At 41.0% G+C, this 144,179-nt stretch overlaps 2 protein-coding genes across 2 annotated transcripts in view; both read right to left on the minus strand.

Moving 5' to 3' along the window:
• Positions 1-14,225, minus strand: part of LOC128850241 (small glutamine-rich tetratricopeptide repeat-containing protein beta-like) — an 18,031-nt gene extending 3,806 nt beyond the window's left edge. The window contains 6 exon segments of the mRNA XM_054053235.1: positions 1-99; positions 6,792-6,896; positions 8,747-8,846; positions 12,411-12,480; positions 13,256-13,348; positions 14,214-14,225. The exon segment at positions 1-99 is cut by the window's left edge and continues 40 nt beyond it. Coding sequence (XP_053909210.1) covers positions 1-99; positions 6,792-6,896; positions 8,747-8,846; positions 12,411-12,480; positions 13,256-13,348; positions 14,214-14,225 — 479 coding nt within the window.
• Positions 14,226-35,098: 20,873 nt separating this feature from the next.
• Positions 35,099-109,666, minus strand: LOC128850242 (A disintegrin and metalloproteinase with thrombospondin motifs 6-like). The gene is given in 14 exon segments (XM_054053236.1): positions 35,099-35,208; positions 43,891-44,047; positions 45,276-45,521; positions 51,529-51,583; positions 53,707-53,836; positions 64,632-64,770; positions 66,178-66,342; positions 70,951-71,030; positions 72,260-72,383; positions 73,952-74,085; positions 75,571-75,673; positions 81,269-81,332; positions 84,863-85,008; positions 109,316-109,666. Coding segments are annotated over 14 exon segments (2,004 nt in total).
• Between the last annotated feature and the right edge of the window lie 34,513 nt (positions 109,667-144,179).

Raw genomic sequence — 144,179 nt, forward strand, 5'->3', positions numbered from 1 at the left:
AAATTTGACTTATAAGAGTAAATTTCTGGATCAAGATCCAGTGCTTTTTGGTAACTTGTAACCGCTTCTTCATATTTATTCACTGAAGTCAGAGCCAACCTAATGTGAAATAAAGAAATCCCAGGTAGAACATAAATGATCATCAAAAGATAATGATACATTTTCTGTTCTAAATAGAATAGTATCTCACAACTAATTTTTAGCTTGAGCACTAAGTTAAAGCAAGTTTTACTATCGTGCTGCTATTGCTTAGTGTAAGCCCCTATTTTTGCAGATCAGATGAACCCTCGAGAACTGATCTTGCACTGTCTGTTCCATATATATGCAAGTTTTGTTAAAAACTTGGGCATCTTCAAGTGATTTAGTCTGTATTTGAGAACACAAGCTGGATCCAGCATCCATGACTTTTCGCATAAGCTCAGGAATTCCTCTAAATGTTTCCTTCAATCCTTTTGATCCAAGAGATCATTCACAAGGGTACATGGGTAAGTAGGGTGAAGATACTGCAGCTTCAAGAAACCAAATACTGGAACCATAAGTTTCACCGTAACAGATTTTTGTCTTAGGATCAGTGCAAGATTCTCCTCTTGGATCTTCTACTTCAATAGCTTAACAGTTTATACAAGAGAGTAACATCTGTAAGACTCCATAAGAAACCCTTGTATCAGGGAAGCCTGCTTAATGTTTTGAAACAGATTATTCTCCAGCAGCTCAGGAGAGCACAGGAAAGATTATCTGCTACTTTTGAAACAGTACTTTTTTTCAAATTTTCTTAGCTACTGCATTTAAAACATCATCTTTCTTTGAGCTGTTCCAGAAGTCCATCTGGTTGCGGTTTCAATTCCATCTTCTACTGCATCTTCAATTTATGCTGACCACAAAACTAAACTGATCTTTTCCTCATTTTGTGAAATATTTGTATAGCCCACATTCAGCTATTCAGTACTCCAGTCTCCCTTTAGTATTTGCTGAGCTACACAGATTGGGTTGATAAGCTTGTGTTAATGCCCACTAACAGACAGTCTTATCTCAGGGAACAGAGCTCAGTGTGATAGATACATCAGTCATAGCCATTACTTTCAGTGATGATGAAATCAATAACAGTATGAAACTCCAGCAAATTCTAAAAATGCAGAGAGAAAATCAGGAGGGCTAAAGCCCAACTAGAACTCAAACTAGCAAATTCTGTGAAAGATAATAAAATCTTTCTACAAATACATCAACAGTAAAAGGAGGACCAGGGAGAATATCCTGTCTTTATTGGACACAAAGGGAACAACTGTGACAAGGGATGAGGACAAGGCTGAGGTGCTTAATGCCTTCTTTGCCTCAGTCTTTAATAGTAAGGAAAGTTGTTCCGTGTATAAATCCTCATGAGCTAGAGGAGCAGAAGAAAGCTCCCATGTTCCAAGAGGACGTGGTTAGAGACTTGCTTGGCCAATTAGACATTCACAAGTCTATGGGGCTGGAAGGGATTCACCCGAGGGTGCTGAGGGAGCTGGCAGACATGCTTGCCAAACCCCTTTCTATCATCCTCCAGCAGTCCTGGCTGACTGGGGAAGTTCCACTGGACTGGAGGCTGGCTGATGTTATACCCATCTTCAAGAAGGGTCGGAGGGAGGACCCAGGAAACTACAGGCCTGTCAATCTGACCTCAGTGCTGGGGAAAGTCATGGAACAGGTGATCTTGAGTGCTGTCATGAAGCACATGCAAGAGAACTGGGTGATCAGGCCCAGTCAACACGGGTTCACGAAAGGCAGGTCTTGCCAAACTAACCTGATTGCCTTCTATGACAAGGTGACCTGGATGAAGGAAAGGCTGTGGGTGTAGTCTTCTTGGACTTCAGTAAAGCCTTTGACACAGTTTGTCATAGCATTCTGCTTAGGAAACTGGCTGCCACAGGCCTGGACAGGCGCAATCTTTCCTGGATGGAAAACTGGTTGGATGGCCGGGCCCAAAGAGTGGTGGCGAATGGAGTTAACTCCAGCTGGAGGCCGATCACAAGTAGTGTCCCCTAGGGCTCAGTGCTGGGTCCAGTCCTGTTCAATATCTTTATCAATGACCTGGATGAAGGCATTGAATGTACCCTTAGCAATTTTGCAGACAACACTAAGCTGGGTGGAAGTGTTGATCTGCTTGAGGGTAGGGAGGCTCTCCAAAGGGATCTGAACAGGATGGACCGCTGGGCTGAGACCAATGGCATGAGGTTTAACAAGGTCAAATGCCGGGTCCTGTACTTGGGGCACAACAACCCTATGCAGTGCTACAGACTGGGGGAAGAGTGGCTGGAAAGCTGCCTGGAGGAGAAGGACCTGGGGGTGTTGGTTGACAGCCGACTGAACATGAGCCAGCAGTGTGCCCAGGTGGCCAAGAAGACTAATGGCATCTTGGCTTGTATCAGAAATGGCGTGGCCAGCAGGTCCAGGGAGGTTATTCTCCCTCTGTACTTAGCAGTGGTGAGACCACACCTGGAATACTGCGTTCAGTTCTGGGCCCCTCACCACAAGAAGGAAGTTGAGGCTCAGGAGCATGTCCAGAGAAGAGCAATGAAGCTGGTTAAGGGGCTGGAGAACAAGTCTTACTAGGAGTGGCTGAGGGAATGGGGTTGTTTAGCCTGGAGAAGAGGAGGCTGAGGGGAGACGTTATTGCTCTCTACAACTACCTGAAAGGAGGTTGTAGAGAGGAGGGAGCTGGCCTCTTCTCCCAAGGGACAGGTGAAAGGACAAGGGGGAATAGCCTCAAGCTCTGCCAGGGGAGGTTCAGACTGGATATCAGGAAAAAATTTTTCACAGAAAGAGTCATCGGGCACTGGCACAGGCTGCCCAGGGTGGTGGTTGAGTCACCATCCCTGGAGGTATTTAAAAGACAGGTAGACAAGGTGCTCAGGGACATGGTTTAGTGGTAGATATGAATGGTTGGACTCGATGATCCAAGAGGTCTTTTCCAACGTAGTGATTCAATGACTCTATGATTCTATGATCATCCCCCTTCTTGTAGTGAAGCTGCAGATTACCCCGACCTAGCTGTGACCTTGCACTTGGCCTTGTTGAACCTCATGAGGTTCACACAGACCCACTTCTCCAGCTTGTCCAGGTCCCTCTGGATGACATTCCATCCTTCCGGTGTGTCATCTGCAAACTTTCTGAGGATGCACTCCATCTCGCTGTCTATATCATTGATGAAGGTATTAAAGAGTACTGATCCTAGTAGGGACACCCGAGGGACCCCACTTGTCACGGATCTCCATCTGGACATTGAGCCATTGACCACTACTCTCTGAATACGACCATCCAACCAGTTTCTTATCCAACAAACTGACCACCCATCAAATCAATATCTCTCCAATTTAGAGTGAAGGATGTTGTGGGGGACCATGTCAAAGGCTTTACAGAAGTCTGGATAGCTCACATCCATTGGTTTACCTGTGTCCACTGCTGTGGTTACCCCATCATAGAAAGCCACTAAGTTGGTCTTACAAGACTTGCCCCTGGTGAAGCCATACTGGCTGCCATTAATCATCTCCTTGTCCTCCATGTGCTTTAGCATAGCTTCCAAGAGGATCTGTTCCATGATCTACCCAGGCACAGAGGTGAGGCTGACAGGTCGGTAGTACCCAGGGTCATCTTTTCTACCCTTTTTAAAAATGGGCACAATGTTGCCCTTCTTCCAGTCACCAGGGACTTCTCCTGACTGCCATGACTTTTCAAATGTCATGGACAGTGACTTGGCAACCACATCGCCCAATTCCCTCAGGACTCTGGGATGCATCTCATCAGGTCCCATAGACTTATACATGTTCAGGTTCCTCAGGTGGTCAATAACCTGATCCTCCTCTACAGTGGGAGGGGGTTTTCACCCCTGGCCCCCATCTTGTTCTCCATTGACCCGGGAGGGATGAGAAGAGTGGTTGTTGGTGAAGACTTAGGCAAAAAAGTTGTTGAGTACCTTAGCCTTCTTCTCCTCGTCTGTTGATATGAGGTCACCATTTTCATTCATCAGTGCAGGTATGCTGTCGTTAACCTCCCTTTTCTGACTGACGTATCTGTAGAAACCCTTCTTGTTGGTCTTTACTTCCCTTGCCAATTTCAGCTCCAGCTGCACCTTGGCCTTCCTGACCTGCCCTACATAACTGGGCAGCGTCCCTAGACTCTTCCCAGGTTTCCTGTCCCCCCTTGCACTGCCTGAGGAGTTCCCTCAGCCACGCTGGTCTCTTCCCTTCCCAATCTCTTATGTGGGGACTGAGCACTCTTGTGCTTTATGGAAAACATCCTTAAATATTTGCCATCTCTGTTCTGCTCCCTCGTCCCCAAGGATCGTATCCTGGGGGTCCTACTTAGTAACTCCTTGAAATGCTGGAAGTCTGCTTTCCTGAAATTTAGGGTCCTGACTATATACCTCACCTGTCCCATATCCCTCTGGACCTTGAATTCCACCAGTGTGTGATCACTGCAGCCCAGGCTGCCTCAGATCTTGATGTCACTGATGAGCTCATTGGTGAACATCAGGTCCAGAATTGCATCCTTTTGGATAAGGGTGTCTGTTACCTGGGTTAAGAAGTTATCTTCAATGCACTCTAGGAGTCTTCTGGATTGCCTGCAGCTTGCCATGCTACTTTTCCAGCAGATGTCAGGGTGGTTTAAGCCCCCCAATAGGATGAGAGCTTGCGAGTGTGAAGTCTTCTGTAGCTGGAGGAAGAAGGCTTCATCTGTAGGCTCTCCTTGATCAGGTGACGCCAGGGAAGGTTCAGAGTGGACATCAGGAAAAAAATTCTCACAGAAAGGGTCATCGGGCACTGGAATAGGCTGCCCAGGGAGGTGGTTGAATCACCATCCCTGGAGGTATTTAAAAGATGGGTGGATGAGATGCTCAGGGACATGGTTTAGTGGCAGATTGGAATGGTTGGACTCGATGATCTAAGAGGTCTTTTCCAACCTAGTGATTCTATGATTCTATGATTCCTGGAGGAAACCACGCAATATTGTTTTCTCCCTTAATACAGTTACTCCCATAAACAACATTCTCCCTATTGGGCCATTAATTTGCCAAAATAGTTTCTGATCAGACGAGAAAAGCAATCAGGTATTTCTGTGGTGCTATCGTGGGGTTTCTTTACAGAGAAAGTATGTAAAAACTTGCTTCTTGGAACACAGTACAAGTCAGAACAGTGGACAACAGTTTCTTTGCTCACAATTCCAGGACCACCTCCTACTCAGACAAGTGCTCTCTCAGGGTCATACTGGAAGCATCTCTTTAACTGTCTACATGGCTCCCATTTCTGCATATTTCTGTGGCACTTGTGCTTCTTTCTGTGACATATACAGAGTTTCTGTCAAATCCTCTGAAAAACTGATATACCTGCATAATACAGTCAGAAAACATAGCTTTCTCAGAAGGATTTTGTGTTGAGAAGGTGTTTTCTGCACTTGTTTTTTTTTAGTTATTATATCCATGTGCTGAGTTAAGCAACAGCCTGTAGCTCAAAATATATCCTCTGTCAAAATAACCAGACAATAAAAAGAGAGACTTGATTGTTTGAGAATGATCACATTTACACTGTGTATTGAAAGGCACACTGGTCTTACACCCAAAACTCTAAAATAACCTCCAATTTTCAATTAAATTAGCCTGCAGCTTCCCTCTATCTCACTAAAATTGGGGGGGAAGGGGATTTTGAGTTGTGCTGTATGAAGAAATGATCTAAAGAGAGTTAAATAGGGCAAAATCAATTCAACAGTCCCTAAAATTTCAAAGTGAATTAAGCATCTGAAAAGCCAGTCAGGCTACATTTGTACTAGTAAAATAAACTCTATTAGTGAATGTTTTCAAGTGATAGAATTCCATCATCTTTGATCTTAAATAAGCATCCCATGGCATGGTTTTGTCCCAGGCCAACAAGCATTATCCCCATACAGTTCTGGGGTGTGGTTCAGAATTTAACACAGACCAACTCAGTTTAGCTATAGGCAGTTTGGATGTAGTCATTCCATACTGCAAACCAGATTTCAATAACATGGGCATAGGCCATTTTGTGCCAGCTGACCCCAAAGAACAATCCCAGGTATTTTTTAATTTACTAGTAAAGATATAACCTCAAAACTTAAGCAGCATTCATCCAACATCCACAATACGTTTGATTACTGAAAATGCAAAGCTACACATCTTGGAAGAATGACCCTTCACTCAAGTAGATATCCCATTCAGGAGAACATTCCTGACATTATTTTTTTCAGATAGCACTTAATCAGATCCACTGCCTACAGGGGCAATGCTGTTAATCACTCAGACATGAATGAGAAAAACTACTAAGGGGACATAGCTTAGTCTTGCTAAAATATCTGCTTACTGAGAGTTATTGAACAGAAAAATTAAGCCTCTATTCCTGATAGTGTGAAGCCTCAATACTTTTAGGATCCTGTTCTCTAACATCATTATTAACAGATTCACTGTTCCAACTGCAGAATGTTGATTTCTCATAACTAGGTAGGAGACAGAAAAAAACAGTGTGACTTCCTAAACTAAATTTGCAAAGGTAAAGCTTTTTCCTTGCAGATAAACTGAAAGAAAAAAATCAACAACAACAACAAACTCATGAAATCTGATATGAAAATGCTGAGATCAACCACCTATATAAAACTTAAAGCTGGCAGCCTGATAGGGTCATCTTCAGAAAACTGATACACTTTCAGAAGAATATCAGCTAAATAAAACAACATGGTTCCACTTATTTCAGAAAATCTATAGTGATTTACACTTGGCTCTTCAGCTTTTACTCAGATTTGTGTTAGCTTACCCCATTCTCCCATATGCTTTGCTGTACTTTGGATCTATTGCTATAGCTCTCTCACAATCCTTTATTGCTTCACTGTAGTTGTTGAGCTTACTTTGAGCAGCAGCCCTAAGAGGAAGAGGGGAAGGAAGGGACAGAGTTTTGTAAAAAAACTCCACCAATAACAGACACACACCTCCCCAAAATCCCAAACCCAGCTTAGATATTCACATGTACATGACTAACTTTAGACTTGTTTAATCTTACTGACGCTTCATTCACTATTTAGGCAATGCCTCATCTTTCCTCAATTAAGCAGGACAAGCAAATGTTCTGAATTAAGTATGTGCTTAAGTTCACTGCTAGACTAGGGCTTTGAGAACACACACCTCTGAAGACATAAAAAATAAATAATTCTAAGGAACTGGTTTAGATCCAGCATATGACTATGCATAAAATACATCACAAAACCTACTACAAGAAGTGAAACTCTCAAGCAGCAGTTTGAACAGAAGTATTTTATACAATTATACTTTTCCAGTAAGAAGTACAATTTTACTGCCACTCAAAGGAAAGCTGTGCTTTTTCCCTGCTCAGTTTTTTAGCAGGCAACAAATGCTTGCAGGTAAAGCGGGATAACATTTCTCAATAATCTCTGAATTACTAAATTAAAACTGCATCTCTATACCAGAGAAATACTAAATGTCGTGGACATAAGACTAAAGAATTGCCCAAATTAAAAAGGACATTGGAACAGATCTTGGGAGGCTTTTGAATCAGGACTTATATTACCATTTGAGACCTAAAATCACATATGTGGTCAGTTTTCTCAAGGAAAACAGATGATCTACTCTTTGAACTACCGTCTTAAAGATGTAAAATATTAGTAAACTGTGCATTTCCTTTCTCTTTATGCTTGCCAAAAAAACATTGAGTCATTTACTTTACTTATCACAAACTAAACTCTGAAGTAATGGAAGCACAGCTCCAAAAATGGAGTACAGTGCCACAAGGCCAGATTGATTGCAATTAAGTTAGTAAGTTCTTCTGGTAACAGAGGCACTGAAAAGTGTAGAGCAGAGGGGCTCTAGAGGCAGACCAGTCCCAGTAGGACTCATAGACTATACTGTCTTGTTCTTATGTTGGTCTTCAGGGCAGTATACTGAAAGAGCATAATGCTGCTACTGGGATAACATGTCCTTCCAGACTTCCTCTAGTCCCATGTCAGTACTATGGTGAAGAATTGATTATACAATGAAACTACAAGAGTCTTGTTATTTTTCAAAAGGTCATGTATAAAAATGCTCAGCATTTATACAATGCTTGAAATCTCCAAAAGAATATACCCACACTGATGATATTTTTTCCAGGCAAAGTCAATACTAGGGGAGATAGAATCATAGAATAGTTAGGATTGGAAGGGACCTTAAAGATCATCTAGTTCCAACCCCCCTGCCATGGGCAGGGACATCCCACTAGATCAGGCTGCCCAAGGCCCATCCAACCTGGCCTTGAACACCTCCAGAGATGGGGCATCCCCAACTTCCCTTGGCAACCTGTTCCAGTGTCTCACCACTCTCATGGTGAAGAAATTCTTCCTAATGTCTAATCTAAATCTGCCCCTCTCCAGTTTATACATATATAAAAGAGATGGCAGCTGAGTCACTAGAACACCAGAAAAAAAGGCTCTTACTACTCTCAAAAGACTGGAAACCACAGCCTAAGTTATAATTTAATACAGACATCCTAACTCAGAAAAACCTGATCTCAAGTAATGTTAAAGACCATATTACACCTTCAACTGACACAGATATGTTGAATTAGCTAACTTTTCCTTTAAATATGTTACAAATTTAACATGATAAATTTCTGAATTGTGGGTTTTCTAACCTCATGTTGTTTTGATCTGCTTCACAATTTATCTTTAAAATAATGTACATGAAGTTTGCGAATGAAAACATATATTATTTTGGTTTTACCTGTTGCAGTAATAGACTGCATTGTTTGGATCCAGTTCTATAGCCCTAGTATAACAATCCACTGCAGCATCATAGTTTTCATCTTTTATATGATTATTACCTGAAATAAATTATAAAAAGCTCTTAACTACTTAACAGATACAGTGCTCTGAAAGAAAAAGAGCAGCCACATTATAGCAATTGTATAAGGCAGTTATGACTGTATTTTTTTGAGATACATTCTTTTATATGGAATTGGCATGGAATAATGCAAATATCTACTAAGTCTGTAAAGTTTATTATGTACATCGAAGTCCATCACATAAACCTTCCCCTTCTCATCTTGCTGTTTCACACTTCCCAGATAGTTTCTGCTGTTAAGCAAAGATCACTTTGATGAGAAGTGCAATTGTAATTGCAGTTCCACTCTAATATAGATTCATCAGTCTTAACTATCTTTGCAAGCCTCATAATCCAATAGGCTATATATTAATTCCTTTTTGGTCTCATCTTCTCACATCTCCCAACAATTTGCCTGTAACTACCCATATAACATGAAGAAACAAACACAAGCAAAATAAAGCACATAAAGTCTTGCTTCCTTGATGTTGTCACATAATAAATTAATTAAGATAATGAAAAGTATATATAGCACAGGCAATAAAATGATTCAGAGGTAAAATTTCTAACCTTCAAAGATCAGAACTTCTGCTTTAAAATGAAGTTTCATATTTCATATTTCTTTTAAGCCTAGTACAGTAAAAAACTAGAAAAATATAACTTTTCTATTGAAAGAAAATTCTGGAGTAAAGTCTTTCAAAACAAAAGATACTTTACACATTCTTTCCTCCCCAACACAGGGCAGTCCTGGTAGTTTCTTTCTTTCCTTATGAGATATTAGTAAAGAAAAAATCCTAGTTCATAGTGCCCAAGCTTAAGGTTGTCCCTGGTCCCACCACAGAATCACAGAATCATTTAGGTTGGAAAAGACCTCTATGGATCCTTTGCCTGTTAGATGCTAAAGAAGCCTTGGTTCCCCAGCAATGTCAAGAAATTGTCAGGAAAATTATAGACTCACTGACTTCCTTGTATTTTGGCAAAATATTTTAATCCTCTCCTAAAATAAGCAAGAGGAGGGATAGGTCAACAGGTTAGTATAGATGTATAAAATTGCATAAGCGAAGGTTGGAAAATTTCAGTCAGTGCAACATTTTATCTCTGCTAGAAAGCAAGAGGCTGTGGAATAAGCAGTTGTAGGTACCAGTACTAAATGAAAACAATACTTGCACTTATTTGTGAACATGGAGAGCTTAATAAACAAAATGAGATTTAAGTAACTAGGTATCATCAATGTAGTACAAAATGACCTCTTCACAATAGTGATATACTAGACTGTAATTACAGTCAGCAATCCCTGCTAGTGAGAAGGCAAAATGAAACTGTAATTGTATGTATACCTTCAAAATACACAGAATGTAACCATATCTGCCTCATTTTTACAGGCCCACTATCTACACGCTTTACCTTTGACCCAAGGTAAAGGTCTGCCCACTAAATCCTATTGTCAGTTAAAAGACTTGCAAGTTAGCTGCATTCAACATGACTGCAGCAGTTAACATTTCTCTAAAATAAAACTGCTACCAATGACTATCAAAGTTAGAACTTCTGATACCGCTCTGAATCAAAGATGATATGGGGCTAAGTTGGAGCTAGTATTTTTGCTACTAGCTACTAGGGTACCATTCTTGCTCACTCTCTACAGTTTAAATTGGCTAAAGGAAAACAGAAAAATAGCTAGACCTACTGTTTCTGCTGAGATTAAGCAATTTGGAATAACAGAAAAAGCAACTGTAATATTTTAACACCAGACAAAAATTCTTAAGACAAAAAAAAAAAAAAAGAAACAAATGGTATGTGTGTCCTTTATAACAAAAATACTACCTGTTGTTATAATTTATACTGCAGTAATACCCAGCTCTTTTTAGGATTCAGCCACAGTTACACCATATAAACCTGAACGCTATCTGTGCTCTATATAGCTTACATAAAGCCAAAGTGTCAAGTGATAGGCAAGCACATTGAAGTATTTACTAGTCTGGGGGGTATATTGCTTCCTGGTTTCATAAGAAAAGAAAACACAACTATTGGATTTTGTTTTGCCATTCATTAACGAATTTCCACAGGTACAAGGGCTGGTTTGAGAGCAGAGGAGGAGAAAGCTGGTAGCCAAAACAGTGAGGGAAATTATTGCATAGGTAAGGACATATGGATAGAAACAAGGAAATGATAGCTATAGAACTACAGCATTATAGAAGATATGACTCAAATGGATTTCACCAAGTTATTTAATTTATCTCCCTAACCCTGGACAGAAAAGTACTCGTAACTGAGAAACATGATACTGGTGATAGATATACATGTATGAAACCAAGAAGGATTAATATGACAGAACAGTAATATAAAACAGGACAAGAAGGTTTTATTTTATTATGAAAATTAACCAAAAACATTTCAAGCAGTTCCAAACTGCATACTAGTGCCCCTGATAGCTGACACCTGAAATGGCCTTTTGTCAATGTTTAGATCACTTCAATCTTCTTAGTAGAGACTTGGAAATACTTTAGTAGCACTACACAAAGACTAACAAATAGTACACATTAATTTCATTCTCTCAGCCCATTTCACAAATCCCTGATGGCTGACAGATATAGTTGAAATCAAGGAAACATGGTGGGATGACTCACACAACTGGAGTGCTGCAATGGATAGCTGTAAACTCTTCAGGCGTGATAGGCAAGGAAGGTGAGGCGGTGGGGTAGCCCTGTATGTTAGGGAGTGTTTTGGACTGTCTAGAGCTTAGTGAAGGTGACGATAGGGCTGAATGTTTATGGGTAAGAATCAGAAGGAAGGCAAACAAGACATATCATGGTGGGAGTCTGTTACAGACCACCCAACCAGGATGAAGATGCAGATGAATTAGTCTATAAGCAACTGGGAGAAGCCTCACGATTGCTAGCCCTTGTTCTTGTGGGGGAATTCAACCTGACAGATGTCTGCTGAAGGGAAACAGTCTAGGAGGTTCTTGGAGTGTGTGGTAGACAACTTCCTGACACAGCTGGTGAGTGAATCGACTAGGGAAGGCACCCCACTGGACTTGCTGTTTGTGAACAGAGAAGACCTTGTGGGAGATGTGATGTTTGCAGACTGCCTTGGGCACAGTGATCATGAAATGACAGTTTTCAATTCTTGGAGAAGTGAGGAGAGGGGTCAGCAGAACTGCCACCTTGGACTTGTGGAGGGTGGACTTTGGCCTGTTTGGGAGCCTGATTGACAGAGTCCCTTGGGAGGCAGTCCTGAAGGGCAAGGGAGTACAGCAAGGCTGGACATTATTCAAGGAGGAGATCTTAAAGGTGCAAGAGCAGGCTGTCCCCATGTGCCAGAAAACAAGCTGGCAGGGAAGAAGACTGGCCTGGCTGAATAGAGAGTTCTGGATGGAAGTCAGGAAAAAAAAGAGAGCTTATGACCTTTGGAAGAAGGGGCAGGCAACTCAGGAGGACTACAAAGATGTTGTGAGGTCATGTAGAGATAAAATTAGAAGGGTCAAAGCCCAACTAGAACTTAATCTGGCTACTGCAGGAAAAAAAAAAAAAAGCATAATATGTTTATTTCTATGTTTATTACAAACCTTCATCCTTCAGTTGGTCAGCCTTTTCAACATCCTCTGGTAAAGAATCTGAGAGAGGCAGCATATCATTCTGTATGCAAACAAGCCAAGATTATTTTCATTAAAACATAAGCCCTGATTATACAAAAATACTATGCAGCATTGTATCAACAAGGAACTAGATTTTATGTAGTGCACAGGAAGTACGAAAGAACTAAAACATCATTAAAACTTCCTTAGAACTGAAAGATAGCTTACCTTCTACTACTAAAGAAATTTTATGGCTCACCACACATTTTAAGGAAGTCAAGGGGAAGAGAGTTAACATGTCTCTACGGTCTTGATTTTTTTATTTCTGACTCTATTTACCATCCTGGTGGTTCCTGTGCTTCCTGTACTGGGGACTCCCAGATAGATCATATTATTAGCACACATTTTTAAAGTTCCCATTTTAAGTTTAACCTTCATGGAGATGTTTTTAAAACTGAATGACTAAATTATTTCCAGAAAAGAGTGAGAAGTATCACAAAATTGCAGATGACCTCAAGCACTTTGCAGACATGTATCTCCAGGAATTGCAAAATGCTTAAATGAAAGACAAAATTCTTCAAATGAGAATGAGACATCCACAGTCTAGTAATTTTCTATATGGAATTGTCCTTGTCTAGCTGAAATTAATTTCTCCCACTGCCCCAAAAGTTTCTCATTCTGATAGCTTTTATGGAAATGTCACTTTTTTCATGTTTCATGTTTTCCTTAAGTTTCCTCATCATTTTGACCTATACAGCACTTTAAGGTTCTATATACAATATGAAATTTTAGCACATATTGGCAAATTAACCCTAAAATCTAAATTAAATTCTTACCTTGTGAAAAAAAATTTTGAACATTTCTATCAAATGCTGTGAAGGTGCAAGATGAGTATCTTCCGGGTTAATCTTAAAAACAGTCTCCAGTCACTGAATTACAACTTACAAGAAAAAAAAAAATACACCAGTTCCATAGAAGTGTAATTTCATTAATTTATTTGTAAAGCTGTGATTCACTTCCTTATTCAGTTAGTACAAGCAGCTCTTTGGAACACATCATAAAATAAAGAGATGCAGAAGGATGGCTCATGATTTAATAGCAGTGAACAATGCAGGGTTTGCTGTCTGTAGCTAGGCCTGACCTTGAGATAAGATAAAAGGGAGTAGAATACAGGAATGTGGAATCCAGCGTGGGAAAGTCCCGAAGAGTTGTGATGAGAACCTTGTATCTGCCCCTTTCGCGTGCTCAAGAGGGTCCGGCCAGTTGCGTGACAGCATAAGGCGCGTGAACAGCGGGACATAACCAATTAGGATTTGTTTGTTAGCGCGTGCACTATTGGAATAAGTATATAAGAAGTGTAAGGTGTATGAATAAAGGAGAACGATCATACTCATATTGAGACTCCATCGTTACTCCAGGTCCGCCTCCCACTCCGACATCTGGTAGCAGAGGATGGTTACAGGACACATTTGACTTCTCCAAGACTGCGGTAAGCAGCTAGAGGAGGGGAGTGGGAAACCGCGGCTAAGGGAAGCGCTGCCTGTGCATAGTCAAGGTAGACAGCTGGTGTGAGGTCGCTCCTCACCCCTTAGGGATAATTATGGAAACAGAAGCTGCAGCAACGCTACTTGTGGGAATCCCCTCTAAGAGAGGGCATGAACTGCCCGCAAAACTGCTGGAAACAGAAGCTGCAGCAATGCTACTTGTGGGAATCCTCTCTAAGAGAGGGCATGAACTGCCCGCAAAACTGCTGATAAAACTTCTACATTTAGGTAGAAAATGGGGACACTTTACTGATCCGCACATGATGTTTTTTGTTACGGAGTGGCGAGATTATGGAGAAACGTTGTAGCAAAAGACTATATCAGGAACAGACAAAGAGGAAAAGGAAATTAAAACCGTTCGCGGGGATTGGAATTTGGATTCGGACACTTCAAAAGAGATGAAAGCGGAGAGGGAGGTGGCTTGTGCAGCAGCCCAAATGCTGGGACCTCTACCTAATGTCGAAAAAACCCCAGCCGGGGCAGGTTCGATTTCCCGTTTATTCGGATTGCCTGCGGTGAAAGGCATGAAAGGAACTATTTGCAAGAATGTTGGCGAGTTAGTGCGAAAAGCTGAAACAGGGGAGAAGGAGGGGGAGCGCTGGTTCGGGAAGGAGGAAGTTGATGCGTTGGGAGACATGGAACCGACTGAGAAAAAGCAGGAAGTACCCAAGGGTGGCTTTAGTTGCTGCCCACGTTCCTGTGCTCCTCCTTCGGTACAGCCTTCTGCCCCCCAATCGAGGAATTAACTCCTCCGGTGCTGCCTTCCCCTCCGCCTCTGTATCCTTCATTGTCGCCGAGCAAGCCTTACCACCCTACTTATCCACTACTCGACTGGCTTTATTACGGGGAGTGCGATGGAAGGGAATTATCAAAGATGCCATAGTGCAAGGCCAGTGGATGTCACCTAACAATAGTGAGGGGCTAATGCCCTTAGCCTTTCCTGTCGTCCAAGAAAATGGACAGGGGAAGTGGGAACCTCACGATTGGAAGATTTTACAACAGGCACATGCCACCGTGACCACATATGGGCCGAAATCCGAAGCTGCGCAACAGATAGTGACCTGGATTTTCTCAGCAGATTTGATGTGTCCGTATGATTGTCAAAATTTAATGAGACTACTTTTGACCCCGACTCAACTTTTGCTATGGCAATCCTCATGGCAGCAGCGTGCAGTTACAGCAGCAGCACGTCGCCAGGATCCACAGGATCCCCTTAGGGGGGTAACACCAGATATGCTCACTGGTCAAGGTCAATATGCTGATACCAGAGTGCAAACCACCTTTCCTGAGGATATGCTGCGCTTATCCGCCCAATTAGCTTTAGAAGCCTTTTTGAGCCTACCAGGACCTAGTGCCCCATCGTCTGGTAACCTGGTGCAGGGTGCAACAGAGAAATATACCCACTTTGTTGATCGACTTTGGGATAACGTCATGAACCACCCTGATCTCTCTCCTGAAAGTAAAGAGCAAATGTTTCGAGTATTGGCCTTCGATAATGCCAACAAGGCTACCAAACAGATTCTAGCCGGGCTCCCAAAGGGAGCCGGAGTGGAGGAGATGATTTTAAGAGTAGAAAGAGCTGACTCTTATAAACGAAGTAGCTCTGTTGCTGCCGCAGTGCAGGGAGCTGTACGTGAACTTGTGCAATCACTTGCTACCGCAGCCCAGAAAGGAAGGGGCTGTGTGCTAAAGGGAGGAAAGTCATCAACCAACCAACCCTTCCACGGGAAGTGTTATTGATGTGGGAATGAAGGGCATTATTAATTATAATACCTGGATTGATCGATGCAGATTATACAGGGACGATACAAGTCATGATGTATATACTTTGTCCACCTATCTTTATACCGGCAGGTAGTGAAATAGCACAGATTGTGGCCATTGAAAGTATCTTACCTTCACAGTCCCGAGTGGAATTCTATAGGGGCGACCGAGGTTTTGGATCTACAGGCCCTGCTGTTTGCTTTACCACTAAGCTACATCAATGGCCTGTATTAACAAGTGGACTACTCCGTGACAATGAGAATCGACAGATTAGAGCCATGTTAGACACTGGTGCAGATATCACGATAATGAGCTGTGAAACATGGCCTCGACATTGGCCAGTGGAACAACCTTTATCAGCTATAGCCAGAGTAGGAGGACACTCTCTCCCACAGATCAGTTGGGAACTGATTCAACTAGAGTTCCCTGAAGGACAAAAGGCTGTATTAAAAGTATATGACAACCAAGGACTGTTACCTGTTAAACAATTGATACAAACCTTATCTTATAATATATGTGCATATTGTAAGTGTTGTATGTGTTCAGTACCATGTATAGTTTAAATATTCATACCATCGTGCTATTCTTATTGACTGGTCGTAAACAATATTGTATAGGTATATTAAGCCAGCTCTCAAATAGTGGTTCTGTGTGTGTGTATGCGTGTGTGTGTTTAAAGCACTTTAAACGTTTGTAAGATTTGCAAATTGGGTTTTGGTTATAGGAGCTTGAGCCTCTGTTTGTTTTGATTAATCTTAAAAATGCAACTCTGAGACCTTTCAATCTCAAACGTCCACTAAGCCGGCAAACAGGTAGATTTACCTGGGACCTTTGAAGTGAAAGGCTGCAGAGGACACAATTTCAAACTGAAAAAAAAAAAAAAAACAAACCAACAAAAAACAAAAAAACAAACAAACCAAACAAACAAACCCAAAAAGAATGTAGACAATAGAAAAAGAAAATGGAAACAAACAAACAAACAAAAAAAAACCAACCCAGCCCTGTGGCTGTGTGTGAGGTTTTTTTCCCCCCCCCATTCCTCCCCGCCCTTACTGCTGGCTGATATGTGAAGGTTTTTTTGTTTTGTTTCAGCTTGGCAGTCCTTATCTCTCTCTAGGGGAGTAACAATTTATGAAGAACACTCTGCATTCCAGTGTCCGTTATAAGGACCGTTTGATGAACTGGCACTGCAGACATTGAGGGATATGCTGAGAGATAAAGGACTTGTTGTTGCACCTGAAAAAGTACAAAGGTCAGCTCTTTGGAAGTATTTGGGCTGGTGCATTTCTGATGCCCAAATCCCACCACAGAAAATCGAACTGACGGTCAGTTTATGAACTGTTAAAGATGTTCAAACATTGTTAGGGAATATTCAATGGGTCCACCGTTGTGTGGACATTTCCAACTCTGATATTGCTCCCTTGACTCTGTTGTTACACAATGCCGACACAGCCTCCAAAATTGAGCTTACCGCAGATCAAAGGACTCTTTTACAAAAAATCAGTTGTCGCTTACAAAATATCTTGGTCATCTTGGAAGATACTAAATTTACCGATATCGCTTTTGGTTTGTAACAATAGCGAATCCCCATATGCATTCATCTGTCAATGGCAAAACAAAAGAGGGGAATCTGGGAAGGATGGAGACCTGAATGACCCTGCCATGCCAGTACCAAGAGAACCGATAAAGCTGAATCATTCTGGGTATTGGAATGGGTGTTTCTGGGTGTGCAGCCAAAAACGAGCATTCAAACCAGACCCAAAGCTGTGGCAGAGTTAGTACGAAAAGGCAGATCTCGAATTATTGAGGTCAGTGGTCAAGAACCTGCAGACATTAGCATTCCAGTTAATGCTGTAGACCTAGAGTGGTGGTTACGAAATGTAATACCACTTCAGGAAGCCCTATTAGGATTTGAAGGACAAATACATTCGCAGCAGCCGCAAGGGAAAAAGTGGCAGATATTGTCACGAAATCAGTGGCTGGAAAGAACGAAAGTCAGTAGGCAACCACTGGTGGATGGCCTTACTGTATATACTGATGCCGGAAAATGACTGCATCGTGCTGTTTGTGTATGGCACGAACGTGCTGAATGGCACAAGCATATTTTGGAGGGACAGCCCCAAGATTCTTTACAGACCTTAAAGTTAACTGCTGTTGGTTGGGCCCTGTTGAATTGGCTAACCACCCCTCTTAATGTTGTAACAGACTCACTATATGTAGCAGGAGTTGTCCCAAGATTAGAAGATGCTCTTCTGAGACAGACAACTAACCCAAGATTAGGAGCATTGTTTGTGCAATTACGCTCCACGCTTCAATAACGCACAGAGCCTTGTTGTGTTATTCATGTGCGAAGTCATCAACTTGACGTGGGACTAGGAAGGGGTAATCAGATAGCAGATAGCTTCATTACTCCAGCTCGGCATATGCCCTCTATGGATAAATTTTGTGTAGCAAGACAAAGTCACGACCAATTCCACCAGAATGCCAAAGGATTAAAACGACAGTATGGCTTAACAGAGAATGAAGCCCGTAGTATTGTACAAGCCTGTCCAAGATGTGGAAATCACAGTCCAGGAATAGGGATCGGAGTTAACCCTAAAGGACTAAAGTCCTTAGAGCTTTGGCAAACGGATGTCACTCACATTGGGGAATTTGGAAGACTAAAATATGTTCACGTGACAATCGATACCTTTTCGAAATTTGTATGGGCAACCGCATTGCCTGGTGAGAAAGCACAACCTGTGTGTAAACACCTGTTGTCCTGCTTTGCTGTAATGGGGGTGCCTGAGACCATAGAAACAGATAATGGGCCTGTCTATACTAGTCAAAAGACGAGGGTCTTTTTGTCCAAGTGGGGAGTACAACATATCACAGGAATCCCGCACTCTCCCACTGGGCAGGCTTTGGTGGAGCGAACTCATCAAGTGTTGAAAGATTATTTACAAAGACAAAAAGACACTGAAATGGACATGCAAATGAGATTGAATAAGGTTTTGTTCACATTAAACTATTTGTGTTTAATGAGTGATAGAGAAGAGCCACCAGTGATAATACATCATCAAAGTATAAGGTTGAATGAAAAGACAACTATTCCCAGCTTTCGAGTATTATATAGAGATCCAGTAACAGGAATATGGAAAGGACCTGTTGCTGTAATATTTAACGGTCGAGGATATATGTGTGTTTCCACAGAAGGTGGTCCTAGGTGGATACCAGTAAAAAGCATTCGACCCTATCTACAGACATCATCAGAACGTGATCAACAGCCTACACAAGAAGATCCTGCACAGGAATGAATGAAGAAAGCTGTAATTGTGGGAATTGTGATCCCTGGGTGTTCCATAACTGTGGTGACTGTGATAATAATCAGTGACCCTGTAATATGGACTATTAAGGATCAAAATTGGAAGAAAGTAAAAGAAAACTGTAGGCATTCTTGTAAATGGAAACAGTATCGAAAAATGTATGGGTTACTCTTGCACAAGTCTTGAACATTACTAGTTTTGTGCCAGTTTGGTGACCATTTGTGACTTGTCTTATAGGACTTCCCATAAAAAAAAAAAAAAAAATAAAAAAAAATTTGCTTTTTTTAACTTTAATCAAACAATGCAAGAGTTGAAGTTACAGTTTAACATCACTAGTAACTCACCCTTTCGATGGGAAAACCAGAGTGAAGCATTCGATAAATATGATAATTGGGATAACAAACTTCCAATTGGATCCAAACCACAAGAACTTGAACTTGTGGATTCTCTGAATGCTACGTATTGTTTTTTGGTTTGTTTTTTTTTTTTTTTGTTTTTATAGGTTTAGCATCATGGTCTGAGGTATAGAAGGAAACAAGACTAGCAGACCAAGCAGCACCAACAATAATTAATCCCATGGGGAACATCAGTGATTGGGAGCGGAAATGGTGCAACATTACAATGCGAAATAAAACCCACTCCGCTCCTGGCACTGTATTACCAAGACGATTACCACCAGGATACCTTTTGATCTGTGGTAATCGAGCGCAGGCAGGCATGCCCTCTAACCCAAAGGGTGGACCATGTACCATTGGTCAGCCCAGTTTGGGCGTTCCATATCATCATCCAAATCAAACTCATCCCACAAGGTGGAAAAGAGACCTGAATTATGGAATTTTTGGGAAAGATTTTTGCATTTCTTTTGCTATCAAGAGTCGCAGCCATAAAAGTGCATAAAAACTTAGAAGAATTATTTTGTTGGGTAGTGAAGCAAGCCAACATGACAAGTCGAATTTTGTCTGAACTGGCTGCAGCAATAAATTTTTCTTCTTTTTTTGTTTATTATTGGCGCATGGTCATGGCTGTGGCGATTTTGACCTAGGTCTCTCCTTTTTTTTCTCTTTTCTTTGATTTGGATGGATTATCCAACTGGTTAGGATTGACTGGTTGGCTTAGGAGCGTATTAAAAACGGGATTAATGTTGTTGATAGTTATACTTGTAGAAATAGTTCTTTTTAGTTGTGTAAGGTTATGTCTAAGAAAAATGCTATTGCGAACAACAAATGAACCCTGGCTTGTTCAAAACAAAAAGGGGGAATTGCAGAAGTATGGCTCATGATTTAATAGCAGTGAACAATGCAGGGTTTGCTGTCTGTAGCTAGGCCTGACCTTGAGATAAGATAAAAGGGAGTAGAATACAGGAATGTGGAATCCAGCGCGGGAAAGTCCCGAAGAGTTGTGATGAGAACCTTGTATCTGCCCCTTTCGCATGCTCAAGAGCGTCCGGCCAGTTGCGTGACAGCATAAGGCGCGTGAACAGCGGGACATAACCAATTAGGATTTGTTTGTTAGCGCATGCACTATTGGAATAAGTATATAAGAAGTGTAAGGTGTATGAATAAAGGAGAACGATCATACTCATATTGAGACTCCATCGTTACTCCGGGTCCGCCTCCCACTCCGACATCCTATAGTCCCTCACAAATCCTTATAGGATGCTAATATTGGTCTAGATTTAAGTTTATATTCTTGACTTAGAATTGTAACATTATAGGTAATAAACTAAATGTTTAAATACACTTCTGGGTCCTACTCTGTCTCCCTCGGGGTGTGACACCATCTGACATCTGTAAACCTGGTGCCGTGTAGGCCATCCCGTTGCAAAAAAAAACCCAAGTTGTTACGGTGACACCAGCCAGAGAGCCATGTATTAATAGACTGGGCCCATCTGTTCCTTGCAGTGTCACCACCCATAACTGGAAGGAGGGAGGAAAAAATTACCTGGGCCCCAGATTCCCTCACTAGCTATCCCAAGGCCTTGAAGTCTCTTTTGATCACTCTTGGGCTACATGCTGCAGCTTCGTTACCTCCCACATGGAACAGCAGTAACAGGTAGTAGTCTGAGGGCCATACCAGACCTAGCGATATCCCTTACCTGGGCTCCTGGGAGGCAGCAGACTTCCCTGTTAATGGGGTCTGCTTGACATATTCGACCCTCTGTTCCCCTCAGCAGGGTGATGTGCGAAAGCAGACAAGGGGGACTAGGAGCTTTCGTTAGAGCTTGGCGTTGTTCACCTTGAAGACCTTGCAAGTTGATAATGAAGGAGCCAGCTAGCAGAAGTCTACTGATAAGTGGGCATTGGAATGCAGAAAGCTGGCTGCATTTGGTTCAGGAGTTTGAAAACAGCCAGAGGAGACTGAGTCTGCGCAAAGTTCAAAAAGAAATATATTCATCCTGAGGAAGACTTCCTACTTCATCCCTAAGACCTCGGCCCATGACCTTCAGGAGGCACTACACAGGCGCAAGATTGGAGCTAACTTTCCAGATCTAATTATAATACGAAGCGGGGATAGGATATGAATATGTAGTAGGCACTTATACCTATACATGTCTTTACACTATAAGTAGCTGCTTGTTAAGCTATATGGTGCGCAAGCTAGGAGGAGAACCCCCTTGCACCCCAGCGCTGGAAATAAACATACCTGCTTTATAACTCATTTTGGGTTTATAGAGTTTGATTCCGCAAAACAAGGGAGTGTCCTACAACTATGACTCGCCTTTTCCTCTTCATGGCAGTTGCAGTAATATGGCGGGGGTGTTGTTCTGGTCTTGACCCTTCCTCTGATGTAGAAGAGTCATCACCCACATTTTCCTCTGGTCTGTCTTCCACATCTAGAGCCTCATATCTGTTGTGCAGAGGCACCAGGGGAGGTGTGGGCAAGCGGGGGGGGGGGGGGGGGGGCATTTTCTGCCCCGTTGGTGTACTTGCTTCCTTTCCCTGTAAGTCCCTGCCTATATTCCAGTGAGGGAGGATACCGAATCCCTTTGATCAGGGGCTTTCTCAGGTGGCTGTCTCTGTTCCTGTTTCAGAGAGCTCAGGGTGTGATTCCACCAGTCGTTCTCTTGCTCAGACTCCCTGATGCTCCTTAGCCTCTCTACTTCCTCTTGCAGCTCTGCCACCAGGCTGAGGAGATCATCCACCTGCTTGCACCTCACACAACTGTTGCCCCCGCTGCCCTCTGTTTCCAGTGCAAGCTGGGGGCACTCCTTGCAGCCAGAGACCTGAATGTCTGCGTGTTTCCTGGGAGCTCAGTCCTAGGCTGATGCGTCCCTTCTGGCAGGCACAGAGGATGCAGCCTCCTGCCGGGTGGACACCATGGCTGGGCTCCTTCTTATTGACTGAACTTATGTCCTGAGCATGGAGACTGCACTTTCCCTTGTTTGCGTGCCTGGGTCGCTGCGCTCCCTGGGGACCATTTAAATCTACCACAGCTGCTTCCAGGACACACCCCCACACCCCCCCACACCCCACACTCCCCCACACCCCCCCGTGTTAGCCCCCACATTGCAGCTGCTGGGACTGAGGGTCAGGAGCCACCTGCCTTCAGTCTAGTGCCCAGCTGCAGCACTTACCGTGTCTGCTGCCGTATCTTGCTGATTGAGCGCTGCTACTGGCTTTACCGCATGTGGCAATAAGAACTTAAAATGCACTCTCAATTTCATCTCCTGAAAGTCCAGTTAACTCTAGAGTCTATGTCTTTCTAGAGATATAAACTGAAGATATTCCTACACGTGCAAACCTATTACCTCATTTTACTTGCACACAGTGTTACTCAGTACCAATCTATTTCCAAGGAAAGAGAGATCATGAATCCTACAGAAAAGACTGATCTTCATTAAAAGACATAAATCGTATTGCAAGATGGGTTTTCAAATAGTATGAACGATAGTTTTATTATGTTATAAAAGTTTAAAGAGTGTGTACAGTTATGAAGACTTTAGTGTTTTGTGGAATCAAATCCTATAACCTAAAATGAGTTATAAAGTAGGTATGTTTATTTCCAGCACTGGGGTGCAAGGGGGTTCTCCTCCTAGCTTGCACACCGTATAACTTAACAAGCAGCTACTTATAGTGTAAAGACATGCATAATTATAAGCGCCTACTACATAGTCATAACCTTTCCCACTTCATATTATAATTAGTTCTGGAAAGTTCGCTCCAATCTTGCACCTGCGTAGTGCCTCCTGGTGGTCGTGGGCTGGGGTCTTAGGGATGAAGTAGGAAGTCTTCCTCAGAATGAAAAAAAGCTTTTTTTCCTTGAACTGTGCACAAGCACAGTCTCTTCTGGTTGTTTTCCAGCTTTCTGCATTCCAATGCCCACTTATCAGTAAACTTCTGCTGGCTGACTCCTTCGTTATCAACTTCCAAGGTCTTCAAGGCGAACAACGCCAAGCTCTAACGAACACTCCCAAACCCCCTTGTCTGCTCTCGCTCATCAACTCCCCCCTTTCCTTTTAACATGAGCAAATTCATTTGCCAACTGTGTAATTTATCTCTCAAAGGAGAATTGGATTATATTTTGTTGGAAAATTACCCTTTTAATGCATTCTCATGGGCACTAGACATAGAAGTTAGAATTATTAGTCGTTGTAGCATTCTCCAATTCCAAAAAAATAACATAGCAGAGAAAACATAGCTAACTAAAACTAGCATCAAAAGGACAATAATGGGGTGACACAACTTATTTAGAATGCCAATCGCGGTAGGGGACCATCCAAACAACACGTCGCTCCAATGATGGTTTAAATTTTCTTTTACCCTTTTTAGGACTCCCTTTCTTTCCTCTGTGTCATGGTGGAATGTTATCAGGGTCTTTTCTTGCTTTCCTGGACTTCCTCCAGAATTAGAATCAAGTCCTGATGTTTCATTAACTGTTTCATTAATTATTTTACCAATGTAAGATTAATTCCAATAGATAAATATTGTATAATTTGTGAAATATTGTATAATTGGATTTTATCAGCTGCTGGGATATGACTGGTGCTAAATAAGAGAATTCACACCCAACAATCTTAATAAGATTACAAATACAGAAATTAGAAATTAGAATGACTCTTACTATCCATAATTATCTCGTCTATCACTACAGAGGTGCAAGCAGTTCTCAAGCACACACAACCCTGGCCCATATATACAAGTATAGTTCTCTGATTCTCAAAGTGACAGATGCTTTGCTCAATGTCGAGGCAGATGTCTTGAGCATCAATTGCATTATTTTTGCAAATAAATCTTGTTGTTCTCATGTAGTGCAAGATTCTAAATTTACAGTTTGCCACCTCCCATTCACTATTTGTGCCCATGTTCTATGTTCAGAAGGATAGAACACAGTTTTATCATGGCTTAATCCTAATGCAATGATGGGGTGGATTACATATATTGAAGCATTACATATGGTAAATACAATGTGGCTGTATTAGTGATGGGGTCATAGGTGAAATTTACCAAAGTCTACCAGGATTGAAGCTTCCTCTCTAAGCCAGTGGCACTGTCCCAAACCACTTTCCGGATTTCAGTGGGAAAGTGCCTTCACCACCTTCTCTTATAATTAAGGAGGCCACTGATTGCATCCATAATTGTGCCTGTATACAAACGAGGGCCAAAGAAACGTTATCTTGGATCACAGCGAGTGCATTTCCTATTAATTCATGGTCCTCCACCTTTTCCCACTTTGGTAACATTTCTGATAGTCAATTCCATTTAGGACCTCCAATCCTGTCTCTAACACTCCGGTTAGGCCCCTTTGTGTTCTGCCCCTGAAGGGCACTTGCTTTCACAGCCAGGTTGTCCAGCCCTTGAAGAATGTTTTTAGGAAATGAGAGCATGCTGGTTGAATTTCAGAAATACCAGTTTGCATTAGCAGTTCAACACGTTTAAGAGACCATTCTGGGTTGAACAGCATTTGCTGTTGGCCTGTATTCCTGATTATATACAGACCAATCTCATAAATTCTGAGTTGTAACAGGCTTAGCTATAATATTTATTTTAAATTTGAATGAGAGCCCAATGGTATCATAGGCCCAGAGACAAACCACCTGAACGGTCTGTACTAATGTAAAATTATGCCAACAGTCTAATTCATTGGAAATACAGGTCTTTGTATTCTTATCTGTAGGCGTAGTTGAGATAGTAATTTGGGATGCCTTTTTATGGATAGTCCCATTAACCATTCGGCATCCTACTTTGATTTCTCCTCCTACAGTCCCCTGAAGTTGCTGAATCCCCTGTTTTGTATCCGCATTCCATTCTTGCCTCACATATACTTGATTTTCATGCATAACCACAGTTGATAGATTTAAACCCTTTTGATCAGAATATTTCCCAGGGCTCCAGTACATCCAAGAAAAACTTGAGACCAAGGCCACTCAGTATTCTTTTGGCCAGAGTTGCCTTTCCCTCCCTGGATTATAATTATAATCATGAGAAAAATAATTTTCCTGGTTGGACTTGCGTGACCCTCCATGGAGATTTATGTGCCTTTTTCACTCGGGTGTGATGGATCCATGCACTGTGCTCCTTGATTTTGATTGCTGTGAAGGAGGCAAGGAACATCTGGAATGGTCCTTCTCACTGCGGTTCCAGAGTCCTCTCTGCAAGAGACTTTACATATACATAATCTCCAGGTCATATGTTATGCACAAGTTTGTCCAAACCCCTACTTCATGTCTCAACCTCATGTTTTTCCTTCTTTGGAGCCGTTTGTCCAATGTCACCATGTAGGAGGTCATGATTTCATACGCAAATAGTGACTGATCTGTTGTACTACTTCTGAGATAAAATGTGGTCCCCTATCAGGAGACATAGTTGCTGGAACCCCAAAGTGTGGTATTATCTCCTGTATTAATGCTCTAGTTATCTCCTTGTTCTAGTAGGGAATGCTTCCAGCCAACCAGAAAAGGTACCAGTTAATACCAATAAGTATTGATATCTTCCTTGCCTTGGGAGTTCCGAAAAATCAATCTGCCATTGTTGGCCAGGCCTGTTGCCTCCTCCAATTTCGCTCATTTCTGGTTTGGGGTATTTTTGGGATTAGTCTGGAGGCAGAGATCACACTGCTGAGTCACTTATCTCACAATGGTGTATAAATTTCTAGCTGCAATCCCTTTAATTAGGTGTTTATATAAAGCTTCAGCCTCCTCATGTCTCTTCCTGTGTTCTTCCCTCATCTAAGGCCATGTTAAATAAGGGGGAATGATTAGTTTCCCTTGTGGAGTGAGGACCCACCCCTCTTTACTATATGACCCTCCCAGGTCTATTATAAATTTCGGATTATCTGATCTTCCTTGGTATATACTGGCATACCTTCTACAGAGATTCGCCTGTCAGGAATCAAAGCCCCTTTTGTTTTTACTTCGTCTTTGGCTGCCAATTTTGCCTCTCTGCCTGCCAGATCATTTCCTATCCCCATTTCCGAATTCACTTTCTGGTGCATCTTGATGTGCATGATTGTCACTTTATCAGGTAGTTGGACTGCTTCCAGCAGTCTCAGGATCCCTCTGCATACATGATATTTTTGCTCTGGCATGTCTTTTATTGCTTAAGACATAGCAGTTTCCATCCATGAACTAGCCCTCAGCATCTTCCATGGGACTGTGTTTCAGATCCAATCAGCTCAAGTATGTGGTCTCGATGGTCTCAAAGCAGTCCTGGTGCACTGGTTCTCCTGTATTTCCACTGAGAAAAGAAGCTGGGTTGATGATGTTAGTAATCACAATTCCCATATCATGTTCCAATGTTATAGCTTGGTATTTTAGGAACCTTTGTGGAGAAAGCCAGTGCCTACTTTTTGCTTCCAGACAGTAACAGAGTCATTTTATGGCCCAGGGTAAATCTTTGTGCCTCCTGGATGTTTAGCACGACTGCTGCAACTGCTTGTAAACAGCCAAGCCCTAGGACAATCTCTTGCTTCTCATGAGATAAAAGGAAAAATGGCTTACTCACATCTTGCAGTCCTAAGGCCGGGGCTGACATCAGGGCTTTCTTCAGCTGTTCAAAGGCTTGCACAGCCTCTTTGCTCCATTGGAGGTATTTCTGTTTGGCGGTGGTTAGTGCATACAGGGGTTTAACAAGCAGTCCATAGTTATAGATCCATAGCCAACACCACTCAGTCATCCCCAAGAAAGTTCGTAACTCTTTCACTGTTTACAGTCTTGGAGTTTGGTATATTGACTCCTTTCAGGCCTGTCCCAAAGTTCTTCATCCAGCGCTGATTTCATAGCCCAAATAGATTGCATTATTTGGGCCTTCTTTTAGATATCCGGTATCCCTGGTGCCCCAAAAAGTTTAACAGACTCACCATCCAGGTCATGCAAGTGTTGTCTTTGTGGCAATCAGAGTATCATCTACATACTGCAACAGTCTCCCTTCCTCAGGTGGGGCTTCCCAGGCCTCAAGATCCTTTGCAAGTTGATTACCAAATATCCAGGTGATTTGAGTTCTGCACCTGCTTTCAGGGTTTTTCCATTCAAATACAAATATTTTCTAGCTGGTTTCATGGAGAGGGAGGCAAAAGTAGGCATCCTTCAGGTTTAAAACAATAAGTCAGGTTAGTTCAGGTATTAATACAGTTAACAGGGTATATGGATTTGCCACCACCGGGTAACGGGCTTTTGTTATTTTATTTACAGCCCGTAAGTCCCAGGCACATCGGTGGCCCATACCTCGGGATATACCTGGTTCATGATTTCTTCGCTGATTTTTCCTTCTGTGGGAACACTGACTAAGGATAAACCCATTATTTGTATATACTGCTGGCCATTTACCTCCAGAGTAATCTCTCCCTTTTCAAATTTGATTATTGCACCCAATTGTTCTAATAAATCTCTCCCCAAAAGTGCCTTCGGGGATTTGGGCATATGCGAGAATCTGCAGATGTCCCATTGTATTCCCAGTTTATATCTGAGAAGTTCACAAAAATATGTCTTTTCACTTTGGCCAGTTGCCCCTTTTACCACGATATAGGCATTTCCTAGGGACAGCAGAGCTTAGTTCAAAACCAAATACGTTGCCTCTGTGTCAACTAAAATTCTATTTTCTTCTCCTCTTTCCCTGGCTTCATTATAACTAGTGGATCCACTAGGGTGGATTCTCCAGGTCCCCATCAATCCTCCTTCACATGAGCCACTATTCCTCTTTTAGACTGGCCCAAAACAAAAACCTAGTTGTTGTATTCCTACCCTTGACCCAGGATCCAGCAGTGTGTTGCGGCACATTAAATCCCTCAGTCGATTTAGGAATTCATATGGTGATTTAGAGGGACCTTGTTTACTTATTTAGGAATGCCCCTTTTCATTCCCTTTGAGATTCACTCCTGATATATCTGTAATTTTTCTACATGTTTAGATCTGTCTGGATCCCACATTGGGTCTTGGATGGGAAATACACTTTCCAAATCCCCTTCAGTTTTAAAATAAATTTTGTTTGTCCTTGGTTTTGTTTTTCTGGTTTTTTTTTCTTTTTTTTTTCTTTTTCATCTCATTCTTCCCTGAGAGGTGCCTGTAAAACTGTCAAAGCAGACCTTTCCCTGATGCAGGAAGATACAAGTCTATTTTGGAGGGGTCTCCTCCAAGCCCGTATTTCATTCCTGTGATCGAGGGGGAGGCTTAAGCAAATCAGATAAATCTTGTTTTGGTGTCCGGTGAATTTTATTTATGCTAGTGCACCCTTGCTCAATACTGCACGTCATGCAACACCTCCTCAGTTTACCTTTAAATTCTTTGCTATTTTCCTGCTCAAGGGTGAGTACCATAGGGACCTGCGGCAGCAAAATCCCACAGTCCCTTTGCCACTCCGGATGGTTTTGGAGGGTGAAAAACACTTCATTCCACTTTCCCTCTCTCCTTAAAAACCACATTAGTTGCAAAACGGTACTGCAATCCTCTTCTTACTCATTGAGCCTCTGACTCCCCCCACCAATTCCAGTGCTGTCCTAAGGGGCTTGCCCGAGAAAATTCTTGCTCGATTTTGCCCCCATTATACTACCTTCCGACTCTACCTTTCTCCAGCTTCCATAAATCGTTTAAACACTTACAAATGTCCTGTCTCTAAGTTCTCAGGGACTTCCCACAAGACTAGCAACAATTCCCATCTACAGATTACAGACACTCAGGGCAATAGAGTGATCCCAACCTAGCTGAATAGTACAATAAAACCTTATGGTAGTCCAAACACCAAATCTGATCCATTCCCGCAGCCTGCAGAATTCTGGCCCCCCTATCCACACAAACCTTTTTGCCTTTACACTTTCAAATTATTCTTTCTTTCTCACTCACACAGAACACTTAACTCACATTCTGGGAGGGGAAGGGTTAACTCACACACATAGCACCTAACTCGCATAACTCACATACCAGGAAGGGGGGAAAGGGAGAGGCACTCTCAGCGGCTTCTCCTGTTTTTCTCCTTCAGGCCATTCCCCCTTGTCCTGTCCCCTGTCACTTGGGAGAAGAGGCCATCTCCCTCCTCTCTACAACCTCCTTTCAGGTAGTTGTAGAGAGTAATAAGGTCTCCCCTCAGCCTCCTCTTCTCAAGGCTAAAAAACCCCAGCTCTCCCAGCCGCTCCTCATAAGAATTGTTCTCCAGCCCCCTCACCAGTTTCGTTGCTCTTCTCTGGACACACTCCAGAGCCTCAACATCCTTCTTGTGGTGAGGGGCCCAGAAGAGAACACAGTATTCCAGGTGCGGTCTCACCAGTGCCGAGTACAGGGACAGAATAACCTCCCTGGACCTGCTGTTCATGCCGTTTCTGATACAAGCCAAGATGCCATTGGCCTTCTTGGCCACCTGGGCACACTGCTGGCTCATGTTCAGTTGGCTGTCAACCAACACCTCCAGGTCCTTCTCCTCTAGGCAGCTTTCTAGCCAGACTTCTCCTAGTCTGTAGCACTGCATAGGGTTGTTGTGCCCCAAGTGCAGGACCCATCATTTGGCCTTGTTGAACCTCATGCCATTGGCCTCGGCCCAGCAGTCCAGCCTGTTCAGATCCCTATTCAGATCCCTTTGCAGAGAGGTCATGCTGCAGCCTTGCCGGTAGGGAGAACAGTGGCAGAATGATACCTCAGACTCACCTTGGACCCCAGAGCCCCCCCAAACTCAGTTCCAGAACTTTCCTAGAAGAAACACTGCGCAGGCCCACTAAGACTTATAAATAATACTCTGCAGGAGAGGCCATTTGCAGCGTGCCCACCATCCTGGGAGACAGAAGAAGACCAGAACCCAGGTAGTGTCTTTGCACTTTTCTCTCTCTCTCTTTCTCTCTCTCTCCCTTTCCTCCCTTTTCTCTCTTTCTTTCTTTTCCCTGATCATTGGCTGCATTTAGCAGCCAATGCCAGTCTTATTCCTAAGAATGCCTCTACAGATAAATTCCTTTTGGATCAATCCTTTGGTATCGTTTTGCCCCCATTTAGCCCAGTGGGTACTGAACCCATAAATTTTACCAGGAGACCCAGGGTCTTACCCCAGTGATCCCTCAACTGCCCAGCCTGGACTGTGACATGAATGGATGGGAGGAAAGTCAACAGAGTTTTGGAATGTCAGAGAAAACTCTTAATAGACTATGTAATTTACTAAGACTATTCCATCTTTAACTTCTGATCTGTAGGGCAATAAAACTTTGTGATAGAGCTCAAGAGGAAACATCAGTATCTTTAAAACAGGTTATTGGTTTTTTAATCCTCATTAGCAAACAGAAGAAAGAATAATAACCAAAATTAGTAAATGCCTTATCAAAACATTTAAGATTCTCTGTACTTTCTGTAACATTTTACTCGTAGTAGTAGATTGATTATTTTCATTAAAATAGATTTTAACTGTTATTCTAGAGAAACAAGAAATAGTTCATAGGACTTGATCAGATGTTTCAGCATATTTTTACTGTATCAGGTAAGAAAAGATGCATCTCTCAGTGACCTTGATGAGCAAAAGCAGATGGGGGGTTTGGAATGATCACTTTGGAGCAATGGAACTTGCGCTGCTTGTCAGAAACGGCCTTGAAGGCCTTGGAAGTTGATAACAAAAGAGAGCCAACTAGCAGAAGTTTACTGATAAGTGGGCATTGGAATGCAGAAAGCTGGCTGCATTTGGTTCAGGAGTTTGAAAACAGCCAGAGGAGACTGCACCTGTGCACAGTTCAAGGAGAAAAAAATCATCCTGAGGAAGACTTCTTACTTCATCCCTGAGACCCCGGCCCACGACCACCAGGAGGCACTACGCAGGTGCAAGACTGGAGCGAAGCTTCCAGAACTAATTATAATATGAAGCGGGGAAATATATGAATATGTAGTAGGTGCTTATACCTATGCATGTCTTTACACTGTAAGTAGCTGTCTGTTAAGTCATGCGGTGTGCAAGCTAGGAGGAGAACCCTCTTGCACCCCAGCGCTGGAAATAAATATACCTGCTTTATAACTCATTTTGGGTTATAGGGTTTGATTGCACAAAACAATCTAAGCACTAAGTCTCCTGAAATGACTTTCATTTTTATATTTATAAACATTATCATTTCAGTTAAAATCTTAAAAACTCAATGCAAGAAGGACTTGTTATTGTTATTATTGAGTGGCTGTTAGTGAAATCACTCCAAGAAGTACAGGATATTTTGCTGCCATTAATTTCATTCTTGATCTACATTTATTGCTTTAGCTAAAATATTATCTAATAACGTGCATGAATTTTCCTTTTCCTTTTCCTTTATGTTTTGCTTATATATAAGAAACAAATATTGCTGTTGACAAGGACAGAATTATGGCATACCATATAGATGTTACTTGAAAGAAAACATCTTACATATATTTTGATGCATTGGGTGATGCAAATGTCAAGCATAAAGAATTCTAGCAACTGTAAGTCAGGGAATAGACAACTGTGCCATGGGTATCATTCTTAAAAGCTGCAGTTTTATTTTACTAAATTATCTATGTTAAAACAATGCTCTGCCTGGTATGGAATTTCACTGCATCAAGCATTACAATATTTTTGGTTTTATTACCAGCAGGAGAATGCATGTAGAATAAGTGTTAAGAAGCATGAAAATAAATTAGAATATAATTTACAAAAGTTAATAATAATAATGATAATGTAACAGTGTACCACATTAAAACTGAGTATAAGCTAATAAACAACTAATCACAATAATACAAAGATAATTTCAGTCTGTAGTATTAAATGTATCTACGTGACATTCAATCCATTACAAAGTTCCTAATGAAATGGACTACTTCTGGGTGAATACATCTGGAGGAGTTAATCTGTAGATTTTTTTTTCCTGTTTTGATCTTCTTCAGCTGATAGCATTGCTCAGTGGAAGTACTGGCACCAGATTGATTTCTGCATTTAGTATTCTACTAGTTGATTCTAGGCTGGTCATATTTATAACCTATACAAATAGTCCTATTGCCATTATTTAGGAATATAACACTATTTAGCTTAACTTAGCTTATTTTAGCTTATTTTAGCTTAGCTTAACTTAGCATAGCATAGCAGAGCACAGCATGGAATGGAATGGAATAGAATAGAATAGAATAGAATAGAATAGAATAGAATAGAATAGAATAGAATAGTTCAGTTGAAGGGGCATACAATGACAATCTATTCCAACTGCCTGACCAATTCAGGGCTGACCAAAAGTTAGAGCATGTTAGTAAGGGCATTGTCCAAGTGCCTCTGAAACAGATAGGATTGGGGCCTCAATCACCTCTCTAAGAAGTCTGTACCAGTGTTTAACCACCCTCTTGGTAAATAAATGCTTCCTAAAGTCCAGTCTGAACCTCTCCTGATGCAGCTTTGAACCATTCCCACATGTCCTGTCACTGGAGAAGAGATCAGCACCCCCTCTGCCACTCCCCTTCCCCTCCTCAGGAAGCTGCAGAGAGCAATGAGGTCACCCCTCAGCCTCCTTTTCTCCAAACCAGACAACCCCAAAGTCCTTAGCTGCTCCTCACAGGACATGCCTTCCAGCCCTTGTACCAGCTTTGTTGTCCTACTCTGGACATATTCAAGGGCCTTCACATCCTTCTTAAATTGTGGGGCCCAGAACTGCACACAGTACTCAAGGAGAGGCGCACCAACACTGAATACAGCAGGATCATCGCCTCTCTTAACCAGCTGGTTATGCTGTTTGATGCACCCAGGATGCAGTTTGCCCTCTTGGCTGCCAGAGCACACTGCACAGTCATGTTGAGCTGCTGTCAACCAGCACCCCCAGATCCCTTTCTGCAGGGCTACTCTCCAGAAAGCTTAGATTATATAGATGGCTACAGTTCAGCAGCAGCTATGAACTGTGCCATGGAAACCAATTATTTTTCTTTGAATTAGGTTTTATTTTCACTCTTAGTCTGAAGTGTTGCTTAGTTTATGAATCCACATACATTCTTTGTTTTGTTCCCTTTAATATTACAATTCAGTGTTGATTGAGGGAGTTCCTTAAATTCCAACCTCAGAACTGTTATGTTGCAGAGTAAACATTGGACTGCCTAGTGATCTAGCACCAGTAAGATAGTAAGATTCATCTTTAGAAACACTCCTTACAACTTTAATGTCCTAAGTGAAGTTGAAAAAAAGGTTTCTTTTGAATGCATAGAAAACCCTTTTCTTGTTAGCTGAAAAGGCGCATTAGCTGTTAAATGGAGAAAACCGGACCCTGATAAAAAGAGGCCTCTTGCTTAAAGAATGCCATAGCAACACCATTCTCTTTTATAGATTTTTTTTTTTAACTTAACCAGGATATGTTAGCACCAAGGTGTTTTGTCAGAAGGATGTAGAAAGTCGATTCACTGAACATAGAAGGACTACGTACTGCCCTTAATCCATATGTGCAACTCCTAAAGACTGGAGTTTTTTTTATCTTCTAGTGTCAGTTTTAACAAGAGTTGTTTACATGGTGATGAGAGCAGCAGGAACTTTATGCTTGGTTATAAACCTTGTCCACTCAGGTATGGGCTCCTGAACTGTACATTCACATATCCTTTCTCATAAACAGATGCCCTCCTGCTATGGTATCAAAGAAGAGAACATCTGGAATCCATTTCAACTTTCAGCTTTGCAAAGGATTGTTGCTATTACACAGTAGGCTTATCTTTTGCATTGGAACTCTTTGGTGCTGGAGAATCAAAAGTAACATATAAACCAGATCTAGATGCCCACAAAGTTGTATCTTCTTTGTGACTGGTGTTGTCAACAGAAGTGAGCTGGAGTCAAAGTGGAAATTCTAAGCAATCTGCATGGTCGTAGTGAAGGAGCTGTTAATATGGTCTTCACCACTATTGGAGTCTGCCTCCTCCATGATGCTGAAATATGTGCCCTTTCAGTGGAAATCTCAACTTCGCTTTTACAATGGCAAGATGGCTATAAACCTGCAACACAGATTTCATTTTGTTTCACAAAACACTTGTAGTACATGCACCACTGCACTAACTGTTGCACCTCTTAAAACTAAGTGACTAGTATAGCTTTATATGTTTCTCACAGCAGTGTTCAGGAAATATGGATTACTCTAAAAGGAATTAGGTGGAATGAAGGAAAAATTCATATAGTTTTAATTTCTGCTCTTTAAATAACATTTCCAAGCTAATTTTATAATTTAAATTGTGGTGCTGTGCTATGAGAGAAAATAGTTAAAGCTTTTTAGCTATGACTTAACATTTCTTTGATTCTTCTTTACTTCCATAATAGACCAATTCATAACAGCTGTGTTTTAAACAGCTTTAAATACAAATGGATTCAGTGTCATTGCTAAGTCCATAATAAAAATTATTTTAATGGTGCAAGGAGGTAAATAAGTTATTTGATTTAGTAAAAAACCACAACTGTTCCACAGTAAGCTATTCTATATGTGTGGATCTTTCCAATTTGGCATGCCCTCCTTATACTGTGTCCAGCACTTTGGATGAATTAATCTCACTTCACAGAAGTTAAAATAATATTGAAATCCTGTCAGCTGGGACTGACCAATGGTTATGTTTTCCACAAGGTAATGCATTTGCAAGGACGTCAATCTCATTCCACTGTGTGGCTGTCTTTGATGAACACTTTTCCACAACAATATCAAGGCACATTCTCATGCTTTCTGTGGGTCAGTGTCCTTGGCAGGTCTTGCAGCACATCTGTTTGAAGTATGCTCAACTGCAGAACTTGAACTTCAACACCAGTAGGTAATATGTCACTTTGTTCACATCTTTGCACTCTAATAATTAAGGACATTAAAGAGAAAAAGTCAGAAATAAAAATTGAAGTACAAAGAAAATTTGACATTTAACATGCTGCTTCTCTATCCATCCACCTTGCCCTCTTTGTAACTACTCTTTCTAGTCCAGGCTAGTGCACACAATATATTTTAAAAAGGCATAAAAATGTTTGTGGGGCTTCTCTCCCAGATGTTTAGAAATATGCCCACTTTGTCTTGAAAGAATCGCCATTTATTGGGATAAACGATCACTTTAGACAGATAGGAAATACAAGTAATTTTTCTTGCAATACTTTCATATCTTCTTTCTCAGGAGTTATTTTATTCATCCATGAGAGGTTATCCAAAATCTAACACAATTCACACTATTTGGTACCATGCCTGTGCATTTGTAAGAATCCTTGAAATAGAATATGCATTGCAGCTAACAAGAAAATAACAAGTGTTATAAATAAAGACACCAACAGTGTGTGTTCAGTGACTGGACTGAATGGTGGATTATATTTTAGGTTTGGTTCCATACATCCTCACTGTCTTTTATGGAGGAAGAAAAGAGATTTTAATATCTGTAACAGACATGTAAGAGAGTTTTTTTCATACTTGTGCTTTTCCTATATACTGCGCTTACTGCCTCAGCAACCCTTGTCATACTGGCAGGTAACTTCCAGGAAGGGAAAACAACGCAGAAGAGGGATTACTTCTTTTCCATCCCACACAGGTTGTATCTAAAGTGACTTGTGGATGTACATTACAGGAGCACTACTGGTGTATGCTGTGGTTCTCCTCTGGCTCAGTTTTCTTTCTGTAGAAAGAAGATAGGAATAGGGAATGGAATAGTTTGGTCCATGCCCAGTTCTTATTTTGATTACAGCTGGAGATACAACTGTATCTGAGAGTTCAACGGTATGCTCAGGTTCTACAGTTCAGACATTGCTACTGCAGAATTGCTTTGCACTGGAGTGACTACTGATAGGTGCCTGATAGGGGATTTTTAGTTAAAAGCATTTGCACAGTTTCTTCCAGATTGATATTAAAATAGGACATTGGGAAGGAGTCTTGCTTCACGTATAGGAAGATGGAAGAGATGTATACAGACAAAAAGCAAGTTTGAATTGCAAAAATGAAGTGGTGGGAAGAATGAAATTAGATTCATTTATCAGAAAATATGTTGTCTCAAAATAATGCTGTAAAGTTTTACTGGTTTTAAAGGTGCATTTGATACTGACTTCCTCCTACAATCTTTCTCAAATTACAACAGCTATAAAGAAAATGTGAATAAAAAGGAAAGAAACTAGCAGTACTTTGACTATTATCATATTTTGTGTTGATGTGATATCTAGAAGTGAAGACTGAAGACTAGGATGCTGTTGCTCCAAGGCCTGGCAGAACAACAGTCCTTGACTCTGAGATGTCTGTAAGCCAAATATGAAAGAGACAACAAACAGACACACCAAATGCACAGAAAAAAGTAATAATGAAAAAAACACAATCAGAATGTACAATTCTTCATCTACTCCTATTTGTCTTCCTTCTACATATGACCTCCTAGTACAATATTTTTGCTCCAGAACAGGTGGTTATGAACAGTGCATTCATGCTGCAAGCATACTGTAGTGGCAAGTTAAGTGCAGGTGAGTATTTTTAGTATTTGAACCTAGGAAAGCATTAGTGAAGTTGAAATTCAGGGTCTGTACTGAACGGTATTTCCGATAATGGCAATGTGCATGTTTCTAGCTAGACCGATTTAAACTTTCATTTAATTAACATAGATATTGTGCTTTCATTGTAATATTTTACTCCACCTACCCAATGTTTTATGTACTACTTTTCTACTCTTTTAATTGTCAATTTGTAAATGGAGTTGGATGTCAGCAGAAAAGACATTGGGTGTAGCTGGTTCAAACAGTCATATTTTTCTATCAGCAACCATACATGGTTACTATTTTATTTCAAAAACTCTTCCCAAAAGAGGTCAAATATCTTCCACAAATATTTCAGATTCTTATGTTTGTGGAGACTTTGCGGCCAAATCAGACAATATATCTATTACTATCCCCTGTTAGTCGGATTACTATCCCCTGTTAGTATTTCAAATAGGTAATGATGACTTACAGCGCAGAAAGCTGAAAGCCATCAAAAGAGACTTCAGGGCTTTAGGGAAGATGATTGAGGGCTCTGGAGCGCAAGTGGTGTTTAGCTCCATCCCAATACTAAGGAATATGGAACAGGAGGTCAGGAACGTACAGATGATTAATGCCTGGCTCCGAGCCTGGTGTGAGGAGAGAGGCTTTGGCTTCTTTGATCATGGGGTGACCCACCCACCCCCAGGTTTTCTTACTAGGGATGGGTCATACTTGTCTCCAAGGGGGACTAAAGTTATCTCTAAAAATCTAGTTAGGCTCTTAAATAGAGCTTTAAACTAGATGTGAAGGGGGAAGGGGAGGAGACCAGGCTAGTCGGGAATGAGCCTGAAAGTGGGAAACCGGCGGCTGAGAAATGGTGTGCTGGAGAGGACCACCAGTACACCACAACAGGGCAAGTGAGGGCGAGTACAAGTGGGGACAGTAAGGATGAAACTGGGTCTGTGGAATTAGTTATTCCAAGGACCAGTCAATCGAGAATGAACTCTCTTCCCTTTACGAGGGCTGAAGGTTCATCAGCCCAGCTGAAGTGCATTTACATCAATGCACACAGCATGGGCAATAAGAAGGATGAGCTGGAAGCTGTTGTAGGGCAAGGTGACTATGATGTCATTGCCATCACAGAAACGTGGTGGGATGACTCACATAACTGGACTACAGCTATGTTGGGATATAAACTCTTCAGGCGGGACAGGAAGGGTAGGAAAGGAGGCGGGGTAGCCCTCTATGTCAAAGAGTGCTTTGATACTCTTGAACTGGATTACGGTGAGGACGGGATCGAGTGCTTATGGGTTAAAATCAGAGGAGCCCACAAGAAAGGGGACTTTGTGATAGGAGTCTGTTACAGACCACCCAGCCAAGAAGAAGCTGCTGATGAACTCTTCTATAAACAGCTGGGGACAGTCTCTAAATCTCTGCCTCTTGTCCTTGTGGGAGACTTTAACTTTCTGGATGTCTGCTGGGAGTACAATACAGCAGAAAGGAAACAGTCTAGGAGGTTCCTGGAGTGCATCGAAGACAACTTCCTTGCACAACTGGTTAGCGAACCAACAAGGGAGGGTGCCTTCCTAGACCTGCTGTTTGTGAATAGAGAAGGTCTTGTTGGGGATTTGACGGTTGGAGGACGCCTGGGATTAAGTGATCATGAGATGATAGGGTTTTCAGTTCTAGGTGGGATTAAGAAGGGGGTTAGCAAAACAGTCACATTAAACTTCCAGAGGGCAGACTTTGGCCTGTTCAGAAGGTTGATTAGCAAAGTCCCATGGGAAACAGTCCTTCAGGGCAAGGGAGCCCATGAGGGTTGGGCGCTCTTGAAAAATGAAATCCTAGCAGCTCAAGAGCAGGCCATCCCTGTGTTCCGGAAAAGGAGCCGGCGGGGGGAAAAGCCAGCTTGGTGGAGCAGGGAGATCTCAAGATGCGTCAATAAGAAGAAGAAGCTCTATGTGCTCTGGAGGAAAGGACAGGCATCTTGGATGGACTACAGGGACGAAGTGAGATCGTGCAGGGAAAAAATCAGGAGGGCCAAGGCCCAACTAGAAATCAAACTGGCTAAGTCTGTGAAAGACAACAAAAAGTCTTTCTACAAGTACATTAACAGGAAAAGGAGGACGAGGGAGAATATCCAGTCTCTAGTGGATGCAGAAGGAATAACAGTGACAGAGGATAAGGGCAAGGCTGAGGTACTAAATGCCTTCTTCGCCTCAGTCTTTAATAGCAAAGAAAGTTCTTCCTTCTGTTTACAAATCCAAGAGTTAGAGGGGCAGATTGAGGCTCCCGTGATCCAAGAGGAGGCGGTTAGAGACTTGCTTGCCCAGCTAGACGCCCACAAGTCTATGGGGCCGGATGGGATCCACCCAAGAGTATTGAAGGAGCTGGCGGATGTCCTTCCCAAACCCCTATCCATCATCTTCCAGAGGTCCTGGCTGACTGGGGAAGTTCCACTAGACTGGAGGCTGGCTGATGTTGTGCCCATATACAAGAAGGGTTGCAGAGAGGATCCGGGGAACTACAGGCCTGTCAGTCTCACCTCAGTGCTGGGGAAAGTCATGGAACAGGTAATCTTGAGTGCTATCATGAAGCACATGCAAGAGAACCGGGTGATCAGGCCCAGTCAACATGGGTTTACAAAAGGCAGATCTTGCCAAACTAACCTGATCACCTTCTATGACAAAATCACTCGACTACTGGATGGGGGAAAGGCTGTGGATGTAGTCTTCTTGGACTTCAGTAAAGCCTTTGACACAGTTTCTCACAGCATTCTGCTGCAGAAACTGTCAGCCTCTGGCCTGGACAGGCGCACACTCTCCTGGGTTGAAAACTGGTTGGATGGCCGGGCCCAGAGAGTGGTGGTCAATGGAGTTAACTCCAGCTGGAGTCCAGTCACAAGTGGAGTTCCTCAGGGCTCAGTACTGGGTCCAGCTCTGTTCAATGTCTTTATCAATGACCTGGATGAAGGCATTGAGTGCACCCTTAGCAAGTTTGCAGATGACAGTAAGCTGGGAGGAAGTGTCGATCTGCTGGAGGGTAGGGAGGCTCTGCAAAGGGATCTGAACAGGCTGGACTGCTGGGCCGAGACCAATGGGATGAGGTTTAACAAGGCCAAATGCCGGGTCCTGCACTTGGGGCACAACAACCCTATGCAGCGCTACAGACTGGGGGAAGAATGGCTGGAGAGCTGCACGGAAGAGAAGGACCTGGGGGTGCTGGTTGACAGCCGACTGAACATGAGCCAGCAGTGTGCCCAGGTGGCCAAGAAGGCCAACGGCATCTTGGCTTGGATCAGAAATGGGGTCACCAGCAGGTCCAGGGGGGTTATTCTCCCTCTGTACTCAGCACTGGTGAGACCGCACCTTGAGTCCTGTGTTCAGTTCTGGACCCCTCACCACAAGAAGGATGTTGAGGCTCTGGAGCGTGTCCAGAGAAGAGCAACAAAGCTGGTGAGGGGGCTGGAGAACAAGTCTTATGAGGAGCGGCTGGGAGAGCTGGGGTTGTTTAGCCTGGAGAAGAGGAGGCTGAGGGGAGACCTTATTACTCTCTACAACTACCTGAAAGGAGGTTGTGGAGAGGAGGGAGCTGGCCTCTTCTCCCAAGTGACTGAGGACAGGACAAGAGGGAATGGCCTGAAGCTCCGTCAGGGGAGGTTCAGGTTGGATATCAGAAAAAAATTCTTCACAGTAAGAGTCATTGGGTACTGGAACAGGCTGCCCAGGGAGGGGGTCGAGTCGCCTTCCCTGGAGGTGTTTAAGGAACGAGTGGATGAAGTGCTTAGGGACATGGTTTAGGGAGTGTTAGGAATGGTTGGACTCGATGATCCAATGGGTCCTTTCCAACCTTGTGATTCTGTGATTCTGTGATATTATGTTAATAAATATCACATTACAGTAATAAAACCACTGAATGTCACTGTGCCTTCAGCTAAAGAGACTGCAAAGATATACCACAAAAAAATACAAGGAAAATTGAAATGAATTTGAAAACAAAGAGCTAAAGCAGATATAAAACGTGACAAGACATATTGTAACTTTCATTTACTATTTCTATATCCCCAGAATTTTAACTCTTATATTATGTAAACAATCTTTACTTTCCCCACAAAAGTGCTTTTAAACTTTACTAACATCGTTTTACTGGAGTGTCTCAAGCTTTCTCAAAAATATGTATGTACTTATCTTGGGTTACCAAAACTAAACTGTCTGGAAATTGATAAGTGGTTCCCATAGGCTGCAAGCACCAGAGTTTTGGGAGTGAAGGAAATCGGGAGGTTCGCTCTGGTTTGAAATGGGAAGGAAATCCGTCAGCTAGCCTGACCTTGCTGCAAACCAATGGCCTGTTGTTGAAGTTGCTTTTGCCCCGCAGTGGGGCTCAAAGCACAAGGCAATGCTTTGGTGGCATATGGACAAAATTGCTGCATGCGAGTAGATATGCTGTTACCTACATGCACTGCCAAGGGGCAGAACCCTCCTTCTGAGTGGCCTGACTCCTTCCCTGAAACCAAAATACAGATACACAGTTCACATCCCACTGCACCTGGAGAGACAGATGCATGCATACAGACACAGAATACTCCTTTCACAAATACATCCACAAGGAAATATCAGGACTCAAATATTTCTTGCTTAGAAAGCATTATCTTTCAAAAAATATTTGTGCTCTTCAGGATTAGTTAGTTACTGAAATTTCCATAATCTCTATTATGCTGAAAAAAATATGCCTTCCTGTTTAAAGGGTAACTATGTCAGCTCCTCTTGTGTCTAAGAGGATTTTTTTAAAGCCAACAGTGTAAGCAAAAAATGTGCAATATATGCACATAATTCTGCAAACACTCACAGTTTGTGCTTCTTAAATTCAGCATTAAATAGTAGCTCTGAAATGTTTATAAAGCAGGATATATATTTAAGAAATGCTTGCCAAAATACTGAAAAAAATACCTTGAAGATAATTTTTTGTCTAAGTTGGGATAGGGCACCCTTAGTATTTAATGGATTTCAACTAGGTTCTTCTGAAAGGATGTAGATATTTTAAGTTGTTAAATGAACATTGAGATTACATTTACTTTTGAGCCATTTGAGCCACTTAACTGCTTACAAATAATCAGTGGTTTCCAGTAAATACCTTGAAATATGGGACGAAAGCAAACATGGGGTGCTAAGTGGCAATGTGTTGGGAACTGTATCTACTGTAAGATATTGTGCTATATCTTTTTCCCTCTCAGTTCTTCCTAGGACTTATTAGGTCAAGCAAAGTACTGTGCTACTGAGGCTGTGTGGCTGTCTGTAAGGAGCTGGCTCATGCCTGGCCAACTCAGCATGCAGGCCAAAGAGCTGAAGTCTATCTAGAATACTATGTAAGTGATTTTCAACTTGTGGATCCCAAAAATTTTCCAGTGAAGATGTAGGTCCCTGGAAAACACTACTGCAAACAGGCCTGCTTTTCATAGTTTCCCTGAACAGTTCTACTTTAAAGTCGTCCATGGCCACCTAGTGTCCATAGATCACACACACAAAATTCCTGATTGTATTCATATATTGGAGACCAGTGTATTTTCCTGATAATATCAAAGAATTACTAGCATAATGACTATAAATAAGAAGATGATTTTTTTTAATCTTGAAATTAAGAGGAGACTGAGACTAGTTATGCACTTAGAAGTACTTTATTACTTCCTTACTTTGGAGAAAGACATCTGTGTTTGTAAATAAAGTATCAGCCTTCGAGCTTCAGAGGGCAGAATATTTTCTAGATTAATAACTATAGCATAAAGATTATTTAAGAGCATGAAACATAAAACCAGAAATTAAAATAATCAAGTAAAATTCTATTATGGAGGTGCTTTTCAAATGCCAACATGGAGTGATAATCCTCTATGTAAAATTAAAACTTCCAAGCAGAAAATTACAGTGCTCATAGTGAATGAACAATGTATTTCTGTGAAGATTTTAGTATGCTTCTTTTCATTACAGACATCTCAATCTGACAGACTTTTATGACAACTTTGAATCTATGGCATGAACCTGAATGGATACAGAAGGTATTATATGAACACCAAATCAGAGAAGACTGTAGAATAAATTTGCCTTTTGTTGATTTAAAATCAGAATATTTGTTCCATATAAATTGAATATTAAACTTTGGTGTATCTGAAGAACCTGTGTGAAAGATACTCAATTATATACTGCATAGAGATTAATTACATTAAAAGGAGCAGCTTTAGTGACATTATGAAGTCAAGCACTCAAAATTTAGGGAATACCTGTTTTAAGAGAACTATTATTGTTGTGTGATCTTTCTTTATTTTTGGACATGTGTGTATTGGTAATTTTTGATTCCTCTTCCCCTTTCACACAAAACGTAATGTACTCATTTGGTGAGCAACTATTCTAAATTTTTACAATCAGTAAAAAATTTTTACTGCCCAGCACTCAAATTTACTTTGATGACAGAATTTCCTAATAGGTTGACTTGGACAATTTATGAGTCCAGATCTGGAGCCTTTCATAAACATTAATACTCTTAGCTTGACATTATTATCTAATATATCCTTTAGCAAAAAAATGTTATGATGAAGTTATATAAAAGTAAGTTGAAGTATAAGAACAGTCTTGTAGCACCATGCAGCATTAAATCTCTGGTCCCAGTCTTTCAATGAGATGTGATCAACTATTTTTGCCACTATGTTGTTATGTTAACCACTTATGGACTAGGCAACAGTTCAGTGGATGAGAACTGTATCATGCTCTCCCTGCTATGATGGATATTTCCATTGAACCAATAAAGAAACTGGAAAACTAATAAGACAAAATTATAGCACTTTGTCCATGACTTATGCTTTATATTTTAATTTTTTTAAACGAAGAACTTGTATTTAGGTTTTTATTGACTTCACCTTTGAACTACAATGACTAATTAGAAAATAATTGTAAAAGATTCATTCATAGTCTGAGACATGACATAATGTAGAATTTTACTAATAAATTAATGCAGTGATACTGACCGTGTCACTTTGCTCTTCCCAGAATAAATTATATTAAGATGGGAAATTTACCTTCTGTGGTGGAAATGGGAGTATTGTCACATTTGCTTTCACACTGCTGCATTGATGGAGGTCTAAGTGCCTCTGGACACTCACTGGATGCTTGTCTGGTGTATGAGAGGCACTGTACTATTTGCATCTGTTGCCCAAGACCACACTGTGCAGTACACTAAAAATAAGAGGTTAAAAAAGTAAAACAACTTAATCCAATTTTTAAATGTAAAACAAGATAACAGGAAAGCAAATAAGAACAGTACACACACACAAATTAAAAAAAAAAAAAAGAAAAGCATGTGAAGAGATTTGGTTAATGCATAAAATAACAGCTTAGATTTTTTGAGTTTTTGATAGTATATGTGACAAATTGACTTTTAAAGAAAATAAAACACAGTGCAATGTTAGCTTCCTGAACAGCTTGGATTTGAGGTATGAGAATATAATTTATACTATTTCATATATTGTGTCTGAGTTCAACTGCATGTTTTCAAGAGAGAAATCATTTACTTCAGAACAAAGAAGAAAAACCAAGGAGAACAGCAATTCAAATGAGCTAGAGGACTTTTTTTATGGAAAAAGGAAAGTATCTTTTAAACAAAAATATCTTGTTGTTTCAAAATATTTTTTAATTTCTATAACTGGTTTTAGGACATATCAGTTGAAGATAAATGTGCACCTGGACAACTAGCATAAAAGAAAAGTCAATTAGACTATAATATCACAAATTATTGTCCCGTGGTTAGTTAAACCAAGATGTTTTATTTTCATTAGTGGCAAATTACTCAGCAAACTTAGAAACTGAAATATCAAGTCATTGTTTAATAACAGGTCATTGATCATAACTGAGATGCAAAAACATAATGAAAGAAGAAAATTCAGTATATCCTATTTAGAAACACCGCATAATGGCAGTACAATTCAGCCTGTGCTGTAGCAATTTAGATTCCTGTCTGGTAACTAAGCGTATTTTATGCAAAATTATATAGATCTCAGAAAGTTTTTTGGGTGTCTATAAATCTTAGTAAAATTTTAATTGGCTTTGTATTTCCATCATGTTTTTCAACTATGTTAAATGTGTTTTAAAAATACTAAACCTTGCAACATTGCTGTATCCTCAAATCCCCTTCTAAAAAGATGTAATAAAGACTATTTAATTTTTTTTAAAAATGCATACAGAAATTCATCCAGTAGAAACTAGATTACTGACAGCAAATTCTTTATAGTTCAGCAGACAATTATCATTCAAAATCACATTCCAGACCGAGTCAAACAGGTGAGAAGCTTTTGCTTCAGTCATGAGAACCATTTCTTATCCATTTCCAGCAACATCTTATCCTTAAAGGTACTAATGTGTAGGAGACTAACAGCAATAAATACTGTCTATATGTGAACTATCTTACCTGTCCCCAGTCTCCAGTAACACGGCGAGGAGGAGGACATTGGCTTAAACTACAACAGATGCGGACTGGAGGTTTGCTTTCCCCTGGGCATTGCGAGTCTGGAAAAGTTTTTAAAAGATCACTGCTTTTGCACAGAACAATTTGGTGTTTGAATCCTGGGCCACACTTTGATGTGCATTGAAAAATATTGATATAAATTAATAATGAAAATCTCAGTAAAAACTCAATAAAAGTGTCAGAAATGCACTTATGGAAAACAGGAGAATAAATTTATGTTCTTATAATTAAACTGTAATCATAAATTGAATGATAATTTAAAAATGTTTAGATACATAAACAAACTGGCTAATGATTGCTTTATTAAGTTAAAGTTTGTATAAGTTTTAATTTGATAAAAGTAGATTTTCTTCACTATTTATATTTAAGCTATTGCATTACTATTTACTTTTATATATAAAAGCCTTTAGGTTAGGTTTAAGAAAAGCACTTTGCTACAGAGTAGAAAGGTCTGCCAGTGTTACATTATTATGAAACAAACTTGAGTGTGCATTTCAGAAATTAAAAGTAGAACTCTGTTCTTACTATGACCTTAGTAGAGCCTTTCTCCACCTCACTTACAGACCACTGAGCTACAATGAACACATCTCTCCCCAATAAACATATGGGAAGATAAATGCTTTACTGGACTCCACAGAAATAAGATTATTGGTTCAGATAGAAATACTGTACCTCAAGGCCAAATGCTGGGTCCTGCACTTGGGGCACAACAACCCTATGCAGTGCTACAGACTAGGGGAAGAGTGGCTGGAGAGCAGCACAGAGGAGAAGGACCTGGGGGTGCTGGTTGACAGCCGACTGAACATGAGCCAGCAGTGTGCCCAGGTGGCCAAGAAGGCCAACGGCATCTTGGCTTGGATCAGAAACAGTGTGACCACCAGGCCCAAGGAGGTGATTCTCCCTCTGTACTCGGCACTGGTGAGACCGCACCTTGAGTTCTGGGCCCCTCACCACAAGAAGGATGTTGAGGCTCTGGAGCGTGTCCAGAGAAGAGCAACAAAGCTGGTGAGGGGGCTGGAGAACAAGTCTTATGAGGAGCGGCTGGGAGAGCTGGGGTTGTTTAGCCTGGAGAAGAGGAGGCTGAGGGGTGACCTTATTACTCTCTACAACTACCTGAAAGGAGATTGTGGAGAGGAGGGAGCTGGCCTCTTCTCCCAAGTGACTGAAGACAAGACAAGGGGGAATGGCCTGAAGCTCCGCCAGGGGAGGATCAGGCTGGATATGAGAAAAAAATTCTTCACAGAGAGAGTCATCAGGCACTGGAGTAGGCTGCCCAGGGAGGTGGTCGAGTCACCTTCCCTGGAGGTGTTTAAGGAACGGGTTGATGAAGTGCTTAGGGACATGGTTTAAGGGAGTGTTAGGAATGGTTGGACTCGATGATCCAGTGGGTCCTTTCCAACCTGGTGATTCTATGATTCTATGCCTAATTCTGAAACCTATCTGCCTAACTTAAAGATACTTTAAAGCAGTTCCACAGGACTAAGTAAGGCATCAATATTCCCTATACATAGGTAAAGGTGTATAAATACATATCGTAGTATTATAGTTCATAGTATAGTTAGGGTTCGAAGGGACCTTAAAGATCATCTAGTTCCAACCCTGCTGCTATGGGCAGGGACATCCCACTAAAGCAGGCTGCCCAAGGCCCCATTCAACCTGGCCTTGAACACCTCCAGGGATGGGGCATCCGCAGCCTCCCTGGGCAACCTGTTCCAGTGCCTCACCACTCTCATGGTGAAGAAATTCTTCCTAATGTCCAGTCTAAATCTGCCCCTCTCCAGTTTATACCCATTCCCCCTGGTCCTATTCCCACAAGCCTTTATGAATAGCCCCTCTCCAGCTTTCCTGTAGGCCCCCTTCAGGTACTGGAAGGTCGCTATAAGATCTCCTCTGAGCCTTCTCTTCTCCAGGCTGAACAAGCCCAACTCTCTCAGCCTGTCCTCGTAGGGAAGGTGCTCCAGCGCTCCAATCATCTTTGTAGCCCTCCCCTGGAACCATTCCAACAACTCTATATCCTTCTTATGTTGAGGATTCCAGAACTGGGCACAGTATTCCAGATGAGGTCTCACAAGAGAGGAATAGAGGGGCAGAATCACTTCCCTTGACCTGCTGGCCACGCTTCTTTTGATGCAGTCCAGAATACGATTGGCCTTCTGGGCTGCGAGCACACATTTTCGGCTCATGTTGAGCTTCTCATCAACCAGCACCCCCAAGTCCTTCTCTGCAGGGCTGCTCTCAATCACGTCATCCCCCATGGTGTACTGAAAATGGGGATTGCCCCTACCCAGGTGCAGGACCTTACACTTGGCCTTGTTGAACCTCATGAGGTTCTCACAAGCCCACTTCTCCAGCTTGTCCAGGTCCCTCTGGATGACATCCCGTCCTTCTGGTGTGGCAACTGCACCAATCAGCTTGGTGTTATCTGCAAACTTGCTGAGGATGCACTCAATCTTGCTGTGTATATCATTGAAAAAGATATTGAACCGGTCCCAGTACAGACCCCTGAGGGACATCACTCGTCACAGATCTCCATCTGGACATTGAGTCATTGACCACTACTCTCTGAATACGACCATCCAACCAGTTTCTTATCCACCTTACTGTCCACTCATCAAATCCATATCTCTCCAATTTAGAGAGAAGGATGTTGTGAGGGACTGTGTCAAAGGCTTTACAGAAGTCTAGATACATCACATCTGTTGGTTTACCCGTGTCCACTGCTGTGGACATCATAGAAAGCCACCAAGTTTGTCATACAGGATTTACCGCTGGTGAAGCCATGCTGGCTGCCATTAATCACCTCCTCGCCCTCCATGTGCTTTAGCAGAGCTTCTAGGAGGATCCGTTCCATGATCTTCCCAGGCACAGAGGTGAGACTGACAGGTCAGTAGTTCTCAGGGTCATCTTTTCTACCCTTTTTAAAAATGGGCACAATGTTGCCCTTCTTCCAGTCACCAGGGACTTCTCCTGATTGCCATGACTTTTCAAATATCATGGAGAGTGATTTGGCAACCACGTCAGCCAATTCCCTCAGGGCTCTGGGATGCTTCTCATCAGGTCCCATAGACTTATAAATGTTCAGGTTCCTCAGGTGGTCACAAACCTGATCCTCCTCTACAGTGGGAGGACGTTTACCCCCCTGGTCACCATCTTGCTGTCCCATGACCCAGGAGGGTTGATGAGAGCCATTATCCATGATGACTGAGGCAAAAAAGTTGTTGAGTACCTTAGCAAGATGATCAGAGGCGTGGAGCACCTTACATATGAGGACAGGCTGAGAGAGTTGGGGTTGTTTAGCCTAGAGAAGTCTCCAGGAAGAACTTACAGCAGCCTTTCAGTACCTGAAGGGAGCCTACAGGAAAACTGGGGAGGGGCTCTCTGTTGTCCCTCTTTATTTATTTCTTGTGTGAAATGCTGGCTAACAGCAGGGTAAAAAATATATTGTTCTGCATGTAGGACATGACACATTTTAAGATTCACTGTGAAATTTCTAGGTTTCCTGAGGTCCTGGTCTACACTGAGAAAAGTTGCTGAAGGAAACTGCTTACTTACAAGTTTCACGATATAAAGTTAACAGCTTTTTGCAGAACTGGTTCCAAAAAATATTTTAACTTAACCCCGAATAAAACTAAAGAGAGATTCAAGTACAGTCTGGGAAGTAATATCTGGTTTATGATAATAGATTATTTACAAAACCTGTTACAAATAACAGAAGATTCAGAAGACAAGCAAACCCATCTGTATGATAAATTAAAGAAAGAAAAAAAAATCAGAAGTCCACATCACATTTTAGAAGAATGTACTTTGATATAAAAGCTTACTAAAATGGCATTTCATTCATAATTCTTTACGGAACAAAACCAAACAATTGAGCAATGCAGCAAATTGACATTTAACTTTTATTCAAAGTAAGAAAAACCCCAACATATATAATGGGGAAAAAATAAATTTGTGTGCTGAGTTTGCTCATCAAGGTTTTGTTAGTGTAGGGGGGAGCTACGGGGGTGGCTTCTGTGAGAAGATGCCACAAGCTTCCTCCATCTCTGATAGAGTCAGTGCCATTCAACTCCAAGACAGACTGGCCAGTGGCCAAGGCTGAGCCAATCAATCAGCAACAGTGGTAGCGCCTCTGGGATAACATATTTAACAAGGGGGAAAACAAACTGCACAAGAACAGCAGCAGAGAGGAGTGAGAATATGTGAGAGAAACAACCCTGTGGACAGCAAGGTCAGTGGAGAAGGAGGGGGAGGAGATGCTCCAGGCACCAGAGCAGAGATTCCCCCGCAGCCCATGGTGAAGACCATGGCAAGGCAGGCTGTCCCTCTGCAGCCCATGGAGGTCCATGATGGAGCAGATATCCACCTGCAGCCCATGGTCCCACGCCAGAGCAGGTAGATGCGCCTGAAGGAGGCTGTGACCCTGTGGACAGTCCATGCTGGAAAAGGCTCCTCCTGTAGCTCCATGGAGAGGAGCCCACGCTGGAGCAGGTTTGCTGGCAGGACTTGTGACCATATGGGGGATCCACGCTGGAGTAGCCTGTTCCTGAAGGACTGCAGCCCATGGAAAGGACCCATGCTGGAGCAGTTCATGAAAGACTGCAGCCTGTGGGATGGGCCCATGTTGGAAAAATTCATGGAGGAATGTCTCACGTGCTGTGGTGCTCACAGTGATGCTAGTAGACTTCCTTCTTTATTCTTTGAATTTCAAGAGGCTGTAACAATTCTTGGAGCTAGAAGCATCTGTGCATAGAAGAGATATATGCAACTACAGGCACATTAATCTTCTTCATACTATGCAGTGATTTATAATTTATTTAGAATTTTTGCTGTTTAAAGGCAGACAAATATACGGAAAATGGGATACAATGAATAATGGGCATATGATTTGTAGATCATTCCAGTTTACTCTAATAGTCTCTTTTTCTTAGACAAAGTAAGTGGAACAGTTCTAACTGACCTGGGCTTCAGTAAAGTATTTGAAAGGGGGATTACAACTGAGTAAGTTTAAAGTTTAGGATTAGAGAGATGCAACCTGGAAAGATCTTCTAGGATCAGTCATGAGGCTTATCTGATTAATATTTTTTAATAGTTTACTTAATGATGTTCAGCATTACTTGAATTAGTGGCTAGCAAAGGTAATTAACTGACCTTGATCATAGGATCACAGAATCAGTATGGTTGGAAAAGACCTTTGAAACTATCAAGCCCAGCCATACCTGTCCACTACTAAACCATATCCCTAAGCGCTTCATATCCCTCGCTTCTACCTGTCTTAAATACCTCCAGGGATGGTGACTCCACCACCTCCTTGGGCAGCTTCTGCCAGTGCCCTATAATCCTTTCAGAGAAGAAATTTTTCCTAATGTCTGATCTGAACCTCCCCTGGTGCAACTTGAGGCCATTCCCTCTTGTCCTATCACCTATCACTTGGGAGAAGAGACCAACACCCACCTCTCTGCAACCTCCTTTCAGGTAGTTGGTAGACAGTAATAAGGTCTCCCCTCAGCCTCTTCTCCAGGCTAAACAACCCCAGTTCCCTCAGCCACTCCTCATGAGACTTGTTCTCCAGCCCCTTCCCCAGCTTCACTGCCCTTCTCTGGACACGCTCCAAACTGTCAATGTCTTTCTTATAGTGAGGGGCCCAAAACTGAACACAGGATTTGATGTGCGGCCTCACCAGTGCCGAGTACAGGGGCACAATCACTTCCCTAGTCCTGCTGGCCATGTTGTTTCTGATACAAGCCAGGATGCTGTTGGCCTCTTGGCCACCTGAGTACACTGCTGGCTCATGTGCAGCCGCTGTCAACCAACACCCCCAGGTCCTTCTCTGCCAGGCAGCTTTCTAGCCACTCTTCACCAAACCTGTAGCGCTGCATGGGGTTGTTGTGACCCAAGTGCAGGACTCTGCACATGGCCTTGTTGAACCTCATGCCATTAGCCTCAGCCCATTGATCCAGACAGTCCAGATCCCTCTGTAGAGCCTACCTATCCTCAAGCAGATGAACACTTCCTCCCAGCTTAGTGTCGTCTGCAAACTTACTGAGGGTGCACTCAATCCCCTCATCCAGATAATTGATAAAGATATTGAACAGAATCGGACCCAACACTGAGCCCTGGGGACACCACTTGTGACCAGCCTCCAGCTGGATTTAACTCCAATTACTCTTTGGGCCAGGCCATCCAGACAGTTTTTTACCCAGCAGAGGGTACGTTTGTCCAGGACAATGGCAGCCAGTTTCTCAAGCAGAATCCTGTAAGAAGCAGTGTCAAAGGCTTTACTGAAGTCCAGGTACACCACATCCACAGCCTTAGTCACTAAGCAGATCACCTTGTCATAGGAGATCGTGTTGGCTTGGCAGGACCTGCCTTTCCTAAACCCCTGCTGACTGGGCATTAGATATTAGGAAGAAATATTTTCCTGTGAGGGTAGTAAGGCATTGGCACAGGTCTCCCAGAGAAATCAGTTACCCCATCCCTGGAGGTGTTCAAGGCCAGGTTGGATGAGGCTTTGAGCACCTTGATCCAGTGGGAGATATCCCTGCCCATGGCAATCTTTAAGGACCCTTCCAACTCAAACCATTCTATGATTCTACAGTTCTGTGAACTGCTCTGACATATTCAAGCATATGCATATACTGATTAATACACACTATCCACTTTCTGAATCTTGATGTTTAACCATAACTTGAGTTTAACCATATTCATCAATGGCTCTGCTGTACTGGATGGAGAATGCAGAAGTATCCTACTTTGTGGAAGGGGTTTGGTTGTTTGTTTCTTGTTTTTAAAATAAGGTCATAATGTCAGTGCAAAAAAAAAATTAACTATGTTAGAATAACTATGTTAACACTACTTTTTAAAGTACTAATTTGTTAATAATTAAACCACACAAAGGAAGGGATATGGATACGTTTGGTGAAAAGGAACTGACCAAACATGACCACTTCCCAAGTTCTGCTCTTGGGTACATGGCATGAGAGTTTAGTTAGGACACTTATAGCCACACTAAACAGTGTTATAGAAACAGAAATCAAATGCATATCCTTGCAGAATAAGCATATATTTACACATAGACTGTGGGGACAATAATTTAGATCTGGTTTTGAGACAGCACATCCACCTTCAAACACACTTAAGGTGAGAACAGTATAATGGCTTCACCTCTGTTTACTTTATATTAAAATTAGTATGGTACATGGCACAGGGGGAATAAGTGTAGACGACATTGTTCTGCCATCCTGCAACCTGTCACCATGCCCAGGGAAGCAGTTGATACTCAAAGAAGAAACTGTCTTCATGAAGACCTGTTAGATTTTAATGCATTATATAATAGTATTTTCTCTTTCCTCCTGGTGCCCTTCATGCTACAGTTTTATAGTTTCTAAGAGACATTTTAAAGAGACCATAGTATTCCATTACTGTGCAATATCTACACTTAATGATTTTCATGCCCAATTAGAATTAGCTACAGATTATCCTGAAACTTAAATTAATCAGAGCCTGTGAATCAATAAACTGTTGTATTATTTGTCTCAAAATGTAAGAAGGAACTGTTGTGCATATGTCAAAATTATTTTCTAGTGAAAGATATCACTGCAGATTCTAGTTGTTTTTGTAGTAAGATTAAGCTATGCTATAGGTCCTTATCAAATTTCATTTTTGAACAAATGAGCTTCTGTGTTTAATTATCTTTTCAATATGTGTCATAAAGCTACTTTAAAAACAAAACTAAACAGACTTTACCAAGTATGCATTTAATCCTAAAGGCACACAGCATTACCGTACAACACTGAGCATCCTGGAGAGAAAGGTTGTTTGACAAAACTATTATCAGTAAATGGTTTGGTCTACTAAGCAGATTCTATGTTTGCCGTTTCTTATCTGAACACTTTAACCCAAATTTAAATATACTATACTTAAAAAATTTGGCAAACATTTAGTGTGCAATGTAAATATCTATGGGAAAGTTAGCGTCCCCTCACCTCAAGATTCTTTGGTCATTATTGCCTTAAGAATGGCCCCTCCAGTTCTGTTCTGAGCATTAATTACCACATCTGATGATTCCATCATAAGAAAATACTTTGCTAGTATCTTTTTACTTACAATGTCTGAGTTGCTTAGTGTAGTTTAAACACCCCTGTTCCTCAGTCGAACCAGGCCTCCTCTAGGTCAAATTATGTATTTTCCACAATTGATTCCAGAGGAACAACAAACCATAACCAAAACCCAAACCCAAATATCCTGTCTGATAAAACAAGATCCTAATGCTAAATCAGAATTTTATACCATTTTTGGTCAAATGGATTTATTATGCATTACAAAGACTTTTCTATTTATGCAAAACAGATGTCCATCTTAGTGATTAATAACTTACTGAGGTGGGCAGGGCTCAGTGTTGCAGGCTCTTGGGTTTTCTGGAGGGTTACTGTCAGGTTCACAGTAATTGTTTTGTACAATGGAGTTATCATCCAGCCTTTTACACACTACCTCTTGTTTCTGTACACCTTAGGATGAAACGAAACACTATTAATGATTCTTGCTCTTCTACTTGTTGAATTAAAGTGTATTTCACCTACTGATTATTAATCTTACTATCCCCACTTTAATTGGCCGAATGCTCCAGGTATGTGAATTCCAGTTGACTGAATGGCTCCTGATCACACAAAATCTTTCATTTTCCTTCCATTTTAGGCCACTCCACTGAGAGAGGATTTTAAATTGCTGTTGTTTTCTAAAACAAAGGCAATATATTATAGATTCACTAGCAGATTGTTTTTATCTGTATATTGCACAAAATTAATTTTCTGTCTACTCTCCTCTCTTAGTAAAAGACACTTCAATTTCCAATGAAAATGTCACCAAATAGAATGTGGTCACACATCAATGCAGAATTATTGCTTATGTACTGTGGTTTAAAATAAAACAGCAAGAACGGGATACAGTGTTGCAGTTTTATACATGTTATCATATAAACATTTTCTTCATTAAAAATTAGAAGCATTATTCATTCTGAAAGATACAGTTTGTCTCTGTGAACTCTCATTTTGTCTGGCACTCTCATTCCTCTTTCACTGTTAACCATCAACAGAACTGTTCAGAACTGATTAATATTCCCAAAACATAATGTCATGTCACTGCCAAGGCAACATTATGAAGTAAGACATTAAGCAGATTTTCCAGTTTTTTAGAACACAGGTTCTAAAGAAATTCATTAAAGAACCATTGATAAGACAACAGGGCAGCTCAGAGTATTGTAGTAAACAGTGGTAACACATGGCCACCACCCATGTTTCTAGAACAAGCGATATGATGTTTGCTTAGCATAAAAATATTGTGGATCTGCAATTCATATGCAGTTCTTATTGGACATGATTACTGAAATAATCAGATTATTTGCATAATAAAAGTTGCAAAAAAGCTCTATACCTTCCTTAAAAACAGAAGCAATTATTTAACTTTTTCCAAATTGCGAAATGCATGTAGGTAAATAGGGATTAAAACATTCTGACTTCAAATATCTGCCAACTTTACAGCCCTCTTTTCATTTTAAGACAAGCTTTTTATAGGAGCTAAATATGCAGTAATAAAATTAATTGTAAAAATGTTTTTCAGACACTGAATACCCACTAAAAACATAGGAATTTCTTTCACCAAACATTTGTAGTCCTTTTGCTCATTTTAAACTACCTAAACAACTTACCTTGCGATTGTTTCATTTGTTATTCAGTATGGACAAGAATCAAATCTCCTACTTCAGTTCCTAAAATGAGACTTATATGGAATTTAGGCCTTGAGACGCCTTAAATTTGGCTTGGTTATGGACAGAAGTCTCCCAGTCTAAGCACAGAGGCACATGAAATGTCTCTATGATGTTATGTGCAAAGGACATGGGGAAAATGGTAACCTTTTTGATGAGTCTTGAGGATGGCATGCAGTCCCCTATGAGGCTGCAGATCCAGAAGTAGCAGGTACAATTCCTTCTCAACAATGATGGAATTCCTACTTCCCATAAACATACACTAACTTCTGTGACTTAGTGATTATTTTAGCTAAGGTGGGAAGACTGGTTTCTAATCTACAAATTATTTCTAGCTTTTATTCAGTTACAGTCTGAAGTAAAATGTCTAAACTATCTTGAGAGCAGGGGTGAAAATACATACCTGCCTATGCTAGATTAATTTCTTATTTACTGGTAGTAGATTAAGCCCTTTTCTTGTCTTCCTGCCATTGGCCCCGTGAATCTTGCATCCTTGGTTGCACTGTGTCCCAGAATGCTTATTAAAAAAAAAGTCTTCCATTTCCCTATCCCTCTTAGACTCCTCAACTGTTCTATAGCACACAGTTAAAGTACACTTCTGGAGACATAATCCCAGTTGAAATCTATCAGTCTGATACAGGTAATTGCTATTTAATAATTGCCATGGCATCCTGCAAAATATGAGTATTATCCCTTATGTAAAAATATAAACTTGTTAATTCAAGTACTTTCAGGAAAACCCTAAGCACATAAAAATGTTCTATGTGTGGCCTCAACCCAAATGTGCATGCTCCTGGCAAGTAGAGTAGGAGTAGGATTCATCACTCAACATACTGCTTCTTACAGGCTGCCTATTTAGGAGATGAGAACTTTGTATCCACCCTCAAAATCACCTGCCTCCTCACCTTACCTCAAAATCATTAACTGTCGGAGTGGGAGGCAGACCCAGAGTAACGATGGAGTCTCAATATGAGTATGATCATTCTCATTTATTCATACACCTTACACTTCTTATATACTTATCCTAATAATGCACGTGCTAACAAAACAAATCCTAATTGGTTATGTCCCACTGTTCACGCGCCTTGTGCTGTCACACAACTGGCCGGACGCTCTTGAGCACGCGAAAGGGGCAGATACATAGTTCTCATCACGACTCTTCGGGACTTTCCCGTGCTGGATTCCACATTCTTGTATTCTACTCCCTTTTATCTTATCTCAAGGTCAGGCCTAGCTACAGACAGCAAACCCTGGATTGTTCACTGCTATTAAATCATGCCCTCATTCACCGAGCCATTCTTCCACAATTAACTATGTTGAGACCAAAGATGCCTAATGCTGAAGTCTTTACTGCAGTACCTAAGTCCATAGGCTTTGCTGCTGGGATATCTCCGTTTTGATTACAGCTACACATAACCTTCTGAAAGTAGGTGCTTTAAATCAGATTGAAAATCATTTCACATCTGACATCTCAGGTTATCATAATAATTTTAAAGTAAGCTTTATTTATGAAAAACATATTGATTAATATGAGATGTCTTGCAAGTGAGCCAGGTAAACCAATCAGCTTCTTCCATTTGCTCTTCTTTCTACATCTGGATGCCACAACATTAGACAACACTGGGTATCACTAAACAGCACAGAAGACTGCCAGACTGTTTTCCAAGTGTATCCTACATATACAAATCTACATGAGCAAGCTAATTTTTTGGGGTAATTTTCAATTTATGTGCTTTACATGTTGGAAAAAAACCCACATTTTGCCAGATAGGATAGCTAGGTCCAGTTGGAATTGAGAAACAACTCAAATCATTAGCATGAGGGCCTGAAGCACATGCCTCCCCATAGCTGTTGGGACACACAGATAGCTGTTAACACACAGATATTGTCTTTCAGATATTCATCCATCACATATCAAAGATTTTATTAGAGCTTCACGCAAAGATGCTCAATTCACAGTATTCTCAGCATCTAATATTTCAACTATATGAAATTATATAAAGCTGAAATTCAGTGAGATCTTACACTATAATGGCAATTAAATAAACTTGGAATACAGGAACTTGGAACACACAACAAGAAGCAACACTCTTCTGCTGAGAACATAGCCCCTTTCATAAATCTTGATCCACCTTAAACACAGGTACATTTTTTGTCTCTGAACTTCACACCTTGACTACTATAAGCATTCTCATTTCCATTCTAGATGCATTAATTGCCAAATAATACTATTTTTAAACTCAAAATGATCTTTCTGATTTAAGTAACTTTATTCTGTTAACTAAGTCAACTCTTGCAGCCTCTGTGTTGTTAGCTACACCATTCCTCTGGTCAGTCTCACAGCCCTTCCATTCACACTTGAGCTTATTTCAGTCACAATGTAAACTGTGCCCAATACTCTAGAGGGATTTTAGTAGTGCCTTATCTAGTTAGTATCTTTAATACTTTAAAAGAAATACATCCTAAAATCGGTGTGCCTTTATCATGACTACAACATATCCCAGTCTTCCCCATATCTCCTAGTGCTGCATTGTCAGCAAATTTCATCAGAGCTTTCTACTTTTTATGCTACAATCAGAACAAGAAAAACTGAAGTCTGATGAGTCATGTCAAAGGTCTTTAAGAAGCCCGCTAGACTCACTGACTTTTGTCCCAGTAATTTACATTTTAAGTCTACTTGTTGTCTGCTAATCTTTTCTAATTCTTTATTAAATGTAGGTGATAACAAAAGTCCTATTAAAACCTAGATGAATTAATCTGCTACATTTTCTTGGTCTAGAAAATGAGTTATATATTCAAATATATCTGGCTAGTCAAGCATGATCTATCATGTTACACTTTACCTAATTTGTCATTTATTTCTAGATATTTAGTCATCTTCAAATTTCAAATCAGTACTTCAATGTTATTGTTATTTATATTTTTATACACACACACAGAATGAGAGATGATTTTCTTCAGTTCTTTACTCCTTTATTCAGTAGAGAAAAGTTATAAATTGCAGTATGACAAAGAGCAGAAAATATTTACCAGATTAGGCTCTCCTTTATAATCTCTTCCTTTCGTTCTTGACAAATAAGTGGAAGATCTAAATATTTGAGAAGCTGTGACAAGATGATTCACTTTAAATTCTATAATCTAGACAAACACTGCCAACAGATGAGAATAATTAAAATCAGATCTGACAACCTGAGCCGGAGTATTTCTTTTGCAATTTTTCAAAACAAGAAGTTTCCCACAAATTTCCCTCAAATATAATTGCTTAAAAACCAATAATTTATACACACTTTATAATTAAACATTTTAATGATACTCAAATATATTTCTGAGATAGCATAGATATTAATGTTATGTTTTCACTAAGTTTCCTACTCGTATCAGACACATTTCCCTCCAGGCTTGGGTAAAAATTGGCAACCCCGGTAAATTAATTTCTGAGGAGCTATGCAATAAGAAAGTATTCTGAAATACCATGAACACAAAGTATCCTTGTGCTCAATTTAAAAAAAAAAATTAAACCAGCCATGATATTTATTGAACATTGATCAGGTAGCATATTACACCTAAGACAGCATTCACCACTATTCACTCACACAGTGAAGAATCTTTAATCCATGCCAGGCAGATATGTTAATCCAGTTTTAAAATGTTCTGCAGCATCTTGCCACACAGTATGCAATTTGTGATACAAGAAAAAGGTATGCATTAAAGAAACTGTACATCATTGCTGTCTAATTCCAGTGTTATTTAAAATAACATCTCAGAAACAAAATTCAGATTCTCACTTTAAGTCAAGAAAAAGAAATGTAAAAGTGTGGAAGCACAGATTTTACCCAGACAACAACTACACTTTGGTTAAGCCCTGTGGGCCTTGAAAAAATAGTTTAAAATTATCAAAAGACTAATAGAATGAATTAAATTAATGCTTAGGGCACCTGGTAAATTCCAGAGAATAAATGCTGTCATTTGTTGCCATTTATTGCTAGAATTCTGTTAAGCATGTAAGAAAATAAAAAAGGAGGTATGCACTTACTGGAGTATATTTTTAATGTATACAAAAGTAAAAATAGACATAAGGATTTTTTTTGAACAATACCACCAGCAGTACACTTTCTTATTAAGAATACTTATGGATCTGGGTGAAGATATATAAGGAAAGACAGGCATGAGAGTAAATAAACTGCAATTCCGTGATCTGTAAGCGATATATATCACCCATTTCTGTTTTAGCACTTTCTTCTTCTCTTTCCAGCCTTCATTTTATTGTTTTATTTCCTATTTCTATGCATTCTAGTTTACTCTTTCTTAGATTTTTCTCATTAAATAATTAAACAATCATGTCCTTTAAAAAAATCTTCTGTTGTTGTCATGCATTTTCTCTGAATTCCAGCAAGCTGTTCATCCATCCATCCCTCCCTCCCTTCTAAATTCCCTGTATTCTTTCCTCTCTCACTCTTCTCTGTCTAGATGAACTTGGACTGCACATTCTGGTATTCTCTGGTATTCTCTGGCATTGTTTTCCTGTAGTCTTGTCCAAGTCTGCCACAAGCTATAAAGTTCTATACAAGACAGTAACAAACTTTCCTTCCAAAAAAATCTTGATGCAGAGTAGAACAGTAATCAGTGAACTTTCAGGAAAGGGAAACAACATGGAGAATACATGTAGCTCAGTTTTATATAATGTTCCCAGAGAGGAAAGGCTATCTCAGGTAGTATACATTTGTATTTTAAAGAAAAAATTTTCAATACAGAAAATATTGGTTCTAGCATACAAAAAGAAAAGCTGCAATCCTGAATTTCCAAGCCTAAGAACAGACATGAAGAGACAGATATTAAAAATGAATGAAATTATTTTCTTAACCTACATATGAGTACATGAATCCAGGAAAAGAAGAGAATTGTCTGTTACCAGGTAATCTCTCTTTTTTAGAAAAACTCAAGAAAATACTAAAATAAAACTCAGATTTTGGACATAAGGTTTTTGCTTAATTACTGTAGAGGATACAGTGCTCACTTGCAGAGCAACTATGGAATATTTTGTTCTTTTCTCCTTCAACATGAATGACACTACTAAATACACAATCTTGTGTAAATATACAAGAAGTTGAATGCACCATTAGCAAGTTTGATGATAATACCAAACTGGGAGGTGCTGTTGACTCTCTTGAGGGACAAAAGGCCTTGCAGAGGCATCTGGATAGACTGGAGCACTGGGCAATCATCAGTGGCATGAAATTAAACAAGAACAAATGCTGGATTCTGCACCTGGGATGGAGTATTGCCAGGCACAAGTATAAATGGGGAGAGGAGTGGCTAGGGAGCAGTTCTGCAGAAAGGGATCTGGGGGTGCTGGTCGACAGCAGCTCAACATGGGTGTGCAGTGTGCTCTGGCAGCCAAGAGGGCAAAGCGCATCCTGGGTGCATCAAACAGCATAACCAGCTCGTCAGAAGAGGTGATGATCCCACTGTATTCAGTGTTGGTGCAGCCTCTCCTTGAGTACTGTGTGCAATTCTGGGCCCCACAATTTAAGAAGGATGTGAAGGTCCTTGAATGTGTCCAAAGGAGGACAACAAATCCGGTGCAAGGGCTAGAAGGCATGTCCTGTGAGGAGCAGCTAAGGACTTTGGGGTTGTCTGGTTTGGAGAAAAGGAGGCTGAGGGGCGACCTCATTGCTCTCTGCAGCTTCCTGAGGAGGGGAAGGGGAGAGGGAAGTGCTGAGCTCTTCTCCTTGGTAGCTAGAGAGAGGATGTGTGGGAAAGCTGCACCGGGGGAGGTTCAGACTGGACATTAGGAAGCATTTCTTTACCGAGAGGGTGGTCCAACACTGGTACAGACTTCCTAGAGAGGTGGTCGATGCTCCAAGCTTGTCTGTTTCCGAGGCACTTGGACAATGCCCTTACTAACATGCTCTAACTTTTGGTCAGCCCTGAATTGGTCAGGCAGTTGGAATAGATTGTCATTGTAGGTCCCTTCTAACTGAACTAGTCTATTCTAGCTCTCATTAAAGAAGGACTAATTTCCTTCTGTTTTTTTTTTTTTTTTTAAAGCAATCTAAACATGCAACTGTTTGTTTCACAAACTTTATCTCCTAAACTCCTCTATGAAAAATAATGTCTACTGTGGAATGTGGAAAGAGTCCATTGATTTCAGATGCCCAGCTGAGTTTTCAGAATACTTCGCTTTACACACATCTGATGAACTTAATTGCATGCTTCAGAGCTCAGACATTTCAGAGAGGTATCCAGATTACAATGAGCTGATAATTAGATAATGTCCGCTTTGAGTTACTCAGTATCACATGAGAATCACACAAGGGTGGCAGGAGTGGAATTCAGAGCTCTCACACTGCACTGAGCTGTTGTAAGCAGGAAACCTTCTTCCTACCATTCTATTTACAGCATGCTTCTCCTATTCTACAAAACTGAGACAGGCCCTGAATAGAGTTCCTGTTTTAAAATTTAAAGAGCTTTTACTGTTCAGATGTGACTCATCAGCATCGCAGAGATGAATGTAAGATAGAAGTCCAGTGGAAAAGACAGCACGTTAGCATATAATAAAGATTTTAGGTTGCTCTTAGCTTGCTCCTTGGCTCCTGACTGCTCCAGTTATCCTTCTGCAAGACAAGACTTATAGGCAGCTCTAGGAATTGCTGAATGCAGTGGATTGCTCTCAAAAGACTATTAAGAAGAGAATGCACAAAGTTCGGACACTTCTGCAAAATACAATACTCCAAAATTATTTAAACTTTGCACTGCCAAAATGCTGCTCTAGCCTTTGTGGTCTTCTTCATGACATTCAACACATATCCTCAAATTCATACCACTCTGGTGGGCTGTACACAGTTCTCACTTTTTCCATTTAGACACTTTGAATTAAAAAGTGTACACCAAGTAATAGCTATGTTTTCAGAGTCACAGACTTGGCCAAATACTATGTAATGCAGATACAGTCAGTTTGATTTAGAGATAACTAGATCTAAGTAGAGTGGAGTGGACATGATCTAGTCTGTGACACAGCCTCGGGATCAGAGAATGGTCCCTGCTCAACTGGTCCCTGTTTCACAGAACAGCCACAACCACAGAAAACAATTTAAGATTTCATAGTCATCCTTAATTCTGTCATTTCCTGGTGTCTAAATACTTGCAAATTTGATATTCTTTTAAGATGGCTTTTAAATGTAACATACACCTAGACAAAAAGACATTAGAATACAGTTATGTTCAGAGATGGACAGAAGTTAAATGTGTTGATTAGAATTTAGATTTGCCTGCAGCTTTGATATAAAGCCTATGATTTAATATAAAAATATATCTGGCTCTATATCATCTAGAGCTTTCCTGGATCAAGATGGAATATCATATGATCAAACCTTAAACTGTCCATGCACTATAGGTGAGCTACACCAACTACAATGAGAGGCAGGATAATGTTGATGCCTTTAACCTGTTCACAGTCTGTCTCAAAGTCACCACATAATTTTTTTAACATCATAAATAAAAAATAATTTCCATACTAATATTCCTTACACATGCTTATTGCCCTTTTTTACTTTCAGTGAGATATCCTTTAACTGTTGAGTATTTTGTTATCCTTTGATGCAGAGAAAAAATTCTTTTCTAAAGACAGAGTTCAAGACATTTCATATTTATATTAGCCAGCTTTTCCAGTTATGGTCTCTGTCTCTACAGTCCTTGTCTCCTTTTCTTTTTCCCTGACTCAGTTCCTTTTCAGAACTGTGTTTTCTTTTGGCATATGACAAAAGGTCCTTCATAAACTGAGGGGAATAGCAGGTACTCATATAGAGAAAGAAGATTTTAACATGAATCATAGCTAAATGAAACATTTATTCCCTGAGCACAGAACTCAAAGAAAATAAGCAACCATAGTATATCCTCATATTAAGCTGAAAGGAGAGAAAAGTGCCTGGTTTAGCCACCATAAGCTACTGAAGAAAATCTTTCCTACCACCCCCCAGGGTTTCAAATGAATAATAAACATATGCAGTTATCAGGGATTCACAAAAAAAAAGTGAAAAAAATTAATTATATCAAAATGTTCTTATCTAGACAAGTGATTATTCCTTCAGAACCAATTATTTTTTCTGTTGTATACTTTTGAATCTGTGAAGTGACAATGACCTGTACGACAGAAGATCCATGGCTAAAATCTTGTCTCTACCTAAATCAATGGGAGTTTTCCCATGTCTTCAAAAAGATCATTAACTCATTGCCATCATAAAAATGGGATTTGGAAGTAACTGTAAGATTCTGATATTTGAAACTGTCTTTTGCTATGAGATTTTTTTAAAAACGTTCCTTTTCCTACCAGACTCAACATTGTTAAAATAGTTAAAAAAGCAATCTGTCACTCATTTGATTACAAGAATCCAACAAATGAACAGTAAAATATTGGAGAAAGTTGGCACCTTCCTCTATTTCATTTCAAGACTTTCTCTATTTAGCTGCATAGAATAGAATTTGTGCTGTCATTTGTATATTACATATGACTAAGCAAACTGCTGTTTTTAAACAGCAAACAACTAGTGACAGCCACAGCAGGATCCAGCAGAAAGATGAGTCAAGATGATTCTAAGCATGAATAATTCCAGTAGCCTTAAAAAATGGAAAAAGACAAATATTTGGTCCAAAGGTTCTTTCAAAAACTACGGTGTCTTCTTCTTGCTATGGGCAGTGCATAGTGCAGTAGAAAACTGAAATTCTGAGGCAGATTTAAAGATATCTCCCATATCCTCTGATTGAAGTATGTTGGGGAGATGATGCATTCAGTCTCCAGAGAGAAGAAAGATACTGTTCACACAGCACTTATACTCACCAGTCTATGCAGCAGCAATGGTGTTGACTTTGAAGGAAACCAACTGTCCTGTTCTCCCAGCCATAGGTAAAGATTTGCATTGGTGGCCACTAGAGGGAGAATTAGGAATATAGTAAATTGTGGGCAAAAGGCACCCATGTTGAATCATATGGGACAATCTACAAATCCCCCACCGCTGCCAATAGGCAACAATTCTCAGATACTGCTATGGGCTGGGAAGTATAATTGGGTTCTTATCATCTGCTATAGTGAAGCTGCTAGTATGTATCCTGAACTTTGGTGGCTGGAGGATAGAAGGGCTGACTAGGATCTTGTGAAGCATACCTATAAACACACAAAGATACATCCCTTTATTTACAGTTGCCTTATTTGCCTTCTGGATTTTAATCTCCTTACTTAAAACTTCTGATGTCCTTTATTGAGAAAGCTCCTGTGAAAAGCAAACATCCTAGTTTCAACAGAAACTCAGAAGAAGCATCAGCAGAGACACACCATGCCAAGATACAATGAATTTAACTATAAGATCTAAACACATTAAATGTACTTGAAAAAAACAAAATCTGTTGTGATAAAATAAATGTTCTTCCACTAAATTAAGGTTTGAGGCATGTCTGAAAGAAATGTTTTTGATTAGCTTCCTACATAATTATGTAGTAAATTGTATCTTGTAATTCAGTTTACCCTGAAGCTTGACTGTCTCGTGTCTTACCTCCAGCACAAGTGGCAGAACATTCTGACCAAGGCAGATAATTCCATGAAAAGCCAACTTCATAGTCTCCACTGCCAGTGCGAGAGATGGGAATACTGAATTTGTACCTTATACCCAAATTTTGTTCCTGTAGCAGAATCTGTAGTTGAAAACAACTGGTTATACCATTAAAACAGGTGAGCAGAGAGCAACTATAGCGACATTTAATCTAGGTATGTGTTATGTCCTGTGGAAGGGAAAAAAGTAATAAAGGAAGTCATAGTTGTTCTTTTGGGAATCTGGGCTAACTTTTAAAACATATATAAAAGAAAAGTATTATTGTCTAAGGTGAGCTTTGTCTTCTTTTCCAATGACATAATTTTATAACTTCTGGAAATTCTTTATTCTATACATAATTGTTCTGAAAAGCCATTTTTCATAATATTAATGTCTTAATGGAAGTTAATTTTGTAGCTGAATAACTACACGAGGTCAAAGTTGGGTAAGGACATTACTGTGCAAACATGCAGCAGTCTTTGCTGAAATCTTGTGAGGAGCTACTCACATAGCAGTTATGAACCTAGCTCTGCCTTTGCTTATGCTTCTAGTGACTATAATCATAGTAATAATAGTAACAGCAACAGACTGCTGCTGAGATCATTGTTTTCCCCTAATGCAATAGCCAACAGCATTAGCTTGGTGGAATCACACCTGTGGTTCCTTTAAAGGAATAACAAAACTCTCACTGCAGCTATATCACTGCAAGAGATGCAGATGGAAGTGCAACAATCTATGAGCTTTCATCTACCCTTACTGTTGAGTTGCACTTCTACGTACCACCTGCCTAACACTAGTCTTTCAGTCTCTACCTAACTTTTCTTTCTGTTACTAATAATATATATCAAGTTAAGATGCAGCAATCTGACACATCTTAGAGCTATTTCTCATCTTCTTCTACTGTCTGTGATATTTGGCAGAGGCATATCTGCCTATGTCCATTGGACAAAAGAGCAGGGAAGGTTCAGCAAGAAAGTCAGTGGCAATGACCAAATGAGAAAAAGCACTATTAATCATTGTGCAACTTATTCTATATGGACTCTAGCTTATCCACAGATACAACAAGGATTTGAGTGTTTGAAAATGCCACCTAAAATGTGAATATCCAGGCAACAATCATTCTATACACAAAAATATCTTGTCTGGCTCAAGCAATTCCTGAACTGCAAATCTGGCAGCTGATAGAACGTATTGGGCAAGTATCACCCTATTCTTATACTCTTCTTAAACACATTAGAGAAGCAATAGGCTCACTATTGCCTACCATCAGAGAATGGGTACCAGGACCCTGGTCACATCTTCTGTTACATTAGCATACGTTGCACAATGTCCCAGCTAGTTCCAGCAAGGCAAACTATATACTCTTTGTAAACACAAACTATTTTGATTTCATTTATGGCCTTGTCTTTCCTCAGAATATAAATGTATACTTTACATTTAAGAAATATATTAATTATATATATTAATTATTATATAATTAATTTAAGAAATATATTAATTAAAACTTTACCATGACTACAAGATTTTCTGAAGTAGGGCCTAGTGATTCCAAAGATTCTGGTTCATCTGTTGGTCTCTTGTAATGGAAAGCTGTTCCAGCAGCATCAAACTTTCTTGGCCAGTTAATAGTCCAGGCACCATTAATATAGTAGTCATCCTCTTCAGATTTTAAAGCCTAAAAAAAAATATAACCCACCTAAAACTTGGAAGCAGCATTTATAATGGAGAAGTCATTGCAACTTATACTACTAATTTGTTAGAAGTATGTGAGCTTCAGCATAACATCACTGTTTTTTCAAGCAATATAAAACCTTTTCTTTAGCCCTGGTCAAAATATCCCTCATGGAGTTCTGCAGTATTGCCTCTTAAATAATCTTCAATGTGCAGGTATACTTTTCAAATTTCAACATGCAGATGCTATATGGAACGTACAACAGAATGCCTCATTGCAACTTGCAATATTTCTTTAACTTTAAAACCGATATATGTATGCTGTCCTACTTAAGATATGTAGGTCTCGAATGTACAGTCAATTATCAGTCTAATCTTTAGATTAAGATGTTGGAGCATGAGATAGATAGCTCAGATAATGTGCAGAGGGAAACAAGAGAAGGAACATTGTCTGACATATGGTTCCAATCAGCTCTTGATTTGTTGTCTCTGTCCACTGTTTTTTTATTTTTTCTTACAGCACAAATCCAAGTAATTTTACTACAAATAAAATACTAGGTATTTAATCTAGTAAAAGACTGAAACTTTTTGGGTCAGAATAAAAGACCAAGGCAGCAAAAGGAACCTTGTGGTTGGTGTCTATTACAGGCCACCTGATCAAGGGGAGCCTACTGATAAAGCCTTCTTCCTCCAGCTACAGGAGGCTTCACGCTCACAAGCCCTTATCATACTGGGGGACTTCAACCATCCTGACATGCTGGAAAAGTAGCACGGCAAGCTGTAGGCAATCCAGGAGACTCCTAGAGTGCATTGAAGATAACTTCTTAACCCAGGTAACAGACATCCCTGTCCAAAAGGATGCAATATTAGACCTGATGGTCACCACTGCAAATAAGCTCATCAGTGACATTAAGATCGGAGGCAGCCTGGGCTGCAGTGATCACGCGCTGGTGGAGTTCAAGATCCAGAGGGATATGGGACAGGTGAGGAGTATAGTCAGGACCCTAAATTTCAGGAAAACAGACTTCCAGCTCTTCAAGGAGTGAGTCAGTAGGACCTCCTGGGATGCGATCCTCGTGGACAAGGGAGCAGAACAGAGCTGGAAAATATCTAAGGATGCTTTCCATATAGCACAAGAGTGCTCAGTCCCCACATGTAGGAATTCGGGCAGGGAAGGGAAGAGACCAGCATGGCTGAGTCGAGACCTGCTGGTCAAACTAAAGAGCACGAGGCAACTGCACAGGCATTGCAAACAGGGACAGGGAACCTGGGAAGAGTCTAGGGATGCTGCCTGGTTGTGTAGAGATGAGGTCAGGAAGGCCAAGGCACAGCTGGAGCTGAACTTGGCAAGGGATGCAAAGACTAACAACTTTTTTGCCTAAGTCTTCACTGACAACCACTCTCCTCACCCCTCCTGGGTCAATAGACAACAAGACTGGGACCAGGGAGGTAAAGCCCCTCCCACTGTAGGAGAGAATCAAGTTCATGACCATCTGAGGAACCTAAACGTATTAACTCAACTGTAGGAGCAATGCCAAGTGTATGGAAGATTAATTGGGACTAAGATAAAGCATGAAGCTGGTAGCAAGCATATCAGAATAAACATGATTAAAAGACCAGGTGCTACAAACAAGAATCTTGAGTGCATGAGAAAGCCAGGCTGGTAAAACCCATCTGGGAATGAGAGCTTGGTTGTGAAATAGACAAAACAAAATATCCTATTTGTCTTTTTAGTGTGGAACCAAAGAGCTGTATAAGTCAGCTTGAAAGAGAGCAGCCAGAGCATACTTTCTTAATTTGACTTCTGTATTCTGTGCTGATTAAAAGAATATACTTAGAGAAAACTGAGATCTGCATCTTCTTCATCGCCACACTGAACAGATGACCCTGAGTACTACCAACCAAAGGCTGATAGAGTTGGGGTTGTTCAGCCGGGAGAAGAGAAGGCTCAGAGGAGATCTTATAGTGACCTTCCAGTACCTGAAGGGGGCCTACAAGAAAGCTGGGGATGGACTTTTTACAAAGGCATGGAGGGGCAATGGCTTTAAATTGGAGGGGGGAAGATTTAGACTAGACATAAGGAGGAAATTTTTCACAGTGAAGGTGGCGAGGCACTGGAACAGGTTTTCCAGGGAAGCTGTGGATGCCCCATCCCTGGAAATGTTCAGGGCCAGGTTGGATGGGGCCTTGAGCAGCCTGATCTGGTGGGTGGTGTCCCTGTCCATAGCAGGGGGGTTGGAATTAAATGATCTTTAAGGTCCCTTCCAACTCAAACCATTCTATGCTTCTATGATCTGCAAGATATTTTATTATACCTAATTTACAGCCTTAAACCATAAAAGTACTGTAGACAAACCATAAATTTTTTTAGATAAACAACCAATTAGGCTGGACAAACAGATGTTATTCACAGACCTATATATGATTTTTTTATCAATAATATTAGGTTGAGTTTCTAAACAACAAACTGACTTTGTATCTTAAAGTGAATGTTCTGTTAATTAGACGTTGACTGCTTGACTTGAGGTGAATTTTACTGAGTTATTCAGCATTCATATTTTCTATAAAGAAAATGTTCTTGAAGGTGAAATTATGCTTGGAAACACATGATCAAACAGCTATGTCAATTTTTTTGAGACAAATCACTGACTTCACAATTTACAAACTAACATCACATCATAAGGAATAAGACAACAGGATCAAGTTTTATTCTCAGCTACATCTGTATGGACAGATGGATACCTGAAACGATTAGGGAAAATGTCTGAATGATGCTCAAATTTTCTAAAAGAGATGAGACAGCATTCATATGATCAGGAGACATAGTTTGGAGGCAGTAACATACTGTTGGTGACAACCGTATTCAGCAGGAAGTGGTAACCGTTTCCACCAGCACCATAAGGTCTGTAAAGGAATGTCTTTCCATAGCATAAATCTTATACCATTGACTTTCCTGGATTTACTCTGGAAACACATATGGGCTTTGAGTGAAGAAACTAGCTCTAACACATTCACTTATCTGGAATTCTCAAAGTAATTCAGATTCTTTATTGTTTATATAGATTTTGTAGTACAAGAAGGAGATAGTAAAAAAATGTGAGTATAGGAGAACAGGACAAATTTCAATCAGTACCATACTAAAAGAATGGAACAGTTTTTCCAATATTTATCTATATGAAATAACTATCTTATAGCTGAACATCAGTATTTTTTTTTGTTAGGGGTCTGATTTCCACATAGCAAAACTTCTGTCCATCCTGCTTTCAGAAAATCTAGCTTAATTAAAATAGGGTCACAGGGTCTCCCAAAGCCACCAAGACATTAAAGACTCTTACTTTTTCATTAGTATGTCTAGTATCTACTAAGAACAAATAATGAAGTGAATTATTTACTTATATTATTTGAGACGTATGAAAAGCAAACAAGACATATAAATGAGCACAGGAGAACAAACATTCTCATACATTGTTTACATAATCAATCATTCTGAAATTATATGCTATCAATTGTCTGTATGCTATATATACTTCAACTAATACATACTCAGAAACAAAGTAGTTAATTTTTTACCTGCTTGACTGCCAAAGAAAAATGCATTTGCATTCTGTAAATAGATTAGCTTAATGTCAGTTGTTATGCATAGGTGAAGGCCACAGTTGTGTGGCATTCCAATTATATAATTGCATGACAACGATGAAGCAGTGGCATAATGCTATTAGCATATGAGACAAAAGGAACAAGTTAATGTCCTAATCAAATAATTTATGAGGACTTGAGAATGCAGGAAGCCCACATGTAATTAGCACACAACACCTTGTTGCATAAAGGGAATATAAGAAAAGATGTCACCTCCAATCAAACCATTTAAGGGAAGATAACAGCATTACTAAACATACATTTTTTCAGCAGTTCTGAAAACAGGCAATTTGTACTCATCAGTATTAAAAAAAAACAGAAAGCAAATTTAACACAGTCTTTAAAGAAAGGAATGATAATCTAGGAATTTGAATTTAATTCTGTGATTTACCACAAGCTTCCTGAGTTATCTCAATCTCAAGTTTTTCTGCACCTCATTTTCCATATCTATAAAACAAGGATGGCATTATGTCTCTGCAATATAGTAACACAGAAACACTGTGGACTACATACATTAAGTTGACTTAAGATAAGGAGATGTTATTGTTAACATTTAAGTAACCATGGCTGTCGATGAATAATCATTCCAAGAATTAAATGGTGTTTTAAAACAGCACGAACCCCCAGGATCAGAGACTTACCCAGGTGGAAGACGCTACCTCAGAGTGAGACGGTATATCATTTGAGTGTTCCTCATTCACTTCCGCTAAATCTGACATTGTAACTACAGTGAAGTTGACATGATTTTGCACTAAACGGACAAAGAGAAATCACATGATATATTTCATTAGCTCCACTCAGGATAATACATCATAATCAGCTGCTGCACTTGTCTAACCACAACATAATATTAACAGCTATCATTTCTTCTGCTGCTTCTACCATGTGTATGGTTTGACCAAACCAGAAAATGTACCTTCAAATTGCACAATAAACTCTAACTTAATAAGTCTGCTATTTAAACCATGCTCTTAACAATGTAGTTCTTTGACATTGCCGCTTCTCTTATTTCAGTGTGTACAGAACCTCCTGGAATTTGAATCACTTCCATGTAGCCTATAAGACAAAAATAAATTTTATTTCTTGTTATTTTTCTTAAGCAATAGTAGTCATGAAGCTAACCATTAATAAATTATTTTCTACTGAAAATTAGTAAGAGATATGGAATTCGACTTTACTTCAACGTGTTCTTTCATGTGATACAATAGAAAACTCTTTAAATTTCAGACACAAATTTGAAAGTGATAGCAAGAATTTACCATGTAGTCAGGAATTCCTTTTTTTAAAATGCTAATAAAGTCTTTTCAACAGTGTATCACAAATAATTAATGTATAAAATTAGATAATTCATAGGATAATTCAGGCTGGAAAGGACCTCAGACAGTCATTTAGTCCAACATCCTGCTACAAGCAGGGCCAGTTAAGAGATCAGAACAAGTTATTCAGTGATTTATCCAGCTGGGTCGTGTAAACCTCCAAAGATAGAAACTGTAGTACCTTTCTGGGCAACCTGATCCACTGCTGGACTGTCCTCCCGGGGAAAAAGTTTTCCTTACATTTGGTCAGCACCAGTCATTTTTCAATTTATAGCCATTGTCTCTCCTCCCACTGTGTACCCACCACTGCGAACAGTCTGGCTCTGTCTTCTCCATAACTTCCTCCTCATGGATATTGGAAAGCTGATACCCTGCAAACCTCTTATCCAGGCTAAATAAGCCCAGTTCCCTCAGCCTCTCCTTACAGAGGGGCACAAGCCCCTGATAATCTTAGTGGCCCCTCATTGAACTGAACTCACTCCAGTGAATCAATCATTTGGGGACCCAAAACTAATAACACTAAGATAGCAACACTAATATTGTTGGTTTTGAGCTAAACTTTCAACTAGTTGCCCATACACACTTCTTGAGTTCTTAATAAAATGAACTTAAGAGACATTTCTGGATTCTTTCTAGTCTAAAATTTCATGTATGACTAAATAATAGATTCTACCATATGCATTAAAATTATACACTAAATTACTTTTACCATACAAACATAACCAATGAATTAAAAAACCCCACTCACTAAATTTTAAGTGTATTAAAGACCATGAGAACTAAGTATTCAGTAATGAAACATATTGTTGTATTTGATATAAATCCAAGCAAATACAGAAAAAAAGAAACAATGAGGCAAAAGGAGTCAAAGTGAATGACCAGCAGCAATGCCATGCTGGATATCAATGCAGCACTGTTATTTTGTCATCTAAATGCATTGTGCATCAGAATGGGCATATATGTACATACCTCCCTTGGGCAATGAATCATTGAAGAAACCTTCAGTGGCATCACATGTACTTCCATCTCCTCCACAAACACGGCATCCATCTTCCTTAGCATCAGACCCCAAAATATTATCACAGTCTACATGCTGAGAACAAATAAATCCAAATATTTTAACAGGATGATGGTTTCTTGCACCATTACCTTCATAGTTTTTTTTAAGTGTTTCTCTCAAGTTTGACACATCCAGTTATTCTTTTTATCTGCTCTGGTTTTGATAGCTGTTACTCTAAGTGGGTTTTGACTTATCAGTAGAAGAAATTCAAGTATAACTATCCACATTTTGGTTCATTACCAAATCTTCATTAAGTAATACTTTGTATTTGTACTGTGACTTTCAGGAATGGATTTCACAGCATTTTACAAACAACCAATATAAGTATTACAGTTATCAATAAATGATTAGTGACATTTTTAGTTAATATTACAACAGCTAATTGTGTTCCATCTGTATTGCTTTGTTAAGGAAAATACTTGCTCTGTTGGTGTGTTTATTAATCATTTATGTTGCATAAATAGTATTATTGTTCCCAAAGGTATTTACAGCTTCATAGACCATCTTTCCACATCTTCCAAGCAAAATTTGCAATTATTTTTATAAGATTGAACATAAAATGTAAATTATTTCAATGTATGAATGAGTACAGAATGAAACTTCGTGAAAGGCTGAATTACATGCTGTATTGGATAGGATTAAAAAGCCTTCAGGGAAAAAAGAGAGGTGATTATCTATTTGAGAAATCTATGTATGGTGAACAGTGATTAACTCCCTATAACTTATTGATTCATCCTTATTACAAAGGTAATGAAAATATAGACAGATGAATCCTTTAAAAAAAAAAGAGAAATCATGAACAAGTAAGATGTAAACAGAATAAATTCTGTACCTTGCCAATTTTTTCCACGAGTTATAAAAAATGAGGCAGCTATGTAGCTTGATTTACTCTCTAGCAATATTATCTACCATCTTGTAAACAGGTAACACATAGATCATAAGATAAGTTAAAATACTTTAAATAATTTTACTAAATAGTATTTATTCCAATAATTTACATTTCAATTTTCTGATTCACCAAGAAGACACAATTTTATTACACAGCTCATTCCCAACTTGAGTTTTAGTCTGATTATTAGTTTAAAAAATTTCTCATAAGTACTAAAATTCCAGAATTCCACATTATTTCTTGTTCTTCTTTTTTGTTAGTTTATATGGGAAATGCTTTTGATCTCATCATATTATTCAATAAACACACATCTTCAGCACTCAATTTAGCAAAGCACTTAAGCTTCAGTTACGTTAGTGGCCTCAGTGAAATTTTTAATGTCACCAGCACTGTTCAGATATTTAGACTTAAGTATATAATTAAACACTTTGCTAAACTGAAGCAGCAGTGGGATGAATATAACCAAAAATATGCACAGACCTCCAGTTCTGTGCAAATTCATACGATATAGTTCTATATGAATCTAACAAGAAAATCAGATTTTTAGTTAATGGCAATTACTTGCATCATTATACACTTTTTCATAGAACTACCCAGCAATAGTATCTTGTAAACACTCCCATTGAATATAACAAACAAGTACTATAATTAAATGTAGGAGATAGCAGACAAAACAAAGTAAACCAGAAGTATTATATAAAATATTTGTAACCTTGCATTCTCCATTGATGCAAATATCCAGTGAATCAGAATTGCACTGAGTTCCATCTATTACTGCAGGAGCACATTCAGTGTAAAAATCATAACCTTCAGTCAAGCAGTTTAATGCACATGGTTTAACCTCACCTGGACAATAAAAAGAAAGAAAAAAACCCCACCCCAGAATTCTTGATAAGTTAATTATTAAAAATATATATGCATAACCAGATCTGAAAAGTATAATCTTATCTCATACCCAACGCATATAATGTATACCCTTTATTTACTTCCCTTTACTGATTTCATTATTTCATCATTTGAAAAACATGGATAACAAAACAATGTAATGTTAGAAGTACGTCAGGGTAAATTTCAAAACCAAGATGACATTATTTCAATTAGGAGTTTAGTACTATTACTTGAATTACACTACAGCTCAGACTACGTGATTGCAATGACCCTTTTCAGGATTTTGATCTAAAAACCTAAGAATAAAACCATTCAATTGAATAAATTCAAAATGACAAAGGGGAACATGGATATATTCACTCAGCTTTTAGAACAGGAAAAAAACAAAATAATCAAAGGGCAACCTACAAACTTTGAACATTGACAAAAACATAACTAAGCCTGATTGAACTATCTCAGAAAAAAAAATTACAACCCTCTTCCTTGCCCCAAAATACCCTTTTATTGCACAATGTGATTATTTATAATGTGATTATTGAAGTAGTCTTTAGAGACTCTTATAAATACTTTTTTCTCTTTCTCCTTTTCCTTCTCTTCTGACCTTAAGTAAGGAAAACTTTGAGATTTTTTTTATACTGAATTTGTCATCATAGCAACAAAGGCATTTACAAATTATCTGTGTAATCTCTAATTTTATTGCAAGTGCATGTGGAGAAGGGCTCCATATTTAAGTAGAGTCCCTACAATGATGCTCACTCTCCTTCAAAGTAAAACAAAATTCTACCAGAATAGAGCTGGCTCTTCCGTGATATTTTCAGAAACTGACAGAAGAATAAGCTTAGCAAACTTTGCTTATTGTATCTTAATTGAAACATTCCATTTACAGACATTACTTTTGTCCTGGTTCTGTCTGGGAAAGGGATAATTTCCTGGTTTGAGTGGGAAAGAGTTCTCACAAGAAGCTGGGAAGGGACACAGCTGCAGCTGACCCAGGCTGGCCAAAGGGATATTTGATACCATTAAGACATGCTCAGGATATATGATGGTGATCCCCTCGATGGAGTTCATGGATTCCAGACTGGGAGCACACAGTCATCAGTTCCTGGGCAGTGAGTGATTTTGCATTGTGTATCATCTATTTTGTATATTCTTTTATTGTTATTATTGTTTTATTTTCTCCTCCTTTGCCGTGCTGTTAAACTGTTTTTATCCCAATCAACAAGCTGCACATTTTCTTTTTTGATTCCCCTGCTCATCCTACCAAGCAAAGAGAGAGGTGATTAAGTGGTTCCCGTGGTTCTTTTGTTGCCAGCTCAGGGCTAAAACCAAGCGGCCACATGGTTCTTTGTTGCTGTCTTGGGGCTAAGCCACAACAACTTTATAATATTTATATAATATTGAAGGCTTCACTTAGGATAATGTTTTTGCAAAGCTACATCATACCTCCAGTGTAGGGTTTCCAGTTATAATACTTTCCCCGAAAAGGCATATTGTCAAAGTCTGCACATTGTTTTTCTTGAAAATCACGGGCCCCTGGAGGACATGGCTAAAATAATAAAGACAAAAAAAAAGTTAATTTATTCAGTATGTCAACATAAAAGGAAATATTTATATGCTTATTACAAACATAATCACGCAAGAGCCTAGGAGATGGTTCCCTGCTTGATCTTGTGGCTCTGATTCTGACACTTGCTTTACTGCATTACAGTTGAAGTGTCTATTTTGCAGTCTTAGGCTGGCATGAAGTAACTGAAATAATTTAAACAAAGGTAAGTTATATAGCAGTTTCCATAAAACTGGACAATCAAATTCATGTCAAATTCATATGCTTATCCATCAGCATAAGTCCCACATGCTTAGGTACTAATTTACATGGCTGATATTTTAACTGCATCAAGTTACCCCTAAAAGTTAATTAAATTACACATCACCACCCCCAAACAAAATCCTTTTTCTATATAGTTATAATAGGAAAAAAACAATAAAATATGAAGATTAGTAAAGAAGGATCACGACTTCCATATTTATACTCTTAAAAAATTCTTGCAATCTGGTCTTTGAGATGTACTCTCACTTCCCTTGTTTGTTGGTGATCTTGGAAGTATTTTGAGGCAACAATATCATCTTCATAAATGATCTGGATAATGGGGAACAGCATACCCTTAACAAGTTTGCTGATAACACAAACCTAGGAGGAGTGGCTGATAAACCATAGGGCTGTGCTGCCATCCAAAGGGTCCTCAACATGCTGGAGATATTAGCCTACAGGACTCTCATGCAGTTCAATAAAGAGAAGTGCAAAGTCCTACACCTGGGGAGGAACAACCCCATGCACCAGTACACAGGCTGAGGGCTGACCTGATGGAAAGGAGCTTTGCAGAATAGGACCTGGGGGTCCTGTTGGACATCAAGTTGAACATCAGCCAGCAATGTACTCTTGTGGCAAAGGCAGCTAATGGTATCCTGTGCTGCATTAGGAGGAGCGTCAACAAGTCCAGTGAGATGATCCTTCCTCTCTGCTCAGCACTGGTGAGGTTAAACCTACAGTACTATGTCCAGCTCTGGGCTCCCCAGTACAAGAGAGACATGACCAACAAATGGCCATGAAGGGCCTGGAGCATCTCTCATATGAAGAGAGGCTGAGAGACCTGTGACTGTTCAGCATAGGGAAGAGAATGCTCAGGGGAATCTCATCAGTGTGTACAAATATCTGAAGGGAGGGTGGAAAGAGGCTGGAAACAGGCTCCTTTTGGTGTTGCCCAGTGACTGGACCAAAGGCAATGGGCACAAACAGAAACACAGAAGTTTCCTCCTGAACATCCAGAAATACTTCTGTACTGTGAGGGTGACCAAGCAATTGCACAGGTTGCCTAAGGAGGTGGAGGATTCAGTCTTCTTGCAGATATTCAAAAGACATGATCCTGGGCAACTTGTTCAAGGTTTGAGCAAAGGGGGCTGGGCAAGATGATGTCAAGAGGTCCCTTCCAACCTCAGTCATTCTGTGATTCTGTAAGCAAAACAAAATCTTTCTTTTACCCTATTAAACATTAATTCATTTTTTTGCCACAATTTAAATTGCTACAATCACTGGATTTATCCTCTTTTCTCCTCAAAGACAGCTCTGGAAGTCCCAAAGAAAACCAGCTACACACAAGCATGCGTATCCAGGAATCTCACTGCTGACAAGAATAGCACACAAGGCTGGAAAAACATGGGAGCAGTTAAAGGAACTGTAGGAGCAAAGCCAATCATACAATGTTCCTGCTTTCTTGATACTTTATCTGGTTTTTGGTAGTCCTGCAAATTAAATTCTGGTTTCCTATACTACAAGTCCTGTTAAATTAATTTTGCTAACTACTATAACAATGATATCAAAACTTTTACATAACCCAGTGTCTTTGGCTCTAAAAATGAAAATCCATCAATCCATAGACAGATTTAGTGACCTCTGTAATAAAATAAGTTTCCATTTTAGTGGCTAAGTCCTCTCACTGAATACTGACAAGTGCTAGCCCTTATCTCAGGATCTTGCTCTTCATCCAAATCATTAATTTGAACACTCTGAATCATTAGTTTGAATCCAGTTTCAGGTGGATTCAGTAAAGTTTTCAGGGAGTCCTTTTGAAGACTACAGTTACCAAATGACAGCCTGTAACTTGAAACATTCTGTATAAGCATAAAATGCAACTATATACTTTATTTTTGTTCCATATTTTTTTAATCTTTTTAATATCTCACTAATACCTGAGAGGAAGTAAAACTAAAGACAATGTTGTCAAGAAATGCATTCAAAATCATAGCTATAGAAATGCAAAAAAGGTTACTGCATTTACAAAATGTCTGCTCTTTGGCACTGTCTCTCTGCATACGCGCTCCTCCCAAAATAAAGTGCAATAATTGCTTGGGTAAAACAGTTCACTATTTCATGGAGTTACAGTATGTACATAGATAACTCTTGTCAACCAACAGGCTGCTTGTGTTTCCAAATGCTCTTTTATGAGACTGCAAATCATGAAGTAGGAATCTAACAAACGTATAAAAACTTACAATCAGGTCTGAAGAATGTCTTGAGAAGATGACATTGAAACAATTAAAATTTTGGGTGGAAAAAAAGTACTGACTTTAAGAATAATATCAACATTTTTAAGACTAAAGCAAAAATAAATCAACTAGAGTATTAACAAATCATTGAATCAATGTTAACATGACAACATCCTGTCTCTCAGAAATCTGTTTATCTTGTAGCTTCAAACCTGGCAGACTTCAGTAGCTGAAGTAATTTGGTTTACTATTAACAAAGAGCTATATTACACCTCACAGAAGATGAAAAAACCAGTGAGCAAGGTGACAGCTGAAACTCAAATACTGTTCCAAGAGGTAGCCCCTCACATGAATGCATTTTAGAAAATTTAGGATTCAAATTATTTAAATTATTAAAGTAATGAACAATATCTGTGAATGTATGCATAAAGGAAGGAACCAACAAAAATTACTTGCCTACATCCCGTTAAGAGAAAAGGCTGTAGAACAAGAATCTTTCTAAGGTATGTATACATACATACTTCTATACAAATAAAGCACTTGCAGAAACTTGTAAGCAAAATGTTTCCTATTATATTTTTAAAATCAGGAAGCTTTTAGTTTTAGATGTATATGAAATTAGGCTTCACATCCTATACATATTTTAAATCAGATAATGAGTTACTTTGAATAACTATGTGCCTTGCAACTCTATTAGAATTTTGGTTTGGTTTTTTTTTTTAAATAAAAAATGCCTTGGTTGGAAAAATACATAATTTTTTTTGTAAGGTGTAGTGTGGTTGCTGGAAGAAACTAAGTTTCTGAGGAGTGTGTTCAATCAGTTTGTAGACGACACTAAGCTGGGCAGAAGTATCAATCTGCTTGAGGGTAGGGAGGCTCTACAAAGGGATCTGGACAGGCTGGATCAATGGGCCGAGGCTGACAGGATGAGGTTCAATAAGGCTCAGTGCCAGGTCCTGCACTTGGGCCACAACAACCCCATGCAGTGCTACAGGCTTGGGGAAGAGTGGCTGGAAAGCTACATGGCTGAATATGAGCCAGCAGTGGCCCAGGCATTTGACCTTGCAAGAGTCCTCAAACAGTTAAGGGAAGAGGGCTCCAGTCTGCAAGCATGAATTTTTAAACAAATCTTAGACTGTATGTACAAACTGAAACAGTGTTGTAAAAAGTTCATTATTTGAGAAGGACAAATAGAATATTCTAGGTTACAGTTTGCCTGACATTAGTCCCAAATAAACAGAAATGTTGGTAGAGACGTGACTGATATAGGTTGAAAAGAAATGCAAGTAATAATACAAATCAGTATTTTATATAAGAATAGGTTTCATCAACTAAAACTTTTTAAATTTCCTGGCAAAATTACAAGGATAATGGAATATGCTTAGATTTTTATAAGGCACTTAACTTAGTGGTGCACAACATCCAAAATAAAAAAAAAAATAGAAAAAAACCCTGTACTAGTTCAGTAAAGCACACAATAAATTTATTAAATATTTACTGACGCATTTCAATAAGGAATTGTACCTTAGTGAATTCATAGGTGAATTTCCTATTGACTATAAGAATGAAAAATATGTTCAACGTTACTCAAAATTTTCATTTGTGAATTGGAACTATAAACAAAATTATTGCTTATGAAGTTTTCAAATTACAAAAAGATCATCTGAATGAAAATTAAGATGAAAATAAATTAATTACAGCATATCATCTGGTAATCTGAATTCATTAAAATGAAAATTGCACAAAGCCAACCACAAAGATACACATCTATGGAAAAAATACAATAGTCAAAGTTTCAGAATGGTGCACTGTAATTTGGAAGGCTGTATGACTGAAAAAGTTTTACAGCTCATACTGAACAGTCAGCTCAGCCTCAGTTTCTCTTACAACACTGTACCTGAAGGCCTAATAGACTTCTTGGCTATATTAACAGAACAACTGTGATTAGAAGTAGGAAAGTAATTTTGAATCTGGAAATTTGTAATACTTCCTAACAATGGAGATAACCTCCACAGAAAGAAGTTTGCAGAACTAATTCTTATGAGAATTAATAACAATCATAAAAACAGGGGTTTATCAAGGAATCAGCATATTAACTATTGTATTTTTTTCTGAAATACATCAAAAGATAAACAGATGAAACAACATCATTAGGGACACAGACTCTCCTGCTGTTATGAACTGTCTTGATTTAAGAAGAAAATTAAGAAAAATTTGAAGCTAAAATAATATGGAAGCCTGTTTATGTTTGTACTGCTACTGATTTGGAAACTTAGTAGTAAAATTGTTTATTGGTGTGTACTGTTTTCTGGTAAAATTTTTTACTTAGTTGAATTTGTAATTTTGGTTCATAATTTGATTTTATACCTTTATACACTGTCCCACCCCCTCAGTGGTACTTCATTATTTGATGAGCTCAGCTCTAAAATGAAACTGCATGATAATTATAGTAACACAAGAACCAATGGATACCTAATTGCAAAACAGTAGATTTAAAACACACCAGAAGAAATACATTTTCACAGGATGTATGAAAGGATTGTGTAACACATTAGCACTAGAAGTTATAAAGGTATAAAAAAGGTAAGAGGGTTTAAAAGTGAATTCATGGAGGATACTTCCATTTGTGGCAGTTAAGCAACATGGTACAGATATGATGTGGAGTTCAAGAAATCTTTTAACATCCAGCTTCCTGAAACTCATATAGTATATCCATGGAGAAGTCGTTCCTTGGAAGCCAAAAATGTATACTTTTTCCCTAAGCACCTGTTATTTGCCACTGCTGGAAGACAAGACACTGGGCTAGAATGACCTTTGGTCTGATGTGGAATGCTCCTTATTCACGTGGATGCTCAAGTTGAACTCACTCAAAGCCTTAATGTGAAGGCACCAGCTGGGCATCACATTGCGATAGGGATCCCAACATTTAGCAGAAAATGCAGGGTGCTTGCAATATAGAGGTGCCCAACAAAACTGTTTGCCAAAATAAAATGCCAATTTCAAAGCTTTTCTGAACTAGGAAAAAATGGATACATTGCTGCTGAAATGAAAACCAGACAAGTTGAGATTGTACTTTTACAGTGGAACTAAATTTACTTACATCAGTATTACAGGAGCAATATTGCTTCCTTACTCCAAGACAATATTTGCCTCTGCCTGAAGGCCTGAAGTACATAGAGTTTTAAGGTGAATAAATGTTTTATTTAATAAGAATTGTAGCACTGACCTGAATTGGAGCAGATACAAAACAACACTGGGTACTTGAAAATCTTCACTCATATAGCGTTCATCTAGTTTGCATAGATCCCAAGCAATACAGTTTAATTGTATTTTGAATATACTAAAAAGGCATTGGTTTTAATATATGCTTGCTTTGTAAAACTAGAATGAGAAATGTGTAAACAACCTACATGATACTTTTTTTTTAATCTTCTCATATTACACTTGAAAGTACGACAAAATGAAGAAACACTGTCTGCTGAATACTGGAGCCAGCAGCAAAGACTGCATTTTCTAGTTCAAGAATCTGATTTGAATTAAACAGTACTAAATCTCGGGAAACTCCAGAGTAAGCAGGTTTCTATTAGTGCGATTAGGACATTGTTCTTAAATTCTCAAATTGTTCAAGAACCTTAACTATCTTCCACAGAGGTAAAATATTGAACTAACAATGACTTAAATGGAAGATTAATTAGGCATTAGATCTTTAGCTCATATCTTAAGAGAGAAATGGAAAAAAAAACACCTTAGTGTTTGTTTTATAATAAAAAATAAAAGAATTTACAATTAACTAAAAAGAAAACCAATACTATTTTTCGCATTACAGATATTTAACCAGGCAACACTATCCGAGAAACTCAAGTTAATTAATGAACTAAAGGGAACTTTTTCATAATACAGAGACACACACAAGAAATTTTTAAAAAATATTGCATTTGTTTACTGCACTGGTAAACATTTAAAATTAAATCATCTTTCAGCATATATTTCACCAACTGGTGAAATATATTTCAACATGGTGACAACAATAGCTAAAAAATCTTAGGAAATTACTCATGATCCAAACAAACATTTCACTAGCATTTTTACATGCTGCTGTGAAAAAAAAATATTTAATTTATTAAACTCTCGGTAACGTAGTCTGAATTGCTATCAATTATTATGGATAATTTTTGCTTTTGAATTCATTCAGTAAGTAGTTATATTTGCTAGATTTTATTGATAGTTATTGCTAATGATAGGAGGTGAATAGACCCCCCCTTAAACAGTAGTAGTGTGACATAATGCTGTCTGTCTTGCAGAGCACAGTGGAAAGCTGAAGTACAGCCTAGACTGCAAAACATGAGTACAAGCAACAAAAAAATGAAGTGTGTAGAGAGGAGAAGACAAGAAAGGAGGGACAAAAGTCACAGAATGGATTTTCATGGAATAAGCATAAAAGCTTTGTGCTTTCAAGAAAAAGTGGTATTAAAAATGGTAATGGAAATAGAGATTATGGGACATGACAAGAACAAAGTATGGAGTAATAAAACCATCCTTCTGCTAAGACCTATAGCTGTGATGAGGTAATTGGAACAGGGCAAGCAGCAACAGAAAAAGGGCAGTGATTCATTCAGCAAAGAACAATAATGGAAATAAGTAAGTGTTCCTCATCTGAGAAGTGCTAGTGACAGAGAGAGGAGCACTTACCTGACAGATCTTCTCTGGAACAGTGCTCAGGACACTGGAAAGTAGACAGATCAAAGTACCAGCGCAGATAGACACAACAGACCAAGCTGTAGTGGAGAAGTTTGCCCTTCTTGAGGGAGTGTAGATGGACCAATAGGAAGTAGTGGCAGGGAGAGAAGTTGCTGAATTGATTCAAGAGTCAGTGGGAAGTCACAACTAAGTGTTGGACGTGATAGCATATAAATATATTGTATGCAACATAATATTAATTATGGTTTATATGAAAGCAGTTGTGTAGCACAGCAAGTTTGTAGATGACACTAAGCTGGGAGGAAGTGTCCATCTGCTGGAGGGTAGGGGGGCTCTGCAAAGGGATCTGAACAGGCTGGACTGCTGGGCCGAGACCAATGGCATGAGGTTTAACAAGGCCAAATGCCGGGTCCTGCACTTGGGGCACAACAACCCTATGCAGCACTACAGACTGGGGGAAGAATGGCTGGAGAGCTGCACGGAAGAGAAGGACCTGGGGGTGCTGGTTGACAGCCAACTGAACATGAGCCAGCAGTGTGCCCAGGTGGCCAAGAAGGCCAATGGCATCTTGGCTTGTATCAGAAATGGGGTCACCAGCAGGTCCAGGGAGGTTATTCTCCCTCTGTACTCGTTCAGGTTATTCTGTCCCTGTACTTGGCACTGGTGAGACTGCACCTCGAATACTGTGTTCAGTTCTGGACCCCTCACCACAAGAAGTATGTTGAGGCTCTGGAGCGTGTCCAGAGAAGAGCAACAAAGCTGGTGAGGGGGCTGGAGAACAAGTCTTACAAGGAGCGGCTGAGAGAGCTGGGGTTGTTTAGCCTGGAGAAGAGGAGGCTGAGGGGAGACCTTATTACTTTCTACAACTACCTGAAAGGAGGTTGTGGAGAGGTGGGAGCTGGCCTCTTCTCCCAAGTGACAGGGGACAGGACAAGAGGGAATGGCCTGAAGCTCCGTCAGGGGAGGTTCAGGTTGGATATCAGAAAAAAATTCTTCACAGTAAGAGTCATTGGGTACTGGAACAGCTGCCCAGGGAGGGGGTCGAGTCGCCTTCCCTGGAGGTGTTTAAGGAACGGGTGGATGAAGTGCTGAGGGACATGGTTTAGGGAGTGTTAGGAATGGTTGGACTCGATGATCCAATGGGTCCTTTCCAACCTTGTGATTCTGTGATTCTGTGACAGGGTCTGACAGGCAGTGGAAAAACCCAAAGTAGAGAAAGATTGTTTAAGGGGGATGTGCTGGAACTTGTCGGCCACAGGCCCTGGGAAGGAGTGAGATAAGAACTTTGACGCGTAGGCAGCCTCTAGTTTCTCACTAGTTTCTTTGTAGAATCCTTATAAGCAAGGCCACAGTACCCTTGAGCATAGCCGTTATAGAACAACAGGATATAGATAAAGAAGTACAAGAAATCACAAAAATGTATCTTAAGGAGGAGTTGGCCTTTAACGATGTAGCCAATAATGAGCTTGCTTTTTGCAATATGTATGAGCCTTAATTATCTGTAACTAGTAGTATAAATATATGTTAGCTGCGCAATAAAGATGACATTTGCTTGCATCAAGCTGCGTCCCGTCTCTTAACCGCGGCACAGTTGTATGCAAAATCTTAGAAATACTGTGTTGCTTTTCAATAAGTAACTGGAAATAGTTACTTTATATCCTAGGTAAGCATCAGATAATGTCTTAAGAAAGAAATCTATCTAAGGCATAATTTAATTGTATTTTGCATGAACATTAAGTTGCAGAAAGAAAACAGTTCTGTTTACTACTAAATATAAATTCAGCTATCTATACAGTACTTACATAATAGATACATTAAAAAACGTTAAAAGTATCTCTAGTGATCTGCTACTGTTAAATTGTTGCTGTTTCTGCTATATTGAATACAAATGTTGGCAAACTAGTAAAACATTTTTGGAGATAATATGTGAAATCACAGTTCTGAATAATTTCCAAGTATGTCTTTTTGTTGGCTCTGGCTTACTTTAGCTACTTACGCTGGACTGTCACAATGTCTTATAGATGAGGAGACTCTTCCTCCGCAGATCCTGCTGCACTCTCCCCATATCGACCATGGACCCCAGCCCCCATCTATGCTCTGGGGCCAAGTGCCAAAAGGTATGCACTCTCCCTGATAACACCACTGAAAGATTTCACAGAAAACCCCAATAAAATTAGCTTCCAGGCTTGACAGAGTTATCAGGACAGAAAAATATTAAGGTTAGGCAATGACAGTTATAGGCATTACCATTCTCTCTATAGATAACAAGACTAATATTTTACTTTTTCTAGCCATGTTTAGACATTGGTGAGGGTGTGTGTGATTTGTTAACTGTCTTCACTAAGTCCTGAATTAAAGGTCCCTAACTCACACTGGAAATTAAAGCAATCTTAAAATATTTTCTTTTTTTCTTCATACATCCTCCTTAATGTTTTACATTAAAGGAACTGCAAGTAGCTTACAGTCTTTTAAACACTAAGATGCATTTCTAAGATTAGTTTAGTAAAACACCCTCTACTTAGGATTCACATAGGGGCTTCATTGTGCAAAATTAAAAATTCTCCCCGACAGTATTTTTAAGAAAGTATTATCTTACATTTTAAAAAAGAAAATATGGACTAGGTTACAATGGCATAAGAATTTGTTGCAGCACTTTATTTATACTAACTCTACAGACATAATAAAAGTAGTGCTAAGGCATTAGTCATAGTACAGAAAATCACTATAAAATTGTGACTGGCCATTTGTTCAGGGAGAGAATGAACATGTGTACTTTATTCATGCAATCCAGCACATTTCTGTTGATAAACCTCATCTTTTATGAGTTAGAAAAAACAAAAAACTAGCATTCGTGTGTATACAGAAAATATATAAAGTAGATGATTTTAAATCTCAAGGTCAAAATGCATTGCCTTTTCTACCAGATCTGGTTGGGAAAGTCTTCCTCATAGCAGCCAGTATGGTGTTGCGTTTTAGGTTTGTGACCAGCGCAGATAACATACCTCAACTGACCAAAGGGATATCCCATTCCCTATAACATCATGCTCAGCAATAAAACTGGGGTATTTCCAAAGCAGCCATTGCTCAGAGACTGGCTGGGCATCAGTCTTTTGGTGGGAGACAGTGAGTGGTGACTGATTACCTTTGCATCGCATTTTTTTTTTTACATTTTCTTTCTTTTCCTTTCACTTACTAAACTGTCTCCATCTCAATCCATGCGTTTTTCTCTCAAATGACTCGATGGGGGTGTAGCTGCCAGCCAGGGTCAACCCACCACACCCTTCTTCAGAAAAAAAACAAGGACACAAGATTTCATCGAGTTATACTTTGGAAAGGAAGGTTTATCCTGGGTTAGGAATATCGCTAGGAAACTCCCCATTCTGGTATGGCCCTCAGACTACTACCCGTTATTGCTCTTCCACATGGGAGGTGACAAAGCTGCAGTACGTAGTCCAAGGGTGATCGAAAGAGACTTCAGGGCCTTGGGACAACTAGTGAGGGAATCTGGGGCCCAGGTGATTTTTTCCTCCCTCCTTACAGTTATGGGCGGTGACTCTGGAAGGAACAGACAGGCCCAGTCTATTAATATATGACTCCGTGGCTGGTGTCACCGTAACAGCTTCAGGTTTTTTGACAATAGGATGGCCTACACGGCATCAGGTTTACAGGTGTCAGATGGGAGCCACCTTTCTCAAAGGGGGAGGAGGGTCTTTGCTCAGGAGCTTGCAGGGCTCATTGACAGGGCTTTCAAATAGATGTGAAGGGAGAGGGGGATAATATCAGGCATGCCTGTGACAAGCTGCAGGAGGACACACAATGCTTGGAGGGATGGGGTGCTGGTATGAGCCCTCCACCTGCTGCCCCCAGGCATGCTGGGGATGCTGCAGCACAGCTGAAGTCCTGTGGAGATGAGCGGAGGCTCCTGAGTTAGTAGGTGCCAGCAAGGAAATTAGGGGGTCTTCTAATAAGAAGCCCAGCTGAATTGCCTCTACACAAACACACGAAACTTGGGCAACAAATAGGAGGAGTTGGAAGCTGCCGTGCTACTAGAAAGCAATGATCTGGTTGCCATCACTGACACTTGTTGGGACAAATCCCATGACTGGAGCGTGGCTATCAATGGCAACAGGCTGTTCAGAGGGACAGGCTGGGAAGGAGGGGTGGAGTCATTGCCGTCTATATCAGGAAATGGAGAGAGTGTGAAGAGCTGTCTTTGAAGAGTAGCCACGAACAGGTTGAAAGCTTATGGGTGAGAGTGAAAGACCTAGGAAACAAAAGGAACCTTGTGATTGGTGTCTACTACAGGCCACCTGATCAAGGGGAGCCTACTGATGAAGCCTTCTTCCTCCAGCTACAGGAGGCTTCACGCTCACAAGCTCTCATCCTACTGGGGGACTTCAACCACGCTGACATCTGCTGGAAAAGTGACACGACAAGCTGTAGGCAATCCAGGAGACTCCTGGAGTTCATTGAAGATAATTTCTTAATCCAGCTAAAAGACACCTCTGTCCAAAAGAATGCAATACTGGACCTGATGTTCACCAATGAGCTCATTGGGAACATCAAGATCTGAGGCAGCGTGGGCTGTAGTGATCACGCGCTGGTGAAGTTCAAGGTCCTGAGGGATATGGGGCAGGTAAGAAGTGTAGTCAGGATCCTAAATTTCAGGAAATCAGACTTCCAGCTCTTCAAGGACCGCTGGGCTGAGACCAATGGCATGAGGTTTAACAAGGCCAAATGATGGGTCCTGCACTTGGGGCACAACAACCCTATGCAGTGCTACAGACTAGGAGAAGTCTGGCTGGAAAGCTGCCTAGAGGAGAAGGACCTGGAGGTGTTGGTTGACAGCCAACTGAACATGAGCCAGCAGTGTGCCCAGGTGGCCAAGAAGGCCAATGGCATCTTGGCTTGTATCAGAAATGGCATGAACAGCAGGTCCAGGGAGGTTATTCTGTCCCTGTACTCGGCACTGGTGAGACCGCACCTGGAATACTGTGTTCTCTTCTGGGCCCCTCACCACAAGAAGGATGTTGAGGCTCTGGAGTGTGTCCAGAGAAGAGCAATGAAACTGGTGAGGGGGCTGGAGAACAATTCTTATGAGGAGCGGCTGGGAGAGCTGGGGTTTTTTAGCCTTGAGAAGAGGAGGCTGAGGGGAGACCTTATTACTCTCTACAACTACCTGAAAGGAGGTTGTAGAGAGGAGGGAGATGGCCTCTTCTCCCAAGTGACAGGGGACAGGACAAGGGGGAATGGCCTTAAGCTCTGCCAGGGGAGGTTCAGGCTGGACATCAGAAAAAATTTTTCACGGAAAGGGTCATTGGGCACTGGAATAGGCTGCTGAGGGAGATGGTTGAGTCACCTTCCCTGGAAGTGTTTAAGGGACGGGTGGACAAGGTGCTGAGGGGCATGGTTTAGGGAGTGTTAGGAATGGTTGGACTCGATGACCCAGTGGGTCCCTTCCAACCTAGTGATTCTATGATTCTAAGGAGTTATTCAGTAGGACCCCCTGGAACATGGTCCTCAGGGACTAGGGAGTGGAAAAGAGCTGGCAAATATTTAAGGATGCTTTCCATAAAACACAAGAGCGCTCAGTCCCCATATGTAGGAAATCGGGCAGCGAAGGGAAGAGACCAGTGTGGCTGAGTCGAGACCTGCTGGTTAAACTGAAGAGCAAGAGGGAACTGCACAGGCAGTGCAAGCTCAGACGGGGAACCTGAGAAAAATCTAGGGATGCTGCCTGGTTGTGTAGAGATGGGGTCAGGAAGGCCATGGCGCTGCTGGAGCTGAACTTGGCAAGGAATGCAAAGACTAACAAGAAGGGCTTCTACAGATAGGTCAGCCAGAAAAGGAAGGTTAAAGAAAGCGTATCCCCACTGATGAACAAAAATGGTGACCTCATATCAACAGATGAGGAGAAGGCAGAGGTACTCAACAACATTTTGCCTAAGTCTTCACTGACAACCATTCTCCTCACCCCTCCTGGGTCATAGGACCACAAGATGGTGACCAGGGGGATAAAGTCCCTCCCATTGTAGAGGAGAATCAGGTTCATGAACATCTGAGGAACCTGAACATTTATAAGTCTATGGGACCTGATGAGATGCATCCCAGAGCCCTGAGGGAATTAGCTGATGTGGTTGCCAAATCACTCTCCATGATATTTGAAAAGTCATGGCAGTCAGGAGAAGTCCCTGGTGACTGGAAGAAGGGTAACAGTGTGCCCATTTTTAAAAAGGGTAGAAAAGATGACCCTGGGAACTACTGACCTGTCAGCCTCACCTCTGTGCCTGGGAAGATCATGGAACGGATCCTCCTAGAAGACATGCTAAAGCACATGGAGGACAGGGAGGTGATTAATGGCAGCCAGCATGACTTCACCAGGGGCAAGTCCTGCCTGACCAACCTAGTGGCTTTCTATGATGGGGTAACCACAGCAGTGGACATGGGTAAAACAATGTATGTGATCTATCTGGACTTCCGTAAAGCTTTTGACATGGTCCTCCACAACATCCTTCTCTCTAAATTGGAGAGAGAGAGAGATTTGATGGGTGGACTGTTTGGTAGATGAGAAGCTGGTTGGATAGTCACATTCAGAGAGTAGTGGTCAACGGCTTGATGTCCAGATGGAGATCCGTGACAAGTGGTGTCCCTCAGGGGTCTATACTGCGACAAGTGCTGTTTAATATCTTCATCAATGATATAGACAGCGAGATTGAGTGCACGCTCAGCAAGTCTGCAGATGATACCAAGCTGAGTGGTGCAGTTGCCACACCAGAAGGACGGGATGTCATCCAGAGGGACCTGGACAAGCTGGAGAAGTGGGTCTGTGTGAACAAGGCCGAGTGCAAGGTCCTACTCCTGGGTCAGGACAATGTGCAGTTTCAGTACAGGATGGGGGATGATATGATTGAGAGCAGCCCTGTGGGGAAGAACTTGGGAGTGCTGGTCGATGAGAAGCTTGACATGAGCTGTCAATGTGTGCTTGCAGCCCAGAAGACCAAACGTGTCCTGGGCTGCATCAAAAGAAGCATGGCCAGCAGGTTGAGGGAGGTAATACTGCCCCTCTACTCCTCTCTTGTGAGACTGCATCTGGAGTCCTGTGTCCATTTCTGGAATCTCCAACACAAGAAGTATATGGAACTGTAGCCCAGAGGAGGGCTACAAAGATGATCAGAGGGCTGGAGCACCTTCCCTACGAGGACAGGCTGACGGAGTTGGGGCTGTTCAGCCTGGAGAAGAGAAGGCTCCAAGAAGACCTTATAGCGACCTTCCAGTACCTGAAGGGGGCCTACAAGAAAGCTAGGGAGGGAGTTTTTACAAGGACACATAGTGATAAGACGAGGGGGGATGGCTATAAATCGGAGGGGGGAAGATTTAGACTAGACATAAGGAGGAAATTCTTCACCATATGTTACCAGTGTTCTTTGCTAAATGTTGAGTGCTTATGTGAACCTTATGGAAACTACAGAAGCCCCACAAGGTCAATCACCTCCAAGTAGCATCTTATTTCAAACCCATGCGATCTATCTCATCTTTATTTCAATCTCATTATTGCTTCTACAGTCACCTAATGCACTCTTCCCGCACTGATCATTGGCTTGCACTTTTTTTAAACAACTTTCCAGGTACATTAGTGTTATATCTATGTCTCTTGAGAGAAAAAAAAAAAGAGAAAGAGAGAGAGAAAGAAAGTGAAAGGGGGTTTGGAGACAAGACAGTCCTATGAAAGAAGAAAGGGGACTATGGGAACTTGTTTAAAAAAAGACACAGAAAGGATTTAAAATCACTTTAGGATTCAGAAAGGGGAAAACTTCTAGGATTTACCATGGCTATACACCTCTTAATCTTACAAAAGAAAAGGGAAAGAAATTCACTTTAAGAATAAAGCTGAAAGTATATCAAATGTTTTTAATTACAACATGATCCTGTAAGTCCTTACACAAGAAAACTTGAAACCTTAACACCAGTGTGTGAGCAGTGTGTAATAAATCAATGTGATTGAACTACTTATACTCTGCTAACAAACATCAAGTTTAACGTGACTTAACCACGGTATGAAATATGAAGCCAGGGAAGAAAAGTCACTTTTCAGTGAGTTGCTAAGCACTATGTACAGATTCAATTGAATGCACAATCCTAGTCATAGTATCAACAGGTGAAGGAACAGAAAAGAACTGGTATTTCTGATGCAAAGATGCACACCCATGGTTTTTCTAGCTTTCCTTTTTAAAAAAAACAGCTTTCAGAATCTGCTTCCATCTTCCTATAAAAGCCCTACATAAAGCTAAATTACTCTATTTAACTGGAGTAAATCACATCAGTCTTTCATTAAAGCAATGACAGTTTAATTCACTAACATTAAAATTTGAATCACCTGATTACAAGGGTCAATTGTAATTCAGGCTATTTTGCCTGAAATTTATTTTTTAAGAAATATTGTAGAACTGTTGTGTATAGCAATTTGTTTGCTCTCCTAGATTTAAAAGTTAACTGGCCAAGATGCTGTTTTGTTTTGCTCATTACTAATTCAGTTACACTATTCTGTCTCTGAACTGGCATGTGGGAAACTAGGAAGCAGTGAAGGTATGACGACTGCACGTCCTGTATTTCTGTAGTTGATGCTTTCCCAGCAACTTTCTATTAATGGTAATTAACTTAATGGCCACTCCTCATAATTCATTAAAAGCTTTCTAGACCCAAATGGTGCAAGGGAGCTACTGAAAGCAGAAGGAGGATTCCTTATCTTGAAAATATATCTTCCTTCTGCCTCTCTATATGTAGTAAGTTCATACCTTGAACTCTATCTGTCCTCCAAAATACACTAACAAAATGTGAATAAAAACTGGTAATTGAGTTTTAAGCTATTTATGTTGGCAAAATAACTGGAGAACTTAATTGCAAACATAAAACAATGACAAAGACAGTTACCTGTCATCAGCTAAAATACATTACCTGATGTGTTAAACTCTAGTGTAAGATATGAATAGATTGGCCCTGCTGATTTCAGAGAAATCATGTATGCAAAGGAAAGGAAACTTTGTCCCCTTATCCCTCTACTCAAAGTATTTACTGACACCAACGATGGTTTTGCATTTCAATGCAAAAACAATACCAAAGAATTGTTAGGCACTATCTCTGAAATCCATGCTAGCTGTCAACAGTTTCATAGATCATAAAAAGCATCACAGCTATATATGCATAAAGTATTAACTGCTATTAAAATGTCTGAGGTTTTAGCCTCTGTCCTAAAAATGTGGGGACTATCTCTACATCAAATCATTATTTTGAACCACAAAAATCTGTAAATTATGTATATTCCAGGTATTATTTAAACTCATAAACCAGAAATTTAAAGTCAAGTCTGCAATTCTTTCCTGAGTTAATCCAGAGACAGCCAACTGTTATTAGGCAGATGCTCAAAGGTTAAGGAGGTAAGGAGTAAATGAACAAAAGTTCTCTTTACACTCACCTAAATAAAAGCATTGAAAAAGTTTCTGAACTTTCAGAGGAACTGGCACACAAACAGAGCAAAGAAGAACTGAGCCACACCTGACAATCAGCAGAGAATTCACACTGCATCACTTTAGAAGATGTAGCATATCTATTACCTACATAAAAGAACAGGAACTAGCACTGTTCCTAATAAACCCAAAATCTCCCACTGCAGTGAATCCAGTAATATCCTTGAAAGCATGTATTGCCTTAAAGAAAAAGCTATACATCAGTATTATACAGTGAAATTTCCACCATTACAATTTGGCTCACTGGAAATCATAAATTTAACATTCTCCTGAATCTGAGAGTATACCCTAAACCAAAAATATTATAAGTATCTTAAGGCATTGCCTCTCAGTTCTTTATTCAAAGTATCTGTTTCTTCACTTAAATTCTCTAAAATTGTCCCTGTATCAAAGATAGTGGTAAGTACAGTATAAAGAACAATGCACATGTGACATTAGAAGAATCATTGTCTTCTTGCAAACATGTAGTCTTAGGTTTTTAGCTAACACATCTCTGAGTTCTTGTCTGACTTAATATGCTGAACAATATAGGGAAATCTGACCAATAGCCACAATGCTGGAACAATTTTGTCCATAACTGACTAAAAAGTTTATTTAGGTCTAGTACTCACAACAGTATCAGTACAGCTACCAAAGAGTTCCTTTCAAGGTCAAATTGGCTCCTTGTCAGTAAACACACGCACAGAAAGGCAGATCCTTGTAGTCCCTTTTGTACTTTAGTTCTGATGCCTTAACCATTCAGTCCCCACTCCAGGTATTTAACTTCAAGTTCATAAGTGAGAAAGGCTTCATGAACTTAAATGTGCAAAATTCTAATTTATGATCAAAACCAACAAAAAGTTTAAAATAAAAATACATAGGGAATGTATGAGGAAATGTGGGAAAAAAGACGATGAATACGGATGAACATGAAAGCTAGATGGTTGAAAGAGGTATGTTTTCTAAAGGATAGTAAGACATAAGTATAAAATTCCAAAGAAAAAAGAACATGAAGATTTTCCAAGTTACTTTAAAAACACCAACTATTTCGACAGCTATATCGAAGTCCAAAAGAGACCTTTATTTTTTTTGCCTTTGATTTGAGAGTTCGACTGTTTATCTTGTCATGTCTTGCCATCACAAATTGGTAAAGAACACGAGCAAGAGAAAAAGGCAAGCATTTTTCTCTGAGATTTCCCTTTGTTTTAGAATTTATTTACTTCTGGGTCACTAAATCCCATGTTGGAAAACAGATGTTACCAGAGTTCTACAGTAATATATACAGTCTGAATCTCACTATTAAAAATAGAGGGATTTTTCAGAAATGCTTATAAGTCATACACATACTGATGGCTTACTGATGGAATACAATACACTGTATCAATTCAGTGAACTGGTAATGTCACACGAAGACTTAACTTCTTTTAACTATTGTCTCAATTAAGTGTTAAACTCTTTTTTGTAACTATAAGGAATCCCAACAAAAACTTTAAACCAAAAAGAAAGAAGAACATATAAAGCCAAGATTACCTACATCTTCATTACTTCCAGTTGTCTGTGTTTTGGAAACTGATTTAAGAACAGAAGTGTACTGTGCTGTGTGATCATCACAACAATGATGACATAGTTTAACAGTTTGAAGAGAGAAAAAAAGCCCCAATATACACTTGGAAAAGCCAGGGTTTGCACATTATTAACTTTCCAGTTTAATTTAAAATGCAGTATATCTCCAAAGGCTGTCTTATAAATCATGGAATGAATACTCGCAGATTACCTTAGTCTGAAAATAAATGGTGTGTGTGGTGAGAATTTGTAAGGAAAAAAAAGGGTATGCCTTAGATGTAATGACAGGAAACAGAGCCCTTAAAGAACGATGGTGGAAAGTAAGAACTTAAAGAGGAACAACAAAGGCCAAAAGAGGTTTGATGATAGATCAGGAATAGAAGATCCAGTGAGCTAGTTGGCCCACTACATATAGCTTTTAAATTCTTTGCACAATGCAATATGCCAAAGAGGCATCTCAAGAATAATGTTGTATTTATCACCCCTGGGTTATTAAAAGTGGACTTTCTTTTTAGCTAGACTTTAGAAAAGTGACTGGAGTAAATTCAATCATTACGTTGGGTTTTTTTAATAATCTAATAATTAAAATATTAAAATTATATGTTTTTAAACCACCAGATATGTTTTCAAGGTTTATTTAATTTAGTCTCAGCTGAATATTTGTTAACAAGCACAGCAGAATGCATCCTTTAACTACATACTTTGGTCTGTATAATTTTAAGTATTATTTATAAATATATTGCATAATGGCCTAAATGTGCAGGGGGTTACTTATACTGTAAATTTCTTTACCTTAAATATTGCACACTGGTGCTTGCAGCCAAAGCTTTGCTAGTACTTAGCTATTCAGTATTCTATTCAGATATCTAGCTTCATGTTCCTCTGTTCCCATAACAAATTATTCTTCCTTTCAAAAAGAGATCTGAACAATGTGAGAAACAATAAACTCAATGTCAGAAAAAAAAAATAAAACCAAACAGACCTGACAAATGAATACACATACAAAAGTAACTTCAAAATGTAGATTTGAGTTGAAAAATTAAAGCAAGCACAGCAGGTTTCATGTTTCAAGATTAATACAACATAGACTTGATCTCATTTAACTGAAATCAGGGAAAATTCTGTAATACACTTTACAAGGAGCAGGATCAAGTGTTCTGGGCTCCTGTTTTCCCCCCTAAAATTGAAGAATGTTTCTCCAGCTCATTGTAACCCCCACATTTTGGCATACACTACACACAAATGACTCAAGCAAAAGATGCAGCATAAGGATTAAAATGTACCCTTTGCTTACATATGATGGCAATGGACAGTGTGCTATCAGAAATCTGTAACCCACTACTGCATCTAACTAAAGATTTATATTATAAAGGAATATGTACAAATGACTAAGCAGAGCACTCAGCATAAGGATGACTTCTTACCCCATATTTAAATTGGCAGGATGTTGCTCCATACTGGAAGCAACACTGTTCATCAGCATCATACACCTGACCTGGGACCACAGCTGGATAAAGAAAGTCATGCTTGGGAGGCTCATTATTGAGGCAAGTACCACAGTCTGAACTGTTCAACATAAAGGACATAAGGATTTAGTAATTCTACTAACTGTAAATCACAGTAACAATATCATGTATCTAGTTTTTACTTTTAACAGCACTGGGTGTGAAACAAATATGATTGCAATAAACAAACAGTAAGATGTTACACCCATAATAAAGATAAAAAATAATAGATATGAGCAGCTCAATCAGTTTATATAAAAGTAAAACGCATTTAAATTTCAATGTGACTAAATGTTAGGATGGTCTTGTTAGAATTAGGACTTTAACATGCATGCTTTTCTTCAATTTCAGTGAACAAAATAGTTATGGTGGTAAAAATTCTCCAGGATCTTCAAATTTACCTCTACTTGAGTGACAAAATTTCTATGGATCCAAGGTTGTTTTCTATTGAATTAATAATATTTCAAAAATTCATGATAAAACTAAGATCATAATCTTTGAAAACTTTAACATTCTCTTCTTTTCACTGTTTTCTTTGGTATTTTTTGTTTTCAAAATATGCCCATCTTCAACTACGATATTTTAGTGTAGTGGAACAAATGACAAAGAAACCCAAAGGCAGACCCAAGTTCTTTTGTTTAGAAAACTTCGTAATTTGCTAAATAAAATTATTCCATTTTATTTAATCATTGTGCATAAAAGAATACAGATGCTTTTTAGCTTTCATTTCACATGTGAATAAGCAAAGATTTTTAAAGAATTCTTATGCCAACGTTTTAAATTTTTTCCAACACTCCTACAAATTTTGCCAGGACTTCTGTTTTTTTTTTCCAAATATTTTCCATGCACCTTGCCAAAGGAACATAATTTCAGAAGTGAATGTTCTACACTTTTTTTGAGATCTCCCATTTTCTATGCTTTTCATCTGCAGATAAAAAAAGATCAAAAAGCCCTCTTTAGCCATGCATTTTATGTTCTCATTTTAACCCTATTTTATTAATTTATTTGAAATACTGCAACAAACCCTTTGGAAAAACAAAGAAACAAACAATTGTCAACCAATTCAGAAGAATGCAAACAGTAACTAATGCAATAAGCAGGTAAATACAGGAAAAAAATTGATATTCAGTTACTAATCCCAATGCATTTAATGTGATTCACTGGCACATAAAACACACCCCACACTCCCCACACACCCCAACTCAGTTAAAATCTACCTTTAAAATATCACACATATGGTTCTGGCATATAAAATAATGTACTTGCCCCTTTAATTTAATTAGTTTTAATCACTGCAAGCATATATATTTTCTAATAGCAGAAGTTGGGAAAGTATCCTACATTCTTTTGAATCTAAATATTTCAGTGTTGTATTTTGCGTGTATGAGGAGTACATGTTAACAATTCCGATATGGAAATAACTCAAATGCAATCTGATCTTTCTGTATTGTTTGGACCCAACTTCAAATAGGAACTTTAGTTAAACAAGCAGTGGGAAGTTTAGCATTTGACATCAGCTTATTGCATATGATGGTGATATTTCCATAGATTCCAATAGTGTAAATGTTGATCTGTAAACTGTGATCCTGTAAACAGAGAGTCAAGGGAACAGTGTTTAAAACCTCTTATTACCTTTGATGATTCTCTCTGGAGAATGGACCCCTCAATGGATTAGATTACAGCATCGGATCTAAATCTTTAAATGCACCAAACCTGTAAATTAAACTCCATACCTACTCTAAAAGACATATAATTGCAGAAATGTAAGTTTAAATCCTTGCAAATAAAAATATGTCTGTTCTGCTCTAATGACAGGATTTTCACCATAATGAATTGCTGTAGTAGTAAAAAAGTAAGAAAATTAGTGCTAAGCAGTCATTTGCTTACTAGCTACATTACATCACCATCTCTCAAACTGAAAATTTGTTTTTCTCTCCTGCTTCAGTTCTATTATTTCTCTCAAGTGCTAAAACAAAACTGACACATTTTACAAACTTAGTGTGGAAGCCTGATACTGTATTGTGTGAATTGAAGTATTTTGGAAAAGAAATATGCTTTAAAACACATTCATAAGGCCAGGGGCTTTCCATTGGTGACAAAGGGTCTCACCAAAGCTGGGCAAAGGATGAATACAGGTATCTATCTTGCAGAAGGTTGTGAAGCATGCACCACCAGCATACGACCACTCACTGGCAGTATTGACCTTGGTGGGAGGAATGGTACCGGTGGCTGACTTTATTAATCTCCTGCAGGATTTTGGGGACAGTTTTCCTTCCTTTTAGTGGCCTGCATCTCAGCTGTGGAGAAACTGTCTGAAAGATTTGAGAGATCTGAATAAAGATCTGAATATGATATGATGAATTGTTTGACAAATTGTCCCAGATAGAGAATAGATCCTATGCCTCACCTGCAGGGGCCCGCATCTCAGCCGTTAAGAGAAAATGTCCTCCTACAAGACCTGCCCAAAGGAGACAGCGCACACCATGACACACACACACACTGTAGTATTTCCTGCATGATCATGGAGAGGGCATGAGGAAATGGGATAAGAAACCTGCCTCTGTCTTAGAGTCATGAGTTTGTGAGTTAAAAGGAAATACACATGGAGGTTCTTTTAGGAGAAATGCTGTTCCAGTTTCCAGGGGGCAGCTCTCCAAACAGGGTAGATGGGATTCAAATAGCTATCTATGAGATGTGGGTAAGTAGGATGTGTCTCAACCCTCTATGAGCCATATAAACCCATGCCTTGATGGATACTGTGTTCCAAATTAGATGGGCCCTGCCTCCAGCCAGATGGAGGAGAGGGACAACTGAGTTTATTGGACTGTGTGGACTCCATGGCCTGGCACGAGAGAACTACAAAAATACAAAGCCTTGGTAGATACGATGCACAGTGCATCCTATTGCCATCGAATTATAAAGGGACAGAATCCGTCACCATTTGTGGAGTGACAGGGGGATCTCAAGAAGTGACTGTAGTGAAGGTCTAAGTGAGACTAACTGGGAATAAATGGGAAAAGCACCCCATTGTGACTGGCCCTGATGCTCTGGGCATCCTGGGCACAGACTTAAGAGAGTCTATTTAAAGACCCAAAAAGGCCTTTGGTAGAGCAACTGTAGAGACTGAGAATATTAAACAGCTGTCTACTTTGCCTGGCCTGTCAGAGGACCCTTCTGCTGGGGGATTCCTGAAGGCTGAAGATAAAAGGTGCAAACAGAATGATGCATCAATGACAATATCATACTGACACACCATGACTCCCATCCACAAGCTGATCCCTCAACTGGAGAACCAAGGAATGATCAGCCAAAATTGCTCACCCTTTCATAGAATCATAGAATGGTTTGGGTTGGAAGAGACCTTAAAGATCATCCAGTTCCAGCCCCCCTGCCATGGGCAGGGACACCTCCCACTGGATCACAGTCTCAAGCCTCATCCAACCTATCCTTGAACACCTTCAGGGATGGGGCATCCATGACTTTTCTGGACAATCTGTTCCAGTGCTTCACCACCTTAGCAACCCTATATGACCAGTGCACAAATCTAATGACAAATGGAGATTCACAGTGGATTATCGTGGTCTGAATGAGGTCACACCACTGCTTCATGTTGCTGTACCAGACATGACAGAACTGCAATATGAACTGGAGTCAAAGGCAGCTGGGTGATCTGCCACAACTGATGTTGCTAATGCGTTTTTCTCTATTCCTTTAGCAGCAGAGTGCAGGCCACAGTTCGCTTTTTTCCTGGAGCGGCATCCAGTACACCTGGAAATGACTGCCCCAGGGGTGGAAACCCAGCCCTGCCGTTTGCCATGGACTGATCCAGACTGCACTGGAGAAGAGTGGAGCTCCAGAACACCTGAAATGCATCGATGACATCATCGTATGGGGTACCACAGCAGAGGAAATCTTTGAGAAGGATGAGAAGATAATCCACTTACTTTTGACAGCTGGTTTTGCTATAAAGAGAAGCAAGGTCAAGGGACCTGCACAAGAGATCCAGTTGCTAGGAATTAAATGGCAATATGGGTGTCGCCAGATCCCATTAGATGGGATCAACAAAATAACAGCTATGTCCCCAGTAACTAACAAAAAGGAAACACAAGCTTTCCTAGGTGTGGGTTTCTGGAGAATGCACATTCCTGGTTACAGTCAGATTGTGAGACCTCTCTAGGAAGTGACATGAAAGAAAAACAGTTTTAATGAGGGCCCTGAGCAACAACAAGCCTTGGATCAAATTAAACAGGGTATTGTGCATGCAGGAGCTCTGGGGCCATTCCAAACAGGACAAGGCATCAAAAATGTCGAGGAGTCAAGGATACAAAGGCTCTGAGGCCAACTATACTCCCACTGAAAAAGAGATCTTGGCAGCATATGAAGCCGCTTCAGAAGTGATTGGTACCAAAGCACAGCTCCTCCTAGCACCCTGATTACCAGCACTGGTCTGGGTGTTCAAGGGTAAAGTTTCTTCTACTTGTCATGCTACCAATGCTACCTGAAGTAAGTGGATCGCATTAATCACACATTGAGCCTGCATAGGAAGCCCTAATCGTCCAGGAATCTTAGAATTGATTGTGAACTGGCTGAAAGGCAAAGACTTTGGAATGACACCAGAGGAGATGGTGACACGTGCTGAAGAAGCCCCACCATACAATCAGCTACCAGAAAATGAGAAACAGTATGCCCTGTTCACTGATGGATCCTGCTGTCTTGTAGGGAATCACCAAAGATGGAAAGCTGCTGTATGGAGTCCTACATGACGAGTCAGAGATGACTGAAGAAAAAGGTGAATTGAGACAATTTGCAGAGGTGGAAGCCATCCAGGTGGCTTTAGACATTGCTGAACAAGAAAAGTGGCCAGTACTTTATCTCTGTACAGACTCATGAATGGTAGCAAATGCTTTGTGGGGATGGTTAAAGCAATGGAAACGGAACAACTGGCAGTGCAGAGGTAAATCCATTTGGACTGCCACATTGTGGAGAGATATTGCAGCCCAGCTAGAGAAACTAGACATAAATGTACAACATGTGGATGCTCATGTACCCAAGAGTTGAGCCACTGAGGAACATCAAAACAACCAGCAAGTGGACAAGGCTGCTAAAGTGTTCCAAACAGATTTGCTTTGTCAACATAAAGGTGAATTATTTCTAGCCTGGTGGGCTCATGACGCTTCAGGTCATCAAGGAAGGGGTGCAGCATACAAATGGGCATGGGGTGGATTTAACCACGGATGCTATTGCGTAGGTTATCCACAACTGTGAAGCAGTTAAACCCTTTGTGGCATGGGGGACAATGGCTGAAATATAAATATGAGGAGGCCTGGCAAACTGACTATATCACACTCCCTCAAACTCACCAGGGTGAGCATTATGTGCTTACAATGGTGGAAACAAACACCAGATGGCTGGAAACATATGCTGTGCCCCATGCCACTGCCCCTAACACTGTCCTGGGCCTTGAAAAGCAAGTTTTATGGAGGCATGGCACTCCAGAAAAAAAATGAGTCAGACAATGGGACTTATTTCAAAAACAGTCTCATAGGCACCTGGGTATCAAACATGGTATCAAATGGATATATCATATTACCGATATATCCATTTGATATATTATGCATTCAATATGTCATGCACCAGCCTCAGGAAAGACTGAGTGATATAATGGACTATTAAAAACACATAATACATTTGAAAATACACATGGTGATGCAAGAAGTCGTTACTGTTGCAAAAGTGGAATATTCTGGTTTGAGCCAAAGTAGAAGCAGTTTTCTAACTTCAGCTCAGTCTCATTTAAGTAACTGTATTTTTGAAAGTTACAGCCAGCCGGCATGTTTTTCAGACAACTTGTTTTCAAACAGTGTGTTCTTTTTCAGGCACTGTTCTCTTGAGAAATGTTAGCATCTTATGTTAAGTATGATATGTGCTGAACAGATGTGTCTTCTGTGATCATTTCTGTGTGTTTATAGTCTCTATCTAAACAATGTAAGGTCAGACAGAGAACTGATACCAATTCGTGGAGATTTGGCTGTTGTGAAGTTCATAATAATGTAGGAAATATATTGGAACAAACTGGACATGCTGTAATCCTAGAAGCCTGCTTGCACAACCCTGCCTATGACGATCAGTAGAAAGGAATGTGCTAAAGTATCAATGTTTAGACACAAAGGCCTATAGTCAGTTCTTAGATACAAAGCCTTAGTATAAGGCTTCAAGGTTGTGATGTTTTCTGAGAGCTTTGCTATCTCATGAGAATGAGGAGGCTGGCTTGATAAAGTCAGAACCAGGCATGGGAACCGGGTGCGTAGTTCAACAGTGTGACTTTACGATTAGAATATGTTGTAAATATTCTGATTCCATGGAAACATGCACTCCGATAATCTGTATAAATAGACCCTCAGATGTTACAATAAACGAGCAATGATTCACACCTCTGGGAGGACTCGTTCATTGACTCCGGGGCTCCCCTCCCTCAACATAATAACATTAAAAGTAGTCCTTGGAAGTAACAGAATATGCATTAGATTTCTGGGCAATGTTATACATATGCATGTAGATGGGAAATATATTCTGTCTTGTTACACATGATTGATGTAATCATTCCTCCATGCATCCAGTGCTGCAATAAATAATGCTTACTTTCTAAAACTCAAAAATGAGTCTTAGAATGTTTATTTGCCAGCATTTTCAGTATCAATGGCACATTTAAAACCTGGGATAAGCATTTGGCAGAAGCTATCTGGTGAGTTAACACCAGAGTTTCTACTAATTGAGCTGGTCCTGCTCAGTCAGACCTTCTACATACATTAGAAGGGGATAAAGTCCCTGTGCTGCAAGAAAGGAATTTATTGGGGAAAACTGTTTGGGTGTCTCCTGCCTCAGGCAAAAGCAAACCCATTTGTGGGGTTGCTTTTGCTCAAGGGCCTGGACACAGTTGATGGGTAATGCTGAAGGATGGTGAAGTCCAATGTGTACCTCAAGGGAATCTGATTCTGGGTTAGAATATGCAGTTTTAAACTGTACTATATTAATTGCTACATAATGCTAACAGTGTTTATTTGCTTTCAGGATAATGAACTAACTTCATCATGTGGCACCCAATAACCTCCTTGAGGTTGTCCTCTCTAACCTGTGGGCATGAACCATGATGAATCCTCACACCATTCCTCTTGCCCCGAGAGACTGCTATCATAGATGGAGACCCACAGTCATGAACTTAATGAACTTTTCTGTAGATAAAACATAGATTAGTATTTTATATGTATATGTATATGTATATGTATATGTATATGTATATGTATATGTATATGCATATGTATATGTAGGCAATGGTGACCTGAGCATGATGTAAATGGTATGGAATAAGGGTTGGAATGTTCTGGTTTGGGCTAAAGCAGAACAAATTCTCTAACTTTCTGGCTAAGCCTGAGTGACTTCAGTTTCTAAAAGTTACCAATACAGTTTTCAAGACAGTGGCTGCCTCTAGGAGTGATAAGCCTGATATTTATTACCAAGGTAACGGGGCATTGGTATGTAGAGGCCATTGCTCACACTTATTTCTGTGTAAATCAAGACCATCCTAGCCTTGGTGGCAAGGATTTCCACCTGCAAAAGAGGCAGACAGGACAGGTGATCCAAAGATGACCAACCTGACATACACATTACACTTGGTATAAAATCTTAGGGATCATGAGGGTCAACCTCTTTTCTTCGATGGCTGACATTCAGGGAGGACCTCACCTGTCTGTTCCTGACTCCAGTTCCAGCGTCCAGCTTCTGCCTGCTGCTGTGTCCAGTCTGGGACTTTCCCTGCACCTGCCCTGCAGTGTCAGTGGTGACAGAGTCATAGGGAATGTTTCAATTGGGTTCATATACTTGTATATATTTTATTATTTTCTTATTAATATTGTCTTCTTTCTTATTATTATTGTTTTATCAAAGCTGGTTTTTTTTTTTTGGGGGGGGGCAACGATGACACACAGGACTGAGACTACAGTTGCACTGTGTTTATCTGCTGATCTGGCCATGGGAGGGCTAAACTGGGACAATTACATGTTAGAAAGACTACTAATGGTAACAGTGTTGAATTAACAGATGTGACTGGCAATGATGAAACAACTCTACCCTGTATTTTTTTATATAATACTAGTGTTAAATTAATACATGTATATCTCTCCTGAGAAAATCAACTTATATTGTGAGAAACCTGTATCACGCATACATGTAGGATGGCTTACTCAGTGTTCTTTAGTCTAGACACTCATCTTAATACATAAAATTGGGTGGGTGCATAGTTCAGTGGGATGAGACAAAATGCCTTAACCTGATACAGATACTGATGAGAAGTATTTTACTCTGAACAGCACCTAATACCAACATGAAACTCCAGTCTCTGCCTACTGAGTTTATAGGTGATACAAGAAGTAGTTGCTATTACAAAAAAAAAATTTAATTCAAGCTAAAGTACAGTTAAGTTTTGTGTAAGCAGTTTTTTTAAAGTTAGACAGAATGCCCATTTGATAGCATGTTTTCTTTCTTCGAGAGCATGTTTTCTTTTAGACAGTTTTTTTCCCAGACACTGTTTATTCTTTGAAGATGATAACACCTTGTGTGAAGTGTAATATGTACTGAACAAACGTATTTTCTTCTGCAATCACCTCTGTTTGGAGTTTTCTTCCTATCTCAAATCCAGGGTCAAGCAGAGAGCTGGTGCCAGCTCCAAATGAGCAAGAGTTTTGACTGTTGCGAAGTTTCATAGCATTAAAATAAGACCTTGGAAAGTAATAGAATGTAGAAACATTTTATATTAACGAAGGCCACGATGCCCTTGAAGGACCATGAACAGTGTAGTAAGAGGAAACAATGGATAGCAGCAGTAAGCTATGGCTGTATGCCCAGAAGCTGAGAGGGAGGTGTAAGCTAGAAAAGTAGAAATCATGATAACTTAGGGGGAAAGCATGTAAAATATGCAAAGCTAATTAATCAAGTAAGCATTTGATCTAGGCGCGTGGACAGTAGCAACTAACCAGTAGTAGTATAAACTTATATGCGTGAACAGTTGTTTGTAACCAATCAAATTCCTGCACTTGGGGCACAACAACCCTATGCAGCACTACAGACTGGGGGAAGTCTGGCTGGAAAGCTGCCTAGAGGAGAAGGACCTGGAGGTGTTGGTTGACAGCCAACTGAACATGAGCCAGCAGTGTGCCCAGGTGGCCAAGAAGGCCAATGGCATCTTGGCTTGTATCAGAAATGGCATGAACAGCAGGTCCAGGGAGGTTATTCTGTCCCTGTACTCGGCACTGGTGAGACCGCACCTGGAATACTGTGTTCTCTTCTGGGCCCCTCACCACAAAAAGGATGTTGAGGCTCTGGAGCGTGTCCAGAGAAGAGCAACGAAGCTGGTGAAGGGGCTGGAGAACAAGTCTGACGAGGAGCGGCTGAGAGAGCTGGGGTTGTTTAGCCTGGAGAAGAGGAGGCTGAGGGGAGACCTTATTACTCTCTACAACTACCTGAAAGGAGGTTGTGGAGAGGAGGGAGCTGGGCTCTTCTCCCAAGTGACAGAGGACAGGACAAGAGGGAATGGCCTGAAACTCCATCAGGGGAGGTTCAGGTTGGATATCAGAAAAAAATTCTTCACAGTAAGAGTCATTGGGCACTGGAACAGGCTGCCCAGGGAGGTGGTCTGGGGAGAACCATTATACATTCTGAGGGCCTGAAAGGGTCAAAAGCAGAATGATGAAGCCAGAGGCCTTGAGAGCAGTGTTCTGTGGGGCCTGAAAGGGTCAATAACAGAACACTGTGCTGAGATTAAAAGCCGCTCCTCCTGGAAGGGAGGATGCGGACACAGAGGTTCTTGGCAGTATGATGGGTTTCTCCCCATTCCAGGGCCCAAGCTAAATGTATACACTCCAGGAACACCTGCAGATTTAGTTAAGGATGTTATGTGAACTCTGGCCAGACACGTAGACCCTTGTTTGTAGAACTTATAGAGCCTGCTTTCTCACGACAAGAATAGTAATAAAGTATGTAAATAGTGCATACAAGTACGATGTTATCTCAACTAGAAGCATGTAATCATTATTCGAAGAGGAACCAGAAGAGTATAAAAACTCCGTTTGGAGAATAAAATGTTGCTACTTGCCACCAGAGCGGTAGTCCGTCTGTCGATTTAGGCGTCCCTGTGAGCTGGTCTCCGTCAGTGGTCGAGTCGCCTTCCCTGGAGGTGTTTAAGGAACGGGTGGATGAAGTGCTGAGGGACATGGTTTAGGGAGTGTTAGGAATGGTTGGACTCAATGATCCAATGGGTCCTTTCCAACCTGGTGATTCTGTGATTCTGTGATTCTGTGATTCTGTGATTCTGTGATTCTGTGAAGTGATGCCAAGTTTTAGATGCAACATAACTTTGTGTATATAAGGAGCTCGCTAAGAACAATAAAGGTCTTCGATCCAAGATATCGGAGTCTGTGTCATTAATCTCCTCAATAGAATATGCATAAGATTTCTTGGGAAATTTATACACATGCATGACGGAGTCGACGGGAGACAAGCACATCCGACGATGATCAACAAGTCTCAATTTATTGATACGATAGGCATGCTTTTATAATAGCAGTAATAAGGCTCATACATATTGCAAAAGTAAGGCTCATCATTGTTCCGATACAGAGTGTCAGCCCTGCCTCTATTGCTACATTCTTAGGATGTTTGTGGTTTTTCTAGGTCCTGTTTTTATCTCCTGTTATCGCCTAACTTCTTGCTCAAGGAGACTGTGGCCTTGTACGAGGCTGCTATTATTTCACCAGCTGTATTTTCTCACGTCCCTTCTCCTCAAGCCACGTTTCTACAAAAACTCTCCACATTTCCCCCATTTTCTTTCTGAGCAAGAAGGTTCGTCTGACTCCAAAACGTGGGTTCCCCTATCTGACCGCAGTCTAGCTCGTGCACACTGCGTTTTTCACTGACTCCATTGCATTAATAAGGATACATTAGGATGGAACAATGATAATTTCCCTCAAATAGCAAGGTCCTACTCGTGGCTTTGCTGGTATACCATTCCAAGCTCTGTCTCCACAAATTAAAAATATCCCGGGGGGGCAATTTCTTCGGGGCCGTAATGTTGGCACCGTTACATCGGGAGTAAAGCTGGCTATTCACTGTTCCCGATTCCAGGGATGAGTCTAGGCTGGCCTAATATTTGCGATTCTTGTTAAAGTCATTTGGGTTCAGTGGCTCAAAACCGAATCAACCCCCCTGTTTGACATTGGATAAACTGGCATTTGCACTTCAAAAGAGATCTAATTCCTCTGGGGGAGAGTGCAGGGTGATGTTCAAGGACAGTATGATCTTACATTGTTGGCAGCCATCCTCAATCTGAGGGTTACCTCCCCACTGGCGCAGCTGGCTACAGCCCTCAGCGCTCGATAAGTTTTTGCACAGGCTGCTTTCGTTCACAAAACCACAAAATTCCCCTGGGGATCAAACAGGCAAACCTATCAGGCAAGTTCGAAAAGGATTAGTAACCCCTCCTAAGCTAAGGCAAAGCGACGATTGATTAGTTTGGTTTGCCAATGTTACCCAGATGTTATCTCTTGGCTGATTAAAGCGTGTAAGGCGTGTAACTCCTGCTACGCTGGCTATTACAGCACTAAGCAATACAGCAGAAACAGGCTTCATTTTTCTCTTCTATCCTTTCTCCCCTTATTTCTTTTAGCCCTTACTGTTCCTAGCCGTTGCAGTTTTAACTCCTGTAACCTGCTCAAGCACTGATCCAATTCCCTGTCAGGATCTCCTCTTATGGGCCCTACCACGGAATGCTGTGTTATGGGTACCAATTTCCTACACCTCGCAGAGATAATAGGAGATCTACCTTGAACTATACCCCTTTTAACAATATTCTCCAATTCCCAATGGTAGTAAGCCAATATTTTCTGTTCAGGTGCGTCAAAAAATGCTAAGGCCGCGGTTGTTGCTAGCCCTGTTTGCTCTTGCAGCTCTCTCTGCCAGCTGTTAAAGTTATGGTTAAATGCACACCTGTTACACCATAAGTCACGTACTAGGGACTGTTCTATCCAAAAGATCTTATCGCAACCCCTGCAATACAAAGCTACCCAAGCAGCACAACACGGATTATTACAATTAAGACAATTTTGACCCGCTGGCCCCGTATGTAATACTTCCAATAACCATCCAATAGTTGTAATCAGTCCTTCAAAGGTCTGGCAGTGCTTCAAAACCCTGTCGATGGCTTTCGAGTATCCTTTCAACTGTGACAGCAGTCGTAGGATCAGTGGCAGCTTCTCCTCTATTCTCCTCTTGTCTTCCTCCGTCAGATTGCTTGGCAGTCGTTGCATCGAGAACAGGTTTAGTCCACCTTGCAGGCACCCATACCAGTCCTGTAGGGGTAGAGACACAAAGATATCCCCTTCCCCAAAACATAACCTTAGCAGGGCCTTTCCACAACCCTGTCTTAGGGTCTCTGTATTTCACCCACACGTCCTTTTTCTGCTCGGTAGTTTCATTTGGCCGATGATGTAATTCTGCTGGAGGGTACTCTGCCTCCCCAAATATGCACAAGTGATTGATCACAAATAAGCTCTTCAATAGCCTTGCCTGGGGGTCAGCAATCTTTTCATGTTTTGCCAAGTACCTTTTCAGAGTGCCATTAGCCCTTTCGATGATAGCTTGTCCTGTTGGGGAGTTTAGAATGCCTGTGATATGCTCAATTCCCCAACTCTTTAAGAACCCTTCTATTCTCTTGCTAATGTAAGCAGGCCCATTATCCGTTTTAATCCTTCTTGGCGTCCCCATTACTGCAAAACAGCTATATAGGTGCCTTTCCACGTGGATAGCCTTTTCTCCTGCCTGTGCTGTTGCCCAAATGAACTTACTATAGGTGTCAATAGATACATGCACATACTTCAATCTACCAAAGTTAGGGACATGCGTAACATCCATTTGCCATAACTCATTTGATTGTAGTCCCCGTGGGTTTACCCCTAGGCCTAGACCACCACCTCCATTGTGATGGCTGCAAATCGGGCAGGCCCTAACTATGGCCTTCGCCTCTGCCATTGTGATTTTGAACTCTCGGTGCAAGCCCTTTGCATTTTGGTGAAATATAGAGTGAGCTTCTCTGGCTAGCAGCTGGCCTGGCAGTGGAGTGCCCTGAGCCACAGACACTAGTCTGTCTGCTCTAGCGTTACCCTCACCCAAGCCAACTTCCCATTTATGGCTTCTAATATGAATCACAGCATAAGCGTGCTCCCTTAACCTTGTAGCCTTTTTTAACTGTACCAACAACTCATACAGCCTCCGGTTTTGCACCTCTTTTATAGAGGCGTCTTCGATTCTAGCTACGACCCCAGCAACATACAAAGAGTCTGTTACGATGTTCAGTGGTCCTCTTAGCTGTGATATTGCCCATACTACTGCTAAAAGTTCCATAGTCTGTAGACTGTCTGCGGCTTCTGCTTGTAAAATCTGATGTTTCCATAGTCCCTTTTCTTGCCATGTTATTGCAGCAGTTCTGGATTTTCTGCCAGCATCCGTGAATGCCGTAAGAGCATCTGCGATAGGGGAATTTTCTCGTTTTGGCCGAGTGATCCAATTCCATTCCCCAATCCATTGAACTGGCGCCTGCCGGAGCTTTTCTGTTTCAGTGGGGCAGCTCGCACCTAAAAGTGCCTCCTGCAGCTCCTCGCTATTACACAAGTACCAGTCCAAGGTATCCTTTTTAATTGGCATCCTGATTACTGCTGGCTCGGTTCCAGCTACTTGTAGCATTCTCTCCTTGCCTTTCTTTATTAAATCCGCTAGCATTTCGGCCTTTTGAAACAGAGTTTTGGTTTGTTGTAACGCAGGGGAAATCCACTCCAATACCCTTATCTCCCCCGTTTTCTTTTGCAATTGAGTCAGTGCCCCAAGGAGGTATTTGGGACCGTTCCAGATCGTCAGGTCTATGGATAATTCTGGATCTCCCCGATGGACTTGCCCCTGTGTAATGCAGTCCATTATTTTCTGAAGAGTGTGCTGTTGTTCCGGAGTAACACGGATCGGACTTGCTGGGTCCGTGCCTTTGAGAAGTGGGCGTAATTTGTCCAGCAGTTCGTTTGGTATTCCAACAATCGGTTTTAACCATTGAAGATCGCCCAGTAACTTCTGAGCCTCATTCAGAGTTGTGAGTTTTGTTTGCAGTTGTAGCTTCTGGGGTTTAACTATTTGTTCCGACATTGTCCATCCCAAATATTTCCACGGAGCTGTTGTTTGAATTTTCTCAGGGGCTATAATAAGGGAAAATTGTGCCAAGGCAGTCCGTATCTCCTGAATTTGCTGTTCAGTAAAAGGTTCCAGTTGGGCAAACAATATATCATCCATATAGTGATAAATCACTACATTTATGGAATATGGAACAGGAGGTCAGGGGCAAACAGATGATTAATGCCTGGCTCCGAGCCTGGTGTGAGGAGAGAGGCTTTGGCTTCTTTGATCATGGGGTGACCCACCCACTCCTAGGTTTTCTTACTAGGGATGGGTCATGCTTGTCTCCAAGGGAGACTAAAGTTATCTCTAAAAATCTAGTTAGGCTCTTAAATAAAGCTTTAAACTAGATGTGAAGGGGGAAGGGGAGGAGACCAGGCTAGTTGGGAATGAGCCTGGAAGTGGGACACCGGCGGCTGAGAAATGGTGTGCTGGAGAGGACCACCAGTACACCACAACAGGGCAAGTGAGGGCGAGTACAAGTGGGGACAGTAAGGATGAAACTGGGTCTGTGGAATTAGTTATTCCAAGGACCAGTCAATCGAGAATGAACTCTCTTCCCTTTACGAGGGCTGAAGGTTCATCAGCCCAGCTGAAGTGCATTTACACCAATGCATGCAGCATGGGCAATAAGAAGGAGGAGCTGGAAGCTGTTGTAGGGCAAGGTGACTATGATGTCATTGCCATCACAGAAACGTGGTGGGATGACTCACATAACTGGACTACAGCTATGTTGGGATATAAACTCTTCAGGCGGGACAGGAAGGGTAGGAAAGGAGGCGGGGTAGCACTCTATGTTAAAGAGTGCTTTGATACTCTTGAACTGGATTACGGTGAGGATGGGATCGAGTGCCTATGGGTTAAAATCAGAGGAGCCCACAAGAAGGGGGACTTTGTGATAGGAGTCTGTTACAGACCACCCAGCCAAGAAGAAGCAGCTGATGAGCTCTTCTATAAACAGCTGGGGATAGTCTCTAAATCTCTGCCTCTTGTACTTGTGGGTGACTTTAATTTTCCGGATGTCTGCTGGGAGTACAATACAGCAGAAAGGAAACAGTCTAGGAGGTTCCTGGAGTGCATCGAAGACAACTTCTTGCACAACTGGTTAGCGAACTAACAAGAGAGGGTGCCTTCCTAGACCTGCTGTTTGTGAATAGAGAAGGTCTTGTTGGGGATTTGACGGTTGGAGGACGCCTGGGATTAAGTGATCATGAGATGATAGGGTTTTCAGTTCTAGGTGGGATAAAGAAGGGGGTTAGCAAAACAGTCACATTAAACTTCCAGAGGGCAGACTTTGGCCTGTTCAGAAGGTTGATTAGCAAAGTCCCATGGGAAACAGTCCTTCAGGGCAAGGGAGCCCACGAGGGTTGGGCGCTCTTGAAAAATGAAATCCTAGCAGCTCAAGAGCAAGCCATCCCTGTGTTCCGGAAAAGGAGCCGGCGGGGGGAAAAGCCAGCTTGGTGGAGCAGGGAGATCTCAACATGTGTCAATAGTAAGAAGAAGCTCTATGTGCTTTGGAGGAAAGGACAGGCATCTTGGGTGGACTACAGGGAGGAAGTGAGATCGTGCAGGAAAAAAATCAGGAGGGCCAAGGCCCAACTAGAAATCAAACTGGCTAAGTCTGTGAAAGACAACAAAAAGTCTTTCTACGAGTACATTAACAGGAAAAGGAGGACGAGAGAGAATATCCAGTCTCTATTGGATGCAGAAGGAATAACAGTGACAGGGGATAAGGACAAGGCTGAGGTACTTAATGCCTTCTTCGCCTCAGTCTTTAATAGCAAAGAAAGTTGTTCCTTCTGTTTACAAACCCAAGAGTTAGATGAGCAGAATGAGACTCCCATGATCCAAGAGGAGGCGGTTAGAGACTTGCTTGCCCACCTAGACTCCCACGAGTCTATGGGGCCGGATGGGATCCACCCAAGAGTATTGAAGGAGCTGGCGGATGTCCTTTCCAAACCCCTATCCATCATCTTTCAGCAGTCCTGGCTGACTGGGGAAGTTCCACTAGACTGGAGGCTGGCTGATGTTGTGCCCATATACAAGAAGGGTTGCAGAGAGGATCCGGGGAACTACAGGCCTGTCAGTCTCACCTCAGTGCCAGGGAAAGTCATGGAATGGGGAATGGTTTTTCTAGGTCCTGTTTTTATCTCCTGTTATCGCCTAACTTCTTGCTTAAGGAGACTGTGGCCTTGTACGAGGCTGCTATTATTTCACCAGCTGTATTTTCTCACGTCCCTTCTCCTCAAGCCATGTCTCTACAAAAAACTCTCCACACATGCATGTAAGTGGGAAATATATTCTGTAACCAGCTTTTGTCTCGTTGCACATGATTGATGGAGATCACTCCCCCATGTTACCCAGGCCTGAGAAAGGATACTTGCTTTCTGAAACTCCAAAACGAGTCTTGGAGAGTTTGATTTGCTGGCATTTTCAGTATCATAGAGAACTCAAATACCTCTTCAGAACAATTCACTGCTCCTGTACATTGTGTGGGAAGCTACATATGAATCAATCTAAAGAAAATTTATTGGTCTGGATGGGTCCCTTCAGGTAAGATTCAGGATACAGCAACTTATTCTGTGGTTAGATCCCTGAAAGAGGAAGGAGAAGCCTGTTCTTAGTAGCCTAGTGGTTAGACGGCTTGATTGGTTTATGTCCAGATTCTAAAACATAGTGTCTGAATTATTGAACAACCTTTATTTCTAAAGGGAACAATTGCACTGATGACACTGAACCTACCAACTGCCATTTGCTCCCATAAAGCCCATCTTACTCACATTTTTCAAAATCCAGTTATTAAGGTGTTCTCAGTGAACTAATAGTTCTGTGTATTCCATCACTTAAAATACATACAAAGGCTTTATTATGCATCATGTATACCAATGTATAGATTGATATGAGCACATTTTTGAGACTGACATATTTTGACTATTTTAGTTTTTTCATACAGAAGTAAAATTTCAGATAGCAATCTATTTTTGGATAAAAATCACCACAGAAGTATAGGTTAGCACAATTTTCATGTATTAATATAAAGATCTATGCCATGCTCTCCTATGATCTTTATGTCTCACTAAAGTTACCAAAGAACATTAATAGAAAAAAGTGCCACAAGATTGCATTAAGAAAAAAATCAGGGAAATTAAATGTACAAGGAACAGGCACTAAAATATGATCAGCACTTTAAAATGTTTTTATTAGGTTAAAAATGATAACTGTAAGGTGGGGAATGGAGCAGAAAAACTTTTACCATTACATAGGAAAAGGACTCTACAATATAAAAGCCGTAAGTAACTTGCTATACTTCCATCTGTTCATTCTAAAAATGTAAACTATCAAAACAGGTCACTGTTTCTCTACTATTTATTCTGAAAGGTGTGAATTTTTGTAACAACTCATGATTTTTCTGGAGAGATTACTTACTCTAAAAAACTGGTGATGTAATCCCGACTGCAGGCTGACCAAGAGAAAGGGTTGGTGTTTGCTGTAATATGAGCTGCCATTGGCTTTGCTGCTTCATGACCTTTGGTCCCACAGGAATTTCCAATTCCATCATGATTCATACCAAAACTGTCCAAAAGAGGAGAGAACCCACCCATTACTCTTCTGCAGCATCAGAGATCTCTTAAAATTTAACATGATTTTTACAGAAATCATGCTCAGGCTTAAAAGAACATACTTAGTGCAGAGAAGTCTAAGTGGAGAATCAGGATCAGTTAAGTTCTGTTTATTTTATTCAGATTTCGCAATATTGAGCAACTACATAACACTTTTTCTCCACAGACTTTTGAAAGCATTTTACTTATTTTCTAAAGCTTTTAAAGAAGATTTAGCAATATTCTTACAAGAGAAATACAGAGCACTCAGTCCTTATTTGGGCATTGTACCTAGATAAGGAATACACATTGCGGCATTGATACTTGGATTAGTAAAGAGGGACAAATAGGCAGTAGGTGATGTTGCTGTAAAAGTACAGTATAGGCACACAGTAGCCAATGAGAGTTCAAGCAAGATGTGGGTTTTGCAATTCCCAGGGCCATGCTGTGTGCATGCTCCCTCTGTGTATCCACTCAGAGGGTGACTTGGAGCCCTTCTATTAGCGCTCTGCTTTATCAGGGAACTTCAGAATGAAGACTAGAAATCAACAGAAAATATAGTAAGAAACCTCTAGGTGGCACGTGGCCAACAGAGATTTCCCAGCAATGAATTAACTTTCAGCAAAGATGACATGACTCTGGAAAAAGAAGTACAAGAAAAGAATCCTTATGCCTTATAAATACTGTGCTACTGAAAGACACAGAGCTATAGATGGCCAAGATAATCATCAAATTAAAACTAGAAGTTAACTCACGGAAAATCCATTTGAAAAGACATTCATTATATGTATTAAACTATCTTTAATTAAATTGTTACTGTTGTTCCTAAACAAATAACATATACCTGACTGATCTGACATAAATGAAGTACTTGAAGAGCATATGCAAAACAATGATATTTCTTAATAGTATATACTTTTTTAAACTAAATATTGTTACTCTGACTTTGATTAATTTCCTCTCAATAACTTGGGAGGGTAATTATTTCTTTAATTAAACTTTGGCTAATTTAGTTCCTCCTTCCCAAACATGGCACAAGGCTTATGTAAGGGACAGTGAAGTAGTCAAAGGGAATGCCATAACTGAGCTTCTGCATACCCAGAGCAGCAAAACTGTCACTTTTTACATGCCATTTAAAAGGTCAGTCATTGGAGCCTTCTCTATTACAAATGCTAACAAGTCTGACTCCCTGATTTCTTACTTACCATTCAGGAACGCAAATGTATTGAGACGCTCCATTTTGATTTTCTAGAAACCTTTAGGACTGACTGCCAGAAAATACAAATGGTGGTAGGTTATATGTTGGCCTTTTATCTACTGATAAGAGTATTTCATACCACTTTAATTACTGAAAACAGTGACAGTGTTATATTAATCTGAACATATTCCTCAGTCTCAGCTGGCAACCAAGAACCACACAGCCACTCACTCACTCCTTTCCCCTCCTGGACGGGGTAGAGAGGAGAATCAGAAAGAAAAGGTAAAACTCGTGGATTGGGATAAAATAGCAGTTTTAACAGAGCAGAAAAGGAAGAGACAATATAACCACAATAACAACAATAAAAGAATATACAAAATAGGTGATACAGAGTACAAAAAGCTAACTGCCCAGGAACTGACAACCACACCTGCTCCCGATCTGGAAACCCGCACAGCTGCAAAACCCAAATCTGTGCCACAGAAACAGGCCATGAAACAAGACGGGGATTACCACATTGCCAGTCATACTAAGCATCTAGCCAAGTCACACAGAGCTGCCAAACCCCACCAACCACCCCCCCCAATATACTGAGCATGACCTCATGGTATAGAATATCCCTTTGGCCAGTTTGGGTTTGGGTCAACTTCCCCAGCTGTGACCCTTCCCAGCTTCTTGTGAGAATTAACTCTTTCCCTACTGAAACTAGCAAATTAGCCCTTTCCCAACATGAACCAGGTTGTTATCTGCCCCTTATTCTATACCATCTGCCATGCCTAGATTCCACATTTTCCAGCTGATCAACACCACTTTTTCTGTATTTTGAGATACACATGCACACGTGCACACACACACACACAGATATCGCTCCATTAGTCCATGGGCCACCCCTCCAAAATATCCATTGGGTTCATTTAGTCCACGGCTTTGGGCTCCATCTGTCATAACAGTCTTTCAGGGCAGGAGAGGTGGTTTGTGGTGTTGGATTGTGGCATGTTGCATCTGGAGCTTGTAGATGGTGTATGTGGTGTGGCCCATGCCCATGATCTGCAGACTGAGGATGTTGATCTCAAGGAAGTTACTGGATGCCAGCTGCTGAAGCCAGTTCTGAATCAATTACTGCTGCACTTTGCTCAGTTTCATCAGAGTTAGTTCTTCATTAGTCTGGTGTTCTTCACCGTAACACCTTTGTTATGACACATAGCAATCATTGCAGTGATGACATATGGTACTACATAGCAAATAACTTCTTATAGTGCAAATTATTAGCTATTCTCACCCAAAATCAAATCCCTTTGAGGTACACATTGGGCTTCCCCATCCTTCATCCACCAAGTGCAACCAGGTCCTTGAGCAAAAGCAATCCTGTGGATGGGTTTGTCCTTGCCTGAGGCAGAAGTAACAAAGACTGTTTTCCCCAATATTCTTCATGTGCACTATGGAGACTTTGTCCCCTTCTACAATATGTGGAAGTTTTGAATGGGCAGGGTGGCTCAATTGGTAGATCCCCTGGTTTTAACTATGTTTAATGTTGCCACAGGACTTGCTTTTCAAGGCCTAGGATAATGTTCTGGGCATTGGTGGCATGGGGCACAGGATGTTCTGCAATATCTAAAGCAAACTGGATGGCTTTGACCTCTGCAAACTGACTCGATTCACTTTCTCCTTCAGTAGCTTCTGTGACCCATTGTGTAGGACTCCACAAAGCAGCCTTCCACCTTTGATGCTTTCCTTCAAATGACAGGACCAATCAGTGAACAAGACATAATGCTTCTCATTTTCTGGCAGTTTATTATACAGTGTGGCATCTTCAGCACACCTCCTCCTCTGGCAATATCCTGAAACCGTTGACTTCTGGCTAGTCCATGATCACTTCCAAGATTCCTGGATAACTGGGGTTTCCTATTCAAGCTCACGGGATGATCAGTGTGACCCACATAGCATCAGTTACATGATGTGTAGAGGAGACCCTCCCTTTGAACACCCAGCCCAGCACGAGCAGTCAGGGTGCTTAGAGGAGCTGTGCTTCAGTACCAACCACTTTCAAAGCAGCTTGAACCCCTTCATATGCTGCCAATATCTCTTTTTCAGTTGGATTATAGCAAGCCAGGATCTCCTATATCACCAATTCCAAAACCCTAGGGGCTGGCCTCGAGTTTCCCATGGTACTTACTGCTAGAGGCTCCAGGTGGAGCCATTCTTCCCGGCTGTGGTGTAGAGCATATTCTTTACATCTTGTCCTGTCTGGACTGGCCCAAGGGCTACTGCATGATCAATCTGTTACAAGGCTTGTTGTTGCTCAGGGCCCCATCTGAAATCATTGTTCTTCCAGGTCATTTGATAGAGAGGTCTCACAATCAGACTGCAATTTGGAATATGCATTCTCTGAAACCCCACAACCCCTAAGAAAGCTTGTGTTTCCTTTTTGCTGGTCAGTGAAGATATTGCTGTTATTTTGATGATCACATCCATTGGGATCTGACAACGCCCATCTTGCCATTTTATTCCTAAAACCTGGATCTCCTGCGCAGGTCGCTTGACCTTGCTTCTCTTTATAGCAAAACTGTCTTTCAGAAGGATTTGAACTATTTTCTCACCTTTCTCAAAAAATTCTGCTGTGTTGCCCCACACGATGATGTCATCAAAGTATCACAGGTGTTTCTGGAACTCCACACTTCTCCAGTGCAGTCTAGATCGGTCCATGGCAAATGGCAGGGCTGTATTTCCACCCCTGGGGCAGGTGTACTGGACGCCCCTCCACGTGAAACCAAACTGCGGCCTGCACTCTGCTGCCAAAGGAATAGAGAAAAACGCAGCAGCAATTGTGCCATATCACTTGGCTACTTTTGACTCCATTTCATATTGAAGTTCTAGCATGTCCAGCATGGCAGTGCTCAGTGGTGGTGTGACTTCACAGAATCACAGAATCATTTATATTGGAAAAGACCTTTAAGATCATCATGTCCAACTGTAAACCTAACACTGCCAAGTTCACCACTAAGCAATGTCCCTAAGCACCACATCTACACATCTTTTAAATACTTCCAGGGATGGTGACTCAACCGCTTCCCTGGGCAGCCTGTTCCAAAGCTTGACAACCCTTTTGGTGAAGTAATATTTCCTAATATCCAGTCTAAACCTCCCCGGTGCAACTTGAGGCCATTTCCTCTTGTCCTATCACTTGATACTTGGGAGAACAGACCAACACCCACCTTTTACAACCTCCTTTCAGGTAGTTGCAAAGAGCAGTAAGGTCTTCCCTCAGACTCCATTTTTTCAGACTAAACAGCCCCAGTTCCCTCAGTCACTCCTCACAAGACTTGTTCTCTAGACCCTTCATCAGCTTCATTGCCCTTCTTTGCACACGCTCCAGCAGGAGCTTCATTAAGGCCACGGTAGACTACTGTTAGTCTCTATTCCCTATTAGCTTTTTGCACTGGCCATATGGGACTGTTAAGGGGTGAGCAAGTCTTGCTGATCACTCCTTGTCTCTCCAGTTGATGAATCAGGTCATGGATAGAAATCAGAGAGTTCCAGTTGGTGTGATATTGCAGTCAATGCACTGTTGCGGTGATGAATGGCACTTGTTGTTGTTTGACCCTCAGCAACCCCACAACGAAAGGGTCCTCCGAGAGACCAAGTAAAGTAGAGACCTGTTTAATTTCCTCCATCTCCAAGGCAGCTAGGCCCACGAGTACCCTTTTGGGTCCTTGAAATACCCTCTCCTGAGGTAGTCTATGCCAAGGATGCGTGGGGCCTCTGGGCCAGTCACAATGGGCTGCTTTTGCCACTCATTCTCAGTTAGGCTCACTTCAGCTTCCAATGCAGTTAACTGTTGGGATCCCTCTGTCACTCCAGAAGTACAGATGGGTTCTGCCCCGCTATGGCTTGATGGCGTTATGGTACACTGTGCACCAGTGTCTACTAGAACCTTATACTCCTGAGGGTCTGATGTGCCAGACCATTGAATCCACACAGTCCAGTAAGCCCAGTTGTCTATTTCCTCCACCTGACTGGAGGCAGGGCCCCTCTAATCCTGGTCATAGTATTTGTTACTCATTTCTTGGAAATATGATTCAGAAGTCCCTTCAGGGGGATCAGAAGTAAGATCAGCCTTTCTACTCTGTCTGGGGAACTGCCCACTGGAAACTGGAATGGCATCTTCCCTGGAAGAACCCTCTTTTGTGGTTGTTTTTCCTTGCAATTCATGCACCTGTGCCTCTAGGGTTGTGGTAGATTTTCCATCCCACTTCCTCATGTCCTCTCCGTGGTCACATACCACATGGTATATACCTTCTATATCCTCTCTCTTGAGCAGAGACGCTTACTCCTAATGGTGGAGACACTGGTCTTTAGAGATGGGAAGTAGGATTTATCCTCTTTTAGTTGCTGGACCACCTGGGACAGTTTTTCAAACACATTTTTGGATTCTTTGGACGGTCTTCCACAGTCAAAGAGAAGACCCATAGGGAAGAAGAGAGACTTGCTTCGTATTGCTGGAGTTGGCCAGCCAATTTACCCTCTGTTGGTCACTCTTTGTCTTTCCAGGTCAGCACTGTCAATGGGTTGGCATACAATGTTAGTGCGCTCCATAGAAACTTCCGACACATGGGTCGTGTGCACTGAATGTCATGTGGGTTTGCAGGTAACTGCTTGTTGTCCAGATCATTATATATCACCTCCAGCATGGCTAATTCCCTCAGGTACCAGATACCTCTCTCCATGGTGGTCAACTTGCCTGGGTGGCATGTAACATCTTCCTTGCAAGGGTACCTTTCTTTCACGCTTTACAAGAATCGCCTCCAGAGGCTGAGGGCTTGTGTCCCTTTTCCAATCGTCTTGCCAACACCCACTTCCCTAGACAGGGATCCCAGCTGCTTGGCTTCCCTACCCTCTAATTCCAGGCTACTGTCCCCGTTATCCCAGCATCAGAGCAGCCAGGTGACATTGTGCTCACCTGGACGATGGCTGAAATCTTTTCTCATATCTTGCAGCTCACTCAGGGATAGGGATTGAGTGATCATCCCCCCTGCCCCCCTTCCCCATAGATTAGGTGCAAATACTAACAAATTTCAAGAGGTGGCGCCCAAGGTACAGAAATGACAGCAATGCTGCATGCAAATACCACAGTAATCTTCTTCGCAGAGATATTATCATATCATAAGCCGATATTACACAATACAGCAAAACATTAATCCTAATCTTTCTCTCAGATGTGATAAAGAGCACCGCAGGGAACACATAGGGCATGTAAGGTTTTGCATAACAGACGTGAGCAAATACAACACTACTGTGATCAGCAACTATTAAACTAACATAATGAATGCTTTCAACAAATTTGTTTTAGCTCACTCTGGTCAGCTTTGTCATTATCCCAACTCTTTGAGCTCCATGCTGGGTGCCAAAATAGACTATTGTGTTTTAGACTTGGCTGGTAGAACCTCGTGGAGCTTAGCTGTCAACCAAGAACCACACAGCTGCTCACTCACTTCTTCCCCCTCCTGGATGGGGTAGAGAGGAGAATCGGAAAGGAAAGGCAAAACTCGTGGACTGGGATAAAAAAAAGAGTTTAATAGAGCAGAAAGGCAAGAGAGAATACAACCACAATAACAGCAATAAAAGAATATACAAAATGGGTGATACACAGTGCAAAATGCTCACCACCCGGGAACTGACAATCACGCGTGCTCCCAATCTGGAAATCCACATGGTGCTCCACAGCCATGAAACCCGAAACTGCACCAAGGAAACCAGCCCCAAAACCAGCCCACAATCAACACATTGCCAACTGCACCATGCAGCCAGCTGAGCTGTCCCAACTGAGCTACCCCTAGCAGAGCCACCGTACGTCCTAAGCATGATGTCATGGTATTGAATATCCCTTTGACAGGTTTGGGTTTGGGTCAGCTGCCCCAGTTGTGTCTCTTCCAAACTTCTTGTGAGAATTAACCCTTTCCCTGCCAAAACTGGGAAATTAACTTCTTCCCAACCAGAACCAGGACAGTGACTCTAAGCTTCAATACACTGGGTACTGTTTCACCTGTTCAGTTGATCATAACAAACTAAAAGCACGAGGTATTACTAACCACTACTGCCAAACTCCATTACTTGCATGGATATGAGAAAAGGACCAGATAGGCACAGCCTCGCGTTCACAAGCCTTGGTCCTCATGAGGGACTTCAACCACCCCAATATCTGTTGGAGGGGGAGGATACAAGCAATCCAGGAGGTTCATGAAGTGTGTTAATGATAACTTCCTTCTCTAAGTGACAGAAGAGACAAGGAGAGGTGCCATGCTGGACCTTGTTCTCACCAACAAGGAAAGGCTGGTGAGGCGTTAAGCTCAAGGGCAGTCTTGACTGCAGTGACCATGAAATTGTGGAGTTCAAGATCCTTAGGGCAGTGAGAAGGGCACACAGCAAGCTCATTTCCCTGTACTTCAGGAGAGCAGACTTTGGCCTCTTCAGGGATCTGCTTGGTAGGGTACCACGGGATAAAGCCTTGGAGGGGAAAGAGGCCTAAGAAAGCTGGTCAATATTCAAGGATCACCTCCTCCAAACTCAGGAGTGATGCACCCCAACAAAGAGGAAGTCAGGCAAAAATCCCAGGAGGCCTGCATGGAGAATCAAGGAACTCCTGGACAAACTTAAACTAAAAAAAAGAAGCCTCCAGAAGGTGAAAGCAAGGGAAGGAAGGCTGTAAGGAATACAGAGAAGTTGTCTGAGCAGCCAGGGATCAGGTTAGAAAAACTAAAGCCCTGATGGATTTAAATCTGGCCAAGGACATCAATGGCAACTAGAAAAGCTTCTATAGGTATGTCAGTGACAAAAAGAAGAGTAGGCAGAAAGTGAGCCCTCTCTATAAGGAAGTGGGAGACCTGGTTGCCCAGGATATGGAGAAGGGTGAGGTACACAATGACTTTTTTTGCCTCAGCCTTCCCTGGCAAGGGCTCAAGCCACACTACCCAAGGCACAGAAGGCAAAGGCAGGGATTGGGAGATCAAAAAATGGCCCACTGTAGGATAGGATCAGGTTTGAGGTCATCTAAGGAACCTGAAGGTGCACAAGTCCATGGGAGCTGATGAGATGCATCCATAGGTCCTGAGGGAACTGGTGGATGAAGTTGCTAAGCCACTATCCATCATATTTGAGAAGTCGTGGCAGTCTGGTAAAGTCCCCACTGACTGGAAAAGGGGAAACATAATTCCCATTTTTAAAAAAGGAAGACCGGGGAACTACAGGCCGGTCAGTCTCACCTCTGTGCCTGGTAAGATCATGGAGCAGATCCTCCTGGAAACTGTGCTAAGGCACATGGAAAATAAGGAGGTGATTGGTGGCAGCCAGCATGGCTTCACTAAGGGCAAATTGTGCCTGACAAATATGGTGGCCTTCTATGATGGGGCTACAGCATTGGTGGATAAGGGAAGAGCAATCAACATCATCTACCTGACTGTGCAAAGCATTTGACACTGTCCCACATGACATTCTTGACTCTAAATTGGAGAGACATGGATTTGATGGATGGACCACAAAATGGATAAGTAATTGGCTGTACGGTCACACTCAAAAGAATTGTGGTGAATAGCTCAATGTCCAAGTGGACACTGGTGATGAGTGGCATTCCACAGGGGTCAGTACTGGGCCAGTGTCATTTAACATCTTTGTCACAGACGTGGACAGTGGGATTGAGGGCACCTGCAGCAAGTTTGCTGATGACACCAAGCTGTGTGGCACAGTTGACACGCTGGAGGGAAGGGATGCTATCTAGAGGGACTCGGACAGGCTTGAGAAGTGGGCCTGTGTGAACCTCATGAAGTTCAACAAGGCCAAGTGCAAGGTCCTGCACCTGGGTCAGGGCAATCCCAAGTACAATTACAGGCTGGACAGAGAATGGATGGAGAGCAGCCCTGAAGAGAAGGACTTGGGGGTGCTGGTGGATGAGAAGCTTGACATGAGCCAGCAATGTGTGCTTGCAGGCCAGGAAGCAAACCATATCCTGGGCTACATCAAAAGAAGTGTGAGCAGCAGGGTGAGGGAGGTGATTCTGCTCCTCATTCTGCCCAGATGATTCTGGAGTCCTCAGTACAGGAAGGACATGGATCTGTTATAGCAAGTCCAGAGGAGGCCATGAAGATGATCACAAGGCTGGAGCACCTCCTGTACGAGGACAGGCTGAGAGATTTGGGCTTGTTTAGCCTAGAGAAGAGAAGTCTCTGGTGAGACCTTATAGCAGCCTTCCAGTACTTAAAGGGGGGCTTTCCCCAGGGGAAAGCTGGGGAGGGGCTCTTTATCCAGAATTGCAGGGATATGGTTTTAAGCTGAAAGAAGAGAGATTTAGATTAGATGTTAGGAAGAAAATTTTTACTGTGAGGGTGGTGAGGCCCTGGCCCAGGTTGCCCAGGGAAGTTGTGGATGCCCCCACCCTGGAGGTGTTCAAGGCCAGGTTGAATGGGGCTTTGTGCACCCTGATCCAGTGGGAGGTGTCCCTGCCCATGGCAGGGGGGTTGGAACTGGATGATCTTAAAAGTCCCTTCCAACCCAAACCATTCTATGATTCTATGCATGATGGATGTTTCCTACAGGCTGGGGAAGGATTTCATCATCAGAAAAGCCACACTTCCATGTCTGTAGTATGTCTCCCTGTGGAATACTTATTCTGTAGCAATGTCTGCATGTATCTAGCTTAGTCTGTGATGCAGAAAGTCATATGCTTTATCGTACACAGGAAAGGTCTGACTGACATCTTATATTATTATATCAACAAGAAAAGAATATGCCTAGAATTAAAAAGTACAGGTTTAAAACTACTTGTCTGAGAAGTGTGTGTGCTATAATGAAACTTGCAGACCAGTGTTAGTTATGATCAGTCTTCAACATTGATATATATTTTGGAAGGGAAACAGTTAAATGTCTAATGCAACACACTGAATCATAATTTTACAATGAAAGTAACTACTTTATTGGCCTATTTCTCAACTGCCATAATTTCCTAGAATAAGGGGTACCTCAAATGGAAATATTTCCTTTTGAATTACCTCTGTACAATTTCTTAAAATAGAAAGCCTTCATTTTTAATAATCTCTGTGAATGAGTGCCTTTATAGCAAATGTGCATTTGGGTATGTGTGAAAGAGTTGAATTGGATCATGTTGACTATTTCTGATATCCAAGCTTATCCCTAGTTAATATATTCCCTTTGTCAAAGAAATTGCATAGACTTAACTTCCTGGGAAATTGATCTTTTGGGCCTATCAAAAAAAAAAACAACCCGAAACCAACAAAGCTTGTAGTTTAATAACTTTCCTTCTTCTGCTCACTCTCTTTATGAAAAAGATGTTGTTGCTGATGGTGGCAGTGATATGCCTGATAAAAAGGCATGTCTATGAAGCTGCTTTTCCTGATGCACGCAAGAACTCAATACCTTTACATGAGCTGATGATATTCTCAATTTTTATAACTAGTCATTCACCTAAATCATGTATTCCCTTCCAAGAAGGCTTTTCTATTTTCCCCTGCTTCTGATATTAGGAGGAAACTGATAATTAGGGACAATTTCTGATGCTCAGAAAGGAGTTTTGCAATTACTGTAATCTTTTTCCAAAGATAGTAGTGGCAGCATGCCATTACAGCCCAGTAATTTGCCCTCCTGTGACCAGGATTGCAGATGAAAACATGTTTCTGTCCAAAGTGCCAGTTTTCTTTCCACCAGAACATGTTGGTTATGTTTGGCCATCATTACATTAAGGCTACATCTTTTACAAAAGCATGTTTGCAATTAGATTGAAGTGGAAAGGCAGGGAAGAAAGGAAGAAACAAAAAATACTCCTCATGGAGCCACTGTTACAATTTACTTACCTTTTTCAAACTAACTAAACACATGCAGACTCTATATCTTTCACTGGCTTAAAGACCCTGTCTAAAACTACCACTATAATTCTGGCTTTATAAAGACAGTCAGATGAGCAAAGAGAGAGTGAGAAATCTTCTGAGCTGACACAGTAGTTTTTCTATAAAGTTACCTGTCCACCTACCATATCAAGGAAAGATTTTTAGCCCAACAGTTCTGAATCACTTTTTTTCCCAAGCATTATGGCTCCTCTTTTCCCAAGAGAGAGCCTATATTACATTTAAGAATTGTGCAAAGCAGCAGCACCAAGAACTTTAAAATCATAATTGAAACTTTCCTGAAATTTCTCTGTAGTTTGTATACTTCTTAAAAAATGGCACATCTGACTAGTGCTCTGTGTCTGTTAAGTTTACTAATATCTGCAGTGGAACAGATTTCTTTTTTCCCTGGCAATCTTTTTCCTTATATCTGAAAAAAATATGAAGGAATTATTTGTAATAAACATCCAACTTAAGAGTGGACATCAGAAATCACAGGGGAGATAACTGGTCTCAGCTGCACTGAATAAAACAGCAACAGATAATCAGAGACCCTGGAGTATAAACAGATGGAAGGATGGGAACATAAACTTCTCATCTATCTTTCCTTTATCTTGTGATGGAACAATACTACAGGTCCCTACAATTTAATTTATATTTAAGATGAGATAGGTGATCTCTTGAGCGGTTCTAAAATATGACGACTATAGTTGCCAAAACACTTACTGCTGATGTATCAGAAATGACAGTAGTTATATTTGCAAGACCAATAGAATGCTTCCATCTTGATTTATTATCCAAATATTTAAAATTCATAGAACCATAGAATGGTTTGGGTTGGAAGGGACCTTAATGATCATCCAGTTCCAAGCTCCCTGCCATGGGCAGGGACACCTCCCACTGGCTCAGGGCGCTCAAGGTCCCATCCAACCTTGCCATGAACACCTTCAGGGACGGGGCATCCACAACTTCCCTGGGCAACCTGGGCCAGTGTCTCACCACCCTCCTTGTGTCTAATCTAAATCTTGCTCTCTCCAATATAAAGCCATTCCCCCTCATCCTATCACTCCACGCCCTTGTAAAAAAGTTCCCTACCCAGCTTTCTTGTAGCCCCTTCAGATACTGGAAGGTTGCTATAAACTCTCATCGGAGCCTTCTTTTCTCCAGGCTGAACAGCTCCAACTCCCTCAGCCTGTCCTCATGGCAGAGGTGCTCCATCCCTCTGATCATCTTTTTAGCCCTCCTCTGGACACAAGCTACAGGGTCCAGAGAAGGTCCAGAGAAGGTCCAGAGAAGTGCTGTCTTCTCATTCAGAGAAGACAGATCCAAATGAATCTGAATGCTCCTCAGTACTGCTCACAGAGATTTATTTTGTATACTATGCACTTTTATAGCATTGAAGTTATCTGAAATGTGCTAGTCAGGTGAACTGTTTTTTTCTCACTCATTAGCAGTCAATTATTTCTGCTTTCCAAATCTGCATATCAAGCCATTTCCTAGCTTTCTTAGAGTTTGGAGCATTCAGAACTGCAGAGAATGCTAATTCTTTTTCCTCTAAATACAACAGGGTATGTTCATTTATTTAGTCACTTACAGATTCAAGAGTTATAGGGAGAATTTGGACTAATTCTTTTAAATCAGTGGCTCTTTGCTCCACCATTTGTGTAACAGCATAAGGTAGAAAGTATCAGAGATTAAGAATCTTGAGTCAGCTTAGAATGTCTAATTGCAGCCAATATTGAAAAAAAATAAGAAAAATAAGAGACAGCTTCACTGTATCTGTAAATGTTGCTATAGCTTTAAATTGCCTTTTCTTAGTGACATTAGAACAAATACAAAGAGGGAAGAAAGGAAAAACTAACATGTTTCAGCATTATCTTGTTCAACAAAAAGAGTGTGAATTTGCACAAAATCTGCTATTAAAGAATAAAATCTTTTTTCTCATACAATATCAGAGCTATAAACTACATGTAAACCTCACAGCAATTTCTATGTGGACATACATGGTGATTTTGTTAATAATTTTCAACCATACTAGCAGTGTAATATTTATGAATTGATGTGATGTTATGATAATTTTTTTTGGAGAAAATACAATTTTCATGTTTTTATGCAATAAAAGGTCAGCACTTTTTTTTTTTATTGTATACCTCATACCATTTCATAAAAGAAAGCTCTCCCCTCCCTCTCTCCATGGAAGACCTCCATATATTTCTAGCCAATGTTATTTACTATAGCTTCATAATTACACACAAATTTCAACTTACCCTTAAATGACATTATAAAGAAAAGAAAAAAAGAATTTAAAAGTATAGTCTTGAAAAAATCCATTTATATTAATCTGAGATCACAAATATTGATGGCAGTTATTGAAACTACCTGATGTTGCATTGCTCTCAAGGAATCAAGTTATTATTACATTTTATTTCCATGTCTTAATGTGGATTTTAACCTTAACTGCTGATTTCCTGCATTTGGAGATGATTATATGATTTGGAGCATCCCTAATCCTTTATTCTGAAGTAATGCAGAATTTAGAACTTTGACTTTAGTGAAACATATTGCTTCCCTGGAAATGTGGGGAAAAAACTAATTGAATAATAGTAGCTTTATAGCAAACATACCTGCCATGAAACATAATTTTAGCATACTTTTAAGCACAACATTTTTTCCCATTTAGTTCCTAAATGTCGTTCTTCACTTTGAGTTATAGCTGATGATCAAATACCTAATCAAATACAATTTTGATGTATTAGCAAAATTTAACATAAGGAGCTCTTAAAAACACAGCAAAATTCTAATTTACTGAAAAAAATGCAGCTTATTCAGAAACCTGAACTTTCTTGTGGGGAAATTGCAGGCTTCTATAGGAATTTCAGAAAAAGTAGAGCACAAATTTCTCCTGGTTTACATTGACCATGCCATAATTACATGCCAGAGTAACATCAAGCAAGGTTTGCGTGCTACGCAAAGCTGGAGTATGAATGCAACAGGTCTCTACATTGTACTTCTGAGCTCAGATTTCCTTTGGAAATTCATGATGCCCTGAAGGTTTCTATAACCTTCCTCTTCACCTCCATTTATTCTTACACTTCTTTTTTTTAAGATCTGTGAAATATTATTACATTCCTTTTCCTTGATTAGAAAGCTTTAATGTTAGACAAATGACTTTACACAGACACAAACCTTTTCCATTTTTAAATATAAACATATCACAGAAACCAGAATTTTTTCAGTCTGTTGATGACATTTCATTTTATAATGCACAATACATTATTAAAGTCCCAATGAAGATGTTTTCTTTAATAGAAGATGCCTGCTTTTATACCTGCAGTATTATAAAGGCAGATCTAAAACAATGTTTTTTTAACAAAAAAAAAAAAAAAGAAGAGAATATATATATAAACTTATGTGGCTTGTCCAGTCAATTTACTCCCTTAACTAAAAAAGTTACTTAAACTGTCCCTAAAATTTTAAGTCATCATTCTCAGATGATCCTAGGCATCTAGCAGGACCCTAGCCATCTAGCAATGACAAGTTTTAACTTCTTCTGGCTGGTGTTGAGGTGTTCATACAATGTAGATTTGAGACTGAGTCAGCCCTGCTATAGTTGAAAATGGAAGACATCATTATCATAGATAAAACAATGATAACACCATCAACTGGATATCTGTTCATATGAGAGCTGATGTGGTGTTAGTACAGTTCATCCTAGTTGTGTTTCATATATTGAAGTTTGGTATATGTGTCCCTATTACCTCAAATTGGAGTATTTTCCTACTATTTGTACAATATATATATTTTTGCTTACCAGAAATCTTAAGCATTTCCTAAGCATCCTGAAAGTCAAGCATCATAAATCAAATTTCTAGAGACGCTATTCTGAAGGCTGAAGGGCTCACTGAATTTTATCTGATTCATAGTATTAAGAGTAATACAAAGCTGTTCTCAGAACCATAAGGAGAAACAACCATTAAACTGTCAGACTAACAGCATTATTTATACCTTCAAGAAAGAAACACAGTTAGACACAGTGTATGGTCATCTACAATGAAACCAGCTAGTTATGTGTCTTGACTGCACGCAGCTTATTTGCACCAAAACTAGGTTATACACATATCAAAACTATAATAAAAACTTACAAGCTGTAAGGAAAAGAAGCCCAAAACATATACATATTTAACAGAATGTACAGACTGATTGTAATAATCACACTCTCAGATTCTAAGTCTTCAAGACTAAGTGCTTTTCTGGATACTATTCTTAATGCAAATGGAAGTTATCTGTATCAATACATGGGTAAATTAGTTAAATTTAATATACTGTGAGATACTGAAAGTCAACTGGATGCTCTGATGACTTCTCATCACTTAATAATTTAATTGCTAGAAACTAATAAGTTGAGCCATACTTCCCATCAGAGAATCTTACAAATCCAATTTCAGAGAAATTGTAAAGAATCTACCAGAATATGTCCAACACACACACACACACACACACACACACACACACAAAACCGACTGTGCCTGTAACTCTTTTTATTTAACAAATTAAGAAAATCAACTACGATCACCTTCAAAATAGTTCCCTTCTGAGCTGACACACAGATGCATATGATGTTGCCAACATTCAAAGCAATTTCGCAGATCATTTTCTGAAAGACTGTTGAGGATCTCCATCGGTTTGGCTTTCACATCTTCTACCAACAAAAAATGGGTTCCTTTGAGCAACGACTTGGGTGTTGTTATAAGCTAAAAACCACTTCACAGACAAAGCATCGTGGGCTGACTCACACTAACATTTTTCCAACTGAGGGTAAGAAAATGTCTATTTGAACACACATCCACTCATATTGAGTGAAGTGATTGAGTTGAGTAATGAATACAATTTCAACTTCTATTTCAAACCAGCATTTGACATGTCATGTAAGCTACAGGAGGAGGTGAAAGCCTCCGAGAGCTGAGATTTTAGAATTTTTAAAGACCTTATATATCAGAAGCCAAAATAAATGGATTGAAGAAAACACAGATGGTAAAAAAAAATAAACCTGTGTTCACAGGATATATACAATGGCTATATTTTTCTCAGATTATAATTAAAGTCTAAGCTCTTCAAATTGATTATTGTCATCATGCCAGCTTTCATTTCTGTCTGCACTGGAACTTTTATCAGTTGCATCAGGTAATGATTGGAAAAACATGCCATTCATAACTCAGTGCCGGTCAACTCACATAAACAAAGAAGGAAACTTCTTGATAATAGAAGGTACCTAGCATTTTTAGAGTCATCATAATGCACTAAGAATGCTGTTTTTTAGAAGGAAGACCTGAAATATTTCCAGATCAAAGTCTACTCAGATTTTATCGATCTCATAACATCATGTTCTTTAAGATGTGAGCCAAATCTCAAAAGCACAGAATAAACTGGAATCTGAAATCAAAGGGTAAACAATGAGTTTTCAGTACAAAAGTTAAAGTCCTTGGAAATATATACGCACTGCCACTCATGAATACTATATACAGAAATATGGAGCACCAGAATAGAGGTGGTACAGTGACCAATCTCATGTGCAATGGTAAAAGCTGAACCTAGGCCAATGTCTTCATTAATGCTGCAGCTCCTTTCAGGCTCACACATTCCAGCCACGGAAGCCGAGCCTGAATAAACAGAAGGAGACACAAAGGTCATGCCAAGGTGTTTCAGTCTTAAAAGCCTTCATTATACAGGCCTGGATTCATTTAATAACCTCTATGAAAAGAAGGAGCAGTTGGTAAAAGTTAATTTTCTAGTCATTTGCAAAAATCACAGGGGACAACTTCACTTTGCCAGCAAGATATTGAGATTTTTTGAGCTGCAGTCAGTGCTGGAAAATGTCTAGTCTAGGGGTTAGATTTATAAATTTTATTTCTAGTAACTTGGGACCACCTAGTAACTTGAGCCAGGAGAGGGAATACTAAAAGCATTTCTATTTTAACATTCTTGAGCCAGAAGAAAGTAAAATGTAGCCATGGTATTTTTCTGAAGAAATATTCAAATTTACTGGGTTCATAAAAACATACAAAGTTTTTAGCTACAAAATGTCCCACATGATATATTTAAAAAAAATTATAAAAGCAAAACTGAATGCATCAATTAAGAGAGAGGAGACATGTTAATAACAAGCACTCATTTAACCACTGAAATCTTTTCCACTTATCACCCATCATCTTCTGGAATTAAAAGCTTACTGTATAACAAGTGCTTTTAAAAACTTTCTTTAGAGGAAGAAAGCTCTTCCTTATCTTATGCATTCTTCAGAAACAGTTTCACAAAACATACTGCAGGCATAATTTGCTGCCACTAGAGAAAGCTCTATACATCAGATTTATTTAATGTATTCCTCCCCAGAGTTTCTTATCTAAAAAAAATAGTAATTCTTTCTTAAAGGAAATTACCTGCTCAGTTAACTACAATATAACAAAACAATGACTGGAAAAAGTGCTACTTCAAAATATTCTGTTTGGACTAACAGAAGCAAGTAATTAGATGACAAGTGCTTCCTGGCTGTGTCCACATTAGCAAGTAATTTGGAGCCATAGGAGTTGGTCAGCAGAATGAAGCACTGATATTGAGGCTCCTCACATATATATGTGGGTTGGACATTCTACTTTGGAATTCCCATAGGCCGAACATATTTACTACATACGTGGTTCAAAGCTTTCAAAAGGAAAAAATATTACAGGATAGCACGAGAATACAGCCCAAGCAGTGATTCAGGCCTTGAAGTCTCCCTAGGCACATATGGAGCATTTGGGGAGTATGCGTTCTGACTTTAATTTCTCCAAAACAAATCTAGTTTGCACATAGCAAAACTACTCTGATAATCAAACTGACATGGGCAAAAGGCAACAATGTGTGTCTGTAGAATTTGCATCAAAGCAGTACTACTTCTCTAAATCAAATCACCGATGTAGACACACCCCCCCGAGGACAGGATGAAAAAAGCAGAAGAAAAACAACTATCCATTGAGAAAAATATGCAAATAGTTTGCAGTGTGCAACCAGGAGAAAATACAACAATTACAGTTCACCTGCCTAAACTATGTTATTCTAATTGAGTATAAAAATTCTGAAGACGACATGGCAATACTTACATGACAACTGTCACATTCCTCAGTAAAGTTCACCACATATGTCCAGAAGGGACAGGTGAGGAAGGAGGGGTGGAGACATTGCCTTCTGTATCAGGAAATGGATAGAGTGTGAAGAGTTGTCCCTGAAGAACAGCCACAAGCAGGTTGAAATCTTATGGGTAAGAACTAGAGTCTGAGGCAACAAAGGGGACCTTGTGGTTGGTGTCGACTACAGGCCACCTGATCAAGGGGAGCCTACTGATGAAGCCTTCTTCCTCCAGCTACATGACGCTTCACACTCACAAGCCCTTATACTGGGGGATTTCACAAGCTCTCGTACTGCTGCAGGACTTCAACCATCCTGACATTTGCTGGAAAAGTAGTATGGCAAGCTGTAGGAAATCCAGGAGACTCCTAGAGTGCATTGAAGATAACTTCTTAAGCCAGCCAAGCCAGCTTAAGCCAGACAGCCCTACCAGAGGGGATGTGATACTGAACCTGTTGGTCACCAATACGAGCTCATCAGTGACATCAAAGAATCATAGAATCATAGAATCATAGAATCATAGAATAGTTAGGGTTGGAAGGGACATCTAGTTCCAACCCCCCTGCCATGGGCAGGGACATTCCACTAGATCAGGCTGCCCAAGGCCCCATCCAACCTGGCCTTGAATACCTCCAGGGATGGGGCATCCCCAACTTTCCTTGGCAACCTGTTCCAGTGTCTCACCACTCTCATGGTGAAGAAATTCTTCCTAATGTCTAGTCTAAGCCTGCCCCTCTCCAGTTTGTACCTGTTCCCCGTTGTCATATCACCACAAGCCTTTATGAATAGCCCCTCTCCAGCTTTCCTGTAGGCCTCCTTCAGGTACTGGAAGGTGGCTATAAGAGCTCCTCTGAGCCTTCTCTTCTCCAGGCTGAACAAGCCCAACTCTCTCAGCCTATCCTCATAGGGAAGGTGCTCCAGCCGTCCAATTATCTTTGTAGTCCTCCTCTGAACCTGTTGCAACAGCTCCATATCCTTCTTACGCTAAGGATTCCAAAACTGGACACAATACTGCAGATGACACAAGAGAGGAACAGAGGGGCAGAATCACTTCCCTTGACCTGCTGCCCACGCTTCTTTTGATGCAGCCCAGGATATGGTTGGCCTTCTGGGCTGTCAGCACACATTGTCGGCTCATGTTGAGCTTCTCATCAACCAGCACCCCCAAGTCCTTCTCTGCAGGGCTGCTCTCAAGCACTTCATCTCCCATGGTGTACTGAAAATGGAGATTGTCCCAACCCAGGAGCAGGACCTTACACTTGGCCTTGTTGAACCTCTTGAGGTTCTCAGAGGCCCACTTCTCCAGCCTGTCCGGGTCCCTCTGGATGACATCCCATCCTTCTGGTGTGGCAACTACACCACTCAGCTTGGTGTTATCTGCAAACTTGCTGAGGGTGCACTCAATCTCGCTGTCAATATAATTGATAAAGATATTGAACAGCGCCGGTCCCAGTACGGACCCCTGAGGGACACCACTTGTCATGGATCTCAGTCTGGACTTTGAGCCATTGACCACTACTCTTTGAATACGACCATCCAACTAGTTTCTTATCCACCGTACTGTCCACCCATCAAATCCATATCTCTCCAATTTAGAGAGAAGGATGTTGTGGGGGACTGTGTCAAAGGCTTTACAGAAGTCCAGATAGACCACATCTGTTCGTTTTCCTGTGTCTACTGCTGCAGGTTACCCCATCATAGAAAGCCACTAAGCTGGTCATACAGGATTTGCCCCTGGTGAAGCCATGCTGGCTGCCATTAATCACCTCCGTGTTCTCCACGTGCTTTAGCATGTCTTTTAGGAGGATCTGTTCCATGATCTTCCCAGGCACAGAGGTGAGGCTGACAGGTCGGTAGTACCCAGCGTCATCTTTTCTACGCATTTTAAAAATGGGTGCAACGTTATCCTCCTTCCAGCCACCAGGGACTTCTCCTGATTGCCATGACTTTTCAAATATCACGGAGAGTGGCTTGGCAACTACATCAGCCAATTCCCTCAGGACTCTGGGATGCATCTCATCAGGTCCCATAGACTTATAAATGTTCAGGTTCCTCAGGTGGTCACAAACCTGATCCTCCTTTACAGTGGGAGGGACTTTACCCCCCTGGTCACCATCATGCTGTCCCATGACCCAGGAGGCACGAGGAGAGTGGTTATCAGTGAAGACTGAGGCAAAAAAGCTGTTATACAGCCTTCTCCTCATCTCTTGATACGTGATCCCCATTTCCAGCCATCAGTGGGGGTATGTTCTCTTTGAGCATCCTCTTCTTATTGACTTACCTGTAAAAGCCCTTCTTGTTAGTCTTTACTTCCCTTGCCAAGTTCAGCTCCAGCTGCTCCTTGGCTGTCGCTGTTGAGACACGACTTATACATAAACAATCTGTGAATGGATGGTACTACTTTCGTGCACCGTCCTATATTGTCTGCCCACTTCCCATCCCATGATCTCCTTCCGGGTGCAGTAAGCAGGGGTCCGCAGCCCGCTGTGGACCCTCACACTTGGCCTTCCTGACTTCATCCCTACACAACTGGGCAGTGTCTCTATACACGTCTCAGGTTCCCTGTCCCTGCTTGCACTGCCTGTGCAGTTCCTTCTTCCTTTTTAGTTTAACCAGCAGGTCTTGACTCAGCCACACCAGTCTCCTCCCTTTCCTGTCTGATTTTCTATGTACAGTGACTGAGTGCTCTTTCGCTTTATGTAACAGTTCCTTAAATATTTTCCAGCTCTGTTCCGCTCCCGTGTCTCGCAGGACCATGTCCCACGGGGTCCTACCAAGTAATTCCTTGAAGAGCTGGAAGTCTGCTTTCCTGAAATTTAGGGGCCTGACTATACTCCTCACCTGTCCTATATCCCTCTGGACCTTGAACTTCACCAGTGCATGATCACTGCAGCCCAGGCTGCCTACGATCCTAACATCACTGATGAGTTTCCTTGTATTGGTGACCATCAGGTCCAGTATTGCATCTCCTCAGGTGGGGGTCTCTATCAGCTGGACTAAGAAATTTTCCTCACTGCACTCCAGGAGTCTCCTGGATTGCCTACAGCTTGCCGTGCTACTTTTCCAGCATATGTCTGGGTGGTTGAAGTCCCCGAGGAGGATGAGAGCTTGTGATCGTGAAGCCTCTTGTAGCTGGAGGAAGAAGACTTTCTCAGCTGTCCCTCCTTGATCGGGTGGCCTGTAGTATACACCAACCACAAGGTTCCTGTTGGTTCTTCCATCTTTAATTTTGACCCACAAGCTTTCAATCGGTTCGTGGCTATTCTTCAATGACAGCTCTTCACATTCTATCCCTTTCCTGAGATGCAGGACAACACCTTCACATCAAGATTGGATGCATCCTGGGCTGCAGTGATCACACATTGGTGGAGTTCGCAGTCATGGGACTGATGAGCGAAAGCAGACAAGGGGGGTTGGGAGTGTTTGTTAGAGCTTGGCGTTGTTCACCTTGAAGACTTTGGAAGTTGATAATGAAGGAGCCACCTAGCAGCAGTTTACTGATAAGTGGGCATTGGAATGCAGAAAGCTGGAAAACAACCAGAAGAGACTGTGCTTGTACACAGTTAAAGGAAAAAATTTTTTTCATCCTGAGGGAGACTTCTTACTTCATCCCTAAGACCCTGACCCACGACCACCAGGAGGCACTACGCAGGTGCAAGATTGGAGCGAACTTTCCAGAACTAATTATAATACAAAGCAGGGAAAGGGTATGAATATGTAGTAGGCGCTTATAACTATGCATGTCTTTACACTATAAGTAGCTGCTTCTTAAGTCATACGGTGTGCAAGCTAGGAGGAGAACCCCCTTGCACCCCAGCGCTGGAAATAAACATACCTGCTTTATAACTCATTTTGGGTTATAGGGTTTGATTCCACAAAACAATCTAAGCACAATTTGGTACCCCAGATGGGACACCCTCTCTGCCCGGCTGCAGGATCAGTGGGGAGTGGGAAATTCTATGGCGCACCCCGGCTAGCTATTTCTCCAGAGAATCACCCATCTCTACCGGATCGCTGTGGGGGGAGAGATGGCCCATCAGCGAGTGGACCAGGTATGTGATTTATGTATGATATGGTATGATAATTTGGATTTACCTGCAGGGTAGTAGGGGACGGGTCTGTAAATCATGGATGGGGAGCCTCACGTGATGACGAAGGGTTAGCGTTGCTTTGCCGAGATCCCGTAAGACCGTGAGGGGGGATATGAATCCCCTACTTGCGCTGGGTGAGGAGGTGGCACTACCCATCCCCAGGTAAAATAGCGAATTCGCTGTTGTGGTCTGGTATGGGTGCTCCCTGCTGTGATAGCAGAGCACCAGGTAAAACATAATTCTAAGATTCTTGTTAGACGGAGACACGGAGTGAGAGATTATGGTATTATATATGGTATTATAGATAAGATAATATTATTGTATAATATTATTATTAATTGGGTACTCCTTGCTGAGGAAGCAGGAGTGCTGCAGATGAGATTGCTATCATCTTCTACACCTGTTGCAAATCTTCAGTATCGGTACCGTGTATAATTTAACATCGTTAAGAGCTCATTATAAATTTCTCATATTTTGTGGAGTGTTTGTATGTGAGTGCGTGGTTGCATGAGACCCGCAATTGAGCATGTAGCGAGTGCGGAGTTCCGATCCGTGGTTCTGCTCTCCTGGGAAGGAAGCAGCTGGAGACGAACGAAGAGAATGATCACTGCTATATGTTGTGTGTTTTATGTTATAACTATATTCTGTGAATTGTCTGACGTATAATAGAGTACCAGCGGAATTGAGAGGGATAGCTTACCGGGGGGATGTTCTTCCTCCATAGACAGGAGCCAGAGGCAGACTGAGCTCAAAATGTTGAAAGACTTGCAAATTGTTTAGAAGCCCTGTTTGTCTTGATCCTAGGAATGCACCCATGAAGCCTTTTTATTCCAAACGTCCATTGAGCCGGCAAATGGGTATATTTACCTCGGACCTTTGGAATGGGAGGCTGCAAAGGGTGAAATTTTAAAATACCTAGCACAGAAGAAGGGGGAAAAAAAAAAAAGGAGAAAAATGGGAGAAGCGGCTGAGAGTGCCCCTGCATTTCCTCCCCTTTTTGGTATGTGAGTTATGTGAGTTAGGTGCTGTGTGTGTGAGCCAATCCTTCCCCTCTCAGAATGTAAGTTAAGTGTTCTGTGTGAGAAAAAAAGAATAATGTTAAATTTTTTATGGGATTTGGAAAGAGTAATCCAAGACCAAATGTGGGATCCAGACAGATCTAAACATGTAGAAAATTACAGGTATATCAGGAGTGTATCTCGAAGGGAATGAAAAGGGCCATTCCCAAACAAGTAAACAAGGTCCCTCTAAATCACCATATGAATTCCTAAATTGACTGAGGGATATAATGTGTTGCAACACTGCTGGATCCTGGGTCAAGGGTAGGAATACAACAACTAGGTTTTTATTTGGGGCCAGTCTAAAAGAGGAATAGTGGCTCATGTGAAGGAAGACTGACGGGGACCTGGGCAATCCACCCTAGCAGATCCACCAGTTATAATGAAGCCAGTGAAAGAGGAGAAGAAAGTAGAATTTCAGTTGACACAGAGGCAGCGTATTGAGTTTTGAACTAAGCTTTGATGTCCCTAGGAAATGACTACATCGTGGTAAAAGGGGCAACTGGAAAAAGTGAAAAGGTGTATTTTGTGAACTTCTCAGATATAAACTGGGAATACAATGGGGCATCCACAGATTCTCGTATATGCCCAAATCCCTGAAGGCACTTTTGGGGAGAGATTTATTAGAACAATTGGGTGCAATAATCAAATTTGAAAAGGGAGAGATTACTCTGGAGGTAAATGACCAGCAGTATATGCAAAGAATGGGTTTATCCTTAGTCAGTGTTCCCACAGAAGGAAAAATCAGCGAAGAAATCACGAACCAGGTATACCACGAGGTATGGGCCACCGATGTGCCTGGGACTTACGGGCTGTAAATAAAATAACAAAAACCCTTTACCCAGTAGAGGCAAATCCATATACCCTGTGAACTGTATTAATACCTGAACTAACCTGGCTTACTCTTTTAGACCTGAAGGATGCTTACTTTTACCTCTCTCCCCATGAAGCCAGCCAGAAAATATTTGCATTTGTGTGGAGAACCCTGAAAGCAGGTGCAGAACTCAACTCACCTGGATATTTGTTAATCAACTTGCAAAGGATCTTGAGGCCTGGAAGCCCCACCTGAGGAAGGGAGACTGTTGCAGTATGTGGATGATACCCTGATTGCCACCAAGACAACTCTTGCATGACCTGGATGGTGAGTCTGTTAAACTTTTTGGGGCTCCAGGGATACTGTGTATCTAAAAGAAGGTCCAAATAATGCAATCTACTTGGGCTATGAAATCAGCGCTGGATGAAGAACTTTGGGACAGGCCTGAAAAGAGGCAATATACCAAACCCCGAGACTGCAAACAGTGAAAGAGTTACGAACTTTCTAGGGGATGACTGGGTAGTGTCAGCTATGGATCTATAACTATGGACTGCTTGTTAAACCCCGTATGCACTAACCACTGCCAAACAGAAATATCTCCAACAGAGCAAAGAGGCTGTGCAAGCCTTTGAACAGCTGAAGAAAGCCCTGATGTCAGCCCTGGCCTTAGGACTTCCAGATGTGAGTAAGCCATTTTTCCTCTTCTCTCATGAGAAGCAAGGGATTGCCCTTGGGCCCGGCTGTTTACGAGCAGTTGCAGCAGTCGTGCTAAACATCCAGGAGGCACGAAGATTTACCCTGGGCCATAAAATGACTCTGTTACTGTCTGGAAGCAAAAAGTAGGCACTGGCTTTCTCCACAAAGGTTCCTAAAATACCAAGCTATAACGTTGGAACATGATATGGGAATTGTGGTTACTAACATCATCAACCCAGCTTCTTTTCTCAGTGGAAATACAGGAGAACCAGTGCACCAGGACTGCTTTGAGACCATCGAGGCCACCTACTTGAGCCGTTCGGACCTGAAAGACAGTCCCATGGAAGACGCTGAGGGCTGGTTCATGGATGGAAGCAGCTATGTCTTAAGCAATAAAAGACATGCCAGGCCAAAATCATCAAGCATGCAGAGGGATCCTGAGACTGCTGGAAGCAGTCCAGCTACCTGAGAAAGCTACCATCATGCACATCAAGGTGCAACAGAAAGTGAATTCGGAATCGGGGAGAGGAAATGAGCTGGCAGACAGAGAGGCAAAACTGGCAGCCAAAGGTGAGGTAAAAACAAAAGGGGCTTTGATCCCTGACAGGCAAATCTCCGTAGAAGGTAAGCCAGAATATACCAAGGAAGATCAGATAATCAGAAATTTATTACAGACCTGGAATGGTCATATAGTAAAGAGGGGTGGGTCCTCACTCCACAAGGGAAACTAATCATTCCCCCTTTATATATTTAACATGGCTTTTGATGAGGGAAGAACACAGGAAGAGACATGCAGGGGAGAAGCTTTATATAAACACCTAATTAAAGGGATTGTAACTAGAAATTTATACACCATTGTGAGACAAGTGGCTCAGCAGTGTGACCTTTGCCTCCAGACTAATCCCAAAATTACCCCAAACCAGAAATGGGCCGAATTGGAAGAGGCAATGGGCCTGGTCCATAATGGCAGATTGATTTTTCGTAACTCCCAAGACAGGGGGGATGTCGATACTTATTGGTATTAACTAGTACCTTTTCAGGTTGGCCAGAGGCATTCCCTACTAGAACAAGGAGATAACCAGAACATCAATACAGGAGATAATACTATGCTTTTGGGTTCCAACAACTATGCATAGAACACACATGGTTAAAGTTTGTTAAAAATGAAATGTTATTTTTGCTGTTTAAACAACTTTTATATCATGTCAATAGGAAGCATAATCCCTTTTATGTTTTACGTATCTGAAGTCATACGAACCTACCAGGATTCATTAGAGAAGGTAATGCTCATACCGATCATTTCACAGCCCCTGTGTGGGCCAATCCTTTTTCTCATATGTTCGCTCAAGCTCGGTTGTCTCACTCATTTTTCCATCAATCTACACGTATGTTACAAAACCAGTTTAAATTAGTGCAATCTGACACAAAATTAATAGTACAAACTTGCCCAGACTGTCAACAGTTTGCTACAGTCCATCCTTTTGCCATAACCCCCCAAGGTTTATGAGCTTTGCAATTGTGGCAAATAGATGTTACTCATATACCTGAATTTGGATGGCTAAAGTATGTGCATGTGTCTATAGATACCTTTTCCCATGCACTTTTTATTTCGGTAGTAGCTGGAGAAATGAGCAGACCCATTTTAGGGGTGCTTTCACATTTCTAGGGATTCCTCAACAGATTAAGACCAATAATGGCCCCGGTTATATTGCAACAGCCACTCAGACTTTTTTGAACAAATGGAGCGTCAAACACCTCATGGGTATTCCTCACTCCCCTGCGGGACAGGCAATTGTCAAACACACACATCAAACTATAAAACTGTATTTACAAAAACAAAAAGGGGGAGATGTGGGAGAATCCCCAGCCAACCATATAGCGAAAGTGATCTATCTACTTAATCATTTAGCCTTGAGCAACAGCAGTGATGTACCAGTCATTTTAAAGCATTACCGGTCTCTGTTGACAGAGGAAAGCACACCTTTTGGAGACACAGAGGTAAAAGTTATGCTTAAATCTTTGTTAACTGGAAAATGGGAAGGTCCATTTAAGTTACTCACCTGTGGTCGAGGGTATGCTTGTGTTTTGACAGATCATGGCCTGAAGTGGATCCCTGCTCATTGCGTGCGGCCTCATCATGATAGGGAGCAGGACAAAGCAAATCGAGCAACTTCACCCAGGCCAATTAACACCACGGAGTAATAAGAATATATGGATATTGCAAAATAAAGCAGCAATTGAATTTTGCTTTTGGCTTATAGGGGTTGACAGGATGGTTGTTGTTGGTGGTGAAAGTTGGGTTATTCTTGTTGGCATTTGTAGCCATGTTAGTATTTAGCAATGCGGGTAAAAGAATGATAGCTAGGACGAGTAATATGACCATGTTTGTATAAAAACAAAAAGGGGGAGATGTGAGGATTAGTGGTGATCTTCAGAGTTTTGACACGACCTTGAACCAGGAGGATAGAACAAGTTGAGACAAAGAAGCAGATTTGGAGATACAATGTCTGCGCACCATCTGAGAATCAACAAATCACAGCAGAGTTGGAGGCGTGTGATCAGTGGGCTTCAACCTATCAGGCACGACGTAATGGTGCATGCCCTGCCACATGGTCAGTTGAAAAAGTATATGTGTTAAAGTTTGAAACAATAAAGGTCTCTGCTTGAACTCGCACTTGTAGTCCATGCCACAATCTTCGCAACGTCCCACTAGATCAGGCTGTCCAAGACCCCATTCAACCTGGCCTTGAACACCTCCAGGGATGGGGCAGCCACAACTTCCCTGGGCAACCTGGGCCAGTGCCTCATCATTCTCATAGTGAAGAAATTCCTCCTTATGTCAAGCCTAAATCTGCCCCTCTCCAGTTTATACCCATTGCCCCTAGGCCTGTCACCAGAAGCCTTTGTGAACCGTCCCTCCCCAGCTTTCCTGTAGCCCCTTCAGGTACTGGAAGGTTGCTATAAGATCTCCTCTGAGTCTTTTCTTCTTCAGGCTGAACAACCCCAACTCTCACAGCCTGTCCTCATATGGGAGGTGCTCCAGCCCTCTCATCATCTTTGTAGCCCTCCTCCAATAGCTCCATATCCTGCTTATGTTGAGGATTCCAGAACTGGACACAATACTCCAGATGAGGTCTCACAAGAAAGGGGCAGGATCACCTCCCTCAACCTGCTGGCCACACTTCTTTTGATGCAGCCCAGGATACGGTTGGCCTGGGCTGCGAGCATGCATTCCTGGCTCATGTCAAGCTTCTCATCAATCAGCACCCCTAAGTCCTTCTCTGCGGGGCTGCTCTCAATCACATCATCCCCCATCCTGTACTGAAACCACAGATTGCCCCGACCCAGGTGTAGGACCTTGCACTTGGCCTTGTTGAACTTTGCTGAAGATATTAAACAGCACTGCTCCCAGTACGGACCCCTGAGGGATGCCACTTGTCACAGATTTCCATCTGGAAATCGAGCCGTTGACCACAACTCTCTGAATACGACCATCCAACCAGTTTATTATCCACCAAACAGTCCACCCATCAAATCTATATCTCTCCAGTTTAGAGAGAAGGATGTTGTGGGGGACCATGTCAAAGGCTTTACAGAACTCCAGATAGATCACATACATTGTTTTACCACTGCTGTGGTTACCCCATCATAGAAAGCCACTAGGTTGGTCAGGCAGGACTTGCCCCTGGTGAAGCCATGCTGGCTGCCATTAATCACCTTCCCGTCCTCCATGTGCTTTAGCATGTCTTCTAGGAGGATCCGTTCCATGATCTTCCTAGGCACAGAGGTGAGGCTGACAGGTCGGTAGTTCCGAGGGTTGTCTTTTCTACCCTTTTTTAAAAATGGGCACAATGTTACCGTTTTTCCAATCACCAGGGACTTCTCCTGATTGCTATGACTTTTCAAATGTCATAGAGAGTGGCTTGGCAACCACATCGGCCAATTCCCTCAGGACTCTGGTATGCATCTCATCAGGTCCCATAGACTTATATATGTTCAGTTTCCTCAGGTGTTTGTGAACCTGATCCTCCCCTACAGTGGGAGGGGGTTTACCCCCCCTGGTATCCATCTTGCTGTCCCATGTCCCAGGAGGGGTCAGGAGAGCGGTTGTCAGTGAAGACTGAGGCAAAAAAGCTGTTGAGCACCTCAGCCTTCTCCTCATCTGTTGACATGAGTCACCATTTCCAATCATTGGGGATATGTTTTCTTTGACCTTCCTTTTCTGACTGACATACCTGTAGAAGCCCTTCTTATTAGTCTTCACTTCCCTTGCCAAGTTCAGCTCCAGCCTTCGTGATTTCATCCCTACACAACCAGGCGGCCTCCCTATACTCTTCCCAGGTTCCCTGCCCCTGCTTGCACTGCCTGTGCAGTTCCCTCTTGCTCTTCAGTTTGACTAGCAGGTCTCAGCTCAGCCACACTGGTCTCTTCCCTGCCCAGTTTCCTACATGTGGGGACTGAGCACTCTTGTGCTTCATGGAAAACATTCTTAAATATTTGCCAGCTCTGTTCTGCTCTCCCATCCCCCAGGACTGTGTCCCAAGGAGTCCTACTGACTCACTCCTTGAAGAGCTGGAAGTCTGCTTTCCTGAAATTAAGGTTCTGACTATACTCCTCACCTGTCCCATATCCCTCTGGACCTTGAACTCCACCAGTGCATGATCACTGCAGCCCAGGCTGCCTCCAGTCCTGATGTCACTGATGAGCTCACTTGTATTAGTGACCATGAGGTCCAGTATTGCATCCCCTCGGGTATGGGTCTCTATTAGCTGGATTAAGAAGTTATCTTCAGTGCACTCCAGGAATCTCCTGGATTGCCTACAGCTTGCTGTGCTACTTTTCCAGCAGATGTCAGGGTGGTTGAAGTCCCCCAGTAGGATGAGAGCATGAGAGTGTGAAGCCTTCTGTAGCTGGAGGAAGAAGGCTTCATCGGCTGGCTCACCTCGATCAGGTGGCCTGTAGTATACACCAACCACAAGGTTCCTGTTGGTTCTTCGGTCTTTTATTCTGACCCACAAGCTTTCAACCTGTTCGTGGCTACTTTTCAAAGAAGAGCTCTTCACACTCTCTCCATTTCCTGATATAGAGGGCAATGCCTCCTCCCCTCCTTTCTGGCCTGTACCTCTGAACAGCCTGAAGCCATCGATAGCCACACTCCAGTCATGGGATTCATCCCACCAAGTTTCAATGATGGCAACTAGATAGTAGCATATAAGCATGTGAAATTTCTTTTAACAGTAGTTATGACAAAATAAGCACGATCCCTTAAAAAGGTAGTTGCATTTGTGATCAGTTATACAAAACTTCCCACTAAATACAATAAACACTTATTTGTGAAAGCCTTCTACAGTCTTTGGGCAAGTGAATGCTACAGTGTTTTAGGGAGTAGCAGAACATATCAGCGTATTGAAAACTAGAGCTGTAAAACCAATGCTCCTTAGGAATACAGGCATTCAGAGAGAGAAACGATGTTTTCTCAAAATACATTGTCAATCTGCTCCACCCCTCCATTTAATTATTCACACCAAGAGCACCATCCTGCACTGCTCTCTGCCATGTGACACACAGGGAGCGAGTTCCTCCATTTCCTCTTCTCCATCTTATATGTGCATGGGTAATTGTTGCTTTGGTGAAATGATGAATAAACCACATGAATAAATCACAGTCACTAAGCAAGCTCTGCAGCAGATGCAGCCAGGTATGCCTTAGTGGCATCATCAGTCTCTATGGATAGACATTGTGACAGGTTCTGATCAATCTTTTCTGCAAGGGAAGTGGTATGGAGAACAGGAAGAGTCTATTCTTTTGAAAAGACAGAATGTGAAGAGAGAGATTTTTCCCCATTCTGCATCTGGACCAAAAATAACCTTTCAAACAGACACATATCATAGTCAATTGCCTCACACTCATGGTATCCTCATGGGATTTAGAAGGCCTGCCTTCAAAACAGATCCTGCCTGAATCAGACTTGGGTATGCAAACTTTTCT

This window comes from Cuculus canorus, chromosome W, assembly GCF_017976375.1.
Source record: "Cuculus canorus isolate bCucCan1 chromosome W, bCucCan1.pri, whole genome shotgun sequence".
Taxonomy (NCBI): Eukaryota; Metazoa; Chordata; class Aves; order Cuculiformes; family Cuculidae; genus Cuculus; species Cuculus canorus.